Consider the following 144,179-nt stretch of genomic DNA (forward strand, 5'->3'; position numbering starts at 1 on the left):
TCCTTCTTTACATCCTCAACCAAGCCCCTCACATGCCTTCTCCTCCGTTATCTGCCCAGCTCAACACAGCAATCTCCATCCATGGCCAGGTCAAGTCCACTGATTGCTGAGATTCATCCTGACTGGTTCACATCCTAGCGTGGGGCTGCCACCGTCTCCTGGGCTCCTGAGCTGCTGTACTTGGGCATAAAGTCACCTCTGCCTCATAAACACCATGGCACTATCTCTCATTCTACCCATTCAATTCAGGGACCTCCAAGTAGCCACGTGGGTCTGCTGGACAGACTGTCCACCCGTCTGTCTTCTCTCTCTTTTCCTTCCAGTGGGATCTTCTCAAAACCTCCATGCATATCTCTACTTCTACAGGTTTGGGAGGTGATATAAGTAAGGTGACCAGATTCTTTCCAATCTTTCCAAAAATCGGGACTTTTTTAAAACGCCGCAGGATGCGGGAAAAATTGTTAAAAATCGGGACTGTCCCACCAAAAGCGGGACGATCTGGTCACCTTAGATATAAGGTGTATCCCAATTATTTGCCAGAGTGTTTAATTCTGTCTGGTCCAGCCCTAACGCCAGTGACACATAGGCCAGGAAACCCAGGAGGCTAGAAGATGTTAAGAAAATGTCACAAAGTCATTTATTTGTTCGTCCTGCAAATATTTATTCAGTGTCTACTCTAGAAACTGCAGCTATGATGCTAAGCAAGTTGTATACTGTCTTTCCTGCCATGGAACTTGCATTCTCATGGTGGGGAGACCCAATAAACAAGGAAAGAAGATCTACATGGACTGGTGTCTTCTGTGAACCCCTCCAAATCCATGCGGATGATGCCTCAATTGCTGACATCTGATTATAACTCTGAACTTCCTTGGGCTCTGGTTTCCAGGGCTTTGGCCAATGGGAAACATCAAACATCAGAAAAAGGGAGGAAAGGTCTTAGTTCCCTCCCTGTGGGTTGCCATGGATTGTCTGTCACTTGAAAGATGACTACAGCTTCGTGATCTGGTGCTCCCAGTCTTTTTTTTTTTTTTTTTTTTTTAAACTGTGACCTCGTTCATGGGTCGATGCTCAACCACTGAGCCACATCAGTAGGGCTCAGAAGTTTTGTGTTTTTTTTTTTAATATATTTTATTGATTTTTCACAGAGAGGAAGAGAGAGGGATAGAGAGTTAGAAACATCGATGAGAGAGAATCATCGATCAGCTGCCTCTTGCACACCCCCTACTGGGGATGTGCCTGCAACCAAGGTACATGCCCTTGACCAGAATCAAACCCGGGACCTTTCAGTCCGCAGGCAGTCCGCAGGCCGATGCTCTATCCACTGAGCCAAACTGGTCCGGGCCTGGTGCTCCCAGTCTTAATAGTTACAATTTCTTACTCCTTGTCCATTATGATGTTTTCTCAATAGCATGGCTTGTAATTCCTAAACATCTTCAGCCTACCCTGTGATTTTATTTCTACATGAAATGAAAAGAAAATATAGAAAGCTTTGGTTATAAAATTTTGGGGATTAATATATGCATTTTTTTTGCATGAATTACAATACATTCTTGCCTTCCCACCATCAACTTGAGTGTTGTAATAACTACATGATCATCACAGAGATAAAACAAAAGCCAATGTTATCTGGATTTTATATAAAATAATGTCTAGCAAAATCCATAGGTAAAGGGTAGGATTTTGCCCAAATCCAAACGGGTCAACCAAGTTCCTTGCTTAAGCCTGGATGGGATCAGTAGTTTACTTATTATTTCTTTATTTTTTATTAAGAGAAAAGACACATAACATGAAATTCACCATTTTATCCACATTAAAGTGTACAATTCAGTGACTTTTAGAATAGCCAAAGTGTGCAGCTTTGTTAAATAAAAAAATTTACATTTATTTTAAATTAAATTTATTGGAGTTACATCGGTTAATAACATTGTATGATTTTCAGGTGTAGAGATTCTAACTTGACATCTTCGACATACGTCTAGCCACTCCTCCTGTGAAATACCACTATTTCCAGGCACGGAAAGTTAGTTTGCTGAGAAACAACCGTTAAATGGCTGGCAAAGAAGGAAGTGGCATTGATGTTTTGTGCTTGAGCTCCACAGTTTGGTGGAAGATGATATTTCCTTTTTTTTTTTTTTCTTCCCCTAAATGTGGCTTCCTCTTTTTATTACAGTTAATACAACAGGGTTGGCTTCTGGTTAGAATGAGTAGAGCTGGTTATAGTGCTAGGGTGTGTATTGGTGGTCTACTTGGCAAGAAGCAGTTGATCCAGACAAATGGGTTAAATGAAGATACTACAATATTTATATAGGTGTGAACAGATACAAGGTGTGTGGGGTGTTTCCATACCAGCAAGCAACTCTCCAACACCAGGGAGGTGTCCTATCATTCCACTCAGATCTGCCACCATCTACCTGGAGACAGTGTCCGCAGGTTCAGGGCACAGTCCCACGAGGCTGCCCCCCCGGCCCTGCCACTTCAGACACCAATCTCAACTCTAGGTTGTCACCTGCTTCTGACCTACTGGCTATTGAGTAGAGGTTCCCATGACTCCTTCCTTGAGTTCCATTAATTTGCTAGAGCAGAATTCAGAAAAACATGTTATTCATTAGGTCACCAGTTTATTAGGAAAGGATAGGACCCAGGAATTGCCAGATGGAAGGACAGGTATATGAGAAAGTGTGTAGAGCTTCCATGTCCTCCCCAGGCACCGTTCTCTCCCAATCTCCAGGTGCTCAGAACCTAGATGCTTTCTGAGCCCTGTTCTGTTGGTTTTTACGGAGGCATCATTATATAGGCATGATTACATCATTGGCCATTGATGAGTGATTCAATGTCTAGCCCCTTGCCCCTCTGGTGAAATGGTGTGTGTGGCATGGTGGTGGACTGAAAGTTCCCACCCTCTATTCTGTGCTTGGTTGGTTCCCCTGGCAACCAGCCCCCATCCTTAGGTGTTTTCCAAAAGGCACCTCAGTAACATAAACTCAGCTGTGGTGGAAAGGGACTTGTTACGAATAACCAGACACCCATTTCACCTTCAAGGCTCGAAAGTGATATCCAGAACTGAAGACAAAACCAAATACTCTAATAAAAGATGCTCTCATTGATCTTATCGCTCAGGAAAGTCCAGGGATTTTAGAAGCTCTGTGCCAGAAACCAAGCAAGACCAATTATCTATTTCTTATGATAAATTACAATCTCACAGCAGGGCTGAAGGGAAGTGACAAAAGATGGTAGGAGGGGAAATGCTTCTCAATCCTTGGCTTGAAGGGGCAAGGGGAGGGAGCACTTATAGAAACCTGGAAAGGGCCTTAGCTTGTGACAGGAGAATCCAATTGCCTGGGAAAGAAATACCCCATCTTTCTCTCTCCTCCAGTTCTCTATTCTCCTTCCACGGCTACCATTGGTCAAACCCAGCTGAAGACAGAGCACAGGAGGGTCCTGATGGTGCAGTCTGGACAGGACAACCTCCCAGTGCACAGCACAGGAGGATGGAGAGCAGTTTCTTTACAACTGCCCAGCGTGAATTGTTACATGCTTGATAAAGTTTGCGAGGGAGCCATACCTCTGTTCTTCAGATTGAGCATTTTCTCCCTTGGTTTGTGAGAACTACTGGAATCCTGTGATGGTGACAACCTACTGCTCTACCAAGGGAAGGTGAGGCACCTGAAGCAGGGATTAGAGAGGAAGGTCATCAACACACCCCCTTGTCTGGTGGCTTCTAGTTTTGTCAGTTTTCATTTGTTCATTGGCTCATGGGCCACTTCACTATTTGCATGAACCCCTCATTGTGTCCAAACTCTCCCAAAGAGACATAAACTGGATGGATTGGTCAGTTAACATCCAATAGAGAGGATGGCTTTAAGGTAGACTTCTCTGCTGGGCCACCTCCTAGGCCCAATCAGCTGTGATTGGGAGTTGAAGTCATGTGATACCATGCCTGACAACATGTGCGCAAAGTACTCCTTCCACTCTATCAACTGAAAAATAATATCAATTAGGTGTTTTGTCACCAAAAAGGAATTATTCAGGAAAAAGAATGGGTTGCAACCAGTGTATGCAGACATGGCAACCCACGTGCACACTCTGACCTGTGTGCCGAGATGGAGGGGTATATATAGAAGGGAAAATAAAGTTAAGGGGAGGGGAAATTAGAACCACAGAGTTTATCTATAAACATAGAGTTCTTCCGGCAGTGTTCTCTCGGTTACGTTGAGAGAACTTCCATAAACACTAGTTCCTCCCATAAACCCTCCTGACTAATTATGTTTGCCTAAAGTTCCAGTTAGTCTTTATCAACTTTGTGAAGAATATCAGTTAGCCTTGGCTGTGTAACAAATCACCCTCCAAATTTATTTTGCTTAAAGCATCAGCCATATTACTTTGTTCATGATTTTTTGGGGGGTTGGCTAGACATTTCTTTTGATCTAGGCTAGTTTGGCTGGTCTCTGATGGGCTCTCTTCTGCATTTTGGGCCAGTTGGTGGGTCTACTGGTGGCTGGATGATCTTGCATGGCCTCACTGGTGGTTGGCAGGTTGGCCACCAGAGTGCTGGATTATTGACTAGTGAGACTTGCTTCTCTTCCACATGCTCTCTCTTCCTCCAGAAAGCACCTTAGGCTCATTCACACACACACACACACACACACACACACACACACACACACACACACACATATAGTGATCTCGGGGTTTTAAGTGCAGCAAAAGAGGGCGAGCCTCAATTTTGCAAGTATTTCTCAAATCTCTGTTTATTGTTTCTTTGGCTAGAGCCAGTCACATGGCCAAGTTTATAGTCATCCCAGGAGGACTGCACATGAAGAAGGGAGAAGGGGCATTCTGGCATCTGTTTGGGCTAGTAATCTGTCACGTGCAGAATTAGGCTGTGAGCACTTGGGAGGCTCAGAATTTCAGGGACTGTTGGTTTAGGCCTTTCAGGTTAACATTCAGACTGTTCACTTCAGCTCAGCTGACAAGGGTAGGCTTAAACTCTCTTTCCTTTGCCATACAAAAGAAACCTTTTGAGTATCACATGCAGCAAATACTTTGAGTCTGACATGGAGGGGCTGAGGACAAGCCCACCTACAGAGCCATATACAGGTGGTAATTAAAATATATATTTTTGATAATTTAAATATTTTATAAAAAGAAATGGGACCCTGAAAAAGGAAGATATTCATGTCAGAGATAATAAGGCAATGTTTCATAAATGTACTAAAACCAAGATAAGGAGTAAATCGCTGGATGTGTATTTGGACTTGTCAGAGTAGGGGATATTGACCATATTTTTGCTGGATCTTACCAAGATTCTTCTAATGCAAATGAGAAGAAAATTTCAGGACACCATGCTAATGGGACCAGTCAAGAATTTTACCAGCCAAGTAGGTGAGTGTGATTATGTTGGGTAACCCTATCTCAAAGACCAAGAATATGGGCATGCCATTTTCCCTAAGTGGTAAACTGAGATGGAATATGAGAAAAGAAAACTGGGTAGCATGGTAGGTACACTGACTCCTACTCTGGCCTTCAAGTGTCTCACTAAGAAGTTCATCAACCACAGGGAGCATCCTGGAAGCTGAACCCATTTCCTTGGTGTAGGTGGCACCATTCTCCATTACCTGGTTTCCCCACTGGACACCATCACCATTTCCAAGTTCATTTTCTGAGGCACTTTATATGGTCCACGCTGGTAATGTGCTACCTAATGGTCCCTGCATTATGCAAACTCCCCTGCCAACACCCCAGCCTGCTCCACCCACAAGGCTCCTTGAGAAACTGGAGATCGAGATAATAAACCATGTACTTCCTTGTTCTCTTAGCTCTGAGAAGCTCTCAGACTGGGTGAGAATCAAGGGATTTTCATCCTGTGGGTAAGTAGAAAATGGCTAAGTGTGTGTTTTTTTTCCATAGAAAATAGAAAATATTTCCTGTGTAACCCTGGCTCTAGAAAAATGTTCTGCTTTGGAAAATTTTCCAGGAGACCTCATTATAGGTCCTGTGGTTTTATTTTTTTGAAAGCTGCTTTGGGGGCATCTTCTTCAGGTCCATTTGCTCAATTCTGCTCCGGTGAGGAGTGGGCCTGCATTGCTTTAATACACTCCAAAGAGATTAAGGATTTTAAGGGGAACTAAATAAGAAAGGCGCAAGATACAGTCTAAAGCAGATGCAGCAGATAACTCATTTGTTGTTAAAAATGAGAAAACAAGATCTAAAAGTATGAGTGACTTTCCCGGGGTCCCACAGTGAATTACCAAACCTTTTTTACAGAGAGGAAGAGAGAAGGATAGAGAGTTATTAACATCGATGAGAGAGAATCATCAATCAGCTGCCTCCTGCACACCCTCCACTGGGGATGTCTGCAACCAAGGTACATGCCCTTGACCGGAATCGAACCTGGGACCTTTCAGTCCACAGGCCGACGTTCTATCCACTGAGCCAAACTGGTTTTGGCAAATTACCAAACCTTTTCACACACCACACACCTCATCCCCTTAAACACCTCACACACTCAGTGCCAGGCAGACAGGGAAAGAATTGTCTATTTTATTTACAGCCAAAGGATCTACAGGTTGGTGGGTGTGTTTTTTTTTAGCCAGCTGCTGTGACTCCATGGGAGGGTAGGGGGCTCATGAAACCAATTTAGTGAGTACCCACCAGCATTTCAGAAGGAAGGAAAGGGCTGTCGTAATATCAGAGGCTGCATATAGTTGATATCGATTTGTGAAATTTGGTTCAGTTCTCTTTCTTTCTCCCACTATCTCTCTGGTGCAAAATGTATTTCTTACTGTGGGTCATGGCCAAAGCTCTCCGCAAATCAGCCTTGACATTTATGTGGAATCAGCCAGATGCAGAAAGACAAAACCTGTGAAACCTCAGTAGTCACACACACACAGAATCAGAGAGTAGGATGTAGGTGCAGGCAATGGAGAGAGGGAAATACGGGAGATAATGGTCAAAGGGTATACAGTTTCAGCGATGGAAGACGAATACATTCTGGAGATCTATACAGCATAGTATGCATAGCTGACAATACTGTGTTGTGTACGTAAAAACTGCTAAGAGGGTGGCTCTTATTACACACACATCATGAGGGGGCAGGGGGGACACACTTTGGGAGGTTGAAACTGGGCAACCAATGGTTTGGGGCTGCCTGTCACTACATGAGTCAATTAAGCATATTTGAGCATTTATTCCAATAATGCTGGCATACGGGAGAGAGAGCAGCAGGTCACCCATGAAAATCTGCTCTGCACCCCTCTATAAGCCAAATGCTTATATGGGGGAGAAGGACCAAGACTCCATGGGGAAGTAGGAAAAGGGAATAAGAATAGGTATGCAAAAGGAATAGAAATGAGCATTATAGTCATGGGGAAGTAGGCAAAGGGTATAAGAATAGGTATGCAAAAGGAATAAGAATGGGTATTACAGGCATGGGGAAGTAGGCAAAGGAATAAAAATGGGTAAAATGGTCACAGATTACTGGCAATATGGGCAGGGGTTGCAAAGGGCGGGAGCAGCAAGGTTGTTAATCTTTCCATGGTGACAGGCAGATCTCAGATAGGGAGAATGGACCCCATGCCAAGGTAAACGCCCAGATCCTGGGACATACAACTCTCAGCCAGGTTAGAATGTGCTTTCTCTAATCAGAACAGAACAATCACAGTTAACAGATCATGATTAATACTTCTTAATAGCTATAGTTAGTTCCCACTATTCTATTTCGGCCCCCGACACGGTGATGGATATGTTTATGGCTTGATGGTAGTGGTGGCTTCATAGGTGTGTACTTTTCTCCAGACTCATCGAGGTGTGTACATTGAACATGTATAGCTTTTTACATGCCAATCATTCCTCAGGAAAGTGGTTTTACAGAAAACAAAAAACATCCAAAGCAGCAATGTTAGAGGTCTAGCTGTTCTGGGAAACATTATCACCTCTTTCACATAAAATACCCATTTAAACTGGTTTCAAATGAGACCTCAAAAAAGAATTGTCCTTTTCTAGACAGGGTGTCTTTTTAAAAATATATATTTTGTTGATTTTTTTACAGAGAGGAAGGGAAAGGGATAAAGAGTTAGAAATATCAATGAGAGAGAAACATCGATCAGCTGCCTCCTGCACACCTCCTACTGGGAATGTGCCCACAACCAAGGTACATGCCCTTAACCGGAATCAAACCTGGGACCTTTCAGTCTGCAGGCTGATGCTCTATCCACTGAGCCAAACCGGTTTTGGCAACATGGTGTGTTTTAGACTATGTTTTTGGAAGGAAAGAGAAACACAAACCCAAAAGGGAAACAAATGTTGGCAGAAGGGGAGGCATGTAGGAAGCGACCTAGAACCACTCCTCAAAGACTGGATAGAATCTGATTTTCTGTCAGAGATTATACCCACCGGTTCTGCATTTAAGGCAAAAGTGGATTTGAAAGACTTTAGGTGGAGCCCGTGACCTCCAGTTGGGCACAGCTCCCAATTACCCGCCAATGGCCTCATTTATTTGTATCTCATGCTTAGCTCCTAGGAAGCATGGGGGTTTTGGATCTTGGTGTTGGGGTTACACAACAGCTTTAGATTCAGCCTAGCTTTGTCCAAGTCTCAGCTTAGCATTTTTGTTGTAGCATCACCTTGAGCAAGTGATGCAAATGACTGAACCTTGTTGAATGTCAACTTCTTCACCTGAGAAGTGGGGATCATGAGAAGACCTGCATCACAGAATGCCTGTGAGCTTTCAATGAGATGATAGTGAAACCGGACAACCCATGGATCCAGGCTGCCTGTCACTACTTGAGCCAATTAAGAAGAGCCAAGGCTGAATCATATTATATATTGTATAAGCATTTATTTCAGTAATGCTGGCTGGCATATGACAGAGCAGCAGGTCATCCAGGAAAATCTGCTCTGCATCACCTCCTAAACCAGCTGCTTATATTGGGTAGGACAATGATTACATACATGGGGAAGTAGGCACAAGGAATAAAAATGGGTATTTCAGACATGGGGAAGCAGGCAATGTGGGCTGGGGCAGGCATCCATGTCTGGGCAGCAAGTTGTTAATCTGCCCATGGTAACAGGCAGTTCTCGAATGGAAATGGGCCACATTCCAAGACTGACCCCCAAGTCTCAGGGACGCACATCTCCCTGCCTGGTTAGAATGTGCTTTTTTTTCTTAGAACAAAACTATCAAGGTTAACAGAGCATGATTAATATTTCTTATAACTGTAGCCATAACTATATTCTATTTCTGCCCAGAACAATAGCATCAACACTCTTAGTAAACTCTTGGCCTGTCATAGACATTTCATAAATGTTCTCAAGTTATAACGAAAGAGCTAAGAGAACTATCGGCAACAAAACTTGATTTACATGTTTGGAAATATAATGCATAAGTAGCCTTTTGGGGAACATCAGGAATAAGAGATTTTTCTAGGATGGGCCTTCTCAGACCACTATTTTGTTCCTGTGGGGGCTTCACATCACCACTGGGTAATGGGGTGGGTCCTTAGCATAACCAAGATCATGGTTATAACTGGGGTCATGGAAGGGACATGAGAGCTTCATGAGCGCCAGTGTCACTATCACCACCATCACCATCCCTATCATACCCACCCTCATCACCACCATTACTGTCATTACCAACTCCCTCCATTGTCACTACGACCAGGTACGCCATTTTCATTCACCAGTACCATCATCACCATGGCAACATAAGAGCGTCTAAACCTGTGGAGAATTTTTATGAGTTTATATGGGCCAAACAGAAGCATGCCTGGAAGCCACATCTCCAAAGACTGAGGAAAGCGCTTCTCAAAGGGATAGTGTGCGGTTTCTTTTATATATTTGAACTTCAGAAGGGAACGTAAGGATGATTACAGGAACATAGGAGAAAGCAAGGCAGGGACATTACTTGGATTACAGGGTAGCTAACAAGATTATGTGCTCCCTTGAAGGTGGTCACACTTCCCAGGGGACTGAAAAAGAGGCACTTTAAAGGTGTGCTAACCCAGATGCACAAAAACAAGGGACAAGGGCTTGCTAACGACAAAGATAAACCTTTTACATGCCTGGGGTGTGACTACCCACCATGATCTGCCCACTTAGGAATTTACAACCAGGTCACCCTCTGAGCTTGCATTTGGTTAGGTTTGTTACAGAGCCCCTTTGCTGTCCACAGCCACCATTTCCACCATCACCGCCATCATCACCTTCATCACTGTTATCATTATCTCTATGACCACCATCACCACCACTGTCATCATCATATCCTGTCCTCACCACAATTCACTTTATTCAGCATTTGTCACGTGCCAGTCAGGTGCCACATGCTATGAAAGGTCATCTCACTGAATCAGGGTAATGATACTATGAAGTATGTTTTTCTTAGCTCCATTTTGCAGATGAGGAAACTAAGGCTCAGAGACAAAGTCACTAACTCAGAGTCACTGAACCAGCCCCTACAGATTTGCAATTCTAACTCAGGCTGTTGCCCTAGCTGGGTGGCTCTGTTGGAGTAACATCCCTTAACATAAAAAGGTGTGGGTTTGATTCCTGGTCAAGATACATATAGGTTTCTGGTTCAATTACTGGTTAGGGCGAATAAGGGAGGTAATGGACTGAAGTTTCTCTCTCACATGATGTCTCTCTGTCTCTTTCTCACCCCCTTCCTCTCTCTTCTTCTGACTCTAAAAATTAATAAAAAATATATACTCGGATGAGGATAAAATAAATAAATAAACTCACATTGTCTTGGGCATTGCCAGCACCTGATAAGAGAGAATTGATCCACAGAGAGGCCCTGAAGGACACCAAACTCAATGATAAAGCAGAACGGTCATGTCAAAACAGGAATAGAAAAAGGATGGAGCTGACAAAGTAGCCATATTTTAAGCCATTGTGTTTCTTCTCTTGTTAAAATATTCCACGATTATTAATTTCTTATTGCTAAAGTAATATATAAAATTTGGAATTACAGAAGTTAAACAGAAGAAATTTAAAATCACTCACAATGCCATTCTCTTTTTAACATTTATAAATTCTTTACATGTGGTATTCTATATTTTGCTCCAGTTCCTGATTTTATTGTAACATCATGGTGGCTTTTCGTGTTATTTTAATAGCCTCCTACATTATTTTATTTATAATACTGAATTATTTTCATTACACATATTTAAATGCTGCCTTTCTTTCCGCTGACATTTAATGAAACCAATTAAACTCTTTTGCTATATTTTTCCCATCGGTGCCTTTAGCATCACTTTTGGGTGACTTAACTGATTTACAGAGCACTTACCTTTGCTAATGTGCACTGGGACTTTTATCCTAAAACTCAGCTGCCCGTCAACATGACTTGATAACAGCGCCTTTTACATATAAAAATGATATTCTCATGGCAAACTCTGCTACACTGTGTTTTAAAGTCTTCTTTGAAAGGCTCATTCATAGAGATGTCTAGTACTTCCATTATTCTCTCCTCTAGAATAACATAACTAGGATGGACAGAATGCAACTATTACAATTTAGGTAATTAGGCGTAAACAAAAGTTTATGCACAAGTCTTCAGTTTCAACAAATGCTAGGTTATGGGGTTGGGGGAGTGACTTCCTTTTTTTAAAATATGAAATACCTTCACTTGGTTCAAAATCGAAATTTTGAAAGGGCAGAATGTGAAATTCTCCTGGCTTCTGGAGAATGCTGTTTCCCAGCCTCTCAGGTTTCAGAGGCAACAGGTGTTATGAATCTCTCAGGCAACTTCCAGGAACATTTTATGCCAATACGAACCCATTAAACATATAAGTGCATTTGAGGCACTTATGTTAATGCAAAGGCTGGCCTGTATGACTCTGTGTATACCCCAGTGCACACACACTTAAATGTAGAGAACAGATAACATATGTGTAAAATAGAGATGGTTTCCCTGTTATGCAAATACATTAAAACTATATAAATACACCTTTCTTATGCATATGTTAGCATCTTCTTCATTGTCGCCCCTATTGTATAAATGTTAGCATACATATGTCTGCCCTCTGGTTATCTATCTACTTAACAGCCTTTAAGACAATCTCTTCTCTACCTTTTATTAAAGAAATTGTTAACATATACTAATATAGTGACAATAAAGCCACAGGCTCTTCCCCCAGCTCTAAAAAAATGCCCAATTTCATCCCATCTTTGGTTCCACTTGCTCCCCAAACCTCCCCAGATATCTTGACATAAATTCTATGTGTCACATTATTTCACCTGCCAAGTTTTTAGTGCGTATCTCCAAAAGACCTGTCTTTAAACCCGTTATCATACTTATAGCTTCCTTTGGAGCAGTCACCTGAGTTGACAGGTGAGGAAACTGGGAAGGAATTTATACCTATGGGAAAATGCACAATCATTCTTTAATGCCATTACATCTCCAGCCTTTAAAAAAAAAAATGTTTGTTGGATTTGGGGTCCAGTAAGACACAGCAGTTTGTTATGTTTCTATCTCTTTATTTAAAAAAATATATTTTATTGATTTTTTACAGAAAGGAAGGGAGAAGGATAGAGAGCTAGAAACATCGATGAGAGAGAAACATCGACCAGCTGCCTCCTGCACACCCCCAACCGGGGATGTGCCCACAACCAAAGTACATGCCCTTGACCGGAATCGAACCTGGGACCTTCCAGTTCGAAGACCAATGTTCTATCCACTGAGCCAAACCGGTTTCGGCATGTTTCTATCTCTTTTAATGTATGTGCCATGTTTTTTACTGGATAGTGGGTACTGTGCAGCTTCCCAGACTAGGATTTTAAATTCCAGCAGGGTGTCCCAGCAGGGGCTGCTGTTCTGTGAGCCTGTTTCCTGTGAGCTACTCTGCCCTGATCATCCCTTCAGGAGCCTGTCCTTGGGGTGATTTCCTAGGCATGGAATTGTTGAGTTGAAAGATGGGCAGACAATCTGACAGGAGTGAGAAAGCTCATGTCCAAGGTGATCTAGTTGGTGGCATACGGGGGGGTGGGGAGGTGGGAGGGGGACTGTAAGCAACATATTGACCGCTGTCCTTGTGGCTGTGGGAGTGAGTCCAGGAGGTGGGAAGCTGGAGACCTTAATACCAAAACCCTGGGCATTCCACTGCGAGGCTTCCTCCAGGGCTCCTATATATTTTGCTTATTTAAAATGTATTTATTAAAAATAATCTTTTATTTTAGACGACATAAAAATTAGTTAAGTATGTAGTTATTACTTTACGTACCTTTGTTTTCTTTTTAATTTTACCCTCCTCCCATGCCATACAATGTCTTTTTATTTTCCAATCAAGTTTACAATTCAATATTATTTTGTATTAGTTTCAGATATACTGAAAAGTAAAGTGTCCCCTCAATATTTCTGATGCTCACCAGGGCCCATATATACAGATCACAGTACTGATCTCCTTACACCACAATTTATTACTAATAGAGTTAGTGCACACCCAATTGGCGGTGCTCAGACATGGATAGGCATGTAGTTTTAGGCACTTACACTGGCCACATTTTTTCTGCATTAAACATCCCTTTATATCATTTCTTTTGAATTTATTCAACTAACTTATTGAACTGATTCCAATGCACTGGAATTGCTCTGGCTGAAAACACTCAATTTATATACTGATTCAAAGCATAGCTTTCCCCCTCATTATAGATCCTTCTCATTAATCTGCCTCCTGGTGTTTGAGAATTCAAATTGCACAACACTGTTCAAAACTGTACAATATTAGGTGTCAGTGTCTTTACTATGCTCACTGATCCTGCAGAGAAATTATTCAACACTGCTCATCAAAATCATATATGCTCAATGCTTAATCATCACTTGTATTTTTTCATTTTTTCCAGTTTCCTTGCATTATTATAGTGTCTGTTACTGGTTTGTAAGAGCTTATTTATGACTAAAGATGCTAACCATTTCTCATGCATTGCAAATGAAATACCATGTTTTTTTTGTTAGTATTTTACTCTGGTGTTTTATTTTTTGATTGTATCAAACTTGTGTATTAAATATAATCCTGTTCTGTAAAAAAACAAAGATGGGCAGAACTTAAAGGGTTTTGGCAAATATCAGCCCCCTGGCTCTTCAACTCTGTGACCATCAGAAAGTGATCTCCACGGCCTTCTTCATTCCAGGAACCCTGGCCACGCCCCACTGGAGCGTAGCAGACGGTCGTTCCTGGTGTCCCAGCGCTATGAGGGCCAGGTGTCTGCCCCTGCTCTCAGGTGAGTGGGACAAAGATCTTCTCCCTATGACCCGGTGCCCATTCCAGCTTCGGTTGCTCCCCCATGTTTGGCACTTTCTCCAGAAATGACTGTGCGCCTGTCCTATTCAGGTCTTAGCTGGTGTTATGCAAAGAGCAAAGGCCCCCAAAACCTCAGAGTATGGTTCTTGGCTCCCCAAAGAAGTAACCCAGAGGAGTTGCTCTGAAAGAAATGAGTTTATTAGGGTTGATATACACAATAGTGGGGCTGACCTGCAGGGTACCATCAGACCTCTGCCACCATGAAATAGAACCGCCAAGTCCAACGGGCCTGTGGATGGGCTGCACTGGGGGCGGCCGGCAGATGTTATTGTTCCACCGTCACCATCGCCTGGGCTTTCCCAGCACAGAAAACAGAGGCAAACAGGCACGCCGAGGGAGGGGCATGCGTTTCTGAGCAAGCTGTGTGTGGGAGATCAAAACTGCTAGCCATTTTCTTGACTGAGGAGCTGGCCAGGATCCCAAGGTCTCACAATTCTTACTGATGCGTCTTCATGTCTTCCCACAGGGTGGCAGAGGGAGCTGGAGCCTGGGAGAGGGCCCATGTTTCCCCTTTACCATACATCCCAACCCAACACGGGTACCTTCCCTCTCCACTCCCGTACAATCTGCCCGTTACATCTTCCGCACGTATCCTGGGGAGGGAGGAGGAGACGCTCCATTCGTATATGTAACATACAGTAAAGGAATAACAGACTTATACATACTAGTATCGGAGTGGATAGAGCAGATTCCCAAGTCCCAAGACAACTTTCCAAATCATGTTGAGACAGGACCATTCTGGCCGGTTGGCTGGATTTGTTTGCAAGGCAGCCCAGCAGTAGCAGAGAGGGGCACCCAACAGTCCGAAACATTGGACCTGGCAGCCCCCTCCTCAGCCAACATGCCAAGCTGTTAGCCTGCACTGAACTCAGGAGAGTAAGGCAGATGTTTAGCAGACGCCAACAGAAGCAAATCGGTACCAGGCCATTGCTCTATCCTGTGTAAGAACAGTGGCTCATTCAGATGTCTCCCTGGCCTCCTACACCATCTCTTTGACTGGAGATGCCCCCTGGCCCGGAATGCTAGCTGTGAGAGGAGGACCACACATCTGCCAGCTGGAATAGTAGTCGGCCACTTACCAGTTATGGGCAAGACCCTCCCCCATGGGGCTAGGAGAGAGCACCAGCGGGTGCCAGTTTGAGTGTCCCAGGGCCAGGCTAATACACTAGCTCCAGGGTTATGTCCTGGGGTGCTGGCAGCAACAGGCTCTTCTCCGCTCCCCAACAAGGTCTTGTCTTAGCACCCTGTTCGTTGTTCGCATCTGCCCTCTCGGTGGGCCACTCGCCTCTGCAGCTGCATCTGGAACGCTGCGGGTTGATCTTGTTGGGGCTTTTCATTCATGGTTAGCAGCAAGTCAGAGTCCTGTGGTCCATCCTTGTCACCTTGCAAAGACCATCCTTGGTTTTCAGGGCGTTTCCAAGAGTTCATTATAGCGTCCTATCAGCCCAGCTCCTGCGGGATGGCAAGGGCGGTGCAGTCGGCGTCCAATGTTGTGGCTCTCAGCTCAGTCTTGCATGTAATGTCCAGTCCTTGCCAGCAGGGGGCACGGATGTTGCTCCGCACACACAGAACAGCCCTGACAAGCTGTAATGTCAGTGGTTTCCAATGGGAGCCCCCGGGAATATACACAACAATGGGGCTGACCTGCAGGGTACCATCAGACCTCTGCCACCTTGAAGTAGAACCACCAAGTCCAACCGGCCTGTGGACGGGCTGCACTGGGGGCGGCCGGCAGGTGCTATTGTTCCACCGTCACCATCACCTGGGCTTTTTCTGTGTAGCCAGGTCTTCAGCTGGGGCCTCTTCCGGCCATCGGACGGGAGCAAGTGCATTCGCTTCATCATTCCCTGGACATAGAATGGCTGATGTCCTATGACACGACATAGGGTCACCTTCTTAGTTGGCACATACGTCAGCCCACATGGTTGGTCCCCACAAGGGTCTGTTGCGGGTAGTCCAGTCCTGAGCATGTCACTTAGGGGGCTGTCCTTTTGCACGGGGCATCAGTACACCATGCTTCAGGTGGCACTGGAACCGCACCTGCTCTCACTGGCGAAGGGCCAATAGGCTCTCCCTGAGTGTCTTTTCTGCATCTCCTTCTGACACAAAGGTGACTGGCCCCATGCGTCTGCCATTCCTAGCGGGGGCATTGAATGGGGTGTATGTCTCTGCTGCAGGAAAACACCCCATCTCATTATCGCCTGCGTCTGTGCTGCGCCTGATTTCGGGGTGTGAGACACGCCATGCAGCCACCCTAAGATAGGATAGGTGGTCTGCACCGTTACAGCAAAGCTTCCAGGTAGAGGCTGCTGCTTGCAGGGGGTGGTAGGTAGCGTAGAGCTGTTTCTCTATTAGGCTGTATCTTTTCTTCAGCCCCTTTCCACACCTGGGACCAAAATCCTTTTGGGAAGCGGAGTCTCCCCTGTGGCTGCCAGAGACCCTATGACAGCCCCTCCTGGGTTCCATGTGCATCCAATTCGCCAGGTAGGGCTGGATCATAGATACCAAGCGCCTGTACCTGTTTACCTGCCCTTTTGCCTCCTCAAAAGCCCGCTGGTGCTTCTCCTGCCAGTCCCCACTGCCGTACTCTCCTTATAAGCGCATACAAAGGTTCTAGGTGCACTATTCTACAACACACCCTCTGAACACTACCCCAAGCCTTCTATTGCCATTCATTTCCCCTGTACCTCTTTTACCTGCCCTCCCCCCCCAATCCCTTTTCTTTGTCTGTGAGTTTTCCAGTTTGGAATCAAAGTGATTCTTAAATTCCTTCAAGTTTCCTGGTGACATTCAGAGTCTAACGCATGTCTCCCTCACACATGACAAGCCAGTCAAAGTCTTGGTCAATAAAACCAGCTTTCAACCGCGCCCTGTGATAAAGCACACAGATGTTCATTGAATGCGCACAAACAACCATACTGCCATGACAATTAAGTAATACTCGACTTATTAAGAGTTTCAGAATTCTAGAGAGGGATCAGGTAGGGGAAAACACACAAATGCCTTGTATTGCTTACAAAGGTACAATTTACCAAACTGCTCTAAGGAAAAAACAAGGGTGCTTATCTCTGGAAAACAAAACACTTATTAAAAAACCAGCAATATTTTTTAACAAAGTCATAAAACAACAATTGTCCTCAGTTCATTCAGGCCTATCGGATCAATTCTTCTTTACCCAGAACATGTCAGTTTTTCCATAATCCCGATCTGCAAGTCTATTCTCAGAAAACTCCATTTTAGAGTAAGTCCCAGTCCTTTCCATGGGTCTTGATGATGAACTCTCTTTGCAAATGCATCAGAGCAAAACAGTGATGGCAAATGACAAACTTAAAATGACATGGCTATAGATTTGATTAAAATGCAATCAACCAAGAACTGGGCTTTTCTGTAAGATGTCATATTTCAAGATGACAATGTGAATGTAGAGGTGTGCCATATTCTCCCCCCCCCCCCCCCGCCCCGCTGCCCCCCCATGCTCCCCTACCACAGGCTGCTCCGGCATAGGGCTGGAGGCAGCCCTGGTCCCCCAAGTCCTGGGACCACAGCAAGGTGTTCAAAAGACTCATTTAAAAATGTTTCCTTTATTTGGCCAGTGGCACTTCCACGCCACTGTTACCAGGACTGAAAGCGGTCCTGCTGGCATTTTCTGGATCTCCCCAGAAAGTTCACGTGGTGGTCTCCTCATACCACAGGGAGCTCCTTTTCCAAAGTGAGGTTCTTCAGACTACATTTCACACTGCCTCCCATCCACCCTCTTCACCAGCCTTTAGCTCCATAGAAATTTCTCTGGAATCCAACCTGCCCACTATGACAGTTGTTACGCAAAGTGCTGAGAGTAAGATTTCCAAAAAAATAACCAGAGGACTGGCTGTGAAAGATATGGGCTAATTATATATAGAGGCCCAGTGCACGAAATTCGTTCACTGGGGGTAGTGGGTAGGGAGTGGTGTTCCTCAGCCCAGCCTGTACCCTCTCCAATCTGGACTGCTGGCTCCCAACTGCTAGCCTGCCTGCCTGATTGTGCCTAACCACTTCTGCCTGCCAGCCTGATCACCCCCTAACCACTCCCCTGCCAGCCCAATTGATGTCTAATTGCTCCCCAGCTGGCCCGGTTGCCACCAACTGCCCTCCCTGCTGGCCCAGTCACCCCGACTGCCATCCCCTGCCAGCCCAGTCACCCCAACAGCTCCCCCTCCCCTGTAGCCCTGGTTGCCTGCAACTTCCCTCTCCTGCCAGCCTGGTTGCCCCCAACTTCCCTCCCCTGCTGGCCATCTTGTGACCACACGGGAGCAGCCATCTTGTGCGAGGGTGTGATGGTTGATCTGCATGTTACCTCTTTATTATATAGGATGCCATGGCCAGGGCTATTGTTTCACACCACTCAGACTTTCCCAACACAAGGTTTTATGGGAAAACAGGGCCTGCAGGGGTGGGGGATAGGTTCCCCTTCATTCTTCCTCCTCCCCAAGCTACATAAACTCAAAACTGCTAGCTGTTTTCTTTGAGATGCTGGCCAGGCTCCCAAGGTCTTACAGTTCAGTCTCCCCACAGGACAGGAGGCGGAGCTGGAGCATGGGAAGGCGCCCAATTTCCCATTTCCCATTCCCTTGCTCAACCCCAAAGCAGGACTGAGACAATGCCTGGGCGTAAGCGGATCCCAGGAGGCACAGGGTGGGAGTGGGGGTGCAGAGAGGGAAGGAAGAGCATGTTAATGAGGGGTCACTGCTGGGGACCCTCAGGAGGCTTTCTGTAATGAGCCTTTGAAGGGCGAAAAGGCTGAGCTGTCTATTCTTCAGTCTTCATCTGGAAACGGCACAAAAAAAAAATGACCATGTCTCATCCTGTGGGTAGACAGTCAAGGGTGTAGCTAGAATTCTAAGAAAATGCTGGCCAGAGTCTGTTTTGGTACATAGGCAGGGATAGGCCCCAGGGCTGTTTTTTGTAGCTGTAAATGAAGATATATCCTTCAGAGGCGCATTGCATTAAAGAGCTAGATGCTGCTGGAGCAAAGGCAGTCTTTCCTAGCCAGTCTGGACAGTCTCCTGTAAGGTTTTCCTTAAAATAGTCCCAATATTTTAAAGGAGACGTGGGCCCGACTGGTATGGCTCAGTGGTTAGAGTGTTGGCCAGGGCACCGAAAGGTTTCGGGTTGGATTCCTGACTAAGGGCATGTATCTGGGTACGGGAGGCAACCAATTAATGTGTCTCTCTCACACCGATGTTTCTGTCTCCTTTTCTTCCCTTTTCCTCTCACTCTCCCTTCCACTGTCTCTAAAAATCAATGGAAAAAATATCCTTGGTGAAGATTAACAAAAATGAAAATAAATCAAGGGAGATGTGGGGATTCCAGGAAACCAAGTATTTGTAGTACTGCAAGAGAGTAATGAATTCCTTTCCTTAGGAACCATGGAGGTTACTATTTCAAAGCCACGGGTACCGTTTCCAATTACTGAAATAATGTTTATAGGTATGCTAACACAAGGAGGGGGTGGTGAAGGGGAGTGGCTTTTGCTATTTGAACTCGGAACTAAGCTGATGGCTATGGTAGGAGCTCCCAGGCTTTGCTGCCTTAACAGTGCAGGGTGGGATGGAGGAGAAACCTCAACAGGAAAAACTAATGGGTCACTATGGTCTAAGCCAGCAGTAGGCTTAGGATGACAAATCCAACACGGTGACAGATAAGCCAAGGAAGCCTTATCTCGGGAGAAGCATACATAGGCATTATCTGTCCAAGCAGATGCCCGCAGAGCAGCAGAAATAGAAAGGGTGACATTGTTACCTAACTTTAGTAGGGTTCTGTCGCTGGAAAAGGCACGTCAGCTCCCCCTCTCACTCCTGCGAGAGCGAGAGCCGTCCACTGGTTGTCCTGGTCCTTGGGTCCTCCAATCTTCAGTCTGTCCCTGACTGGAGAGGGGAAGCTGGGGGAGAGGGGAGGGGCGGTTTCCTCTGTGGGAAAAGAAGAGCTGGAAAGAACAAACTCATGCAAGGTTAGCAAAACTTGCCCTAGATGTTGAACACAGTGTGTTTAATTTTTGTCTCCTGTTCTAACCCAGAAGTTTGGGTTTCCCATATACAATTTCAAAAGGGTTCAATTCGAGCCCACTTCTAGGGGCTCCCCTGATCCGGAGTACGGCGACAGGAGGCACCTGGTCTCATTGCAACGGGCCTCTGGCACAGCTTTGCCAAAGTTTTCTTCAAGGTGTGGTTTGTGGCTTTTTGCCAGTTCCAGTAGACCGGTCTTCAGGACACCTTTTTTTTTTTTTTTCCAACAAAGATTCCCCAAAGAGACTTACTTATTTATATATGTATACTTATTATTTTTGTTACTCTTTACCTGACGATATATATATATATATATATATATATATATATATATATTTTTTTTTTTTAAAGATTGGAAGAGAGAGGGAAAGACCAAGAGAATTATCGATGTATAGGGAAACACATTGATTGACTGCCTCCTGCATGCGCCCCCAACCAGGCCCAGGCAGGGGAGGATCCTGCAACTGAGATACGTGTCCTTGGCCGGAATTGAACCCAGGACCCTTTGGTCCAAAGATCGATGCTCTATCCACTGAGCCAAACCAGCTAGGGCTTCTCCCAAGGTTTTAAGTTGAACCCTAAATAAGACATCTCTTGTCCGAAAATCTGAGTCTTGTGAGGGGAAACTTTAAAGGGCACAGGATGCAAGATGGTTAAAGGCTTTGGTAGTATTTTTTTATTTTTTAAATGTTTTTATTTATTTCAGAGAGGAAGAAAGAAAATCACTGATTGTCCACCTCCTGGGGATTGAGCCTTCAAACTGAGCATGTGCCCTGACTGGGAACTGAACCGTGATCTCCTGATGCATTGTTGATGCTCAACCATTGAGCCACAATGGCAGGACAGATAGTATTTTTCAAACAAGTCTCATAAGAGAAGCCAATAAAGTCCAATTATAGGCCTCTCAAGTCTTTGGCTAGCAGTTCTCTGAAAACCATGGGAGAGTTCTTTTATATATATATATATATATATATATATATATATATATATATATTTTATTGATTTTTTACAGAGAGGAAGGGAGAGGGATAGAGGGATAGGATGAGAGAGATACATCGACCAGCTGCCTCCTACACACCCCTATCGGGGATGTGCCCGCAACCAATGTACATGCCCTTGACCGGAATCGAACCTGGGACCTTTCAGTCTGCAGGCTGACGTTCTATCTACTGAGCTAAACCGGTTTCGGCCATGGAAGAGTTTTTAAATCCCTATGGCAACCCAGTCCAACCATACTGGGTAGTAGTTTTACTCACTGGGATCTGCCATTCGAAGGCCAACAGTAATTGTGCCTGCTTATCAATTGGAATACAAAAGGCATCCTGCCCGGCTGGTTTGGCTCAGTGGCTGAGCATCAACCCATAAACCAGGTGGTCACGAGTGATTCTGGTCATGGCACACCTGGGTTTCCAGTTCAATCCCCAGTAGAGGGTGTGCAGGAAGCAGCTGATCGATGCTTCTCTCTTATCATCGATATTTCTCTCTCTCTCCCTTTCTCTTTTCCTCTCTGAAATCAATTAAAAAAAACCCCACAATTTATATTATTATTATTATTATTATTATTTTTAAAGAAGGCATTCTTTAAATCCAACACAGAGAACCAACTGCTGTTCCCTGGCACAGCTGTCAACAAGGGGTTTTGGGTTGGAGACAGCTGGATGAATGTCCTGAGTAACTTTATTAATAGCCTGGAGGTCCTGGACAAAACAGTATTTGGCTTCCTAATGGGCAGGATCGGTGTATTCTATGGTGACCTGCAGGCCTAATTAATCCAGCTTTCAGAAATTCCTGCAGGATGGTTGTATCCCTTCTAGAGCTTCCTCTTTCAGTGGGTAGTTTTCTCGAGGCACAACGGGCCCTTCCTTTAACTGAACGGATACTGGAGAAAGATTTTCTGCTGGCCCCAGTCCCGTGGGCCCACAGGGTCTTACTTGCTCAGAGATTTCAGGTGGGAAAATTCCTCTGGGGGCCTCTGGCTTCAGGAAGGAACATCTGGAGCCTTCGCGTGTGTTCCGGGGGCACCAACAGGGGGCGCTGCTGCTTCATGGAGTTAAAGTCACTGGAGCAAGGAACTTGTAAAGCAAATCCCCACCCAACAGAGGAATCGGCAGCCTGGCCTGTGAGGAGAGCTGTGTGTTAGCTTTGGGCCTCCCTCCAGCATTTTAAGGGCTTGAGGAAAGCCTGCTTTCCACGGTTTTCCTGAAACCCCTGACACTGCCATGGTCCTCGGGTTACGTTGGCGAACTGTTCCTACATGGCGACACAACGCGATTTTCAAACCCACCCACATCACTCACATGGAGCACATACACAGCAGTAATGAAGTGAAACAGTAAAAAAAAAAAAAACTTGAAAGTTAACAATCCCCGACCTTTACTTGTGGTAAATACAGTAAATAAAAAAAATAAAGCATATGTATACATATGTCGAAATGACGGAAACATTTTTTTTTTTTTAATAAATGGGAGGTGGCGGCATAACCATGAAACAACGTACGTCAGTAACCCGAGGACTGCCTGTCAGTCACTCCAGTGCCCACAAAAAAGTCTATGGGTTGGTACCCTACTGTCAATTGTACCCAGGGCCCCTGTGGGGAGATACCAACGGGCCCGGTAATATCCAAGGGAGCCCCTGGGTCCCTTCATTCCTCATCGGAGTCCTCAATCGGAGTCCTCATCGGAGTCCGAATGCCACTCAATCCTTCTGTTTTGACGTGCATGCCACACAACCATTCTGTTTTGATTTTGAAGTGCATTCCTGAATGCTTTCAGAACTAATCTAGGGCATTCTCTTTTCCAATGCCCTTCCTCCTTACAGTAAGCACATTGGTTTGGGCCCAGAGGCCTCCTCCGCTTCGTTTCTTCCCGCCCCCCTCCAGGATTTAAGAAAATAACAATCTGCTGCTGCGGTTCCATCCTTCTGCTATGAGCCCTGGCAATGCGGACCAGCTGCTCCGGGTTCATGGCGATTGCTCCATCCAGCGCTTCAAGCTTTCTCCTAATACAGGGGGCACTCTGGAAGATGAAGGACAGACTGACCTGCCACACATTTTCAGGTGCCTCGGGGTCTATATTGGTGTATTTACGGTAGGCTTGGTAAAGTCTCTGTAGAAAGTCTTCAGGGTCCTCGTCAAGTTTTTGCTGTACAGCCCGGACCCGTTCGGGGCAGTCTTTCTTGGTCACCCCTCTCTTTAGCCCTTCTAGTATGCATCTCCTGTAATGCTCCAGGTGCACGAGGCCTCCGCCGTTTGGATTCCAATGGGGCTCGACGAGAGGCACTGCCCCTGTGGGGCTCGGGGTTTGGTGGGGGTTCTCCCTATAAAGCCGGTAGGCTTCCTCTAGGGCCTTCTCTCTTACCAGCTTCCTCTCGTCGCTTGTTAAGAGGATGTTCAGGAGCGCCTCCACATCGGCCCAGTTCGGTTGATGGGTTGAGAAAATGAATGTAAAGAAATCCGTTGTTTTCTGGGGGTCCTCTCGGTAAGAGGGATTCGTAGTTTTCCACTTCAGTAAATCTGAAACTGAAAATGGGGTACGGGCCCAATAATACCCCGTCGGCTGGTCCTTAGGATCCACGCCTCCAACTGGCAACTGTCTTGGCTGATACGGCACCACCACCCGCGTCTGCGGAGCCCCTGGCCCGCACCGGGCGCCCTGTGAGGTCCTAGAAGGGGAGACAGTTTGCTCATCACGTGAAGGAGGAGCCTTGGCAGCCTGGGTTCCCGGATTTCCAAGATCTCCCTGGGACCGTGGGGGCGGAGCCCCTGGCCCGCCCTGGGTGCCCTGTGAGGTCCTAGAAGGGGAGACAGTTTGCTCATCACGTGAAGGAGGAGCCGTGGCAGCCCGGGTTCCCGGATTTCCAAGATCTCCCCGGGACCGTGGGGGCCGGGGCGGTGGAATACAGCCACCTCCCTGCCTTGCGGTCTGTGTCCCTGGGTTCTGGGAGGCCGAAGGAGGCGTTTCCGCATTCTTTCCCCACTTCTGCGTCTTCCCGTCTGCAGGGGGAGGCTTCGGCTCACTGTCTGCCTGGGGAGGTTGCACAGACCTTCCGCATGGAACCGTTAACACATTGCCCTCCCTGAATGCATCCATCTTGTGCAGCCACATAAAAGCCTCTATGTAAGATAGTTCACCCCACTTCCCAGACCGCTTACAGAAGGACTCTAACTGCAAAATAGTGTAGTAATTCAAAGAGCCATTCAAGGGCCATCGCTCTTCGGACCCCAAAACGTACGTTGGCCAGACCTTATTGCAGTAGGAAACCATCTTCTTCTTCGTCATTGGCTTACGTCCGTGGACATGCCATCTCGCTAAGACGCGGCCGAGGGGGCTGTCTTTCGGGATGGACTGCGTCGTTCCCATGGCCACTAGCCAAGAACCAGTGAAGCGGGAAGGAGGCAGTTGCACACAGTCGGGTGGCACCTGCCTAGAAGCACAGACAGGATCACTGGCCAAGAACCCTCCACAATCTATACAACTGTTGCAGCAGCAGCAGCGTCACCTCGGGAGGCCCAGCACCCCGAGCGGGTGCCTAGTCTTTTCTATATAAGCTTCCGGGTAAAGTTGGGGACTTTCCACATTCGTTGCCGTCCGGGCGGCTGGCTGATGCAAGAAGCCAGGCGTTGGCGTCGAGGACAGCGGTGCAAGCCAAGGAGGTCGGATCTGCTCTCGACTTCCCTTCTCACTACCAGAGAAGCATCCGGAACGCAGACCAGAAGCTTAGATACAGCCAGATAACAGCCAGACCAGAGCGAGTCCTCCTCCCAGATCCCCGTGCAAAGGGGAAGGAGGGCTGGCTGTCCTCACAAAGCCTTGCCCCCCGCCAACGGGCGCCAGTGGGTTCCCACGGGACCCCAGACGGTTGGAAGGAACCAGATGGCGGGCACCAGGGACTCTTCCCACTCAGGCCCCAGGAAGCCGTTCTCTCCCCTCCGCTGGGCGTCGGAGGCGCCTGGCCGGAGAAAGAGACAGACCCCGGGTACAACCACCCGGCAGCCCGGGGACTCCCGTCCGAGATCTGGGGACTTACCGGGGGCTCCCCCTGGCTCCTGGCGATGGATGGCTCGTCAAGTCTGAAAACTGCAAAGCAATGACCCGGAGCCAAGTCCGGTTCCGCCGACTGGGAGTGGAGGGAAGGAGTTGGGCTCCAGTGGCCAGCCCGTGGGGAGACGGGGCACCCTTCTTTCTGGTCCTCCAACCCGCGCCGGGCCCGCGCAGTGCAGGCGGGACTTTATGGAGGGGTGGGAGGGTCGGGGAGAGGTGAAACCGAAACAGAGAGACCAGGGGAGGGGCTGTGGGGCTGAGAAGGCCGCGTCCCCAGAGAAGGGTGTCTGGAAGGAGGAGGGGTTGGGGGAGGGTGGCTTCCCTCCCCAAGGTCTCCTCTCTCGGCCAGAGGCCTTATCTCTTAGGACTTTGCAGTGTGGGTCGCCGACACCTCTGTGGGTTTTCGTGGCTGGCGCCAGGCATTCCCTCCTCCCCGAAAGAGACTCCCCCAATTAGACTGCGAATGGGAGAGAATAACGGGGCTTCGTGGACAAACTCTTAAGAAACTGGAAGGTCCGGCCTCAGCCTGCAAACAGAGAGAAGGCAGAGCCTCCTTATCGCCCCATTGGAATGTTAATGTGTGGTTACAGCCTTAGGGTAACTCCCACACATTTCAGGCTGGTCCCCCCCCCCCCCCCCCCCCCCCCCCGCCTCTTACCCTAGGACAGTGTTTCCCAAACTTTTGACATGGGTGTACCCCTTCTATAATTTCCGTAACGCTGAGTACCCCTGTACTCATGAGAACGTAGAATTAGGCGCAGCTAAGCCCGGTGCAGAGCATATCCCCACCAAACTCTGGTGCAACGCGTACCCCCACCAAACTCTTCCCGGACCCCTGGGGGTACTCGTACCACACTCTGGGAAACACTGCCCTAGGATAAGGGGGCAGACGCTTCAAGTCTGCTGCACGGATGGCCGCCAGGAGCGTACCTTCCTTTAGTGAGTTACAAAGACCTGCCCTTGCCCAGCCTTGGGCTCTGGGCTTTAGGGTCTTGGTGTCAGGGGGAAGGGCTTTAAGAAGAACAGAGGCACGGTTGTCTAATGATTACTCACTGCACTAACTACAGATAGGAAGGTTTCTTACAGACCCTGGAACCTGGGGGGTGAAACAGGCCTGTAAAAGATAAGACACCCCAAAGCCCAGATGGGCCCCTGACTCAAAAGAGAAATACATTTTGAGAGCAGACCAAGGACAGGACACACTGTGCCCAGACCCTGACCCCACCTCCACCTCCCGGGAGTTTTCCTCAGGAACACTGGTCATTCTTGGGTCCCAGGAATGGGCTGAGCTGTTTGTAACATCATAGAACAAGTCAAAGGCTAGCCTGGGCCAAATGAGCCAGGTTTAAATTCATGAGCACCTCGGCCTACAAAAGCAAACCAAACCAAACCAAACCAAACCAAACCAAACCAAACCGAAAGCTTCCATTTTCATAGAAACGCGCGTTTATTTCATAGAGACATGCTGAATACAGAGGGCTGGAGTAAATGAATCATCATTAGTGTTACGAAGTGAGTCCCCAGGAGATGAACCACCGGAGCCAATTTGATCAAGCATGCAAGAGATTATTACAGATTCGAATCTGGGCTCAAACCTTGGCTGACGCAGCAGCCGGCAAACACCCAGGCCAGAGCCCCGATGGAGGGGCAGTCCCTCCTCTTATACCTCCTTTTCCCATCCCATCCCACTGTTGGTCTGTCATTCTCTGATTGGCCCCTCAGGACAAAGAACTGGCCGTCTTTAGCTGTTCCTTGGGTGATTTACACAACCTGGCCTGTTTTGCTTCAAACAGAATGTCTGTTCTGACTCCCAAAGGGAGTGCAGGATGCTGCGGTTTTTTATGACCCCAATTTCCCAGCCTGATCTGGAGGGAGGCCTGCATGTCCCACCCAAAGGAACTCCCGGCACTGAGTTACGACTGACTTTATTTTATTTTATTTTATTTTTTTAAATATATATTTTATTGATTTTTTACAGAGAGGAAGAAAGAGGGAGAGAGAGTTAGAAACGTCGATGAGAGAGAAACATCGACCAGCCGCCTCTTGCACACCCCCCACTGGGGATGTGCCCGCAACCAATGTACATGCCCTTGACCGGAATCGAACCTGGGACCCCTCAGTCCGTAGACCAACGCTCTATCCACTGAGCCAAACCGGTCTCGGCCTGACTTTATTTTTTTAAACTCTTTCCCCCTGGCCTGGTCTGTTTCCAGAGTCCTTATCTCTTGGGCAGACAGGGCCGACTGTCACAATTAGTATTTGTTGTGGGCCGAAGGTCTGACATACTTGTCACAGAAAATTAACCCCCATGTTATCAGACTTGGAGCTTCTGTGGACGAAAGAGGCCACATACTGACCTGACAGGCTCAGGGGAGGCCTGCATGGCAGTCATACAAACTCAGAGACCTAAAGTAACCGCAAAGGATGGCCTGAAACTAAACTTTAACTAAATGCAGTTATGGTGGTTAGTTATGTCCTAGGCCGGTATCTCCACTGACAAGGTCACCCTTTACCTTCACTGAGCCTATCTGTCTTTATCCATCTGTGATAACATACTCTTGAAGTCTCCCGGTAACTTGTAACTTCCCTTTTCCTGGACCCCCGGGGGGCACAACCAAATGTGCTGGGCGCCAGGACAGATACCACAAATTCCTTCATTATCATGTTAATTGTTCCTGCAACCACCTAAGTCTGTGTCCGTCACTTTACTTTTTATCCAATCCCAGGGGTTCCTTCCCTGCCCCCCTTCCTTGCTTTATCTTGCCCCTCTAGTCCAGCGTTTTTCAACCGCGGCACACTAGTGTGCCGCGAGATGTTGCCTGGTGTGCCGTAGGTGCAGACAAGACAAGAATTTTATAATTTTTCACTATTTTGTTTACTTAATATTTCATAATAAAGTAATTATAAAATACTTTCTTTGTGTTTATTTGATTCCTATTCAAGAGAATTACTTTATATATAGTCAATATAGGCACAGAATTAAATTTTTTAACATTTTCTAATGGTGGTGTGCCTCGTGATTTTTTTCATGAAACAAGTGTGCCTTTGCCCAAAAAAGGTTGAAAACACTGCTCTAGTCTATCTAGTTTTCAAAATGTATTTCTCTTTTGAGTCATGGATTTCTTGTAACCCACCTATGTCCCTCCTTTGATTGCAATGTATAAATACAGATGTAACCCGCCATTCTCCGGAGCATTATCTCAATTCGTTAAGGTTTTACTTCCCAGCATCTGTCGACAGTTTGACTAAAACTCAAAAATTCTTTACAGGTTTTAATGTTTTTTTTTTACATGAATATTACCAAGGCCAGACTGCAGGATCTACCCTCCCCTGTCCATGTTAGATTTGTACTCGCAGCTGCACGTGGCTATCTTCTCCCTCGTGTGTATATAATCAGCCAACTGGTAAGGGGGGATCAGAGCAGATTTTTGTGGGTGACCAACTGCTCTCCCATACTGCCAACATCATGGGAATAAACGCTCATATATGATGCGACCCTGCCTCTGCTTAATTGGCTCAAGCAGAGACCCTTTGGTTGTCAGGTTACATTTGGAGTAATAATAATAATAAAATAAAATATCAGATGAGCCAAATACAGGCTAGAAGTTTTGAAAGAACATGTAAGTGTAAGGTCCCAGCTGAGAGGTTTGCGAAGCAGAAGCAAGACATGGAATCCAGGCCATTAAAAGGAGGAAAGGTTTTGATAGATCATCCCTTCCCTCAGTTGATGGACAGCCGTAAACCCCACCTGTGGCCAGACATTCCTGAGCTCTGAACCACCAATCAGCACTTGCCAAATACCCTAAGCCCCCATTCCTAAATCCCTAGGTCCCTAATCAATCAGCGTGTGCTGATTGCCCTAAGCCCCGCCCTCTATCCTTAAAGGTGCTTGTAAGCCCCAAGCTCGCTCTCTTCCGCACCTCTCTGTGGAAGCAGCCCGCAGGGGTACCCTTCCCTCCTTTATAATAAAGCCTGTGTGAGTCCTGCCATCCCGATCTCCGGTCTACCTTCTCTATTTAATCTATCAGGTTTTAATCTGCGCTCCCAGGCGAAGCTCCCTGGTCCGAGGGTGGGCCAGGGAAATTCGCACCGAAAAGCAGCATAGATACTTCTTCTATACAGCTGTTTAGTGAGGGGGGGGGGGGGTGGAAGGCATGAGAGGTGTGGAATTCCTGCCTTGGGCCAGGGGTCTAGGAAGGCCCTAGGAAGGCGCCAGCTAGCCAGCTATCCTTGTCACCATCCACCTTGCAGATGCTTGTATCTGTTCTGGGCTTCACCCCTGCCTCAACCTAACAGTAAGCAAGCATATTGAAACCGGACAACCAATGGGCCCAGACTGCCTGTTACTACTTGAGCCAATTAAATTGCAGAGTCAGGGTTGACTCCTATATGAGTGTTTATTCCCATAAGGCCGGCAGTTAGGAGAGAGCAGCAGGTCGTCCAAGAAAAAAAAAATCTGCTCTACCCCTCCCCATAAACTGCTTATATTGGGTAGAAGGACAAAGATTAACGGGAAAGTAGGAATTAGGCATGGGGAAGTAGGTAGGGAAAGTATAACGGTTACAGGTTGCAGGCTATGTGGGCTTGGGGAAGGGTGGAGGGAGGGTCGAAAAGGATGGGCAAAGGCTGGGCGCCTCAGGACCCGATTATTTCAGCAACTAAATTGTTAATCTTTCCCAGATTTTGGGCAGTTCTAGGAAAAGGAGGTTATGTAACCGGACAAACAATGGGTCCGTGCTGCCTGCCACTATTGGGCAAAGGAGCAGCCACAGGTTTGAATCACAGATGAGCATTTGTCCCAGTGCAGCCAGCAGTGTGGGAGAGCAGCGGGTCAGCCACCGGAATCTGCTCTGCCCCCCACCCTGAGCCCGCTGCTCACACGGGAAAAGCACAGAGGAAAAGCAGGCACAGGGCCGATTACAGCTGTGCAGAAGGACCAGGGTCTTCAAAGGGCTGAGTGATATGCAGGGCGGGTGACCTGGGGAAATAGCCAGTGGGAGTGCCAATGGCCGTTAGCAGGTGAGCAGGCTGAGGTCTGCAGAGGCCTGCAGGTGTGCGAAGGGCTGGGACATTCAAAGGGCGGTGATTCCTGTTTCTGCAGCAAAGCTGTCCGCCTTCCCGTGAGAACAGGCAGCTCCGCGCGGGAGGAAGGGCTGCTTCTCCAGGCCAGCGCCAGCCGGGGTGGAATGTGCCTTCTTCAATCAGAATAAAGCGGTGGTGGTGAACAGAGCAGGACTAATATTTCTCACAATACTAGCTGGCTCCCCAAATTCCATCGCTGCCCCCTTTCAAATAGACTGCAAGCGACGTTAGCTCCCACACCCCAGGGTGCACAGCTCTCAGGTTAAGATGTGCTTTCTCTAATCAGAACAGAACAATCACGGTTAACAGAGCATGGTTAATATTTCTTATGATTATAGCTAGTCCTGTTGCTGGACAAATGATGGGGGGGGGATGTCACCTGATAGATAGAGCACCTGAATTAATCTGAAGAATAATCATATTAATTTTGTTGTGCCGGGTAGATTCTGGGACCCACAGACCACCAGGGAGTCGAGTCCGATGCAAAGGCAGAAAGTCTTTATTTATTCTAGCTTGAGCTAGGGTCCGAGCCGGAGCACCAGCGCAGTGGCACTCACCCGTTCCAAACTCAGACCCCGCTCTAAGTTTCCTTCTAAGTTTTATACTTTAGCCCAGCTATGCAAGTAAGCACCCTTCCCTCCCCCCCTCCCCTCCTGTTCCCTTCTGCAAGTCCTCTTTTGCCATCACGGCATGGCATCTCTGGGGTGGTAGGTCCCCGCAGGTGCATTCCACAGCAGTCAGGCTGGGCTGTTCCCGTAAGTCATGCTGGTGATTAGAATCTAAGGAACAAAATCTACCTCAGGGCTTAGCCTGTCTTAATGCTTGCCATTGTTGTATTCTGGTTTTACTCAACCTTACCATTTTAAATCCTAGAATACATATACTTATGTGAACATGGGGGGTTAAGTTTTTCTAAGTATCATTTCTTAGGCTGGTGCAAAAGTGATTGAGGAGGTGACTCAGCTGTGGACGATGTGCAATGTCCCCAGCAAGCAAGCAGAACCATTAAGCATGGTCAGGCTGACCCCACCAGGAGTCCAGACATCCTCTTATCGCTTGATGACCAAGAACAACAGCTGAATTCTGCGGACCTCCAGGGCTGCTTGTAGCTGCATTCCATTCCCAGCGTCACCCTAGCCCATCCTCCTTTATAATCCTGCCCCCTGCACCTTGCCACAGAACAGGTTTTGGGTGCTTGTAAGCTCCCTGTCTTCTTGGTTGGCTGGCCTTCTCAGGATTGCCTTACATCAGTGTTTCCCAAACTTTTGACATATGTGTACCCCTTCTATAATTTTCATAACGCTGAGTACCCCTCTTGCTCATGAGAACGTAGAATTAGGCGCAGCTAAGCACGGTGCAGTGCATATCCCCACCAAACTCCGGTGCAACGCATATCCCCACCAAACTTCCCATGCCCCTGGGGGTACGCGTACCACACTTTGGGAAATACTGCCTTACATGATTCGCCTGTGTAATTGCTGATGAGCACTGGTAGCCGTGACATAGCTAGGTAAGCACATGTCTATCATAGCAAGTCACTCTCAGTCAGTAATCGAAGTTCAAATCCTCATCTATGGGATACACGCATGCAGGGTAGTGGGGTACGTGTCCTTAATATCACGCTTTAGGTTTCAGTAAGGTTAACGCAAACATGTTAAATCCTTTTTAGACATTTTTAAACATTTGTGTATATTACTGCAACAGGTCTTGATAAATGTCTTCCTTACTGGTCCCCAGAACAGGATGCCCAACATTTTGAAACCGGTCAAGTGGTGATCAGGTGTGTGTCATCCCATTGTTTCTGAGACCTACTGTGTGTTTCTGAGACCTACTATGTGTTTCTGAGACCTACTTGATCACTCTCTACATTCTTGGTGGCCAGGGATGGAAGTTCAAGGCTGAGTTAAAAGTCTCTTTGTTCTTCCCTAGTCAAATGAGAACTGTAACAAATCTTAGCCAGAACATATGGTTATGATACAGAGTTCCCCAACAATCAAACAATGCAGGAGAGTTTGGAGAGACTTACTTTATTCATCGCGCGATGGGCTCAGAGAAAATGAATTCAAATTCTAAGCAAGGCTACAAGCAGAACTTCCCTTTTTATTAAAGAGTCAGCCCTATGTGCACTTAGTGGTTATCTCGATGCTGGCCTTGAAAACAATACAATTCTATCCAATTAAAAAATGCACCTGGCATGGCATTGAGATTATGGGCACATCTAGTCTCTGGCCTACAAGGTCATACAGCTAAGTTTATCTTCATCATTATTCAAACAGGCTATAGCAGACTAGAAAGCAAACATTTTTTTAGAATAAGAGGCCATCTAAAAAAACATCAGAAAATTCCAAACAGCCGTTTTTTACAAAATAGGGGTTTTCCTTCTCAGTTAAATATATATAGCTAACAATCAATTAAGTATTCTGTTAGTAAAAAGGAAGGGGAAGGAAAGAAAAAGGAAGCAAAGAGGGGAAAACAAAATAAAAATAAAAAAAACAACCAATGATTTTGATTCTGCCCTTCTACCCCTATCAGTATGAATCCTTAAATATGATGTTTTTGTCAATACTCATGATATAGAGCAGAGGAGATAGGACGGACAGATGTTGACCATCTCTTGTCCAGGGGACTTGTCTTGCTCTGTGACAATCCAACTAATCCTTGCTCCTCCCCCATCCATAGGCTACAAATCCAGGTTACCTGGATTTTATTTGTCCCACTTAAACCTTTTAGGGCTGATGTTGGCCACTAGGCAGCTGCCTCCAGAGTTTAGCAAAGGAGTCCAACTCAGCCTGCACGCAGTGAGAGGGATAAGGGGAAATCCTTTTCCCAGTGCTGGTTATTCAGCCCGCCCACCACTATTCATACATTTGTGGCAAAGTTGTCTGCATTTCTGAGTTCGCCTCCAGCTTCAATATGTAGACATTTGGTCTAGTCATATGGTAGACATGTTTAGGTCATCCTCAAAATAGATCACCCTGAAAACATTCTGATTTGTTCCAAATTGGCCACAATCTTGGACTCCTGGGATTCTTACAGTCTATGCTATTTCAGACTCTCCATATTCCAGAGAATGCACTGGTTATTAAGAGGTTAAACCTGTGCTGTCCAATACCATAGCCACAGCCCATGTAGCTACCAAGCACTCGAATAAGATCAGTCCAAATGCATACTGAATTTCAAAGACTTAACACATACAGTAAAGAATGTAAAATAGTTTATGAATAATTTGTTTCATAGTGATTGTGTGTTAAAATAACATTTTGGCCGGGACCGGTTTGGCTCAGTGGATAGAGCGTCGGCCTGCGGACTGAAAGGTCCCGGGTTTGATTCCGGGCAAGGGCATGTATCTTGGTTGTGGGCACATTCCCAGTAGGGGGTGTGCAAGAGGCAGCTGATCGATGACTCTCTCTCATCGATGTTTCTAACTCTCTATTCCTCTGTCTTACACTCTGTGAAAAATCAATAAAATATATTTTAAAAAAAATAAATAAATAACATTTTGGTTACTCGTGCACTGCTGGTGGGAATGCAGACTGGTGCAACCACTGTGAAGAACAGTATGAAGTTTCCTCAAAAAACTGAAAATGGAACTCCCATTTGACCCAGTAATCCCACTCCTAGGATTATATCCCAAAAAACTAGAAACACCAATCAGAAAGGATATATGCACCCCTATGTTCATAGCAGCACAATCTACAATAGCTAGGATTTGGAAAAAGCCTAAGTGCCCGTCAGCAGATGATTGGATCCAAAAACTATGGTACATCTACACAATGGAATACTATGCTGCCATAAAAAAGAAGGAATTCTCATCATTTGCAGCAACCTGGATAGAATTGGAGAACATCATGCTGAGTGAAATAAGCCAGTCAATGAAAGAGATACACCACATGACCTCACTCATTTATGGATAATAAAGAACATTATAAACTGATGAACCAAAAGATAGATATAGAGACAGTAAAGCAACAAGCAGACTATCAAATTGCAGCGGGGAGGGTAGGGAGATCTGGGGGAGATAAGAGATCAACCGAAGGACTTGTATACATGCATATAAGTACAACCAATGGACACAAAACTCTGGGGAGGGAAGGTATGTATGAGGGGGGGGGGCAATGTTAAAATATGTACACAGATAATAATTTAATAAAAAAATAAATAAAAATTTTAAAAAACAGTTAAAAATAACATTTTGGTGAAATAAAATATATTATTGAAATTAACTTCACCTGTTTTCTCTTTGCCTTTTAAAAATGAGTGGACCACCGTAGCTTATTTGGCTCACTAGATAGACCGTCGGTCTGCAGATGGAAGGGTCACGGGTTTGATTCTGGTCAAGGGCAAGTACCTTGGTTGCAGGTTCCTTCCATGCATAGTTATTATAATATTATTGACTATATTCCCTATGCTGTATTTTATGTCCCCATGACTATTTTGTAACTATCAATTTGTACTTCTTGATCCCTTCACCTTTTTCATCAGTCTTACACACCTTTCTAGCCATCATCAAACTGTTCTCTGTATCTGTTTGTTTCTATTTTGTTTTTTAGATTTCACATGTAAGTAAAGTCGTATGTCATTTGTCTTTCACTGCTGAATTATTTCACTCTAGGTCCATCCACTTTGTTGTAGGTGACAAATTTTTGTTTTCTTATGACTGAGTTATACTTCATTGTATATAAGCACCATTTCTTCATTCATCTATTGATGGACACTTAGGTTGCTTTCATATCTTGACTATTGTAAATAATGCTGCAATGAACATATGGGTGCATATGTCTTTTCAATTTAGTGGTTTTGTGTTTCTTTGAATAAATACCCCAAAATGCAATTGCTGGGTCCTTCTTTGTCTTTTGTTTTAAAGTCTATTTTTAACCACCACATGTGTGGGACCAGCCTGCTTGGTGTCTCCATCCCTCCTACCAGTGTTGATGTAGCTTCTCTTTTATGTCCTTAGTTGCAGGACTTCTGATCAGCTAGACTTCTGGTAGTTCTCAACGACGGCTGCTCTGTAGTTTAATTGTAATTTTAATGTGGTTGGGGAGGAGATAAGTACTGCCTTTGCCTACCCACCATTTTGGCCATGGAACTCATGGTTTCACCCCCTGATTTCCAGGGATGGAGAAGGGCTGGCGGTTGAATCAGTCATCAATGACCACTGAGCTAGTCAATCATGCCTATGTAAAAACCCAAAAAGATGAGTTTCAGAGAGCTTCCAGAATGATACCCAGGGAGGACATGGAAGCTTAGAACCTCTTCCCCATACCTGGTCCTACGAAGCTCTTCCATCTGGCTGTTCCTGAGTTGTATCCTCTTACAATAAACCAGTGACCTAGTAAATAAAATGTTTCTCTAAGTTCTGTGAGCCACTCTAGCAAATAAATCAAACCCAAGGAGGCGGTCATTGGAACATCCAATCGATAGCCCTTAATCTGTAGATGTCTCTAGATAGACAGTGGCAGAATTGAGTGGAATCATAAAACATCCAGTTGGTACCCACGGATTGCTTGATGGTATGGATTCTCCCCCCCCAGTGCACATTAGAATTCGGTGTCAAACTTTTACAGCTGCAATCAGATGTACCTCTCATACTGCAGTAATAAATGATACATTTCATTGGGTTTATAGTTTGCCTGGAAGAGTCTACGGCAAAGTGAATAATGGCAGATGAAGCCCTGAACTTACCTCGGCCTCAGCCAAGCAGAGCCCCAGAATACCCCCAACTGAACTATCCCCTTCTCTCTCTACTCTAGGCCTCAGTGTCCTGCTAACTCTGTCGGGATCGGAAGTGCAGAATTCTGGAGGTGAGTCTGTGATTGTCAAAGGACAGGGAAAGGAAATTGGGGTCTGCAGCCTAACTCCAGAGGAGGGAAGGTGTCCTTTCATTGAGAGAGAATATTAATCCCTGATGCCTTCTGCCCTTTCCTTGGAGCTCCCATTCCTCCACTATCACCATTGTCACCCATTTATTTAGCTCTTGTATTGCACCAGGCTCAATGCTAAGCAAATTGCATGCTCCAACTGATTCAATCCCCATGACATTCCTGCAAAGATGGTTTTGACATTATCCCTACTTGACCACTGGCCCTCTAGAGAAGTAGCTGACTCAAGGTCACACAGCTGGTGGATGTTGGACTTTGTCCTTTTCCCCCCAAAAGCCTGTGTCCCAAATAATTTTGGGAGATAGTGTTGCCTTTGCCCCATGTCTCATGTTGCCTGCCTCCCCTCCCAAAAAAGCAAATTTTGAGCAAGTAATTTTTCTGGAAGGTGATCCTAGAAAGCAACATTTGGGAGTGAGAAGTCAGGTTAGAAGGCAAAGAGCCAATATAGGGTCCATTATACAGCAAGTTACATGTGGGCAACTGGAGCTTGATCCCTTGGGGACTGTTGGGCATAGTAAGAAATATGAACCTTAAGGCTATCTCCCCCAATTAAACACTAATCCCCTCTTCCCTTCCCCCAGCCCCTGGCACCCTCCATTCTACTTTGTGTCTGTGAATTTGACTCCTAGAGTGACTTTACGCGTGGAACCATATAGCATTTGTCCTTTTGTGATGAGCTTATTTACTTACCACAATGTCTCCAAAGTTCCTCCATATTGTAGTGTGTGTTGGAATTTCTTTTTCTAAAAGCTGGATAATATTTTTTTGTGTGGATGGACCACACTTCATTTATCCACTCATCCATTAATGGGCACTTGGGTGGCTTCCATCATTTGGTGACTGTGAATAGTGCTGCTAGGAACATAGGTAAACAAATATCTTTTGAAGACCCTGCTTTCAGTTGGGTGGGTTTATTTTTTTATTTTTGTGTTTGTTTTTGCTATAAGCCCATGAGTGAAATTGCTAGGTCATATGGGAATTATAATTTTTTTGTTTTTGCTTTTTGTTAATCCTCACCTGAAGAAATTTTTCCATTGATTTTTTTTTTTTTTTTGAGAGTGTGAAAGGGAGGGAGCAGAAAGAGAGAGAAACATCAATGTGAGAGACACATGGATTGGTTGCCTCCGTACACACCCCACTGCGGCTGGGGATCAGAACTGCAAACCAGGTATGCACCCTTGACTGGGAATGGAACCCAAGACCCTCTGGTGCACAGCTGATGCTCTAACCATTGAGAAACACTAGCCAGGGCAGGAATTATAATTTTTAGTTAAGAAACTGCCAAACTGTTTTCCACAAGAGCTGCACCATTTTACATTCCTACCAGCCATGCATTAGCGTTACAATTTTGCCACCTCCTCCTCTCTGTTTATTTTTGATAATAAGATAACTGGTTTTATTTTAATGCACTGACTTTTGCCAGTCATTGATTGAGAGGGCTTCTTCTGTGGGGAGAAAGCATTGCTACTGTCACGTGGAGAGCAAAGAGGACTATGGTCGCCAAAGATAGCTCCAGGTAAAGAAACACAGGTGCTGGAGAAAAGTTCTACTGTCAAAAAAGTGGTGTTGGTGGCAGAGGTGGGGAGGTTGTTTGGGCACTGTGAGCATGTGTGTTCAGTTGTGGGATGGCTGCAAAAAGGATGCCAACAGAGCTATTCCCAGGAGGACATTCTTTTGACCAGAGTCTGGGAATCCTAGGTGCTTCCTGAATATTTCTTAGTAAATGAGTAAACAAATGAATTAAAGGTTCTTGTGTTCTCTGCAGCTTTCTGTCAGACATGCCCTGAAAATGCCAGATGCTTCAACAGAACCCACTGTGCTTGCAAAGATGGGTATCAGTCCAAGTCTGGGAGGAGGTACTTCACCGACTTCAATGAGAAATGTGAAGGTAGGATGCAATCCACATTCATCTTGGCATTTGGAAAGGGGCAGGGACATCCTTCTATACCCCATTCCCTGAGTTATGTAGGGATGCTAGTGCTGCAAAGATACAACAATATTACAAGATAGTCCCAGAGTCCTATAAGACGTCCCTATCCGTATGCACCCTCCTGCTGTCATTCTGATGCTGGCTTGATGATCCTTGGTTTTTCTTTAGAGAAAGGTCGAGTTCCCAGGACCCTGGGCTCTTGAAGTCTCAGCATTGGTGTTTTTATATGTTGGTTTACTGGAGAACTTTACCAGGGGAGGGATCGTCTCTGTGTTGTTCATTGTGGTATGCCTAGGACTGAGAATAGTGTTGTCACATGGCAGATGTTCAATAAAAATATTGACCAAGACAAAAAATAAATACATAAATCAGTATCTTGGCACTCACTACCTATCATGATCTGGCCCCAGCTTAGTGTTCCAATTTCACTCTCACTACTCCCCATCTGCTCCAGCCAAAATTCTTTTTCATTTCCACAAATTCTAACGGTCCATTTGAACACTGAAGAGAAATAGCACTCCTGAATACCTGATTGGTGGAACTGAACATCTTATGCATGGAATTAGTGTCAGTGAAGAAGGTGAAGCATACAATGGTAGACTAGGATTTGTTTTACCTTATTGTGGCAAAATATACACAACATAAAATTTTTAGATGTATCTTTCGGTGTCATTAAGTACACTCACAGTGTTGTGCAGCCACTGTCACCATCCGTCCACAGAACTTTTTCATCTTCCCAAACTGAAGCTCTGTTCCCATGAAATACTAACTCCTCATCCCCTCCTCCAGCTGCTGGCTTCCACCATCTACTTTATATATATATATATATATATATATATATATATATATATATATATATATATATATATATATAATTGATTTTTTTACAGAGAGGAAGGGAGAGGGATAGGGAGCTATAAACATCGATGAGAGAGAAACACCGATCAGCTGCCTCCTGCACACTCCCCACTAGGGATGTGCCTGCAACCAAGGCACATGCCCCTGACCAGAATCAAACCTGGGACCCTTCAGTCCATAGGCCAACACTCTATCCACTGAGCCAAACCGGCTGTGGCCACCATCTACTTTTTGTGTCTGTTAATTTGTTTCCTCTTAGGGTAGTCCTATGACTGGAACCACAATACTGGATATGTCTTCTTCTTCTTCTTCTTCTTCTTCTTCTTCTTCTTCTTCTTCTTCTTCTTCTTCTTCTTCTTCTTTTAACTTTTTGTTTTGAAATGGTTTTAGACCTAAATAAAAATTACCAAAACAGCTCGGTTAATTCTGTATTTCCTTCCCCCAGTTCCCCTGAGGTTAACCAAGGACATGACCACAGTACAATGATCAAAACCAGGCAATGATATTAACTAAATACAGACTTTTTTCAAGTTTCATTAGTTCTTCCCCTAATGCCCTTTCTCCCCCCCCACCCCCCCACCTCCTCCTCCCCCCAGCCCCAGCCTTTTTCTGTTCCAGGAGTCATTTCAGAATCCCACATTAGCTTTGATTTCCGTGATCCTTAGTCTTGTGTAACCTGTGAAAGATCCCCAGAGTTCCTTGTCTTCTGGGACCATGACACTTTGATAGGACACCGTAGATGCCCTTTTGCACTTTGCTTTTTTAGCTTAAATGTATCCTAGAATTTACTCCAAATCAGTTCATAGAGATCTTCCCCATTTTCTTTTTTTATAGCTTTGGAACGAACCATAGTTTATTCAACCCACTCCTGGGCATGGGCATTTAAGTTGTTTTGATGTTTAGGCTGTTCTAATATTTGTGGAAGTATGTCTTTAAGGTGCAGTCCTAGAAGTGAGATGGCTGAGTCAACAGCTAAATCCATATGCAGCTTGATTAGATATTCCAAATTTAATTCCAGAAAGGCTGTACCAATTTGCATTCTCATCAGCAATGCCTGAGAGCGCCTGTCTTTCCACTGGCTCAGCAGAATGTGTTGTCCAATGATTTGACATATAATGATTAGCAGGTTCTAAAGCCCCATATATATATTTAGGTCTATTTCTGGACCTTTAGTCTTTTCTACTAGTCTATCTCTTCATACACCAGTATCTCATTGTTATTTTGTTTTTGTGTTAATTTTTACTGAGGATATTTTTTCTATTTTGTTTTGTTTTTGTTTTTTTTAGAGAGAGTGTGGGAAGGAAAGGGAGACAAATAGAGAAAGGGAGTGAAAGACATTGATTGGTTGCCTCCTGCATGTGCCTTGATGGGGGCTAAGTATCGAACCTGCAACCCAGATACATGACTTTGACCAGACTTGGACCTGTGGGCAAACCCTCTAATCAGGGAACACACTGCCAGGGCACTGACTTTGTAGTATGTTTTGATGTCTTGGAAGGCCAATCCCTACCTCATAGTTTTTCTGGCTATTCTTGCATGATAGTAGAAATTCATCTCATTCCATAAAGTACTTGTAGATATTTTTTTTATTGGGATCATATTATATTTGTAAATTAACTTAAGAAGAATTGTCATTTTTATAATATGAAGCCATTTTGTGTGAGAATAGATGTGTATTTATGAATAATACTGGGTAGTAGAGATTCCATGGGCAAGGGAAAATAGTATAGTTTTATGAAAATGAAAAATGGTATTTTTCTCTTGATTCACAGATATTGATGAGTGTAAGACCGGGCTGTCAAAGTGCAAGAAGAAAGCATATTGCAAAAATGAAATCGGAAGTTACTACTGCAGCTGTGTCCCAAGTATTCCTGTTTTAAACTGGATGGCTAAACTTTTTAAAATGAACTATGCAGATTGTTATGGTAAGAACCTCCAGTGCTCTCAGTTTGTAGTATTCTGTTACAGCAGCCCTAGGAAATGAATACACTTTACTTCTAATTATTAAGGCATGTAAAATATTTCATGCACCTGGGAAAGCTCAATTAATATTAGCTGTTATGCTACATAACTCTGTTCTAGAACCTTTTGAGTTCCTTTAAATGAGCTAATGTGTATGAAGCCACTTTAGATACCATGCTGTGTAGACAAGGGCAAATATTATTACTATTTCTATATTATTAATTCAATTAACATCCATTCTCTGCACCCTTGATATTCTGGGGCCTCTTCTGTATACTCCCAAGTCATCTCATTCTATTTGTTAACATCTTGGACCCTTGTAATCAATTAATTGTTTGCCATTATTGGCAGCCTGCAAATTCTAGAAGGGAATTCCCTTTGTCACTATGTCGACCTCTATCCATCTGGTTTAACACTGTGCCCGGCTTTTAGTAATTGCACAATAAATACTATGGACTGAATTATTGATCTGGAAGCCCCATCCTAATTCTCTTTTTATTTTGGGACTTCTTAGCGGGAAATTAGGATAGGATGTAGAAGCAACAAGAAAGAACCCAACTTGAGGGACCCTGGAAGAAGGGATGTGAGCCAGGGTGTGTTATCTCCCATACTTGATTCAATGGCTACTTTTCTTTCCCAGAGGACATTCGTGAGAAGACAGAGCCATCAGAGACCATTTGGGTGAGTAAAGTGAAGCTAGGTTTGGGAAACAGCTGATTAGTCTTCCATGTCATTCTTCTGCTCAAATGCTATCACAGCTTCCCTATGACTTTTAGGACACAGCACAGAAGTGATTTTGTCCTTTGTCCCAGGAGACAGCATCTGGGGACATTTTTGGTTGGCACAACTATGGTGTTACTGACACTTAGTGAGTGGAGATCAGGGATGTTTCTAAACATCCAATAATGCCCACGGTAACCTCCCACAATTATTATCTGGTCTGAAATGTCAATTGAGAAAATTGAGAAATCCTGGCAAAGGTGTCATTCAAAGATCTTCAGCAAACATCTAGAGTCTCATTTCATCCCCTCACCACCTGCCATTCCCTATCTTCCTCTATAAGAAACTCTTTGTAGATTCCAGATACCTCATTTTTTAAGCCTTCATGTTCTCAAAAATACTATGAAGCTAAGGATACACTCTTCACAGGGCTGCAGTGATAAATGAGAAAAGTCATATCAGGTTGACAGCACAGAGCCTAGCTGCACCTTAATAAATGTTATTGTCTTCTGGGCTCGCCCAACCACACTTATGTACATTCCTGCTTTTTTAAAGTTTATGTAAGAGTCTACCTAACTAGCTTTATTTCTTTGAAAGACAATTCTAAAGAAAAATGAAAGCAAACAGTTCATTGCAAAAGAGGTGACCCAACTACTTCAAAACGTGGAATCGATCATATGGAATGACAGTTTTGCTTCTCCAGGAAAGCATGAAAATTCTATATTTGACATAGGTAAGAAACGCTGAACATTTTTTTTAGGGGAGGCAGGGGGAGAGGGATATTTTATCAGACTTTATATTTATATGTCATGGAGAGAGTTCACTCAAGGGATTCTTCCCAAATGCAGAAGGTCTGCTCCAGCGACTATTTCCTTGGAAATCTCTTATTATTTTCTTATTTTTAAAAATATATATTTTATTGATTTTTTATAGAGAAGAAGGGAGAGAGACAGAGAGACAGAAACACTGATCAGCTGCCTCCTGCACACCCCCCACTGGGGATGTGCCCACAACCAAGGTACATGCCCCTGACCAGAATCGAATCTGGGACCTTTCAGTCCACAGGCTGATGCTCTATCTACTGAGCCAAACCAGTTTCGGCTCCTTGGAAATCTTTTAGATGCTAAGCTTTTTTTGCTAAAGTTTTCCTACTCTCCTCCCCCCACCCCCCCCAATAAGTCCTTCAGTACACGTTTAAAAATTGTTTTTGCCTTTAAATATTTAACCATAGAGGTTGAGCTTGCCCGCCCTAGTTCCAGCTCTGAGTTGGTTGGGCAGTGTGTGTTTCTCAGGCAATTTTGACCATTTAATTCCCAACAGCCAGAGAAGTGGAAGGGAGTACCATCTGGTCTACCCAGTATGCAGAAAATGAAATCACCAGGAAGGGGTCTTTCACAGAAGGGGGTCCTTCAGTTCCTTAGGCATGAAAAATGAGCCAAGTAGAACTCACTTTCTTAATGTTTCCAGTCTATGAAACCAAGAGATGCAATGACACAAACGAGAAGACTGTTCTGGAAGCTGGAAATAACACAATGGATATCAACTGCAATGATGCTTTCAAAGGAACCACAAGAGGTACTGTGTCTAAGAAGGGTTCCCTTGGCCTTCAGATTCTAGGCTGTTGTCTCATGTCTAGGTGACTGGGCCAAGATGTGGGGACTTACAGTATTTTATTCAAATTCACCAGACGATAAGCCCCCTATAAAGAGATTTCTCTTCTGTTTTCTCAGAGAGTAAAGTTGCATTTATCACTTACCGATCTCTTGGGGATATTCTGGACGGATCCTTTTTCAGTCATAGAAGAGGAACACTGGACATAAAACTGAACTCTCATGTTGTGAGTGGCACCATTGGTGTAAAAGAAAAAGTTTATCTGTCTACACCTGTGTTTCTGACCTTCAAACATACTCAGGTGAGTAAAGCCCAGGGCTGGTTCTCTATGTGTTACCTTAAATGGGTGTCTTATCAGGATCCTGGCAGGTAACCTAATCCAACTCTGATCATCCAGGGATCAGAGAACTGACAATAAATATTGAGGCCACCAGAGAAGCTTTTATTTTCACACTAGAGGCCTGGTGCACAAAATTCGTGCACTTGTGGTGTGGTGTGTGGTGGGGGAGAGGGACAGGGCGTGTCCCTCAGCTGGGCCTGCACCCTCTCGCAGCCCAGGAGCTCTTGGGGGATGTCCAAATGATGGTTTAGGAGAGCAGGCTTAAGCTGTCAGTCAGACATCCTTAGCACTGCTGTGGAGGTGGGAAAGGCTCCCGCCACCACCACTGTGCTTGCCAGCTGTGAGCATGGCTCAGGGGCTACTGGCTGAGTGGTTCTTTTCCTGTGGGAGCACACTGACCACATGGGGAGGGGGGGCAGCTCCTGTGTTGAGCATCTGCCCCCTGGAGGTCAATGCATGTCATAGTGGCTAGTTGTTCTGCCATTTGGTTGATTTGCATACTAACCTTTTATTATATAGGAAAGATTATGCCTAAAAAGGCAATGGGGGGATGAGCATTATTGAGCCCAGTGAAGACTGGAGGCATGGAGGAGGGAGTTCCCTGCTGGAGAAAGAAGTATAGAAGAAACACCTGGGCTTCTTTAGCTCTCATCCAATGATCTCTCACTAGTTCTTCTCATTGGTCCTACCAATGACAGGCAACCTGGGTAAAGTAGTTCATTAAGGTCAATTCCCAGGACTCTGAGATGACCAGAGCAGGGCAGAGTCAATGAGAATAAAGTCCACACATGTGTGGTATAAAACTCTTCACCACATGGGTTTTAGATGATGGGGCTTTCACATCCAGTTTCCGACCCAGTGAATCCTTGACCAACCTATGAAGTTAAAATAGTAAAACCAGAAATAAAGCCACTTTTTGCTATTCTCTTTCCAGCCAGGTGGTGCAAGAAGAAAACATCTGTGTGTGTACTGGAAAGGATCAGAAGAGGGAGGCAGCTGGTCGACAGAGGGCTGCACTCATGTGAGCAGCAATGATTCTTACACCAAATGCAAGTGCTTCCACCTTTCCAGCTTTGCTGTCCTCATGGCTCTTGTTCCTCAGGTACCAAGATTCATGGTCCCTTTCTGTGAATCTGAGTGTGTCCAGAATCTGGGAGGTCATCTGCTCCATGTCTTATAAAAAGACTCTTGAGATGTGGAGTCAAGCAGAAGTAACTTGAGAGGTAGTTCCAGAAGGTACCGGTAGGGGACTGAGGAAGTGAAATGGGAAAAGGGACAGAAACCACACAGAGAGCACTACCAAGCCACTGTGGATAATTGGAGTTTATGTCCCTCTGGAGGACTCTGGAAGTCAGTGTAGTTCATTCTAACTGAATGTGAGAGAGCTGGGGTATTTATACAGCACCTCTCTTCAGCTATTAGTTGAAAGCTACATCCAGGAGATAAAAATTCTCTGACACTTTCTATGGGTATGACAGAGTGAGCTCAACTTAGTGGAGGAAGCCCTCAGACATTGGGAAGTTGGGTTGTCAGCTCCTTTGGTAGAAAGGCCCAAGATGATCTGGGATTAAAAATCAAACAAACAAACAAACAAACAAACAAAAACAACATCTGTTACTCTGCAAGAGAGAGTTATATCTAAACCTTTGTGGTCAGACCAGAAGAAGACAACTGACTGTTACCAATGAAAAACCAAAGCCCCTTGAATTTCCACCCATATCTAGAATAATTCAGGTTTAAAGAAATTTACCTATCTTCTTCCCCTGTTTTTCTTTAGCTTCCATTTATTGAATATTTACTGTATGACAATAATTTTATTGCATAATTAACAAAATGGCCTCATTTTTTTCATTCACCAAGTTCACATATGATTGCCTGCTATGCATCAGATGCTGTTATAGGCACTGGAACATGACAGACAAAGAAATACTAACTTTCATGGGAACTACTTTTGAGTGCTGTGTTTTCCAATAGAATCACCAGCCACATGTAGTTATTGAGTATGTGAAGTGTGGCTAAAGAACCAAATTTTAAATTTTATTTCATTTTAATTTACTTAAATTAAGAAGCAGTGTAGAGTTCCATTCAAGATGGTGGAGTAGATGGAGGCTGTGCTCACCACCTTCCATAAGCACATCAAAATTACAGCTAGATTATAGAACAATCAACCTGGAGGACCATCTGAAGACTAGCTAAACAGAAGTGCTATAATTAAAGATATAAAGAAGAAGCCACATTGAGACAAGTAGGAGGGACAAAGACAAAGTGGGCTGGCCCCAAACCCATGTGTGGTGGTGAGAATCCATAGGATATCTCAGCTTCTGATGCCCTCCCTGAGGAGTTGAGGGGTCTCAGCCCAATACTGGGCTTCCCAGCCTAGAGCACCAGTGTTGGGAAGATAAGCCCATGAAATATCAGGCTGTGAAAATCAGTAGGATTCTGTCTGTCCAAGGTCATGCAGGAGGCTGTTTGAAACCTACGTGTCCTCTTAAAGGACCCAGAAAATCTCACTTGTGGGCATTCATCTTGACCTCTGGCAGAGGGACATTGGCTTGGAGCCCACCAGATACATACAGAGAGAAACTGAGTTATGTGGCTTCAGGGTCAGGGTTGGAGGGATGACAGCCATTGTCCCTGTGTTGAACTTACTCTAACATATTTGAACCTGCATTTGCCTGGTGAACTCCACTCACCCCAACATGGGGATTCCCTGGGATCCTACCTCACCCAACTGAAGTACTACCTGAGGCTCTTTCAATGGCTGAGCCCTAAGGGCAGCCAGCAGGTGGTGGCAGGTCTTTGTGACTTTTGATCACTTGCCCCAGGTCTGGTACTGGTAGAAGCTGGCCTCGGTTCTCAGTGTGATCTTTTTCATGTGCATCCAGACCTAACACAGGCAGCTACCAAGCATAGCCACATTGTAGCTCCTAATAGGAAGCCGTAGGCCAATCATAGGCAGCATCTGACATTGGCCTGCCTGCACCAGAGCCCCTCCCAAAGGGCCCCAGAACCAGCACCCAATTAGCTCCACAAGTGGCACACCCAAAGATGGTCTCAGCAGGCACCAGGATCTGCTGGGGCAAATGCTACTCCACGGGTCAGCCCCTGGAGAGCAGCTCTTATGCCGTGGTTGTGGCCAATTCTCACAGCCAGTGAGCTTGAAAGTCAATTCATCCACTGACATTTCCACAACAATCAAGGCTCAACTTCAATAGGAGGGCACACACAATCTACATAAGGGACACTTGTGGAGCATCTGGCTCAGGTGAACAAAGAAACTGCATCATTGGGCCCCACAGGACACCGACTACATAAGGCCATTTTGCCAAGACTAGGATATGTAGCAGACCTACTTAATACATAGAAACAGACTCGGGCAGTCAAAGGGAGAAGACAAAAAACATGAAAGAGCAGGAGGAATTTCCAGAAAAAAATAATTAAATAAAATTGAGGAAAGCAATCTACCAGAGTTCAAAACATTGGTTATAAAGATGGTCAAAGAACGTAGTGAAAACTTCCACAAAGAGATAGTAAGCATAAAAACAGAAATAGAAACTATAAAAAAGAACCAGTAAAAAATAAAGACTACAATAACTGAAATAAAAAGTAGACCAGAAGAATCAACAGCACATTATTATTATTTTTTAATATATATTTTATTGATTTTTTTTACAGAGAAAAAGGGAGAAGGATAGAGTTAGAAACATCAAGGAGAGAGAAACATCAATCAGCTGCCTCCTGCACACTCCTACTGAGGATGTGCCCACAACCAAGATACATGCCCTTGACTGGAATCAAACCTGGGACCCTTAGTCTGCAGGCTGATGCTCTATCCACTGAGCCAAAATGGTTAGGGATCAACAGCATATTAGATGAAGCTTAGGGTTGAATCAACAATTTGGAAGACAAGGTAGCAGAAAACACCCAATTGGAACAGCAAAAAGAAAAAAAATAATTTAAAATATGAGTATAGTTTAAGGAACTTACTGGGATGACATCAGTTTAGCAACATTTGCATCATAAGGGTACCAGAGGAGAAGAAAGAGAGCAAGGGATTGAAGAACTATTTGAAGACATACAAGTTTAGGAAGTGCAGAGAGTTCTAAACAAGATGAAGTCAAAGCACTCCACATCAAGACATGTCAAAATTAAAATGGCAAAGGTTGAAGACAAAGAAAATTTTAAAAGAAGCAAGAGAAAAGCAGTTACTTATCTACAAGGAAGCTCCCATAAGAATGTCAGTTGATTTCCCAACAGAAAATTTTCAGCCAGATGGGATTGGTGTGAAATATTCAATAGTTAATTTTCCACAGAAGTCATACAGATAGCCAATAGACATATGAAAAGATGCTCAACATCACTAATCATCAGAGAAATGCAAATTACAATGAGATAACACCTCAAGCCTGTGAGAATGGCCATCATCAATAAATGAACAAATAATAAGCATGGGCAATGATATGGAAAAAAGGGAACCATTTTGCACTATTGGTGGGAATGCAAATTGGTGCAGCCATTAGGAAAATATATAGTATGGAGGTTTCTTAAAAAATTAAAAATAGAACTACTTTATAATTCAGCAATTCTGCCTCTGGGTATTTTTCAAAATATTTGCAAAACATTACTTGAATGAGATCTATGCATCCTTATGTTCATTACATTATTTACAATAGACAAGATATGGGTGCAACCTAAAAGCCTATCAATAGATGACTATATAAAGAAGATGTGGTACATATATACAACTAGAAGCTCAGTACGTGAAATCTAGTGGCCCCACCCATCCACGTGCACAGCTCCACCCACCCACCATTTGGTCATTACAGCGTGAGGGCATTAGGGCCACTTGCTTTTTATAATAGAGATGGAATATTACTCGGCCATAAAATAGAATGAAATTTTACCATTTGTGACAAGGATGGACCTAGAGGGTATTATGCTAAGTGAAATAAGTCAGATAGAGAAAGACAAATACCATATGATTTCATTTATATGTAAAATCTAAAGAACAGAATTAATGACCAAACAAAACAGAAACAAATTCATAGATACAGAGAACAGACTGAGAAATGCCGATGGGAGGGGGTTGAGGGCTAGGTGAAGGGATTACTATAAATTGGCAGTTACAAAATAGTTAACAGGCATATGAAGTATAACATAGGAAATATAGTCAGTAATATTGTAATAACTATGTATGGTTCCAGGTGGATACTACCCTGTTTCCCCGAAAATAAGACAGTGTCTTATATTACATTTTTCTCCCAAAGTTGCGCTAGGTCTTATTTTCAGGGGATGTCTTATCTTTCTATGCGCTAGGTCTTATTTTCGGAGGATATCTTATTTTCTGGGAAACACGGTAGAATCATCGTGGAGTGGATCACTTTTTAAGTTTAAAAAAGTCTAACCAGCTCTGGCTGGTATGCTCAGTGGTTACAGCATTAGCTTCCACACCGAATGTTCATGGATTTGATTCTGGGTCCAGGGCATGTACCTGGGTTACAGGTTCAATCCCTGGTTCCAGCTCCAGTGGGGGCATATGCAGGAGGCAATCAATTGATGTGTCTGTCTCACATTGATGCCTCTCTGTTCTTATATATGCCCCTGTTTTAAAGATAAGAACAGCAAGTCTCAAGGAGGTTCACTCATTCATCTGAGGACCTGAGCTAGGAAGCCCATCTGACTCTCCAACTACAGAGTTGGAAACTATAACAGGTCCCTCTTTTGGTGGCTCCTAGGCGGATCTCATTCTAACAGTGATTACCTACGTGGGACTGAGCCTGTCTCTGCTGTGTCTCCTCCTGGCAGCCCTCACTTTCCTCTTGTGCCGACCTATCCAGAACATCAGCACCACCCTCCACCTGCAGCTCTGCATCTGCCTCTTCTTGGCCCACCTCCTCTTCCTCACTGGGATTGATCAAACTGAGCCTGAGGTAGGTGATTTAATCAAACTTCCTTGTTGTAATCAAATCTTGTTTTGAGGAAAGACTGGAAGAGAGGCAATAATCACCTGGGGGGAAATGCAAGAGTCCCGATTTCAGTTCTCTTCCTGTGTAACTTTAGTAAGACTCGTACTTTCTGATGGGCATTGAGCAAAGTGATTGAGAATCAGACTGATGGTATTAGATTGGTTTACAATAGCTGCTGTAACAATTGAACTCCAAAAAGCGGTGGCTTATCACAAGAGTAGTTTACTTTACCTGTATGTATCTGTAGAAGGTGAGCAAACATGTTTGAAGGGTGTCTGTCCTCTAACTAAAACAAGTAGGAGCCTCTTCTAGCTCATACATGGTTTCAAGGTCATCCTGTGGTCCTTTCCATTTTAGCCGACTGAAAAGAGAGAAGAACTTGGTGGAGTCCCATGAGGAAGGTTTTTATGGGCCACCGCAGGAATTGGTACATATCGCATTCCATGGTCGTACCTAACTGCAAGGCATGCTGGGAAATATCATATCTGGCTGGGGAGTAATTTCTTAGAGACAAATCTATTTTCTGGAATTGAGGGGTGCATTTTTGGTGGACAGTATCTTTACCACACAATCAGCAGTTGTATCTCGACTCACTATACGATCTTATTAAAGTGGCTTCCCCTTTTTAATCTCCCTCTCTAAAACAAGGGCATCAGCATAGGGCTCTAGGAAGATAGAATGCAGAGTCTGGATTAACCAACCAGAGAACAACGCTAGCTTTTATTTTTGTCATAGTCACGATCATATCATCACATCCAAGAAGAATTAGTAGCAGATGTTCTCCAAGGCTCCTTCCTTTCAACCCTAAAGACTATGATCTCACCTTCACAAGGTTATGAAAGCACTTTTCCCACTCCCCCACCTCCACAAAAGGCAGCAAAGTGCTATGGTTAAGAGAAAGTATGGCCTCTGCAGACAGTTTGGATTTCAAATACATTTTCGTTTTTTATTAGCTTTGTGCTCTTGAGAGAAATTTTAACTTCCTGGGCCTCAGTTTCTTCATTTCAAAATGGGCAGAAGTTGGCCATCTACAGTGCACAGGCTAATTCTGGACCACAATCTGTTTTTGTAAACAACATTTTATTGGAACCACGACTGCCGATGTCCAAGGGGTAGAGAAAATGAACATCTCAGCTCAAGAAGAGAGCGGATTCTCTTTTCCTGGACCTTTTTGTTCTAATTCAGGCTCTTCTTGGCTTGGATGATGCCTTATTGGTTAGGGCAATCTTCATTACTTATCTACTGATTCAAATGCTAATTTTCTGGAAATGTCCTCACAAACACACCCAGAAAAGTTTCATCTGCTATCTGGACATCTCTTATCTCAGTCAAGCTGACACATAAAATTAACCATCACAGCCTTCCAAAGGGCAAGAGCAATGGAGCATTTCCCTACCAATACTCATTTGTCATGAATTTGAGGGGTGCTCTGGTGGCATTCATTCCTTGGTGCTTCTGGCCTGCCCCACGCATGGGACAAGCAGACTTCAATGGCCAGTGAAAGTCTCCAGAAAATGTGTTGCTCCAGGCAAAGTGTCACAGGTTCTGGAATTAAAATCCTAGCCAGCATCCGGGAAACCATTAAGTGCTGAGGATATAATCCGGTACAGACTACATCGGCGCCACATTCCTATCTCTGCTCTCCCTTCCAGGTGCTGTGTTCCATCATCGCAGGGGTATTGCATTACCTCTACTTGGCCTCCTTTACCTGGATGCTCCTCGAAGGACTGCATCTCTTCCTCACCGTTAGGAACCTCCAGGTGGCCAACTATACCAGCGCAGGCAGATTCAAGAAGAGGTTCATGTACCCTGCAGGCTATGGGATTCCAGCTCTGATTGTGGCTGTGTCTGCAATAGCAGGACACAAAAATTATGGAACATACACTCAGTAAGCATGATGGTAGCGTTTATGGTGGAAGTGGTACCCAAAATACAACTTCATGAAATTCAGGGGCAAGAGAGCAAACAGATGACCCCATATTAATAATCTGTGGTTTAATGTTCTGTAGGGGTCTGAAAGAATAGAATGTAAAGAATAATAAGAACAACAAATCTCAAAGTCCTGTGCTATGTCAGAGATAGTGCTTTCTATCTGCAGACTCTCATCGACTCCTCCCATGAGGCTGACATTGTTTGTCATGTCATGCACAGGACATCTGGGCCTTAGTGCATCTAATAAACATTCTCAAGGTCATATCTAAAAGAAAATAAGTCAGAATTCCCAAAGCAGTATTTTTAATAGCCATGTTTTGCTGCCTCACTAAAGAAGTTTGCAAAGCCTTGCAAAGTTTGTTGAAGAAGTTAGTATTTTGGCAATGAGGCTTAGGGTAGGAACTACTTCATGTGCTAAAACAAAACAAACAAACAAACAAAAAAAACAAGTAGGAGGCTGTCCTTCTTGAAGCCAGAGAATACCTTATCTCCAGCTTGATCCCTAAATCCTGCCAGAATGGTTCTGGAGATAGTAGGGGAGATGGGAGTTGGCAAGTTTTCTATAAAAGGGCCAGATGATAACTGTTTTGTTTTGTTTTTGTTTTTTTAATCTTTGCAGGCCATGTGGTCTCATGGCAATGACTAAGCATTGCCCTTGTAGTATGAAAACAGCCAAGTCATAGACAATATGTAAATAACTGGGTATGGCTGTGCTTGAATAAAACTTTATTTATAAAAACAAGAGGTAGACTGAATTTGGTCCATGGGTCATAGTTTTACAACCCTTGGAACAGAACTAAGAGTGGGGGCTTTTCTGACCAATGAGAGTTGGTGATTGCTTGATATCTTTGCCAGTCTTGTACTGCCAGGTTCAGAATAAGTTATAATACCAATGCTAACATAAGCCATGACAGAATACAGAGTCTTATGGTAGTTTTAAAAACTACATTTACATTATTATTTTTATTCCTGTTTTACAGCCTTATTGAGATGTAATTGATATACAGAAAGTTATACATATTTAATGAATACATGTTTATGAGTTTGGACATATTCATACACTGTGACACCATCACCACAATCAAGGTAACAAGCATATCCACACCTCCAAAAGCTTCCTGGTTGCACCCAGAACATCGACACTGAACCAATCCACTGATCGTATTCATATGTCTTAAGTTTTACTTGTACTTTTTTGTGTGATTAGTTCTGTATAATTTTATCACATGTATAGAGGTGTAGTCACTACCAAAGATTACATTCTATATGATTCTCATTATGTAACACTCTTGAAACGACAAAATTATTTTTACTCTCTTTCTTATTATAATACTTATTATTATAGTACTCACTGTTATTAGGATACCTGCCTTTACTGAGCCTTAACTCTGCCAGAAACTGTATCCAAAAAACTATGTACACATGACCTCATTTCATATTTCCTACAAGATCTATAGGAGGAAAATGATGAAAGAAAACCAGAGAAGGCTCAGATAAATGGAGAGGTAGTCCATGTTCATGGGTAGTAAGACTGCCTATTGTCAAGAAGAAGTTAGTTCTTCCCAGCTTGATCTATAGGTTCACAATGCATTCACATTCAAAATCCAAGAAAATTATTTTTTGGACATTTGTCAAACTGGTCCTAATATTTATGTAGCGAGGCCTGGAAGAGTTAACACAATGCTGAAGGAGAATTAAATCACAGAACTGACCCAACCTGACTTCAAGGCTTGGTAGATAGCCACAGTATTCATTTAAATTTTTTAAATACTTCCGTTAGCACCACTTTACACCTGGGAAAACTGAGACTCAGAACATGTAGCCTGTATCAGATGGAGACTCAGGTCTGATTCCATCTAAAATCCAGGTCTGAACTAAACAGCTTCTGGCACTGCTCAGATCTTGTGAGAGGAGCCTGAATTAAACACCTTCTCTTCTGAGAAATAATCGGGGAATCCTTATCTTTCTCTCAACAGCTGCTGGCTCAAGACTGATGAAGGGTTCATCTGGAGCTTCATAGGGCCAGTCGCCATCATTGTCTTGGTAAGTGACCACTGATGGTTATGTTGCTGGGCCCGCCAGCTTTGGTTGAACAGTACGTGAAAGGGGGCTGAGGATTGAGAAAAGGAGACAAACAAAGAGACAGACAAAAGATGGGATCGGGAGGGCTAACAGTTCAAGACTGCAGCCCCGAGTTTATTTCTCACAGCATATTTATACAGCCCTGATTACTCAAGCATTTGGCAAGCATATGCAATTTTATTATTATACCTGCACAGCTTTTTCCAGTTGACCTTTACAGACTTACCAACTTCCCTCTGACCTGCCTTGTGGCTACAGCCAGCTTCCTTGTTTCTTAGCCATCCTGCTTACTTCCCTTTTCTCACGCTGTTTGCTGACTGTCTCATAATATCTTGCTTTGTCTGCAAACTGGCAAGCCTCAGAGGGCCAAGGGAGTGGGTGCCAGACAGCCCACCTTGTGAAACACTGTCTTCTTGGGATCTTGTCAAGCTGAGACCGCTCCCCACATCATGTATTGGTGTGCCTGCCCTGGGTTGGCCAAGCATAGGGAGTGTTTGTTATTTGTTAAAGGGGAAATGAGATAAAGATAAGGAGATATAACCTAATGTGATCAACCCTCCCTTACTGGAAATATTGTCTGTATGTGTCTTTCCCTGGCTTCTGCCTAGCTCACTGGTTGCTTTGATATAATATAACCATCTACCAGGCATTCTTCTAAAAAAAAAAATTAAAAAAAATCTGCATTCATTTATTCAACAAATATTTAGCAAGTGTCTACTCTGCATAGAGTAACACGTTTTTCTGTTGGTTAGGAACTTTCATTTACATCTATTATCCCGGTATAGATATCCATAGCACTTTTTCTCTTTCAGAGTGTCCAGGTTTGAATGATGAATTATATAGTTTCTCTGTTCAAGCACCAAGTGCCACAGGTTATATACCTTGTGCTGTTTACAACAGAACATGTGCCTACACCATCCTTATGAAGCCTGTATCTTTTGGGAAAAGAGTCTTAGGTTCATCTCAAATTGGAATGCATGACATGGCCTCAAAAGGAAATTGCAAGTACATTTTCCATGTTGTTTCCACAGATAAACTTGGTGTTCTTCTTCCAAATTCTGTGGATTTTGAGAAGCAAACTTTCCTCCCTCAATAAAGAAGTTTCCACCATTCAGGACACCAGGTAAGAAGTTACCAGAATCAGTGGTTTCCAGATTTCCCTACAGGACAATTCTGCCTGGGAGAGAAAAACCGATACAAAAATGTGCTATAAATTTTCCTGGCACTAGATAAAAAATACATCAGGGACAACTTATAGAAGAAGTAAAAACTACAATTTTCAGGTGATTTCTGAAAGATGAGACAGAGGGCCGAAACCAGGACACGGGCTTTATTAGAGGAGAAGACCCCTGCTGGGCTGCCTCCCACAGGAAGAGAGCATGGGTGCAGGGGTAAACACGCCTTTTGAGGGAAGGAAAGAGATGGGATAGGGCTTAGGGTACTTGGCACACGCTGATTGGTGGTTTCATATAAGGCACATGATTAGGGAGTTAAGAACCAGGGGCTTAGGGTATTTGGCAGGTGCTGATTGGTGGTTCAATGTGTAGTCCATAAAAGGTGCCTGGTTAGGTGTTCAGGAATGTCCAGGCCGCAGGTGCAGTTTATCAGTTGGGGGAAGGGAGGATCTAACAATTTCATGTACTCCCTCATCTCTTTATTCAATAAATATTCACTGGGTGCCTCATTTGTATAGCTCACTCGTCATATAAAATTAATGCCAAGACTATCAACATTATCTTTTTCACCCTGAAAGTTCACCCATTTTGGGATTCCATTCTCCTTGGTTGTAAAAACTCAAGTCTCATTGGTGCTAAACTAAATTATTAAAAATACTGATGACAACAGTGAATATTAACCAGGAACCTGATAGGTGTTGGGCATTTACCAAGATTAGTTCATTGAATGCTCATGATGTCAACCTCTCTGGTGAGCACTACTAATGTGCCCACTGATAAGAGGAACAAACTGTTCAGCGTACCCAAGAGCGGGTACAAACTTTGCATTGGTGAGCCATATGGACAAACTCAAAGGCATTTCTGTCCAACTTCAGATCCTGCCATCAATCCCATGTACGGATGAAATTAACCTAACATTTCAGCCTCAGTTTCTTTAAACCTGGAAGGCAGAAATGTCAGCCTTCTTGGTAGTTTCTCCACCTCTCTCTCTCTCTCTCTCTCTCTCTCTCTCTCTCTCTCTCTCTCTCTCTTCTCTCTCTCTCTCTTTCTCTCTTTCTCCCTTTCTACACACACACACACACACACACACACACACACACACACACACCACACCAGCTTGCCTAGCCCATGGTCACCAACAACTCATTCTAGACACAATTTTTGTTTGAAGAAATCCAACACTGTGTGATGTTCTAAAGTCTTGATATCTTCAACATCCACTTTTTGCAATAGAAATTTCTAGAATGCACTTTCAATCTTCCAATAAGTCCAGGTAAGAGACTTAGCAGGAAAATCATTTCCAAGAGTGGGAGAAAGTGTTATTCTCAGGGGCAATAATTGGAGAATAATTAAAAAAAACGTGGGTTTTGCCTCATCCTTATGCTATGTGCCTTTGCAAAAGCTGCTTAGCCACCTGAGGTTGGTAGGAAGTTTAAAGGTGATGCACTCAAAGCACTGAGCACTATGCCCAACAAGCAGTGAGTCCCTGATAAGTGGTAGTAATTATTACTCTTTTTCCTTTTCAGAGTCATGACATTTAAAGCCATTGCTCAGCTGTTTACCCTGGGCTGTTCTTGGGGCCTTGGTTTTTTTATGGTTGATGAAGTTGGGAAGACAATCGGAACAGTCATTGCCTACATGTTCACCATCATCAATGTCCTGCAGGGCGTTTTGCTTTTTGTGGTACATTGTCTCCTTAATCGCCAGGTAAAGTTAATTCCTTTGTCTCTGAGCTTTATTAAACAGCTGTTCATTCCTTGTTCTCTTCTGACCTTTTATATGTCGGGATTGCCTTGATTCTGAGAAGGTGCTGTTTGGGTTTTCCATGTGCTCTAGGTTTTATTTAGCCTCTTAACATTGATCATTTGAGCAAATCTCTTAAGAACATGCAGTCATCTGCTCAGAGGCCATGTGGCTTAGACAACAGAATTTATCAACCCAGCATTCTGGAGGCTGGAATTCTGAGATCAGGGTGCTACTAATGTTAGGTTCTAGTGAGAGCCCCCAATTGGCTTGCAAATGACCACCTTCTTGCTGTACCTTGCACGGGTAAGATATTGCGAGAGTGCTTCTTTTTATAAGGACAGTAAATCTATTGGATCAGGGCTCTACCCTTATGACCTGGTTTAACCTTAATTACTTCCATAATGGCCACAGCTCCAAATAACCACCAGTGGTCCTCATTGGTGGGTAAGAGCTTTAACATATGAATTTTGGGGGTGAAGGACACAAACCAGTTCATAGCAGAGCATGTTATCAGTCAGGATAAGGTAGATTATGCTACAGTAACTAATAGCCTCCCTCCCCTAATTTCAGTGACTGAGAAAAATAAGATTTATTTATTGCTTATGTTACATAGCTACATGAACTACATTATTTTCGTTTGAGGATGTATGCTGAGGGGGCAGCCCCTCTGTAGAACATCAGTGTTCTCATGGCAAAAGGAAAGTGATCATGGCACAGTGGAGCTTAGCTCTCTTTCATTGGCCAAAGCAAGTCACATGGCCAAACCTGAATGCACAAGAGAGAGAATGAATAATTCTCCAGTAGTAAAGTGTACTACACGGAGAGCACAGTTGTTATAGAGTTCCTGAACAATCAAACAATGCAGGAGGAGAGTTTGGAGAGACTTACTTTATTCATCGCGCGATGGGCTTAGAGAAAATGAATTCAAATTCTAAGCCAGGCTACAAGCAGAACTTCTCTTTTTATTAAAGAGCCAGCCCTGTGTGCATTTAGTGGTTATCTCGATGCTGGCCTTGAAAACAATACAGTTCTATCCAATTAAAAAATGCACCTGGCATGGCATTGAGATTATGGGCATATCTAGTCTCTGGCCTACAAGATCTTCATCACTATTCAAACAGGCTAAAGCAGACTAGAAAGCAACAATTTTAGAATAAGAGGCCACAGCAGAAAATTCCAAACAGCAGTTTTTTTACAAAATAGGGGTTTTCCTTCTCACAGTAATATTTGGCAAAACCTGTGATAAACTCAGAAAGACTTTAGTTTAATCCTAGTTTTTCCAATGAGTGGGTTGCTGTGTGACCTTGGGCAGGCTGCTTCCCTCTCTGAGCTGTGATTTTCTCATCCAAAAATGTGGCAGTACCTACCTCACAGGGTTGATAATTAAATGAGATAATTCAATATCAATCTCATAGTAATGACCTTGGCTCATACCAAGTTTTCAGTGAATGGCATTATTATAATTTTACTCTTTATAGAAGATTAGGAATGGCTTTCCTGGCTTTTTCTTTCTATATTAGTGAATGGAACTACCAGTAATTAAGATGCAAGTGACAAAAAGACATTTTAATGGCTCATTAATTTCTCTTCTGTCTGTTAGAGCCATATATATATATATTTAAAAGGCTCTAACAACTGAAAGAAGAGATGCAGAGAGTAAACTTATTTTACTCTCCAAGAGAGAAAAGGGTCAAGTATTGCTAGTCAATACCCCGCAGGGAAGAAAGGGTGGTCAGCTATTTTAAGCAGTGGCTGTTTGTTGCTAAGCAACAAGGAAGGGAGGAGGTTTGTGTTGAAGCAGAGCAGATGTGTGTGTGTGTGTGTGTGTGTGTGTGTGTGTGTGTGTGTGTCTCGGGGGGGGGGGGGGGTTGTCTTAAAAAGTTACAGTTTGTTTGCTTTCCAGAACACAGTCTAGCAGATGTCCTATCAGTATTTTTCCCAGGAAAAGAATTTCCCATGTAAAACATGTGTAGGACAAAAGTTATGAAGAGTTCAAAAGCGGCCTGTTTGAAGGGGAGGAAGGAAGGGAACTTTCTACTAACTAGAGGTTCCTTGGTTCGGATTGTCCGTGGATTGTGAAAACAGCAGGGAGGAGGGTGATGCAAGATTATAGTCTTTAGAGTAGCTTATCTTATTCCACAGTTTGAACAGAGGAACTGTTTGAATCAGAAGAGCCAACCATCTTGGGGTTTCAATTTCGTTATAGTAATAGTAATAAGAATAAATACAATATTGAATAAGTATTAAAGTGTGGAATTGAAGTGTGATATCTGAAAGTGTGGAATGTAATGTAAACAGACTGATAAGCACCCTTGAGTGGCCTGTGTGTGGAAATAGATAAAGTGATCTGTACCCCATATGTAAGACCAGATAGCAGGACTCCTGGGACCCTCTGATAAGACACACTGAAGACACCTCTGAGCACTGAAGGCACATAAAAAAAGGAAGCTCCACAGAAGACCAGAGACGTTCTTCTGCTCCTCCACAGAAGGTCTCGCTCCACTTTCCCTGCCTGCACCAGCCAAAAGCTCTGCCTGAGCCTCTAGCCCCTGTTCCAACTCACCCTCAGGTGGGAACATATGCACAGGTGACTGGAGTTCCTCAGGCAGAAACTGGACTTATACGGATTGCCCACACTTCTTACTGAGTTTGACCGAGCATAAACTAAAAACAAGAGACAAACATTTAAGATGCAAGAATCACACCGTTTTTTTTTTTTGTTGTTTTTTTTTGTTTTCTTTTTTTTTTTGTTGTTGTTGTTTTTACCAGAGTCTTGGTGGTTTCCAGAAGCCTAGGCAGGTTACTTGGAGATCCGCGCTTGGACAGGAACGATGCCGGCAGTGCTTCGGTCACAGTTGAGGCCTCAGAGATTTGGCTCACGGGCAGAGTAACTGCATACTCAGGCAGAGCTTCACGCAGTATTTCGAACAGGGAGAGAAGGGAGCGGAGAGAGCACCGCGGGTAGAGGAGCCCTTGTAGTCTCTGACCTGGTGCTTCAGTGTCCCTTCTTTTATGGCCATTTTCCGCTGTGTCATGATGAGTCTTCAGTGTGTCTAATCGGGGGGGTCTCACAGGCAGCATTATCTGATGCTCTGGCACATTGCTACTTGTTTACAATTTTAGAGATTAACACATGTTAGGGTGTTTACAACTTTAAAGATTAGCACCTGTTAGGGCATTCACATAGTTACAGGCTAGTATATTCTTATTGGGGCTTGCAGGCCTGCGACAGCTCTGGGACCAGGAGGGGGTTGCTAGGGCGTTCACATAGTTACTATTCATTCTTAATAAATCAGGTATTGATAAATCAAGTGTTAAATACTAAATGTCGAACACTTCACACAATTATAATTATGTTAAACACACTTTAAATGTTAAACACACTTCACACAATTATAACTATAACAATTATTTATACCATAATAACCACCACTATCATTATCTTTGCTATCATCATCACCATTATTAACATGATTATATTCACTTTCATTATCACTACCATCATCGTAGTCACCTTCATCATCATCACTACCTTCATTAATTTCATTATTCACATAGTTACTGGCTACTATATTCTTATCGGGGCTTAATTATTACCCTTATTATCATAATCATTTCCATCATCACAACCATTATCACCATCACCATCATCACTTTCATTATTATCACCATATAGAGTCCTTATGGTGCTTCACATTTAGTAAACACCTTTTCTACAACTTAGGAAAGTAAAATTTAAATTAAAAATCAGCCCAGCTGGTGTTTCTCGGTGGTTGAGTGTCGACCTATGAATCAGGAGATCACAGTTCCATTCCCAGCCAGGGCACAGGCCCAGGTTGCGGGCTCAATCCCAGTAGGGGCATGGATTGAGGCAGCCAATCAATGAATCTCTCTCATTATTGATGTTTCTATCTCTCTCTCCTTCTTCCTTCCTCTCTGAAATAAATAAAAATATACTTAAAATAATCAATATGAGTTTGGTCAAGACTATACAGAAAACCAATGAAAGAGCTATAGAGAACAGTACCTAGTCTTTAGTCTCCTATTTTAGAGTTCTTTTTTTTGTCTGAACGAAGCTCTGGATGTAACACAATCCTCTATATTCCTCAAACTTACAGGTGCAAATGGAATACAAGAAATGGTTTATTAGGATGCAGAAAGGTGTTGAAACTGAAAGCACTGAGATCTCTGCTTCTACTACCCACACCAGAATGGTAAGACCAGCTTCTTTACAATGCTGTGCACTTGTCTGAACCCCACATCTTGTTTGGCCATGAACATTCTCGTTTCTTGATCTGAAAGAAAAGGGAAATTGCATTAGATTCCTGCATTAGGAAGCTGAATGTCTGAGTAGAGTATGTGGGGTGTTATCCAAGGTGTCCCTTGAGGTAAACTTAATCGTGCAGGTATTTGAACATTAAGTAGTTGCTAGCAAAGAGATTACTCTAAGCAAGCAGGACCAACATTAGGCATTATTATCTGATTTTATATTAATACTAGTGGCTGGATGCACGAAATTCATGCACTGGGGGGATGGGAGGGACGAGGTTCTGTCAGCCCAGCTTGCACCCTCTCCAATCAGGGACCTTTCAGGGGATGTCTGACTATGTTATCAGGCCTAAACAACAGTCGGACATCTCTCTCGCAATCTGGGACTGCTGGCTCCTAACTGCTCACCTGTCTGCCTGCCTGATCACCCCCAACTGCCCTCCCGCTGCTGGCCTGATCTCACTCCCAACTGTGCTCCTTTGCCAGCGTGGTTGCCCCAAATGCCCTTCCATGCTGGTCTGATCTCACCCCCAGTGGCCCTCTCCTGCCAGCCTGATCTCTCCCCCAATGGCCCTTCCCTGCCAGTCCGATCTCACCCCAACTGTCCTCCCCTGCTGGCCTGATCACCTCTAACTGCATCTGCCTCAGCCCTCACCACCATGGCTTTGTCTGGAAGGAAGGTGGACATCTGGAAGATGGCCATTTGAACTGGTCTAATTAGTATATTACCCTTATATTAGTATAGATAGATTATATAGGATAGGATTGCTTAAATGGGGGGGTGGGGGTGGGAAAGCCTTTTTCAGCAGGAGGAGATGCTCTTGGCAGACAAAAATACATAATCAATATATCTGGATTGATAGCCAGCTATATGCACTGTACTGTCAAACCAGTCATTAAAAAGTTGAACTGTTTTCTTATACCTTATACCAAACAGCTGTTGCCCTTAAAACCCCTTCTCTGCTCCTAACTTAGGGTCTGCCTTCGCAGTTCACCCAGATTAAATTCTCATTGGTCAGTTTCTATGCCAGTTAGTGTCAGAAGCTCCACCTTCTAGGCAGCCATTGACTCCTTACAGTATACCCAGATTTGGTTCTAATTGGTCGGTTTCTATGCCAGTCAGCCTGGGCCTGATCAGAGAGGTGGGGCTGATCAGCAGCCCCTGTGGAGGCCTGGAGAGAAAGAGAGGTGCAGCTACTGGCCAGGCCCGGAGAGAAAGAGAGAGACAAGGGCTGATCAACAGCTGCCACAGAGGTTTCGGATCAGACCCTGCCTCTCTCTCCGGGCCTGATCCACAGCCCCTTCAGCAATGCTGACTGCAAAACTTACTTCCAGTGTTTGGTCAAGCCTTCAGTCATTACAGACCCTGGGTTTTTATATATTAGGATAGTTAAGACTGCTGGAGGAATTACACCACACCCTTAATATGTCACTCTAAAAGTGCTCTCTGAAATTACAGATTCTTTGCTTACCTGTACCTCATTATATGTTATTTCTTTTAAAGACATCAAAGTATTTGGTTTTAGTCAGTCTCTACTCTCTGTAAGTTTCATGGTTTGGGCTACTATTGTTTTCCTTTTGGCTGGAGCAATGCCTGGTCCATCAACTAAATTTACTGTTTAAGGATGAGGAAAGAAACACGGAAAGCTCAAATGGTTTGCTTAAAGCTACTCAGCCAGTTAGAGGGATTCTAACACAGGTCGGTTTCCCTCCAAATGTTGACAACTTTCCTTGGTTGCTATTAGAATTGTTATTACTTCTGATGAAAAACATTAGGGAACAACTGTTCATAGAACACACAATTTCACCTTAAGGGTAGTTGTGCTATGTGTCCTAACATTACCCTATTTTCACAGTATACACCACTGGCTTCCTTTTGTCCAAAATCACCAGTGGTTAAAGGACATGTCTGTCTCAACTGTGTAAATGAAGTGTCCCCCAACACACATTTAGACACTAAACCATCTCACATGGTGGAATCCATAGCATAGATTTGGTGTACAGGCCAATGCTCTAACCAGCAAGCAACACTGGCCAGGGCCCCTTATCTTTTTTTAATCCTCACTATAGGATATGTCTTTATTAATATTTTTAGATACACACACACACACACACACACACACACACACACACTGACATCAATGTCAGAGAGAAACATTGATCAGTTGCCTTCTATACTCACCCTGACTGAGACCAAACCCCAAACCTATGTATATGTCCTGACCTGGAATCAGATACACAACCTTTTGGTTACTCCAATCACCTGAGCCACCGGCCAGGGCTATAATTTCTTATCTTTGAATAACACTTTGCATTCGAAAAAGCACACATTGAACCTTAAAGTCTTCATTACCCATCTGTAGCATTTAAGGGATTCGTCACTGTTGCTTTTAAATGATGCCAAAAGCCTGGGTTCAAACCCCAACTGTTCCACTTTCAGGCTCTGTGACCTTGCACTGAAAGGGCAGAATAAGGCTATAACAGAACTTCCCTTTTTGTTGAAGAGCCAGCCCTTTGTGCACTTAGTGGTTATCTCGATGCTGGCCTTGAAAACAACACAGTTCTATTCAATTGAAAATGCACCGGGCATGGCATTGAGATAATGGGTATATCTAGTCTCTGGCTTACAAGGTCATATAGCTGAGTTTATCTTCAAACAGGCTAATGCAGGCTAGAAAGCAAACATTTTAATTTTATCATTTTATTTTATTTTTTAAAATATATTTTATTGATTTTTTACAGAGAGGAAGAGAGAGGGATAAAGAGTTAGAAATATCGATAAGAGAATCATCGATCAGCTGCCTCTTGCACACCCCCTACTGGGATGTGCCTACAACCAATGTATTGTACATGCCCTTGACCAGAATCAAACCCGAGACCCTTCAGTCCGCAGGCCAATGCTCTATCCATTGAGCCAAACCGGTTTCGGCGAAAGCAAACATTTTTAAACAGCAGTTTTTTACAAAATAATTCCAGTTGCCTAACCCACCCTTGAATCAGCCAATAGAAATGCAGAGGGAAGTAACCCGGTGTACCTGGACTCTGGCACTCACTCCACCAATCAGAACCAGCCAACTCAGTGATCCGAGCATCACCCCACCACCCAGCCCTAAGTCCTATAAAAAGGCTGTACTTTCAGAACTCAGGGCTCTCTGAACTGTACCGCTGCACTGGTAGGGGCAGAGAGACTGGGCTCGAATTTGAATAAAAGGCTCTTTGTTCTTGCATCAGACATTAGCTCCCTGGTGGTCTTTGGGGACCTCAAAATCTGAGCGTAACAGCACAAGCCACTTAATGTCTGTGCCTCAGTTTCCTCATCCATAAAATGGGAGCAGTAGTACCTATCTCATTAGAATGAAATGAGGTCCTTTGAATTAAGTGCTTAGAATGCAGCCTGGCATACAGTAAGCACTTTTACCTATTTGTAAAAGATGAAATAAACAAAAAGGTCATCTATGATGGTGGTGGGGGCAAGGTGTGGAGCTGCAGAGTCAGATGGTAGGATCTCTTTATTCATCTTTGGACCTTAGCAATTCTAGTATGTCAACACCTGCATGCTAGACTTTGCAGTGAATTTCTGAGGTGTGAATTTCTCCTCAGCCTTTTCTCCATGTTATCTCCCCCAAATAGGAGGAGCCAGGGAAGTCATCAGAATTCACCCACCGAAGAGACACTGTGTCTGTCCAATCACAGCCTGGGACTCATCCTGTCACTGTTTGTTGGCAAAGAACAGAACACTGAGCTGCTCACGGACGGCATCCCTGAGTCATATATGGATTGGACAGGCACCATCGTCAGTGTGAAAAGGAGTCCTGTCGCCTGCCCCTGTTTTGGCTTTTATTGCCACAGACAGAAAGGGGAACATGGGAACATTCTTAGACTAGAACCCAGAATTGCATGTTACGTGCCATTAAGTGCTCAAGGAATCCTTTTTAATGACAAGGGAAATGAGTGGCTTTCCCTCTTCCAGCTGTTGCCACCTTGTGCGAGACTAATTGGCCAGCACCTGGGTTCAGCTCACAATCCTCTTGCTTCTCTGTTGCATTTCATGCTTCTAAGGATAGTACATTGCTCAAACATCTGCATAATTCAATACGTAATATCATATGAATACATATTAGAAAGGGGGGTTGCATTCTTGGAATGCAAAAATACCCCCACCTCCCCTTATTGCCCCATCGTCACCTGAAGGAGCTTGTGGTCAGGCCACCAGCACTTTTCCTGAAAACAGTTTTGAACCATCTAGTTAAAGACAATGCTGTTTTCTTAGTGTCGTCTTGAGCCTGTTCTAGTGTAAGGGCTGCTAAACCAGCATGATGTCTCTCAGTGGTGGTTTGGCCTTGTTTATTTATTTATTTATTTTTGCCCCTTCTAATTTGTTCTCCAAAGTTACCAGACTTTAGGTGTATTTTTCAACACTAGAATCAATAAGTGCATGAACAATGCTCTTACCCCACATTTTAAAAAACAATTTTAAATTATAACAGTAAATGTTAAAACAGCTAAGAGTCATCATAATTCATTTGAAGAACTTTCACGTGTGATTTTTAGGTTGTGGACAAAGGACTGTGCCCCTTTTCTGCTCAACTAGTTTAATATCCCCGTCATGTGGCAGCGATATAACTGGAGGGTATAATTCACTCCACTAGCTGGCTTTGAAATTCTATGACTCCTCTTGAAAAGTTGTAATTTCGGGAGACTCTCCTAGTGTTTTTTTTAAAAAAATATGTTTTTAATGATTTTTAGAGAGAAGAAGGGAGAGGGAGAGAGAGAAACATTGAAACATCGATCGGCTGCCTCCTGAATGCCCTCTACTGGGAACTGAGCCTGAAACCAGGGCATGTGCCCTGGGGGAGGGGGAGGGAGACCAGTCGGTGACCTTTCAGTGCATGGGACAGTGCTCACCCAATTGAGCCACACGGGACAGAGCTCATATGTTTTTGTCTTTTTAATATCATGCAATTTCAAATTTACATAAATAAAACTTGCATAAAATGCACCATTTTCAGGATAGTTTGACACTATGCAAATTTACTGTGTGCATAATCTGCTCATTTAAAACTTCCATTGTTAGCCATTTATCCCAGGGAAACTGTGATAAATTCGATTTATAAATACAGGGTGACCTGACATAAATTCAGGGTGATGCGATGTATTCTATCACCCTGAATTATTGGCTGTGATGGGTTGGATGGAAGAAGAGGAGCCTTTTGTACATAAACATGTGACTGTAAGCCTGTCAGTACATTTACAAGTCCACTAGGCTGCCACACTCAAAGAGAAGACAAGCTAGCAGGCTTATCCCTGCCTACCACCAAACTGGAAAACCACATTTGTGTCCCTCAGTCTCTCTGGGGTGCGCGGCGCCATTGCATGGATGCCACAGGGTCCCCAGACGCCCTTCACCCCTGAAGAGAAAGAGCATCCATGAGCAAAGGTTTGCTCTGATGCAACAGTTGGGAGCAAACAGGGGCTACAGGCCAAGAAAGACACACAGGCCAGGGCTTTTGTTAGCTCTCATTGCCGCTGAACGGATAGATCAGTTTCTGATTGTTCATTAACTTGTTGAAGGAGAATAAATGAGTGTATGGCAAGCAACAAGTGGCTTGCAGTGTTTTCAATTGCCTCTTCGGATTGACATGTTTTGAATGGGCTCTTGGTCGCTAGTCATGGCCAAAAATCTCCTACGTATAATAATTGGTGTTTGGTTTAAACAGATCAGACACATTCACAATAGTTGACCAGCATGTTGATACACCACCTTCCCTCCTACTGTTTCTAGTTCATTGTTGTCATGGGCTCAGCAAGGAGACACTGATTCTAGGTCAGGGCTCTGGCCACATGTGGTCTCTTTCTTTGAGGCCCCACTACTCCCCCAAACCAGCTGTGCTTCTGAGGTTCATCCTCCCCTCCACCACTTCCTCCTCATCGCCCAGCTCTGAAGCTGGGAAACCCATGGGGGCTTCCCAGCCCCTCCCTGCCCAGCGAGGTCCTCCTGCTCCAGCAGAGTAACCGAGAGACGGAAAGACAGACCACTAAGCACTCGGAAGTTGCAGAAATTCACCTTTATTCAAAACATGGGTGTTCTGGCTCAGGGAATCAGTTCCCAAAGCTGAGCCCCTCAATTCTGCTGTGAACCTAGTCTTTTATAGCCCCAGGTCAGTGGTCGGCAAACTCATTAGTCAACAGAGCCAAGTATCAACAGTACAACGATTGAAATTTCTTTTGAGAGACAAATTTTTTAAACTTAAACTTCTTCTAATGCCACTTCCTCAAAATAGACTCACCCAGGCCATGGCATTTTGTGGAAGAGCCACACTCAAAGGAGACAAAGAGCTGCATGTGGCTCTCGAGCTGCAGTTTTCCGACCACTGCCCTAGGTTCTGTTTCTTGTTTTCGGGTCTTTGTATGGTTTCTAATGTTCTATTTTTTGCTGAAAAGTAGGTTGTAACAGACCCCTGGCTGACACCAGCTGCTAACACCTGGAGACTTGGCTTCGGTTCAGAGCCTCTGTAAACTTACTGTTCCAGGATGCGGTACAGCAAGCGGGTGGGTGGGGGGGGGCGGGGGAGGTAGGCTGATTATAGACAAGCAGACATCCTGTTGCTGCAGAGGTTGGGTTAAGCTGCCCTTACACTCTCAGTTCAGCACTTCTTGTCCACAGACTTCGACTCTGCAAGGCAGCCCTGGAGCGGCCCCCCTGCCCCCTCTCAGGAATGCTGAACTCCAGGCTAAGTGGTGCACGTGGCTTGATCTTTGGAGCAGGTGGTCCATGCCAGCCGGGCAATGGGAGCAGACGGTTTTCTGGTTCTACCAGGAGCCGCCACCTAGAGTTTGTACCACTTACTGAAAGCCTGAGCCTTTGGCATCCAACAGACTGGGGGAGCCCTCAGGGGCCAGAGGCAGAACCAGTGACCCTGGGGAGTCGGAGTCTGAGAGAGGGAGAGTTCTGGGAACACCCACAAAGTGAAAGAATTCCCCCTACCATGATAGAGCAGCACAAGGGAAGGAGGCCAGAATCAAGTGCGTGATCAGTTAAGTCCAGCCAACTGTGGGCCCTTGGGTATTGATGGGGTGGGGGAAGGGGGCCTCAGCTCAGGCTGCAGGAAGGTGCCCAGTGACCTGAGGGTGGCCAGGCAGATGTAAAGGGTTCTGTTGTCATTCTGTCACTATCCCCCTCTGCCTAGGGCAGTGATCGGCAAACTCATTATTCAACAGAGCCAAATATCAAAGATTGAAATTTCTTTTGAGAGCCAAATTTTTTAAACTTAACTATATAGGTAGGTACATTGTTATTAACTTAATTAGGGTATGTGGTATTTTGTGGAAGAGCCATACTCAAGGGGCCAAAGAGCCGCATGTGGCTCGCGAGCTGAAGTTTGCTGACTATTGGCTTAGGGGACCAGTTCCCCCCGCCCCCTCTCCAGGGACAGGGCAAGGGCTAGCTGTCAGAGCCACATCCGGTGGGGTCAAAGGGCACATAGAGAAATCCTGATGCAGAGCATGAAGGAGCCGCCCATAGTGGTGGTGGGAGCAGGGTTTTCTTCCTGCTTCCATGGCCCTGGGGGTCCCTGTCTTCATGATTGAGTAGAAGGAACACCATCAGCGGCTCCTAGTGGCCTTCCCTTTCCTAGCTGATCCTGACCCCTCAAACCTCCCACTGGGTGACGCCAACCCCTGTAGGTGTTCCACACCGGATGGAGCAAAACCCTGAGCCTTGGTCCCAGCTCGCTCTCAACTCTGGCCCCAGGACAGGTGATCCTGGCCGATGTTTGTGGCGTGATCAGTAAGTACCAGGCACTGTTCGCACCCCTCACCTGCAGCAGCGTGCTCAGTTCTCACAGGCGGCCTCGGAGGTCTGTAGAGACTCAGAGAAGCCAAGTTACTGGCTCAAGACCACACAGCAGGCTGACCACACGCTTTAGCCCCAGGTCCGCCTGAGCCTGGAGCCGTAGTTTTGGGTGTGGTGCTGAGCCGCCTCTTGTGGAACTGGCAGGTGAGAGGCCAGCGCCCTGGGAGTCCCCGAGGAGGGTGGGGCCAGACCAGTCCCAGGAAGAACAGGAGAGGTGACTGACACCTGCCTGGCACAGGGCAGGCCAAGATCAGGATGCCCATCCGAGCCCGTGGCTCTCACTCTCTCCAGCAGGGCACAGGTCCTAGCACTTGGATGCGCCCTTGGCTTGCCAGCCCCAGGAAGTCGACTCCTCTGGCTGTGGCAGCACCAGACAACTAACAGTAGAGAACAGCTGCTCTGGCTGTGCCAGAGCCCGCGGCAGTTGAGGACAAGGGACGGTCAGATGTTGAGGCAGGCCTTCCAAGGCAGGCCACTGCAGGGGACAGGGGCCAGGCTGCCAGGAGGGGCCCCAGAGCAGGGGCTCCTGCACCTCAAGGTCCCAGCAGGGGTCCTGAGTGACAGGAGCCTGGTCCCCAGGCCCTGTTGTTAAAGACACTGCTCAAGGGGTTGGGGTCCTGCCTCATTACCAGGAGTGTGAACATCCAGGTTCCCCGCTTGACTTGTATTAACCCCTCAGCAGTGTGGGGGTGGGGGGAGAGAGGTTCTCTTTAGTGGCAGAGTGGTGGGTTCCAGGGACACCTTGATAGTAGGGACAGTGCTGAGCCAGGCTGAGTCTCTCTTAAACCAATGGGAATGCTGGTGTGTTTTTTTTTTTTTTTTTTTTTACTTTTTCCTAGATAAGTTTAAATTTTCTTTTCAGGCACTCCCAAAAGAGCTCCTCTCTGAGCAGGCTCCGGTGGACACCTGCCCACGCTAGCAGGGATCTCCTGAAAGCCACAAACTCCATTCTGCACCTGCTCAGTAGGTGCCAGCCCATGGGGGAATCAATCAGAAGAGCAAAAACCAGGAACCTCCAAAGTGAAGAGCTCGGACATTAGCTCCCAGCAGGAACCTGCTCAGCAGAGAAATCTATCTGGTGCCCGCCGTGAAGCAGCAGTTCAGGGAGCCGTAGTCCTTATTAGTGCAGGCCCCTCCATGCAACCAGATCTCCTCCTTTCTCTCCCACACCTCGTTTTCAGTAAACACTCCACGGACTTTTGCATCTGTTTTGCCTTCCCTCTTGCTTTCTTCCTGGGAGCAGCATGCCTGCGTTATTAGTGCTCTCAGCTCGGCAAACCGCAGCTTGCGAGCCACATGCGGCTCTTTGGCCCCTTGAGTGTGGCTCTTCCACAAAATACCACGTGCGGGCCCGCGCATACAGTGTGATTGAAGGAGTACTCTAAGTTAATAACAATGTACCTACCTTTATAGTTTAAGTTTAACAAATTTGGCTCTCAAAAGAAATTTCAATCGTCGTACTGTTGATATTTGGCTCTGTTGACTAATGAGTTTGCCGACCACTGTCTCAGGTGACCGTCATGGAGACAGGGGTAGGGAGGCGCCCCGGTGCCCTGTGCGCTGGAGAAAGCCTCCTCTGACGCCACCCAGTGGCGAGAGGGTGGACCTGCTCTTTTCTGATGGGTGGTGGCTCTCCCCAGGGATCCATGTCCTGGCTGCCCGCACAGTCTTCTCTGACATCACCACCAACCGCCTCCCCACCGGAAGGGGGTTGAGGTGCCTCCATAGAGCCGCCTGGAGGGGGTGGAAGTCTGCTGGTGTGAGTGGGTGATTTTTTTTTTTTTTAAACAAATCATCTCTGGTTTCTAGTTCCTGTCTGGCTGATTGCCCTGCCCTTGTGAGAAGCTGGACAGAGTGAGAAGCTGGACAGACAGCTGGCATCTTTTTTTTTTTTTTTTTAATATATTTTATTGATTTTTCTTACAGAGAGGAAGGGAGAGAGATAGAGAGCTAGAAACGTCGATGAGAGAGAAACATCGACCAGCTGCCTCTTGCACACCTCCCACCAGGGATGTGTCCGCAACCAATGTACATGCCCTTACTGGAATCGAACCTGGGACCTTTCAGTCCGCAGACTGACGCTCTATCCACTGAGCCAAACCGCTTTCGGCAAACAGCTGGCATCTTAAAATGAGGTCATTCTCATAGTCTGTCAACAATAAAGGGAAAGGTCAGAAGGGAGAAACAGGGCTTCCAACCTAGGTTCAAGCTTCAATTAGTGCCTCTTAACGATGGAACTGAATAACCTGTGCTGGCCAGCCGCGGTGGGTGACAGCTGTGAATGCGAGCTTTGCAATCAAACAACCCTGGGTGCAAATGTCAGCTCTGTCCACTAGTTGGCTGTGTGGCCTAGAGAAGTTATTCAGCTTCTCTGAAGCTCATCTATAAATACGAGAATTGTTCACTAACCATGCTTTGAGCCCCCACACTGTGTAAGTAGCGGTTTCCTATTATTTTTATGATGACTTAGTCACTCTTATTGTTCTTCCCAATTCCTCTGATAGGGACACTGTGGCAGGCTGCAAAATGCCTGCATTACTCTGCTCCGTCTAGCCATCCTTGTAGTGCTGTGGTAAAGCACTGGACAGGGGAGCAGCAGCAGGGCTCAGGTCATGCATGGGTCATGGGCTTTCTGTTGTGAGCTGACCTGGGACACCGTGACCACTGCCCTGGAGACCTTAGCCAGAGGCTTCGGGACTCCTTGACTTGACCTGGGGCTGACGGGGAATCTGCGTTGTGTACCCCCGTGTTAAGGGGAATGGGCCCAGCAGGTGTAGCCTGTAGGATAGCTCCTTCCCGGAAGGGAGGTGACCTGGGGGAGGTGGAGAGGACGTAGCCTGGGCCCTGGAGCCCCTGCCATGCCCTATGCCCGGGGAACGGGCCGGGCCATGGGAAGGTGCTGTGCTGAGTCCTTTCCTCTGGCTGCCAGAACATGCCGGCACGCTCGGGAACCTCTATCTCTTAGGCTGGTCTTGGTGATATTGCTGCTCTGCTTTGGCAAGGTGTCTGGGCCCCTGCCAGGACCAAACCAGAGAGGGTCACACCTGCATTACCTGAAGGTGTCTGGGCCCCTGCCAGTCCAGAGGGTGGCAGGCCCTCCAACCTGGGGGTCAGGGAGGTGGGGCCGGCATCTATGAGGCGATGCCTTACCACGTGGCCACCTTTGGGACCAGGCCTCCAAGGAAATCTTACTCTTATGAAAGGGTGGGGTGGGGAGGCAGGCTGGCCGTGGGTGCCTGTTCCAGGGACCTCTCGGCTGGCTGGGTGGGACCGCTGCTGGGCGGACACCCCCAGATGGAGAGGGGCTGGCTCCTTGCATTTGGTAGGGGCAGCCCCACCAGGGCCCAGTCTCCGGACGTGATCTGGGAGGCTCTGCGGCTGAAGGTGCATTAAGCACCGGCCTCTGGTCTCAGCACACTGGGCTCCTGGGACCTGGTCTTGCCTTGCCCCTTGCCTAAATCCATCCTAGACAGTGAGGGGAAAGCAGAAGGCAGCCATGAGCCCACCTCCCACAACCCAGAGAGAACGGCAAACTGAGCCCCTCTTCCCTGAGGCATAAAGTGAGGCTCGGATATGGCTGAGCGTGTGCCCGGGTGGGACTGTGTGTATGTGGTGGAGGGGCAGGGGGGAGGAGGACCAGGTAACTGGGGTCCACCCTGGGCCTCTTGTTCCCAGACCCTCATGGAGGAGCCGATTGTCCTGAAGCTGGTGGCCAACATCCTCTCTCCTGTAGGGCCGGGCAGCTGTGCTGCCTGGGGCCAGCTGCTTCATGGGAGCAGATATCTTGAACTGTGACCCTGAGGGGAGCCCTCCCCGCCCTGCCCCCACCCTGTCCCCACCCTGCCCCCATCCTGGCACCCCCTGCCCACCTGGCCCCACACAGGCAGCCTCCCATTGGTTGGCTTCATCCTACTGCACTTTAATGAGGTCTAGAGGGGTGGGGGTGGGGAGAGGGGGTCATTGGGTGGCATGGAGGAGTCTCTGGTGGGAGGGGCCGGGCAAATCAAGGGCCTTGGCACCCCGCTGTGGTCCCAGAGAGGGTGAAGCCCGGGGTCCATGCTGCAGCTGGCCTGCAGGCCTGCGGGTCCGGTTCGCGGGGCTGTGGCTGCGGCGTGTGGCGAGCACGGCCAGCTCCGGAGGCTCCTGTCAGTCAGGACACAGGACCGCTCTCTTTCATCTTCCTACCTGGCAGGGAAGGGTGGGTGAGTGACAGGGCCCAAACCCAGTGCCATCACCGTGTCTGTCCTCCTCACCCTGCTGGAGGCGCCATGCGGTCACCGGGCTTTCTGTGCACCGACCCACAGGAGCTCGAGGCCACGAGGATGATGGTGCCCGTTTCACAGAGGGGGAAACGGAGGCTCAGGCATGTGGAGTATTTTGCCCTTGGGACGGAGCTCATGTGGCTCAGAGCTGGAGTTAGAACCGAAGACCGGTGACTTCGGAGCCAGGCCTCTTGACCCCAGCCAAGCTGCCCAGTAGTTCTTTGAAGCTTAGACATCAGTCCCCAGGGAGGGGTGCCCGACGGCCCAGTGATCCCAGCGTTCCCTCCGACCTGGGTTCCGGCAGGTCCTGTTGGCTTCTTCCAGAACCTCTTCACCTTACCTCAGCAGAGCAAGTGTGAGTGGGGCTGCGTGGGGGAGGGCGGAGAGGGACAGCTGTTGACACGAGCTGTTTCTGGGCGTGGTTGGGCTGCCAGGGCTGCTGGCTGCTCTCAAACCTCTGCCTGGGGAGAGGGCTGCGGGAGGCCTGCATCGAAGCCAGAGCACAGGCTGCAGCCAGAGCACCTGCCCAGGGAATGTTCACAAAGGAAGGAGGCACCCCCTGCCTCCGCGCCCCTGCCCTGAGGCCAGAACGAAGCTGCCCTTCCTGCAGGTGTCCCAGGCCGCCGCCTGGACCTCAAGAGGACTTTGCACAAAATGAAGAGGACGTGTCCCCTCACCCAGCGTCGGGAAGGAGGCACGCGGAGCTGCTTTGCAGGGGACGCTTGGGGGTACGAAGACCCCACCCCCTTTGGGTGGCCCTCGGGGAGAGCTTCATATAGGCCTTGAGGCATGGAAGTCCCTTGTCAGCAATAGGGTCTCTCTGCATCCAGTTAAGGTTAAAAGGCTGGGTCACCAGTTCAAGTCTCCCCTTTTCACCTGCCATTTCTCAACTTTCCTTTTATAACCCTCACCTGAGGACATGTTTTTATTGATATATTTAGGGAGAGAGGGAGAGAGAGGGAGAGAGAAACATTGATGGGTTGCCTCATGTATGATCAAACTCGCAACCTGGGTTTGTGGCCTTACCAGAAATCGAACCCACAATCTTTTGGCGCATGAGATGAAGCTCCAACCAATTGAGCCACCCAACCAGGGCTAAGTTTTTTTTTTTGTTTTTTTTAACATGTTGCAGGGAGGGAGGGCTCGGGCCTGTGTTTGTTTTATGCTCCCAGCAGCACGCACAGGCAGCCTGAGACGCCCAGGGCACCTGTGCTGGGAGGGCGGGAAGTGGAGCCCCCAGGGCACTGCTAGCGAGGCGAGCCTGGTGTCCCTGGGCTGGACCACAGCGTGACAGCCGGGACCGGAGGGAGTCCAGGGAGGAAGGAAACACATCCTGCTTATTCCCTCTTGGTTTCTGGGGAAGGGTTCTCTGGCAAACCTTGTTGCCAGAAAAGCCACCTCTTTTTCTCTGAAAAAACATCCTGGCTCTGTTAACCCGTACATTTGAGTTCTCTATCAACCTATAAATGACTCAAGAGGTCTTTATAAACAGAGGGATGGGAAGAAGGCCAAGAGGACTCCAAGGGATGGATGTAGTGAGGCCCCAGGCCCTCCCAGAGGGAGACGGCAGCATATGGAGCTGGAAGGGAGGGGAAAGGTCCCCGTGGAGACCTTCTGAGCCTCAAGAAGGCCCTTAGGTGTAGCTTCCAACTCCCCTTTACACAGTCAGGAAACCAGGCCCAGAGCAATGACGGGACCTCCCCAAGGCCACAAGGCAAGTTAATGTTTTGGCTGGAACTAGAATCCAGGTCTGAATTCCAGCCGGTACTCAGCCTGTGATGCCAGATTCATTCTGAAGTCTGATTGCCTCTCGGGAGCATCTAAAACAAAATGGATTCTGCTCTGGCTGGTGTTTCCCAATGGTTTAGAGCACTGGCCCCACGCACCAATGAGTCATGGGTTTGATTCTTGGTCAAGGGCACAATCCCAGTCTCAGTTGGGGTGTGTGCAGGAGGCAACCAATTGGTGTGTGTCTCACATATCTCTCTCTCTCTCCCTCCCTCCCTTCCTTTCTTCCTTCCTCCCTCCCTCCCTCTATAAATCAAGGAAAAAATATCTCTGGGTGAGGACTAACAACAAGGCTGGATACTGCTGTAGATAGGGAGCCACATGGGGCTCCTGCCTGCAGACAGGAGGCTGGGCCTTGCCCGGGTCTCCCCTCTTACCTGTGGCCAGGTTCTGTGTCGGAAGAGCGGGCATCTTGAGGAAAGGTGGTGGCTTCTTGTACAGATCGAAGTCCTGGTGGCGATGATCCCAGCTCCACCTGTCTCGGTCCAGCACAGGCCTCATCACGTTAGCAAATAGTGCGTTTTCCCTCCACTTCTAAACCGGGAACAGCGATTTAGGGGGAAGGCCCCCGTGGACAACCCCCACCCCCACCCCACACCCCGCTCCTCTCTGGGAACCTCGGTCAGCTCTGTGGTGGCGCCAATGGGCAGCAGGTCGAGGTGGTGGTCGCTCGCGGAGCTCTTATGAAGACCTGTCACCTGGAACCCGTTGGTTGTGAGCCAGGCCTGGCGGGCCTTCTCCTTGGCTTTTCTCTCCTCGTCCTTTGAATCCCAAGGCTCCACCATGGCTGAGAGGAAGTTCTGTGAATACGTGAATCTTCTCCCTGGCTCCTGGAAATGAGGGGCACGCGTTTGGATGGAAGTGTGTGTGTGTGGGGGGGGGGGGGAGGGGGTAAGGGGAGTGGGAGGTGGGGGACGGGGGCAGACTTGGATGGGGCTGACTCAGCCTCAGGTTTCCAAGCTGGAGTCAGAGACCCCTGAGGGCACAGGGACAGTCTTGATACATGCCCTGAACTGGGCAGTGGCCCTGGGAGTGTCCCAGCAGTGTGCCCTGTGACAGGAGTAGCCCTTGTCTAAATGTGCCACATGCAGAAAGCCTAGTTCTATGCAGGAGGGAGAGGGATATAGAAATAGAAACATCAATGAGAGAGAAACATCAACCAGCTGCCTCTTGCACACCCACTACTGGGGATGTGCCCACAACCAAGGTACATGCCCTTGACGGGAATTGAACCTGGGACCCTTCAGTCTGCAGGCTGACGTTCTATCCACTGAGCCAAACCGGTTTCGGCGAAAGCCTAGTTCTAGACTTAGCCTTGGGGTGATGGCTGCTTTTCAGGGGCAGCCTCCACCTGCTCCTGGAGGTGAGGGACCCGCAGTGGTTTGCAGCTGTGAGCATCTACCATGAGGGCCCCTTGGCTCACCCTTGCACATGGAGGACTGACATGTAGCATGGGAACAGAACACCTTTCTCAGCACCTGGGCCCTGGCTTACTCCCCCTTGCTGGTTGGCTCTCACCCACACATGAGATCTGCTGCTGAGCTCCAGGCAGGATGGTCAGAGCAGAAAGAGTTTATGGGATCAGGCAACGGCCTTTATCCTGCCCAGAGTATAAGCACAGTAGAGGCCCAGTGCATGACAATTCATGCACTGGAGAGGGGGATCCCTCAGCCCAGCCTGCCCCCTCTCACAGTCCGGGAGCCTTAAGGGGCAGGAGGCAACCCGGTGATCAGGGAAGGTGACGCCCCCATCACACCTCTGCGGCTGCCACTGCTGGCAGCGCAAGCCTTGGCCAGCCCTGGTTACCTGAGCCTTGGGCGGCTTCGGATGGCTGGGCAGCTGCCATCCAAGGCTTGCTTGCATCTAAGGCCGGCCCTGAGCAACTGGGGGGCTGAGGGGACTGGGGGACTTCGGCAGGGCTGAGGGGACTTGGCACCGCAATCTTATGACTGTGGGCACTACCATCTTTGAGGGTGTGACAGTCATTTAGCATATTCCCTCCTTATTGACTGTGAGCACCACCAGCTTTGCAACAGTGTGAGAGCCAATTAGCATATTCCCTCTTTATTAGATAGGATGTCTGCTTCCCACTCTTTGAGCCTCTCACTCACCTTGTCCATCTCACGATACAGCTTCTTCTTGGCCAGCTCTGTGGAGTTCAGGGTCTGAATACTATAGTTATACACAGCCTCTGTAGGAGGGATTGAGCTTCTAATCAACTTCATCTCGAGCTTTGGTGACTTCCTGTTCACCTGGCAGGCTTCGGAGATGTTTTTCTGAAGACAGACACACCAGGCGTTATCCGCTCAAGGCCCCTCAGCACCAGCTACCTGCCCAGAGTAAGTCCTGGGACATGGCTGAGGTGCAGGCCTCCGTTCCTGAACATGGGAGCTGGCATTTCCTCACAGACCCTGCCCCAGGGCCATCCAGCACGGCCCCTTACTGTCTACAGTGGAATTCACTGGACCAGGCACGTGGCACTTGCCCAAGGCCACTGGAACTGGGACACATAGCACTTGGCAGAGTTTACGGCTCAGACGGTGAGGCGTGGGAGAGGCCGGAGGCTTTCACGGAATATTCGGGGAGCCATAAACTAAAGCAACAAGGACCCCGGTCCTTGGCTGTGGCGGTATACATGGGGAGTATCACCCTCTTCTCTCCACAGCTTCAGGGTGGTCTGTTGGCTTCCTTTGTGAATAAAAACAGCAAGAACCATAGGATTTCACTCCTGTGTGGAATCTAATGAACAAACCGACCTCAAAAGCAACATGGAGACAGACTCATAGACAGAGAGCATGGTGACAGCTGTCTGGAGAGAGTGAGTAGGGTTGTGTGTGTGTGTGTGTGTGTGTGTGTGTGTGTGTGATTGAGTAAAAAGGAAAAAAAAATATATAGTATAAAATGAAATGAAATAGAATAAAAATCCAATTCATTTCCAGTTATAAAAATAGTTATGTTGATGTAAAGTACAGCCAATAATATTGCAATAACTGCGTATGGTGCCAGATGGGTATTACATTACACTTAACAGGGTGATCACTTCTTAAGGTATACAAATGTCTAATTCCTTTGTTATATACCAGAAAGTAGCATGATATTGTATATCAACTATAGTTGAAAAATAAAAACATGGAAAGAAAATAGCAATGAGGAAGGAGATAAAAGGTGAAACAGAAGGTTTCAGAGAGGAAGGTGGCTGGGACCCAAAGACAAAGAGGGAGAGTTTTACTCTAAATTGTTAAGGGCTGGGCAGAATAGCTTGTCCTTCAGTTGCCTAAAAACCTTCAGCAAAAGAACTACCTTTTGCTTAAAAAAATTTTTTTTAACTCAAGGAGGTTAAAAAAAAAAGTGACCTCGACTCACTTGTTAGTGTGCACACTCCTAAGGGACGTTTTGTTGTTGCTGTTGTTGTTTTAATAGAGATTGGTGTGGGGATGTGGTAGGTGGGTTCATACACAGACCACAAGTGACGACTTTTAGAGTCCTACCTTGGATGCTGTTTTTCTATTTTGGTTGGTGAAGGGTGAAGGAAGTTCTTGTTGGCCAATTAGGCCACATAACAGCCAGCCTCCCATAACCTCACCTGCTTCTCAGTCTCCTCTCTCTTCCTTTTATCTTTTCCCATGACGATTTAGTTTATCTCCTGTGTTGCTTGGACATGCGATAACACGCCCTTAGCAACTTAAGATCACACACACACACACACACACACACACACACACACACACACACGACAGTTCTTTCTCAAAGATGAACTCTGAGGCCGAGGTCAAGAGCTTTCCTCTTCGCCTTTCAGAAGGACAGGGTGTGCCAGGCTATGAGTGAGGGCTTCTGGTGTGGGCCAGCCCTGCACCTAGCACGTCTTGCCCAACCCGCCTGGGATCTCAGGGCAGGAGAGGAGGTACAGGCCAGAGGCAGATGGCCCATCTGGGAGGTGGCCACCGGTCCTATATCTCCCAGCACGTGACTGGATGGCCCGGGGGGGGGGGCAAAGGCTGGCACCCCTGACCGCAGAGCAGAGAGGGTGCCCACCTGGATCAGATTGCGGCACTCCTCTTTTCTATCCAGGATCATCCGGTTCCGCCAGTGCAAGTACTTGGCCTGGTGGGCGAGGATCTCAGAGTTGAGGGTGGATTTCCGATGTCTCAGGTCAAGGGTGGAGGTTTGCTGAGGTAGGCTGGCCAAAAGTTTTTCGTCAGTGAGCTCTTCTAGGGAAATGGGCAAGCCGAACTCCTGGCTCAAGTGCTTGATCATGGAGGAGGAAGGCAGCAGGTCTCGGGTGATCACCTCCCTGAGCGTGGTGCTGTAATGGCAGATGCAGTAGATCCTGGAGCACAGAAGGGCCACCCTCCTCAGTCTCACCTGCCTTGTGAGACAGGGCGGACCGTCCCCCTTTCACTAGAGGAAAGGACAGCTCAGAGAGGCTGACTAGCTGGCGCTCATGAGCTTAGAGAAGGAAAGCATCTGAGAGCCGCCCATCTCCATGTGTCCTTCCTTGTCACCTTAGTGGCAGGAAGGGGCTCTTTGGGGGGGGGGGCTGCCAGAGGTGAACCTGGGGAGGCTCCCCCCAGCCTGGGGAACACTGGCACCCCTTCTTTGCCGAGACAGCTCAGGCCCAGCCGTGGGGTGCTGGGGAAGATCACAGAAATGGGGCTCCCTGGGCATGAGGTTCTGTCCCCTTCTCTCTCCTCCCTTTCCTTTGGGAGCAACTTGGACCCAGGGCCGGGCTGCTGGGAGGAGGGCAGGTGGGTGGGGTGGGTGGGGCCCAGGCAGCAGGACCCTGAGCTCTCGGCAGCCACTCTTTCCGACTTTCTCCTTTGATCGCTGAGTAAATTCCAAATGCACAGGCGAGGGGCCGCCAGGCTGCTTCCTTCCGCCCCACACAGGCCGAGTGCATTGCGCCTCACAGCTCACGGCCACTTCCTATTTCTTTCTTTTTAAAAAAATATATTTCATTGATTTTTTCCAGAGAGGAAGGGAGAGAGATAAGAGAGAAACATCGATGAGAGTCATTGATCAGCTGCCTCTTGCACGCCCCCTACTGGGGATGTGCCCACAACCAAGGTACATGCTCTTGACAGGAATCGAACCTGAAACCCTTCAGTCCACAGGCCGAGGCTCTATCCACTGAGCCAAACCGGTTTTGGCCACTTCCTATTTCTTACAAGGACTGAGCCCCTCCTTCCCTGGGACACGCAGCGTCTGGTGAGGGCCTGGCTCCAGTGTCTCCCGTCACTGCAGCCTGGGCCACTGCTTTCTTTGTGCAGCTCCTGCTCGCTCATGGTCTTTCACCTGGAACCGAGTGGTAGTGGGACTGCATCTGTGTCCTTTACGTGGTGAGCTGGTGCCAACAGCCCTCGGGGACCAAGAAGGGGGCGGGGGCGGACTACCTGCCATCACTCCCCATGCACGTGTGACCCTCCACCCAGGCACCTTGGAGCTAGGCTGCGAAGGGAAGAAGGCTTGTGTGTTGGGGCACTGAGCTACCTCCTAGAGCCTCTGCCGGGCAGACCTGGGCCTGCAGTGGTCCAGCCGGGTGGTGGGCAGCCACACACACACACACACACACCCACCCAGGTTCCCGGCCATGGGTAGTGAGTGGTCCTGTGCCCACTATCCCTCCCTGAACCCTGTGGCTAGCTCAGTGCTGTGTCTGTGACCCCCTCCCCGCCCCACGCAAGCCTGACCTGGACTATTATAGATAGATCCTGTGGATCGCTGCTGAGAAGCGGAAATGGACTTGCCCCCATGCACATGCTGGAACTTCCTGAGCAGGGAGGCCTATGACGGGTGTGGCTGTGCCCTTGAGCCTGTGCCCGGCACCTCCCCGCTGTCAATCATCAACGGGGTCCTACCCAGGGGGCAGCTTCAGGGACAGACTGGACAGAAGGACTAGGGACCATGGACCCAGCCATGGGCGGCAGATATTGGGAGCGCTGGGTCTGCCCGCACTGCAGGCTGTACAACAAGCCCATGACCAGCTCCCTCCCTGCCGGTGCCCCTTCTGAGGCCTTGATCCCCAAAGTTGTGCCCCACCCACAAGCCCTCACAACCACAGTGATCCTCCTCCACTGGCGCCTCCTCCACCCCTTAGGCCTGGGCATTGTGGGCCTCAGCTGTTTGCCCCTGCTGGCTGCCCACAGCCTCTGCCACTTGTAGCCCTGCCTGCCAGCCTCCCGCGCTGAGTGGCAGAGCCCCTGAGTGCCCAGGCCCCAATGGATGCAGCCCGAGTCCTGTGCTCACACTGTGCTGCCTCCCTAGCATAGTGCCCAGCCTGGGCACAGTGCTACAGCATGCCCCGCAAAAACTCAGCACCCCACTTTCGTGTCAATCTTCTCTTCTAAATGGGGCCTGTTCCCTTAGCCCTCCTCCTCGGCTGGCACCATCCTCTATGAAGATGGAGGAGCTGTGCCCCGAAACCCTCCAGGGTGAGGAGTGCCCACCTTTCTAGGCCTGGGAGTCACCAGTGTTGGAGCAAAGAGAACCGCACAGGCCTGAGCCAGCTTCACTCAGTGGATAGGGCATCGGCCTGCAGCCTGAAGGGTCCAGGTCAAGAGTACGTACCTCAGTTGCAGGCTCCAGTCCTGGTGGTGGTGGTGGTGGTGGGGGGCATGCAGGAGGCAACCAATCGATGTGTCCCTCTCACATCGGTGTTTCTCTCTGTCTTCCCCTCTCTATTCCACTAAAAAAATCAATGGAAAAAAATATCCTCAGGTGAGGATTAGGAAGAAAGGAAGGAAGAAAAAGAAGGAAGAAAGGCCGAAACTGTTTGGCTCAGTGGATAGAGCATTGGCCTGCGGACTGAAAGGCCCCAGGTTCGATTCCGGTTGAGGGCATGTGCCTTGATTGCGGGCACATCCCCAGTGTGGGGTGTGCAGGGGGCAGCTGGTTGATGTCTCTCCTCATGGATGTTTCTAGCTCTCTATCCCTCTCCCTTCCTCTCTGTAAAAAAAATCAACAAAATGTATTTAAAAAAGAAGAAGAAGAAGAAGAAGAAGAAGAAGAAGAAGAAGAAGAAGAAGAAGAAGAAGAAGGAGAAGAAGAAGAAGAAGAAGAAGGAGAAGAAGAAGAAGAAGAAGAAGAAGAAGAAGAAGAAGAAGAAGGAAGAAGAAGAAGAAGAAGAAGAAGAAGAAGAAGAAGAAGAAGAAGAAGAAGAAGAAGAAGAAGAAGAAGAAGAAGAAGAAGAAGGAGAAGGAGAAGAAGAAGAAGGAGAAGAAAGAAAGAAAGAAAGGAGGGAGAAGCAGACAGAAAAGTCAACATTTGGCTGAGAAAGCTGTTGCTGGCCTGGTGGGTCTGGCGGTTTCCCATCGCTCCCTGGGAAAGTGGGTTTGAGCCAGTTTCTCACTCCTCAGGCTGTTCTGGGATGCTCTCCAAGCACAGCCGGTAGATTTATGTGACCTGTGTTCGAATGAACTGTCTTCATTTCACCCAGCTGCCTCTCAAGCTCTCTTGGGAGAGCATGTGGAGTAGTGGAAGCGACACAGGCTCGGGGTCCCCTGGGACGGCCCTGCCCACGGTCACCGCCACAGGCAGGCGGGCGGCTCCCAGGCCTGCAGCAGGTGGGTGGTACCTGGTCAGGGCCTGGAAGGCCTTGTGCATCACGGTGTTGCGGAGGTGGAGCGCCACGTGCCTCATGAGCTGTGACAGGGGCTTGCAGAGGTGCATGTGGTACAGGATGGTGTCCAGGTCCGCATAGAGGCGCTGCTGAAACAGCAGCTGCGAGTTGTAGAGCACCTTGTACTTCCCGTACTCCGCCCTGGTGATCCTGCAAGAGATGGCCACGGGACGGGCTCCCAACACTGCTCCCCGGGCTCTTGCTGTTTTGCTCTGGCTGACGGAGCTTTTATTTTTATTTTTTGCTTGTTTAAAACCTTGAAGGGGAGGTTGGCAGTGGAAATGCTGAAATGCTGATACCAACCTCCTGTTGCTGTGGCCCACTGGTCCTCGCTTAACCTCTACTCTGGCACTCACCTTGGTATGCTGGCTATGCGAGCCTGGAAATCTCTAAATACAGACGCTATGCCCCTCGCTGTGCTTGGCACACGTTGTTCCCACCTTGTTGAACCTGGTGAAGGCTACACGCATCCCGCACATATGGCTGGTGTGTCTGCGTGTTGTGTCATGGGGCTTCCTCTTTTGTGAAGTATGTATTCAGGTGTTTTGCCCATTTTTCCAATGGGATATTGTTTTTGTTTTCTTACTGATCCACAGGCATTTTATACGTTCAGCATACTAGCTCCACACATTGCAAATATATTTTTTCTCTCTGTCGGTGGCTTGCGTTTTCACAATTCTTATGGTGTCTTTGCACGAACAGGAGTCATTAATTTTAATGTAGCCAAATGTATCATTATTGTCCTTTATTATCTGTACTTCTCTTATTCAAGAAACCTCTCTTTATTCTGAGGTCATGAATATATTCTTTTATTATCATCTAAGACCCTTACACTACCAGGATTCAAAAACAGATTTTTCTGGTGGACTATGAGTAAGGCCAGGTACCTGTGGTCTAATTAATTGTACTAGTTCTGTGTCCACCAATAAGACCCTTTATGTCAGATGTCACCATTTCGAAAAACTGAGTATTGGGTACGTGGAACTTCTCTAATATTTTTATGACTTACTATAAGTCTATAATTATTTCAAATAGACTTTTAATCCACCTGGGATCTTTGTAAATTATGTGAACCATCAGTGAATTAGGAAACCATCAGTGAATTAGGAAGAGAGTGGAAGTTCCCCAAATTGGTAAAGGATGTCTATGAAGCCCTATGCTAAATCAATATATAACGGGGAAGACCCCATGCCTTCACCGAAGATGTCACTACTCTGATATGAAATAATGCTGCAAGTCCTAGCCAGCACACTAAAGAAGTAAAGGCATATAGTTTAGAAAGGAGACTAAAAACTGAAATTAAAAATATCATACCACTTTAAATGACTAAAAAATAAAGTACTTACATATAAATCTACCAAAACATATACTGAACATGTATGTTTAAAACTATAAAATGCTGTCCAGCTGGCATGGCTCAGTGGTTGGACCATGAGGGCTATCTGCTCCAGCCCAGAATCAGACACTTCAGTTGGCTGTTCAAAGTCCCCATTACGTGCTTTTGGAAGGCCTTTAGGGAAGAATAATTTCCTGTAGCTTTGACAGCTCCTCTAGATTCAAAATATCGCATACATCCTACCTCGGGGAGTTGAAATCCATTCCTTTGTGATGCCTACCTTAAGGTAATAAAACACATTCTTTTTTCACCCCCTTTCAATTCACATGGACCAGGGCCATACACAACATTCTGCTCCCCGTTAACCAAGTAGGCCCCCAAGAGTCTGAAGGCCAGACCCGCTTTGAAGGCACAGTCCCCCAAACTACCCCGACTTGTGATAACAACGGAAAGTTCCAGACCCAAAGCACTCTCAGGTTCACTCATTTGCTAGAAGCATTTACAGAGAGCTGTTGTGCTCACACAGCCTATTGCAGGGAAAAGGTACATGTTCAAATGAGCCAAAGGAAGCGGTACATAGAGCAGGGTCCAGGATGGTTCCTGAACCACCTCTTCTTCTATGTATCCTGAAAGTCTTCCCTTCAACTAAAGGCAAGCGATCAGTTCGTCTCGTTATAAAATCCAACCCCTGAGCCCCGAGGAGCACCCTATAATAAATCCCAAGAGGAAAGGAGCGAACCTAAGGACAGGGAACCTCAGCTTGGCTTTGCGAGAGCTCTCCCCTCACTCAGCATCCAGATGCCACCTACCGGCTCTGGTGGCTCTCCCACAGCCGCTTCAGGCCTTGCTCAGCCAAGCCTTCCAAGATGAGGAGGTGGGTCTTCCCATCCAGCAGGTGGAAGCCGGTGAGCACATCCAGGTCCGGCCTTTCCTGGATCTTCACCCGGATCTTAAAGGCGGACAGGATCTGCTGGATGTTCGTGAGAGGGTAGGAGTCCAGGTCTAGGGCTTTGGCGTTGATCATGGTGATGTCCTGCAGCAGGCTGTACAGGAGGGAGATCTTCTTGGTGTCGAATACGAAAACGATGCGGCCAAACTGGGTGCCCATGAGGTCTGGGGCTTCTGCCATGGCCCGCAGGGGCACCGTGACGTCCACTCGCAGCTTGAGCATGGAGTCGGCATCTATGTAGTTGCCCATGGGCATTGGGCCGCTATGGGGATCTTTGGGGACCCTAAACCCCACAACCTTCCTGCTCCTGCCGTCCTCGTCGTGGTGCGTGGGCTTGGACTCACAGCTGTGGATGGGGACAGCCAACTTCAAGTACTTGTGGCCAAGGAGGAGGTCAGCAAAACTTACCCGGGCGACTCCATATGGGTCCCACGTCTTGTTTTGGGATTCAAAGGGGTTGTTCTTTGTCTCTTGGGGAGAGACGAAGTCCTGAAAGTTGAGGTATGGATCCAGAGGGTCCTCCCCAAACAGGGTGGGCTTCCGGGAATACGCCTCTAACTTTCGGTCTCGATCATGCACTTCTACCACCATTGGGGGGCCCTCCAGGTATTCCCTCAGGTCATTGGCATTCATTGCCCCAAGGAAGATGACATTGAGGTCCTGGAAGGAGACGTGGTGTCCATGGGGCTGCCCCTCGGTCTGGTGAACCGGAGACTTATGGAACTGGTACTTGCAGTACACGGGGGTGCAGAGCCTCTGTGGGAGAGCCAGGGGGACAGCACGTCATTGCGCTGCAGTGGCAGCCACCCTGTCTCTCCTCTAAAGGAAGGTTACCAATTGTAGGAGCTCAAGTCCCAGTGCCACCCTCGCCTCCCACAGCCCCTGCAGTCTGGGCCTCCTAATCGACAAACACCAATGAGAGAGCCTGCTCTGCAAGGTCATTCCCAGGCCTGAGTGTCATACGTGAGAGCGCCAAACTGGTGGCAGGCACAGGAAAGGGCTCAAAAGTTTACTCACTACTTCTTCCTCCCAAATTGTGAATGCCATGGAGACAGGCCATGGACCCTTTTCACATCTATATTTCTATGTCTCAGGTCAAGGTCAGGCAAAAAAAAAAAAAAAAAAAAAAATGGTGAACACAAGTGAACCAGACATACATCTGGAGTTGGCACAGGCTCATCTTTACCATATGAAGCATTCATGTGGGAAGCTGGGACAATGGGAAGAACGGTTCAGAGAGCTTTGGGGCTTGTGAGGGATTGGAAAATGAAATGGAAAAGAGGGCAGAGCTGTGTTGAGCCAGGGAATAGGGAGCCTTTGCATATGTTCACTGTGGTAATAAAAAACGAATTTTTACAAAAGTTGTGACCTGAATTCATATTCAAAGTGTCCTATTTATTTTACACGGATGTTGGAATTTATTTTAAAACAGTGCTGGGGTTGGCAGAGCTCCCTGGTATCTAGAAGAAGGACTTGAGAAACCTTTCTGCAGAAACCCACTTTCAACCTAGGCCTCAAAGAACTCCCACAGAGAAAGGTCCACTGAACCTGAGGTCGTAGCAAAAAATCACAAAAACACCTCAGGGGAACATGGTCCTATGAGCCAAAACAGGTGCACAAAGGCCTAAGGTATACTAATAATCAGACACATAAAACACACATCACATTTAAAAAATTAAAAACGTCATCATGGTCAAAGCTATCAGAGTTCTATTTACCAGCCATGAATCATTTAAAAACAAAAACAATTTAAACATCGCCTACAATAGAAAAGTCTTTAAAAAATGCTTAAGAGAAAATAAAATGGAAGGTGTATAAAACGTATACACTGAAAACTATAAAACATTGCAGACAGAAATAAAGTCTACATAGTGAAATATACAATTTTCAAGGTCAGGAAAATGGAGTTAATTCTAGATGAATCACAGACCCAAACATAAAAGCTGAAATTATATGTCTTCTAGAAGTAAACATTAGAGAGTATCTCCATGAACTTAAGGTGGGAAAAGATTTATTTGACAGGACACAAAAAGCACTAGTCATAACAGGAAAAGTTGATAAAATGGACATCATCAAAGACACTATTGCCAAAACCGGTTTGCCTCAGTGGATAGAGCATTGGCCTGTGGACTGAAGGGTCCCAGGTTCGATTCCAGTCAAGGGCATGTACCTTGGTTGTGGGCACATCCCCTGGTGCTTTTCTTTTCCAGAGTCTTTTGATCACTTTGTAAATTATATAAATGTCTAATCACCCTTTTGTACATCTAAAACTAATATAATATTGTATGTCAAAACTGTAATTGAAAAATACATTTAAAAAGTAAAACCCTGGAGAATTATCAAATTAAAATATATAGCTGAATGGATTACCCATGTTTACACAAAAAAGACAAAGATATCCTATATAATAAAAGGCTAATATGCAAATCAACCAAATGGTGAAACAACCAGTTGCTCAATGCAGGAGCTGCCCCCTGGTGATCAGAGCGCTCCCATAGGGGGAGCACCTCTCAGCCAGAAGCTGGGCTCATGCCTGGGGAGCACAGCAGCGGTGGTGGGAGCCTCTCCCGCCTCCATGGCAGTCGGACATCCCCCAAGAGCTCCTAGACTACAAGAGAGTGCAGGCTGGGCTGAGGGCCCCCCCTTCCCCCTCAGTGCACAAACTTCATGCACCAGGCCTCTAGTAACAAGTACAAAGGAATAAATAAGAGGAAATGGAGGAGAATGGGATTAGATCTAACGTATGGCTAACTGGTGTTTCACAACACCATGACAAATACAACTGCAGAAAGGTGAAAACGGAGAAGATAAGGATAGAGAATTTAAGAACACATCAAAGACACGAATCCTTAGGCTGAAGAAGCATAAGCATATCTCCCATCCTTTAACCTTTTCTCAAAAAGCTACAGGAGGAGGAGCTCCAGCATAATCCGGGAGCAAACAAAGCAAGAGGAAGACAGAGAATCCAGGGACAGGGCGCCCACCAAGAGAGGGAAAAGTGAATTTGCAAGACAAACAGCAGCGCTAAACCTGGCTGCTTCAAGATATAGCTGATCAAGTTACAGCTGATCAATGCTGCTGTAACAAGAAGTCTCGGGCTCCTTCCGAAGGCAGGATCACTGCCCCCATTGGAAGAACAACTGTGGGAGACCTCAAGACTTGGAAGCTCCTAACCCCAGAAGCCTAATCTCTTTCATGCCTCGCTGTGAGACCCTAAATGGCGAAAAGGGGGTGATTACCCACCTCCTGGGGCAGTGGCTGGGGAAAGGAGCTCTTCTATCAGTTCATCTGGCTCATTCTTACCTCTAGTTCCTCGAAGGGCACAGGTTGCGATGGGAGGCAGGAAACACCTTTGATCTTTATGATCAGGGGGTTTAAGTCCTGCTTTTGCTCCTCTGTCATGATGGGAACGTCCGTTTTTAAAGTCAAAAAACAGTCTAAAATGTTGGCAGACATTTTACTGCCATGGCTCACGACAGTTTGCCATCCTAGTGGGGTGGGGGTGAGGGGTGGGGGAAGACACACACAGCATTAGACTGTTACTCATAACATTCCAAAGACAAGCACAGAGGGATGAGGCAAGCTAAGAAGAGTCAATAATGAAAAAAAGAAATCTTAAAAAAAACACACACAAAAGAATTGGGAAACATATGCAGACAGCATGTTACACACCAGTTCCTCAAACTGAGTTCCCATAAGTTCTCTCAGAGAATTTCATTTTCTAAATTTAATCTTGATGGTCATCTAGTAATATAAGTAGGCCCCGAATCCCTTCTCGGCTTCAATAAGGAATACAGCTAGATACTATCCTGTTTCCCTGAAAATAAGACAGTGTCTTATATTAATTTTTGCTCCTAAAGATGCGCTAGGTCTTATTTTCAGGGGATGTCTTATTTTTCCATGAAGAAGAATACGGTACACATTTATTGTTAAATAAAAATAAAGGAAATTTATTACCTGTATACGGTACAGTAGTACATAGTTGTCAACACAAACCAGACAAACTGTGAATCCTATAGTATCAAGAATTTACTCATTTATTCAATGACAATCATGTCATCATCTTCTGGAACAATTTCATAACAATCCAATTCTTGAATTTCCTGGTGAGGAAATTTTCTTGTGACTCCATTTCTTTCAGAATCAGTGGACCAAATCTCTCATGTTTAGCCTGGGGGGGGGGGGGCTTAATTTCAGGGGGATGCCTTATATTTCACTCAGAAGGAAACCTGTAAGTAGGTCTTATTTTCGGAGGATGTCTTATTTTCGGGGAAACATGGTAGGTGCCACCCATGACAGTCTGATGTAGTTGGCCTTCACACTGCGATTTTAAAAAGCTCCCCAGGGCATTTAGAACCCCCATCCTAGACTTCTGCCATCTTGTACAGTAGTTACTGGCTGTGTATGGCTCCTTAAATTTAAATAAACTAAAATTATTATTATTTTTTTGTTTTTTTACACTAATTTAAAAGGGAGTTTCTTCTTCAAGAGTCACATTTCAAATGCTTAGGAGCCACGTGTGGCTAGGAGCCACGGGATTGGACAACGCAGATAACAGACACCCATCGCTGTAGAAAGCTCTGCTGGAAAGCTTTCATGCTAATGTCTATTTGGGGGTCCATCGGAGTCACTTTAACTGCTGTGGTCCAATGAGAAAGCATCGATATTGGCGCACAACATAACGGATGCATTTGAACCAGGCCACGTGGGCACACCTCCCACTGTGCTGGTTTCGCAATGGTACAACTAGCACCAAGGGCAGGTGCATCGAGCCAGGCACGGCTCACTGAGAGCTGGGAGAGTGCTTCTCTCATAGAAGGTGCCCATTCACTTCACCAGGCGGGGAGGTCCTGGTGGAGGGAAAATGGCAAAAAGCTGCACCTTGGCAAGCAGTGAGGCTGGGTTTAAACTCTACGTCTGACTCTTGGTAGTCACATGACCCACAACAAGTTAGAGGCTCAGTTTACTCTCGTGCAAAATGATACCATAGATACCACCTTTCTTAGTGCGCTGCATGTGAAGGTGCCAGGAACACTGCCCAGCACGTAGTACATGTTTAAAAAAAAATCAGTTCTATTCCTTTCAAATGCTTGTAATTATATTGCTAGGGCACATAAACACTGGCCACTGGTGCTCAGAAGAGTAGGCACTTCCAAAACAGGCCACGGGCTCGAGTGGCAGCTGTCTGCCGAGGCGGTGGGCGTCTCCTGGGGGCGACCCTCCCTGTTCCCACGTGATTCTCTTCAATAAAGCCAGCTCATGTAGGACACAACGAATTATGATTTGTGTTTTAGCAGTTTGGAAACCATTTCCTAGAAAAGATTACCCAGTTTAGGAAGAAAAAAAAAATCTCCAAAACAAACAGGGAGCGAAATCATCACTGAGAAGTTTAGGGAGGTGTCAGCCATAATTGCAGGATAGGGCTTCCCAACCTCAGTGCTACAGACATGGAGGACAGATCATTCTTTCTAGGGAGGACAGTTAACAGGCCAAAAGCATCTGGCTCCTGTTTGTGACAATCAAAAATGCCTCCACACATGCTCTGGCTGGTTTTGCTCAGTGGATAGAGCGTCAGCCTGAGGACTGAAGGGTCCCAGGTTCAATTCCAGTCAAGGGCATGTACCTTGGTTGCATGTACATCCCTAGTAGGAGATGAGCTGTTTCTAACTCTCTATCCCACTCCCTTCCTCTCTGTAAAAAAATCAATAAAATATATATTTTTAAAAATGCCTCCACACAATGCCAAACCTCCCCTGGGGGGCACCAGTGCCCACTGTTCCCGGATAAGGGGGAAGGGCATGGGAAGGGGCTGTGTGTGATTTGTGCACCTACAACTGCTAGCCTGGAACATGTGTCAATGCCACGTAATCCTCAAACAACGCTGTGTGGTTGCTGTCGGCTCACCTGGACAGATGAGGAAACTGAGGCCCATAGATGTTACGTCATTGTCCAAGGTCTCTCGGCTAATATGTGTTGGAACCTGTGTACACACCAGTCCTGCTTGGCTAAGATGGGCCCCTCCAAAATGCAATGAAAATAAGAGTTTATTTCAAACTCAGAGTCTTTCTAGCATCTTTCTGGGTTACTAGCTGGCCAACACTTACCACCAACGTTTGCAAACTCTTGGGCTATTTGGAAACTGAAGACAAAGACTACACACAATCATGCTGGTTTTGGAGTAGATCTGATGCCACTACAGCAAACACACACACACACTCGGCCTGCCGAGCCAGGACCGGTCTGTTTATCGCCAACAACCATGACGTCAGCGGGAGAGAGGAGGCTATCTCTCTGTTTCCTTTGCTGGAGCCCTGCCCAGTGTTCTGACAGAAGCACCTGCCACCTCCTTGCCAGCAGCGTTTCTGTGTCCTGCTGTGAGCACGGACTTTTAGCCACATTGGGCAAAGGCCAGAAATGAGCGGGCAGAGGAGGGGGCAAGGTAGGAGGGTAGGGGAGGGTACCTGCAAGGAGCGGCATTATTGCCAGCTGGACGGAGAAGGCACCCTGTTTCCAGTGCTCTGACAGCTTGACGGCAGAATCATCTTCTGGTTGGTATTTCTTTCTCCTTCGCCGTCTTCTCTTTACCATATCTGACTCTTTCCATTTCACTGAAATCACAGGAGGGCATAAGCGGTCAGAGGAATTCGCATTTCAGCTGCCACACTGGGACACCATCAATTCTCTCAGAGGTTTGGGAAGGTTCTGGGAGCTTCTTGAAGGCAGGGGTTGTTCTTGGTGCTGCCGCTCCTTCCAAGCAGCCAGGTGAGGTGTCTACATGTGGTTAAGCTGACCACTTGCCAGTCACAGGCAGGGAGAATTGAGGGGGGTCCTGCATCTCCTCCTGCTACTGCCTGAGGACATGGGCAGGAGGGGCTGAAGTTACCATGAGCTATTGGTTCCATTGTGTAGAAGCCAATGGAATGGACGAGAAAGCCCAGAGCTAGATCCACAGACATAAGGGACTTAATAGATGCTCCTCCCAAAGAAATAGTTGGTATTCCTGAAATGCTCCATTTGAAACATTCACAAAGAGAAAAATGAATAAAGGTAAAAAAAAAAAAAATCAGGGACCAGAGAGACCTAAGAATCTATTTATTGGACCTAAATGTAAAGAAATTAGAACTAAAGCATTGCATTTCTCTAACCCATGTTTCTCAAATATCAATATGCACATGAATTACCTGGGGATTTTGTTAAATAAAATACAGATTATGGTTTAGTAAGCCTGGGGTGAGCCTGAGCCTCCACATTTCCAACAAGTAATGCTGGTGCTACTGGGCTGCGGACCACACTTGTACTATCCATTTCTAACCAACTAGAAAATACAGGGTGGGCAAAAGTAGGTTTACAGTTGTTCATATGGAAAATAATACATAATTAATAAAAAATACCACAAGAATAAACTGTGCTTTCATACTCACAACTGCAAACCTTCTCTTGCCTCCTTTTGCCCACCCTGTATGATAGGAAATTATATATATATATATATATATATATATATATATATATATATATATATATATATATTTTTTTTTTTTTTTAAATAAAAGTAACTGGAATCCTAAAATATCCAGGAATTCATTTACAGGAATTATCCACAATGCCTATAGGAAGAAAAACAAAAACTAACTCTATTAATAAAGACATAAAGGAGGACCTGAATTAGGTGAAATGATACAGCATGATCAGGGATGGGAGGACTTCTCCATGTAAAAAATGTCAATTCCTCCCAAATTAATTTCTAATTTAATGCAAAACACATTTTTAATATTGAGATTTTTAAATGACAGTTTGTCTTGGTTGTACCCATCGCATCCCCCCAAGCCAGCAGCTGGGCCTCCATTCTACCCATGGTCCCCACAGCTTCCACGGAAACTCCTTCTCAGGCCCCTCCCGGGCTCCAGGAGGCCCCAAGAGCTCCCACACCCTCAGCCAGCAGGGCTGTGGGCTCAGTGATCTGAGGTATGAGTTGGGATCACACTCCCAAGATTCCCAAGAATTCTGCTTTTAGAACTTGGTGCAAATTACTTTAACCAGTCTGTCACTTTGTGTAGAAAATAGAGACAGCAATACCACCTCACAGTGATCCTTATAGATATTACGTGAGATAAAGTAACGTGCGCCAAAGTGCAGTGTTGGATGTAAAACATGCTCAGAAACACAAGCTCTCCTTTAATTTCACCTGGATTGCGTGAGCCCCCTAGTAACTGAATTTAAAAATCTACATGGCTCAGCCTTAGCCGATTTGGTTCAATGGATAGAGGATTGGCCAGTGGACTGAAGGGTCTCGAGTTTGATTCTGGTCAAGGGCACATGCCCAGGTTGCAGGCTCAATCCCCAGGGTGGGGCACGCATGGGTCAGCTGATCAACGATTCTTTCTCATCATTGATGTTTCTATCTCTATCTCTCTCTCTCCCTTCCTCTCTGTAATCAGTAAAAATATGTTAAGAAGAATTTGTATGGCTGACGGTGGGAGTCTGAAGGACTAGTACAAGACAGGGCTCCACTGCCACTCCCCAAACACCATGGGCCCTTCCTTATTCAACTGTGGCAAGGTCTTCCCATCTAGTAGCTTTCCTTTCCCTGGGTATTCTTGGGAAGAGCTTCAGGCACCACTGGGTGAGACCTGGGAATATTTATTAGAAAATGCCTCCCGAAATCTTCTCCCAAACTGTTCACCAGGAAATGAGGGTCCTTTTCACGTTTTATAATGCCAGCCTCAGACAGAAGGTCTGTAGGTGGTGAGCACAAGTTAAAAGGTTTGTCAATAATAAACGAGTAAATGATTGAATTATGCAAACTAATTATAATTATTCAGACAAATGAAGGCAAGAGGGGGCCTCCATTTGTTTATATAGTACCCCACAAAGAAAAGGAAACAAGATGAAATGCCTGTTATCTATTCAGCTGTCTACCTCCCACTGTTTACATTAGAAAATACTTAATACACATGTGACTTCCTAAGTTCCCACCTATAGGGAATGACTAAGCAAATTGCAGCATTGCCAGCAGATGAGATATGATTTAGTCCCCACAAATAGAGTTTATGGAAGGTTCTGAAGGACATTGGAAAGTGCATATAATGACACATTAAGTCAAGGATAACTTTATCTGTGTAAAAAAAAAAAAATCTTAGAGAAAGGCTATGATAAACCAAAATATTACCATGCTTGTTCCTAGTGATGGAATTAGAGGTCATTTTCCCTGTTTGTTTGGTATTTTTTAACTTCACCGAATTTTCTAAAACACACACATATAGCTTCTACAGTTAGAAAGTTTTTGTTTGTTTGTAAGCCACAACATAGACAAAAATTAAATGAAGAAGAAAAAAAAAAACTCACAACCAGAAGTGAGGTGTGCAGGGAGCAGCTTGCTTTGGCCCCAGCAGAGCAGCGGGCAGGTAGAAGGCAAAGACACTGGGGCACACACACTATAGCAGCATCACCCGCCCATCACTCTCCCTGCCACAGTCTTCACTCACTTGGCCCACAGCGGTCATCTCTACTCACCATGTAAAGACTTTACGGGTCTTCCTACTTTGACTGGCTTTACTGGGTCATACGCCTGGCTCCACTCTTCTTTGCCCAGAAGGCTTTGTTCGGACGCTTTTTTCTTATTTGAAATCAAATGTTTCACTTCATCTAGAACGTAGGATAAAAAAAGAATCATTGATTCAATCAACCCGGAGAAGTCTTACTGAATGCCTACTATGACTCTGTGGGTGTTGGAGATGGAGGAATGGGGAAGAGAGGTCAGGCTCCGGGCTTCCTGGAGTTGGTGCCTAGGGGGCTGCTTCAAAATACCAGAGACTCAAACCTCAGTTGGCAATGGCTTCTTCCAAATAAGACCTCTAAATACCAAGACATTGGGGGTGGGAGCATGGGATGAGGGCATGTGACAGAGGGTACGGGAGGCTGGGGGAAGATCTATGGGGGGGAAAAGGAGATATATGTACTACTATACATAATACTTTAAACAATAAAATAAAAAAGTAAAAAAAAATAAACAAATAAAATAATAAAAATAAATTTTAAAAAAGACCTCTAAGTACTTGACATATATTATCCCATGTAATCATCACAGTTCACTTGAAGGAAAGCATTGCCCTTCCCCCATTTCACAGGTGACATTCAGGTAACTGTCCCAGGGCTGAGAACTGGCCTTAGCAAAGTCAGGGCTACACCCTGAGCATTTGTCCCCAGCGTGGAGACCACCCTTCATGCATGTCAGTCACTTCTGTCAAAGTGGGGCTTGGCTTACCCATGGCAGCGGCCAGCATGTGTGGAATGATGAGTGCACAGAGGAAGTGAATGAATGAGTGAAGATGATGGAAGCTACAAGCAAGAAGTGGGGACAAGGAAGTGACATTGGGTTGTGCAGGAGGATAGATAAAGCTTTTGGAGAAAGACACGAGGCTAAGGGCCTCCTGCCTATACCAAATGCCTGAAGGCTGGCCCTGCCATGAGGAAAAGCCTTCAAGGCCCAGGGGATGGACCAGGTATGATATGGGAGAGGCAATGAGAAAGGAGCCTTGGAGAACTAATTATAAGGAGCCTTCAAGGCTGATCTCAGAAGTCAGACTTGTTCTCCCCTGAGTCACTGGGAAACCATAAAAATTGCAGAGCAATGAAGCGCCAGGGTAAAGGGTGATGTTGAAGGATCATGGAACAATGACAGAACAAAGAGAGGAGGCAGGAATAGAGCTGGGTGTGCAGAGAAGAGCTAGCCAAGGAAGAGAGTTCAAAGAATATCACACAGGCAGGGACACCAACGAGGTGTGGGTGGGCTGGTAGCCAAGAGTTGAGGACATAGTAAGAGTTAACTATGACTTGGGGTGGGGAGGGAAGGCGCTTCAAGAATGAGGTAATTTTTTATCCAATAAGGAGACACCAAGAGATGCAGCAGATTTTATAGAAGAAAAATGCTAACTCTTGGCTTGCATGCTCCATTCAACAGCAGCAGACGGAAAGCTAACAAATTCTGACCTACACTCTATTGAGATAAATTGCACATCTCCTGGATAACAAACCTCATATGGAAGTTCTGCACTCCCACAACACAAGAGTTTCCAGAAGAAAGTTTTTAAGTGATGGAAGGCAGGACTTAAGGCAACATGTGTAGTAGAGTCATTTTTGTTAGCATGTTGTACTCACATAGAGGGTGAGGTGGAAATGCTAGCAGTGGCTATCTTTGGTCAGGCATCAGATGATCTTAAATTTCTTCTTCTCTGAGCTAGTCCATTTCTAAATTGTTTTACAAAGCGAACATACACTGACTTTTGTAATAGAAAAAAAAATTGCTAAACATAAGATGCAGATGATGCTAAGCTTGGGACAAGGTTCGAAGAAAGGCAGGTGTTCTTACTTCAAGGACACTAAGCACAGAGCCTGTGGCCCCTCCTGGCAGGGCCCACAACACCCTTCCTCCTTCATTTTCTGGCCAGCTGACTCCATTTACCCTCCAAACCGTGGCTTCCACGGCCCCTTCTGCAGGAAGCCTTCTTCATACATTGGCCCCAGGAACTGTGCTCCAACGTGAGCCCCCTGTGGGGCAGATGTTTGCCAGAAATTCTGCTCCGCAGCTCTGGGACTGGCCTGGAACCTACCCTTCAGGCTGCACTCTCAGTGCATCTGATGCAAGTGGTTTAGAGCCCACATTTAAATATATATATATATTATTGATTTTTTTTTTTTTTTTACAGAGTGGAAGGGAGAGGGATAGAGAGCTAAAAACATTGATGAGAGAGAAACATCAATCAACTGCCTCCTGTACACCCCACACTGGGGATGTGCCCACAACCAATGTACATGCCCTTGACCGGAATCGAACCTGAGACCCCTCAGTCTGCAGGCTGAAGCTCTATCCACTAAGCAAACCTGTCTCAGAGAGAGCCCACATTTTGCAGCTTTGTGGGTAGAGAGTCAGGGTGCCAGGTTCAATTCTGGTCAAGGGCACATGCCTGAGTTGTGGGCTTGATCCCCAGTGGAGGCATGCAGGAGGCAGCAGACCAGTGATTCTCCCTCATCATTGATGTTCCTATCTCTCTTTCACTCTCCTTTCCTCTCTGAAATCAATCCATAATAATACAAACATAATATGCTAATTAGATCGGACATTCTTCCGGAAGACCTTCTGGATGAAGCCTGGGCTGGGAGGGAAGCCGGGGTCTCAGGTGCCAGAGGGAAGTTGGTGCCGGCAGCGGGGGGAAGGAAGGCCTACCTACTCTTGCATGAATTTCGTGCACCAGACCTCTAGTGTGTGTGTGTGTGTGTGTGTGTGTGTGTGTGTGTTTGTGTGTGTGTACTCTGGTGGTAGAGGTGGAGATGGTGGCTGATGTGCCTGCACACAGACAGCAGGAGGCACTTCCACAGCCGAGGACATTGGAGGGATGACATATCACTGACACAGAAACCAGTGTGGGCCCAGGAAAATGAGGTCCAGGGGATGCAGGCTTTTTCTCCTGTTACTGTTGAGAAGCCACAACCCCTAGAAACATTTACAACAAAACACGGATCCCTGACTCACCAAAGGATCCTCCATCTTCTGAGAAGGTAGAAGTCTTCATTTGATAAAACCTAAGTTTTTTGGAAATCCTGTCCGTAGTGTCCCAGAGCTTCAAGGTTATTTTGTGAAAATTGATTTTCTTGAGCAATTCTTTAGTCACGTTGATATTAAACACTTGGGTCCATGACACCCAGACTTTGTTTCCTTCCTGACATGGCTTCATGGTCTGTATAGAAAAATACCAAGAAGCTTTTCGTGTGAGGCTCAGCAGCCCGGAGGACCCACCTCTGCCAGCCTCGACCCACGGACAGGGAGGCCGGGCCCTGCTCTCCCCCTGTCTGGCCTCTGTGTCTGGCTCTCTCCCAGCTTCCAAGTCACACCAGGAAATGGGTGTCATGGGCTGGGCCCTGTCACACTTCTGGGCTCCTTGGGAAAAAAAATTAAGTTTAAAAAATTACCTACAAAAGAGTGTCCTTTCCAGTAACTCCAATCCCAGCTGGACCACAGGCAGGAGTGTGTGTGTGTGTGTGTGTGTGTGTGTGCAGGCAGGATTTCACAAAGTAAGAAATCGCAAGAGCTATGAAAACATTTGAAACATCAAAGAAAGTATGAGGTAAAAATATCTAAAGAAAAAACCACGTAATGAGTATTATGAGGTCAATGTAGATTCTCATTCAGTAGGTCTGAAGCAGGGCCCACGATCCTACATTTTTAGCAACTTCCAGGGGAAGCAAGTACACTTTGTGTAGTATTAGGCTGTATGCTATGTGGGAGGCTACACACACACACACACACACACACACACACACACACACGCGTGCACGCATGCACACCTTTACTCCCGAATCCGTGAACAATTTGACCACCGATGGAAACACCACCATGTCAATAATTTTAGGCTCTCTATCCTCTGGCAGAAGGAAATACTCAATGTGGTAGATACGATGACCCATTGCAACAGGTTTCTCCACTTTAGAGCGTTTCCTGCGTTTTCCGACCATACTTGTGTATTTTCTGATTGGACCTAGAAGATACAGATTTAATGAGTCTTGTTTTAGCCCTGCAGTTCCCACACCACCCGCCTGGCCGGGGGGCTAAGATGCACGTTCCACCCTCCTAGCCAGCAGAGTGGCAGGCTACTGTGCACCAGGACGAGGCACAAGGGTGCACGATTTCAGTGCATGACCTTGCGAGGGATTGTCTCCTTATATCAGTAGTCGGCAAACTGATTAGGCAGCACAGCCAAATATCAACAGTACAACGATTGAAATTTCTTTTGAGAGCCAAATTTTTTAAACTAAAACTATATAGGTAGGAACATTGTTATTAACTTAATTAGGGTACTCCTAAGCCGGCCTTTGCTGAAAATGTGGTATTCTGTGGAAGAGCCACACCCCAGGGACCAAAGAACCGCATGTGGCTCCCGAGCTGAGGTTTGCCAACCACTGCCTTATATTTTTTCACCATAGGCACTTCACCTGCCTCACCCTAGCCTCGCCAGTAAACCAAACCACAAATCACAGCACGATCTGATTTGTGCAACCCCGGCAGTCTAAGTCAGGTTCTGAAGAGCAGCAGAGGAGGTTGGGGTGAACTCTGCCTGGTGGTGGGGGAAGCCCCTGAGGGTACCTCGGCAGAATCTGGTAGAAGGAAAGCTGGCAGGCATTGCAGGTGGAGGGCTGAGCCCAGCAAAACCTCACGCGTGCAGCTGCACAGCGTGGGGGTGGGTGAGGAAAGGATGCAGAAAGTAAGAATGGGCTTCAGCCAGAGATCAGGGCCTCCACTGCCTGCCCTTGCCCTGAAGCGGGACCCTCCAGGCTGGCGCTTGGCACACCAGAAGAAGTGGCTTTAGAAGCCCCCAAAATATATAATCCAAATTTCATCCTATAAAAATGTAATGACTATATTTAAAGCTGAAGTTTTTTGTTGCTGTTGTTTTGTTTTGTTTTGTTTTGTTTGTTTTTTATACTCAGGAGAAGCCAGAAGACTGCCTCTGTATTAATTTTGTGCCACCAGCAGAGTTAGCTTTTGTGCAGCGCTTGGAACAAAGCTTGGTAGCATTAGACTTGCTTGGGCAGGTGCAACTAATCAAAAAGCTTGCTGCGTTTCACAGGTTCGTGTCCTGATTCAATCCAAGGATATATGGACCCTCCCATCAACGGGAAGAAAACATTGCTACAACCCCGTTGGTGGGAAATGGGACAGTACCTATAAAAAATGTAAATGCCTACAGTAAGTCCTCAATATCATTGATAGGTTCTGGACTTTAAATAAAACCACATACAATGAGACCAATTTTGCCACAGGCTAAGTGATCAAAGCAAGAGTTAAGGTTTTACGGCATCTCATCAATGTTGTAATGAAATGACGTTGAACAAAACAACATTATTCAAGGACTCCCTGTACCTTAAGCCCAGCAATTCCACTTCTTGAAATTCAGAAGTGCCCACACACCTGAACAGAGAGGTGCACACAAGGAGGGCTACTGCAGGATTGTAACAGAAAACATTTGCAAACAAATGTTCATCAATAAAGGGTAGGATAACTTAGAAACATACTATTAGGTGTTTCAAACAAAATATCAGCAAAGTAAAAACAAGTACACTCATTTCCTCGAAGACAGTTGGTTGGCAAACTCATTAGTCAACAGAGCCAAATATCCACAGTACAATGATTGAAATTTCTCTTGAGAGCCAATTTTTTTAAATTTAAACTTCTCCTAATGCCACTTCTTCAAAATAGACTCGCCCAGGCTGTGGTATTTTGTGGAAGAGCCACACTCAAGGGGCCAAAGACCCGTAGATGGCTCACAAGCCGCAGTTTGCAGACCACAGCTTTAAGACATTGTCAATTTTTTTAAAGCAAATTTTAGAAAAGTATTGTAGCATCTCATTTCTCTTAAAAATAATTTGTATAAATGAAAATTATAAACAAATTCATAAATACTCAGATATTGAAGGGAAAAATATCAAACCTAGAATTTTATGTCCAGCCAAAGACAAAGGCACGTCCTTCAAGGGGTGGATATAAGACTCTACAATACAAAATAAATGAACAAACAAACCACAAATTAATTCCTAGATACAGAGAACAAATTGATGGGCACCAGATGGGAGGAAGTTGAGTGAAAAAAGATAAAAGGAACTAAGTACAAATGGCCAGTTGTAAAGGTAGTCATGGGGATGTTCAGTACAGGAAATAGAGTCAGTAACACTGGAATAACGGTGCATGGTGTCAGATAGGTGCTAGATTTATCATGGTGGTCACTGTGTAAGGTATATAAATGTCTGATCACTCCGTTCTACCCTTGAATCTAATGTGCTATTGCATGTCAGGAGTAACTGGAAAAACAAATTAATATAAAAGACTCTCAGACATGCAAGACCTCAGAAACTTTTGCCGCATAGAGATCTGCTTTGCAAATGTCTTTCGAAGAAGCACCCAAATAAGAAAAACCAAGGTTAGAAGATGCTGCAGGAGATGTGAGGTTGAAGGTGATCAATAAACACCGATTTTCTTTCGTTGGTATTTGCCACCAGTCTTTTCCGGGCTCTTTTTGCTTTGCTTGATATCAATAGGCCCAAGATAAAAAGCATCATTACGGATAGAGGAGGTCATCACATTAGAACAGAAAGTTCAATTCACCAAGAAGATCGATCAGTTCTAAACATGGTAGACATCTAAGCAAGTAGCCACCAAAATAGCTGAAGCCCACAGTTGACAGCTACAAAGAGAAGCAGAAATTAATCATCATGGAGTGCGGGGGGGGGGGGGGGGGGGGGGTGGGACGCGCAGTATAGTTGATGTACACAAAAACAAAAAGGGTATTTAAAAGTGGAGTGCAGTCTAAACTGGTTTGGCTCACTGGATAGAGCGTCAGCCTGCAGACTGAAGGGTCCCAGGTTCGATTCCCATCAAGGGCATGTACATTGGTTGCGGGCACATCCCCAGTGGGAGTGTGCAGGAGGTAGCTAGTCAATGGTTCTCATCGATGTTTCTAGCTCTCTATCCCTCTCCCTTCCTCTCTGTGAAAAATCAATAAAATACATTAAAAAAAGGGGGGGGGGGGCGGGGGAGTATTTCTTTCCTGCCCCTCAGCTTGGAATTCAACCAGATGACTTGCTCCGGCCAATAAAATGTTAGCAGGTGGGAGGAGCCAGAAGACTGAGTGCTCAGTGACTGGGCTGGCCCTCTGCTCTTCCATAATATGAATGTGTCTGGATCAGCCCACGAGCCCAGGAGAGTGACAGACATGGGAAGCACAGCTGAGCCACTGCAGGGAGCTCAGGCTGGAGCAGCTACCCTGGGACCCAGCAGAACAAGTGGTTTCAGGGTGAAGCCAATGGATCGGGGAGCTTGTTTGGGTTAGTTACACAGCACTGTGGCCGTAGGAGTTCATCAATATACCCTTCCACTCGGAGATTCACACACCCGAGAACCTGCACCTTAAATAAGGAAACTAGGTGATGCCCAAGGCCTTAACCTCGCAGTCATTTCTTCATCTGCAAAAAGCAGATACAACACCATCTACGTCTTAGGGTTATTGCATGGATTAAGTATGTGAAGCCCCCACAGCCACTGTGGACCTCCTAAAATTGCACCTTCTTTCCTGACCTTTGCTCCTGGAACCCACCACCCCTACTTGGGAGAGCAGGGAGGGAGTATGGGTATCCTAACCTCCTGGCAGAAGGCCATTAGTCCAACTCTTTTTTAATTTATTTTTTCCATTTTTTTCTTTATTGATTAAGGCATTACATATGTGTCCTTATCCTCCCATTACCACCCCCACCCGGCCCCACCCATGCCCTCACCCCCTGGTGTCTGTGTTCATTGGTTAGGCTCCTATGCATGCAGACAAGTCCTTTGGTTGATCACTTCCCCTCACCCCCACCCTCCCCTGACTTCCCTCTGAGGTTTGAGGGTCTGATGGATGCTTTTGACAAAGAGTGTTGGAATTCTGCTCCAGCGCTTACCAACAGCCCCTGGGAAGGCCATGGAGATGATGAATTTGCAGGGGACCACATGGGGCACATCAGCGTTTAAAGTGCTGCTGGACACGGTGCTGCTGTACAGATGCTCAGACTCCGAGCCCGTGGCCCGGGTCCCGGCCATGTACTCCTCCACACCCACCTCGCTGATGGACTGGCAAAAGCTGCCCAGGGAGGATATGGGCCTCATGCTCTCCAGGTCCTCATCGTCCCAGTCCCAGGCTTGCAGCGCCATGCTTGCTGCTGAGCGCTGCCCGCCCTGGCCCACCTGGCTGGAAGGAAAAAGAAAGGCACCTGAGTAGCCGCCCTCTGTTCCCAGGAGGTTAGCCACCCTCCCTCCTCCCTTCCCTTGTCCTGTTCAGAGTTGGATGGCTAAGGCCTCAGTCACGGGCGGGAATAGAGTAGGCACTCAATAAAGTTAGACAGTGAATGGCTAAACCACAGAGGAGGGTCCTGGCAGTCATTTTTTTTTATTTTTATTTTTTTTATCATAAGCAGCACCCGGTTCTTTAACTTGAGTCCCTGCCCTCCCCCAGCCCTGGCTGCATTGATTTGGCACTTCTGGAATGCCCACACCAGGAAAATGCGTACACCAGGAGCCACAAGGGGTGGGAGCAGAATCCCCTCCCTGCTTCCACCCAGGGGGGCCTGAGGTGAGCTGCAAACCAGGCCCCAGGGCAGCATGTGCAAGTGCCTGGCAGGGAAAGACCTGGGAGAACCCCGAGGCAAGACACAAATGGGCTTTGAGGTGGGGGCTCAAGACACAAGGAAGCCGAACCCGCTAAAGTTAAGGAAAGGATGCAGCCTGGAGCAGGGGTTGGGGGTGGGTGGGGAACACGGTCCCCTCAAGGCACCCAGAGTACCTTTGATCAGATGCAGAGACAGCAACTCAAGCTCAGGCCCTGGTGTCAGTCAGCACGCACAGCCATTGCGCAGCCTCCTGAGTAGGAGGCCTGGGAGACAGGCCTGTCCACTGTGTTTGACAGTTGCTAGGAGACGGGGTGAACAAAGGGGGGCGGGGACTGCTCCGCTGGGGGCGGGGCTTCCTGCCTCAGCCACTGGTCTCAGACTCCTTGTACAGCAGACAAGGTTTGGCAAATACTGGTAGGTGTATGCAAATTCGGAAGCCAGTTGGTTGAATCATTCATCCGCTCATTCACTCAATCCTTAAAAAATTCCTACTCCGAACATGAGCGCCTATAATGCACCTGACCCTTACAGGATGGGATAAAGGCAAAGGAACCAATGGGCTCTGCAAACTCAGGTCCCCCATCCCATCTCCAACCTCGCACACAGACTTGGCATTCTGTCGCTGATGTCTTTAAAGGTGCGTGAAAATTCTGTTAGTGCTTGTGAGTCCAACCCAGAGGCGAGGAAACTGAGGGTTAGAGAGGTGCAGCGATTGGCCGGAGGTCACACAAGGCGTGTGTGGCCCCAGGGGGTTGAAATTCAGACCATCTGACTCCAAAGCCCGGGCTCAGCTGTAAAATGCCCTCCCCCAGCCCCACTGCCACTGTGGTCACCCCTCTCTCCTGCTGCCGAGAGCCTGGCAGCTGCTCTCCATGTGGAAGGCCAGAGAACACCCAAGGGCTGGGCAGAGGGGCACATGGCAGAGGTGACTGGAAGGAAGGGTCAGGGGCAGATTTCACGAAGGAGAGGGCCAAAGCCACGTTTTAGAGTTTGTCAGGTACTAAAGGCAGGAGAAGGCATTCCAGGCAGAGGGAACGGCATAGGCAAAGGCCCAGAGGGATGAATACACATGGCAAATTCAGGCAAGGGATGATGAGGCTGGAGTGGTGGCCAGGGCCCCTGGTACATAGCTGTGGAGGGCAGGCAGGGCATAAGACTGTGGACAACAGAGAGTCACATTAGGTTTTCTGGTCAGAGAGAGTAGCACCATTCAACAGTAGTTTGTTGAAGAGAATGAGAGCCTTGTCCTGTTCAGAGTTGAATGGCTAAGGCCTTACTAAGGTGTGGCTCAGTGGTTGAGCGTCGACCTATGAATCTAGAGGTCACGGTTCGATTCCCAGTCAGGGCACCTGCCTGGGCTGCTGGCTCCATCCCCAGGACGACAATGATTCTCTCTCATCATTGATGTTTCTATTTCTCTCCCTCTTCCTTCCTTTCTGAAGTCAATCAAAATATATTAAAAAGAGAGAGAGAGAGAGAGAGAGAGAGAGAGAGAGAGAGAGAGAGAGAGAGAGAGAATGAGAGCTGACAGTCCACACGTACTTAACTCTTGGGAAAACTGTGGCTTTGCCCTGAGATATGTCCGACCCGATCCATGGTCAAAGAGTAAAACTGTGGCAGAGCTCCAGCTGGAGCCCAGGTCCCCTGCCTTCCCATGCTCACCTTCCTAGATCAGCTCCTTCCAGAATACTGCCCACTGACTGGGGCCCTCCATATTCCTCAGGTTCAATCAATCTAAGAAAAACCCAGACCTGAAACTCTCACCACCGAATCCCATGCTGTAAGGTACCACCAAGCACCCTGTAGATGGAGATTACCATCTACATACCTGCTAGTCAGGTCCCACCTGCTGGCCTGCGGCTGGTTTCCCTCCTAAGGGTCCTCGCTCACATGATCTCCAAGGGCAGCAGCTGGTCTCTCCAGCATCTCCTGATGGGACAGCCCTGGGCTCGGATGGAGAGGCCATAGATCTGGGAAAAGGGCCAATGCCAGGTCCTGGGAATGCATCAGAATCATCCAGGAACATTTCAGAACTTTACTTCTGAGGCTTCCCTCCAGTCCTAAGGAATTGATTATCCAGGGCTGGGCCTTAGGACCTGGTAATGGATGGTTTTCCAAACACAGCCACCTCAATATATGTCCTCCCTCGTGTTCTTACACTGCCATGTCAACAGGCCTTCTATCTGGTGGTGGGTGTAGTCTTCTCTCCTGGAACTCAGACTGACTTAGTAACCACCTCAGCCAACAGAGTCTGGTGAAAAGGACACTACGTGGCTTCAAAGGCCAGGTAAGACAACTACCATGTACAGTTACGTCCTCATTTGACATCATTAATAAGTTTTGTGACTTAAGTGGAAGGAAATACAACAAAAACAATTTTATCATGGGCGAATTGACACAAACAGCAATTAAGTTCCTATGGCATAGCATCGACGTTATAAGAAAATGGCATGGAACAAAATGACATAATTTGAAGACCGGCTCTAATTTTGCCTTGTACTTTTGGGGTCACTCATCCTAGAAAATCCAGCCACCAGGTGGAGAGGGACCACAGACAGCCACATGGAAAAGACACACACACATAGATGTTCTGGGCAACAATCCCAGCTGACTTCCAGCCTCAACTACCAGACGTGGCGAGAGTGCCAGACTTCAAATGACCCCAGTCTTGGAGCCACTCCAGCTGAACTGTGTGTAGCAGAAACCAGCTGCCTCAACCAAGCCCTCCCCAAGTTGCAGAATTATGAGCAAAGTACACTATTGTTGTTTTAAGCTGCTAAGTTTGGGGGTGATTTGTTGCATAAAAATAAATAACGGGAACAGAACTCATATGTTTTAAAGTTACCGCCAAGATTTTATTGCACAGCTAAGATCTGGAACCGCTGCCCCGAGAGAGGTGGTGTCCAGGTCAAGACCCAGAGCATCATGGGAGGGAATGAGGGCAGAGGTAAGAAATGGGCCCATAACCTCACCTTAGCAAAGGGGCCTTGTTAATGGGCCGTCAGGATGGGTTCCCACTGGTGTTGCCTGGGCTCGCTCACTGGCCTGTACTCATCTGGAGGGTCAGCAGGGCTGGAAGGCCCAAAATGGCATCACACAAATATCTTGCAGTTGGTGCCATTGCCTGGGGGCACCTCATTTACCCTCTAAGTGGCCCCCGACCCTCCCCCAGGCTGAACTGTTTGCCCATGTGGCATTCTCAGGGCAGGGATCCATGAGGGCAAAGACAGAAGCTGCAAGGCCTCTTAATACCTAGACTTGTAAGTGGCACAGCACATGTCACCATCCCCACCTTCAAGAAACTCTGGGGTCCCCCCTGGAAGTGGCCGGGTGGAGCCCCTGGAGGAGAGACACGAGGTGGCAATGGAGCCCAGCGGCCTGGGCACGGAGGCCGGCATGGTGGGCGAGGCAGGTGACTTGTACTGGCTACTTGCGTGGCGCATGCACAGGCTACTGAGTGCCCTGGAGCACCACCACTGGCTGGGCCGGGGCGTGAAAAAGGAGATGGCAGTGTTGGCCAAGGGCCTAGAGAGATGGTCTTCCATCACCTGGGCTGCCGGAGGCCCCTCAGACGATAACACTTTGCTAGGGACGCTTCCCTCCAAGACCGCCAGGAATGCTGCCACTGGGGTAGCCCCCGAGGGGGGCACGGATGTCGAGGAGGAGAAAGCCTGGCTCATGTGGAGTGGAGGCTGAGAAGTCTTACCATCAGTCCTTCTCATGCAGAGAACCAGGAAAGTGGGCAGCATAGTTAAGCCTGCACCCAGAGACCTTCGAGTTGGGGTTGGTTGGGGCTGGTGTTAAGTCCCAAGGCCCAAGAACCAAGAGCTCTGACGTCTGAAAGCAAGAGAAATGAACGTCCCAGCTCCAGAAGAGAGAGCCAACTACTTGCCCTCCCTCTTCCTTTTCATTCTGTTCAGACTCTGAATGGATTGGAGGATGCCCACCCACATTTCTGGGGGTGGACCTTCTTTTCTTAGTTGCTAAATTAAAGCTAATGTTTTTTTCTGAGACACTTCGCAGACACATCTAGAAATAATGTTTTACCAGCTCCCTGGTGATCCCTTGGCACAGACTAGCTAACGCATAAGATTAACCATCACATGGTCCATTTGAGGAATTCATAGCCATCTGTCCATCATTAAAAGGAAAACACTTTTTTTGAGGATCGCCTCAGTATAGTGAGATTTTAAAAGGTTCAAATACGGGGAGTAATACCATTTGAAAGGGTGCTTCAGTGTCTTATCTCTTGATCTCATCATCATTTTGAACTTCTGTTTTTGTTAATGCTTCTCATCTCTCTACACCCAGCATGTCAAACCCAAAGACCAACACGGGCCAAATAAACAAGGTTTAAGTTTATGTGGGCTGCAAAAAAAACCACACAGAAGCTTCAATTTTCATAGAAATGTAGTTTTATTTCAATAGAGACATGCTAAATACAAAGGGCTGAAATAAGTAATTGTTAACATAAATAGGATATTAATATTAATTAATTAATAAAAATTAATATTTTTCTTGAACATTAACTTATCAGACACTGAATAACTGCACAAATTAATAAGAGTAATGCAAATAAACCTATTTTTCTTGTTCTCCGAAACATTTCCTGTTGCGGATCCAACACAAGTCAATCCAAGACTAATGATGTGGCAATAGGCTGCTAAAATATTTGCTGCTAATATTGGTGGAGAGAAATGGTGTGCCTGCGTGTAAGGCACATAAGGGAAATGAATGCAACACGATTATAGTAATCAGTCATTAGTGAGAGTTGTAGTTCATTATTAATTATTATGTATAATAGAATATTGTAAAAATTAAGTGGCAACATTTTTATTAAAACATTTCTTACAGCCGAAACCGGTTTGGCTCAGCGGTAGAGTGTCGGTCTGTGGACTGAAGGGTCCCAGGTTCCATTCCGGTCAAGGCCATGTACATTGGTTGCGGGCACATCCCCGGTAGAGGGTGTGCAAGAGGCAGCTGGTCGATGTTTCTCTCTCCTGGATGTTTCTAGCTCTCTCTCTCTCTCTCCCTTCCTCTCTGTAAAAAATCAATAAAATATATATTTTTAAAAATGTAAAAAAACCCAAAAAACAAAACAACAACATTTCTTACATACCATTATATTGGCAATAGCCCACAAGCTGAGAGTTTTACATGCTTACAGTAGCCAATAGTCAACACAAGTCAAAGTAATAAATGTGCAGTTGGATCATGTGAAAGCCAGGTAGACTAGTTTTATGAATAACAGGAAGAATATTTATGGTAATAATGTAACTGAAAGTCACCTTCCGCTGCCTGTCACCATAAAAGCCAAACTCATGAGACAGATATTGATGAAAAAAAGGAAAGTGGTTTATTCAAGTGCCAGACACTTGAGAAGGTGGGAACTCTTGTTGCAAAGCCCATCTTAACATCTCAGTGCAGGCATGGATTTTATAAGGAGGGAGAAGGCTAACAGAACGAAGATGTCAAGGTGAGGGGGTTGAAAGTTCTCTATGTGCAGGCCAGCACAGTCCATTCCGATAAGGATCTTGAAACTGATTGAGTGATGGTCCGGTACATGTCATCCTGGTCTTGGTCATCTTGGTTCTGCATCATCCTGTTCTATGGTTGAAGGTCAGCAAATCTCCTGGAACTGGGATGACTGAAGGTCAGAGTCTGCATCTTCTGAAGTTAGCTCCTAGGATTCTCATACCAACATGCTGCTTATCTGAAAACTACACATTAATCAGAATCAGCTTTTATAGAAACAAGATCAAAACTTATAAATTTTCTTTCATTTTCATGGAAGTTAGAGTGTTGTATCCAAAATATTTCAGAAAATTAGAAAAATGTGGTATCCTGTCTAGGTGATAAGCAAAAACATTTTACTGACAACTGAATTAGTCTAATACTTATAATTCTGTGTTATAGATTTTATTGAAACTTATTTTTTTAAAAAAATTATTCTTATTTTCATTAAACAGTCAAATTAAAACCAATTCATTTAGTGTACTAAGTCCAGTTTCAATTTAGCTTATTTGCATAAACACAATAGGAAGAAAAATTCATTATATAGGCTTTTAAAAATCTGTTTTGCTAGAATTTCACAAGAAATTTTCAGATTGAATTTTAAATAACCACTCAGGGCAAAAAGCCAAGCCACACAGTTGCTATCAGACTTTTCCTATAATACCTACAGGTTTGGGTAAACTCATGTTTCAGGTTCACCAAAATATCTTCAGGTTCTTTCCTTGTCATTTCCCAGGGAAGTTACCAGGACGTTTTCCCAAGTGCCTTTTCTTGGCTTTAAAGTCAATCTTTATTCTTTAAAGTTTTTTGCTGACAGTTAGAGTCTAGGCATGACTTTCGCAAACATAACATTCCAGTCAAAGTCTTGGTTAATAAAACTACAATTGATAGGTTATGAAGAAATCGGATTCTTATTGGATTCATACAAATAAGCATATTGCCATGAAAATAAGAATAATCACTTAGTAAGAATTTTTAAATTCTGGAAGGATCTAGTAGGGAGAAAAATATAAATGTTTTAATATTGCCTGTTAAGGTCAATTCATCAAATTGCTCTAAGAAAATAGAGAAAAAATCTTTAAATGACTACTATTTTGAACAAAGTAATAAACAGTTGTTATTTTTAGTTTATTCAGTCCCATAATCAGTTCTTATTTATCTTGATTATTTGACAGTATTTCTATGACTACAGTTACTTCTTAGAGTTTTATAATTATTTATTTTAAAGGTATGATCTCAAAATTTATTCTTAGAAATTTATATTTAGAATAAGTCAAAAGACATAACATTTTTACAAATACAATGTTACATCTTTTGACTTGTTAAATAATGACTGTTTAAATGACAAAAAAATTAAAATGCCATTTTTATAGATTTGATTATAATGCAATTGACAAAGGAATTTGCTTTTTTTTGTAACAACATTTTAAAATAACATTTAGAATTAGAAATGAAAGTATATTAGACTAAGAAAGCAATTAATTAGTTCCCCAGGGTCAGCTGTACCTGGGATTCCAATGGGAAATTACAATTGGTTTTGGAAAATTAAATGGAGCTTGAAAATTTAATGGCCTTTTCATTTGCCACTAAAATTACCACTCCGTTTTACTCTCTAAGCATCTTTTTTTGTTTCTTATTTCCCCCCATTTCCATTTCCCTTTATGAGTATTCCTCCTTCATTGTCCTATCTTCCTGTAATATTAATTTTAAATGCTTTTTAATTTTTAATCTCCTTTATTTGTTCTCTTTTTGCTTCTTACCTCTACACAATACTTCCTCAACTTGCAAAGACCCTATGCAACTCGGACCAATCTTCTGCGACATCCATGAACCTCTGTGTCTCTCTCAGTCACTTTCCGTCTGTTTTTTTCTGAACTCATTCAGAAATAGCCAACTTAAAAAACAATTAATTTTCTTCCAATTTAAAAATTCTTGCTGCAACTTAAACTTTGTATTGTCAAAAGCATACACATTTTTTACAGCTTAAGTATAATTCTAAATTCTTAGGCATTTTTATTTTTAGTGACAATTAAAACATAATTTTCAGAAACAGGTTTTTTTCATTGACAGATACGCTCACCTATTTAAAGAGGCATAACAGAGATAACTGTGACCTTGACAACTTCTAGGAAGCTGGGAAAAGGCAGAGGGGTATCAGGCCTGCAGCTGCATTTAAAAGTACCATTTTATTCCCTTCACGCGCAGGGAGTGGGGCAGTGGCTCCAGCTGCACACACAGCCTGTGCGGGATGTGGGGGTGGCATTAATTTCCCCATTGTTCCCTGGGCTAAGGCAGCTCCCCGACTCCAAGGAGGAAGATTTACAGTGTTTAAAAGACTTCTTTCCTTGTGAGTTTTTATTTTATTTTATTTTATTATTATTTTTTTTTTAAGAAGCCCCGCGGACGCAGTGTGAGACCCGCTGGGACTGAAAGGGTTGCTCAGGGTTGTGGCTCCCTTTCCCATTCAAAACCGGTTTAAGACTAGCAGCAGGCACAGCTGCTAGCCAAGTCACAACCGGCGCCACCTGTCGCCCGCACCCGGCCCCGCAGCCAGGGAGCACCTGGCGCCCACCCGCGGCGAGGGCGCCCCCTACAGGACCATACCAGTCAACAACTGCAACCAGGAAATCACTGCTCTTACTAAGGATTTCTTTGGGTGACATCCGGACACAGAGAAACGACACTAAGAAAGGCTGTTGCAAAGACAACGCCAGATTAAGAGGATCCTTCAAGTTCACGTCAGACGGGTCATGTGCCAGAGGCGTAACGAGGTTCGTGGCCGGCACATCTCACACAGCGGTGCGAACACCCAATCATCATGCTTATGAACTACAAAAGGATCTTCCTTGTGCGTTTTACTGTCCGGGATGGAAGTAAGTACTTTCCCTCCTTTTTGAACCACTAATCTCCACCTTTCTGGGCAGAATTCTTACGATGTGACAACATGGAAGCTTGCATGCAGCAGACCATATCACATTGACCTGGCCTTTGGCAAAGCAACTTCAATTGCAACAAAGTATAGTAGTTTGAAGAACTATTTAGGGGTCATCACTCTTCAAACCCCAAAATATAAATGGGTGAAGCTGTGTTACAATGAAAAAAATCATATTTTTCTTGGCCATGGGCTCATAACCACAGGTGGACCACTCATGGCCAGAATGTGACCCAAGAGGCTGCCATTCAGTTCTCTCCTCGGACTCCCCATGCTTACCAGCCAAGGTTTACACTCAAAATGACAACTAGACAAACAGGAAGGCACAAGAAGCTCTATAGCAGTGTGGCTCCTCTGCAAGTTTCTTCAGGTGATACTATTTCAAATCAAGGACACAATCAGTAAGACACCCCACAAGAGGTAGGCAACAGCAAAAGCAAACAATACACCAAAATTCAAATGCCAAAACCAAAAGAGGGTTCCGACCACATCCCACACCTGGGAACTGGGGTTTTTCTTAGTCCCTGAGCCGTGCCTGCCACCATGCAGTGCCTATTGGCTCCCAGGGATCCAAAAGGATTCGGAGAATCCCAGAGGGCGGGGCAGTGGCTCCTGGTAATGTCTGCATGCACAGGCTGTGCGTGCAGCTGGAGCGACTGCCTGCCCCACTCCCTGCGTGTGGAGGGAACAAAATGGTACTTTTAAATGCAGCTGCAGGCCTGATACCTCCCAGCTTCCTAGAAGTTGTCAAGGTCACGTTATCTCTGTTATGCCTCTTTAAATAGGTGAGCGTATCTGTCAATGAAAAAAAACCTGTTTCTGAAAATTATGTTTTAATTGTCATTAAAACAGACTAGCTTTGGAGTCCATTGACTCCCAGACACCCGTTCCCTTTCACCAGTGAAGCGTTTCAGGTGGCTGATGCCTTGAGAGGGAGAGCAGGACGCCCCATAAGTTGAAGAGCTCCTGGCAGCCACTAGGAAGTTCCTGCCATCCCTGCCATGGAGTCAGCCTGCCACAACCCTCTGGGAACCCAGGATGGGCCCACTGGGACTTACCAAAGTCCACGTATCCTGGCTGGCTCACCATATCATGCATTTTACCAGTTTTAACCATAACCCAAGTTCAGGAGCCTGGGGCCAGGAAAGCCAAACTCCTGAGACATGTTGATAAAAAACGAAGGTGGTTTATTCCAGTGCTTGCCAAATAAGAAGATGGGGAGGCTCTTGTCACAAAGTCCGCCCCAACATCTCAGTGCAGCTGGGCTTTTTGTGAGGAAGAAGAGGGAAAGCAAACAAAGATATCAAGGGGAGGGGACTGAACAGTTCTCTGCATCCAGCCCTGCCCAGTCCATTATGATACATCTTGAAACTGGTCAAGTGATGGCCTTGTGTGCGTCCTCCCGGTCTTGGTCCTCCTGGTCTTGGTCCTCCTGGTCTCCATCCTCCTGGTCTTGGTCCTCCTGGTCTGGGTCCTCCTGGTCTTTGTGCTCCTGGTCTGAGTCCTTCTGGTCTGGGTCCTCCTGTTCTCAATCATCCTGGTCTCGTCCTCCTGGTCTGGGTCCTCCTGGTCTGGGTCCTCATGGTCTGGGTCCTCCTGGTCTCAATCATCCTGGTCTCGATCCTCCTGGTCTTGGTCCTCCTGGTCTGGGTCCTCCTGGTCTTGGTCCTCCTGGTCTGGGTCCTCTTGGTCTCTGTCCTCCTGGTCTGGGTCCTCCTGTTCTCTGTGCTCCTGGTCTTGATCCTCCTGGTCTTGGTTCTCCTGGTCTCGATCCTCCTGGTCCTGGTCCTCCTGGTCTCGGTCCTCCTGGTTCTGCAGTTGAGGGTCAGCAAAACTCCCGGAACTGGGATGATTGAAGGTCGGAGTCTGTATCTTCTGAAGTTACTTCCTAGGATTTTTTTTTCATCCTCACCCACGAATATATTTTTCATTAATTTTTATAGAGAGCACAAAGGAGCTCGAGAGAGAAAAAAAATCAAGATTAGAGGGACACATTTATTGCCTCTGGCACTCATCCCAACTGGGACAGGGTTCAAATCTGCAACCTTGTTACATGTCCTTGATTGGAAATGAACCCATGACCCTTTGGTTCAAGAGTGGGTGTTCTAATCACTCACCAACATCAACCAGGTCCTAGGAATCTTACACAAGCATGCTGTTACTCTACAATCTATATTAATTGGAGTCAGCATTTATAGAAACAAAAGGATGGCGATACATGTGGGAAATTGGTGGAGGTAAGACATGAAGGAAATGGAAAAAGAGGGTTAGACCCACCTGTTGGGCAAAGAGAAGGAAACTTGAGAAAGAATCACTGAATAAAGATTCTTGATGAAAAGGGAAAACGTGCATAAAGAAAGGCCTCAGATCAGTGCCACCCTGGATACTCCAGGCGTGCCCAGCGGACATCTGAGGGCCAGTAGTACTGGGCAGCTTCTGCTGTAAAATGAGCAATCACTCCTCACCCTTTCCTTAGAAACTCTCTTAAAGCCAATGCTGTGACAAATGACAAAAAGAGCTTACAAAGTCTTGGTTATGTCCTACACAGTTTGAAACAACATTGGTTTTTGAAAGATAATTCCTACCATTATTCGGTTTAGGTGTCATATAATTGAGGAAACCTCATCTCAGTGATGTAGATAAAAATCAGAACGTACCAATGTATTGTCCCCAGGTTATGCCTACTGGTACCCAACCCTCCACACTTCCTATTTCTCCTACTGATGTGGAGAACGCGGCGCCAATGCCAGAGACCTCAGGAACAGGAGTGGCCACTGGCCTGGAGAAGACGCTCGGTGAGGAAGGCCCCATAAGGCAGGCGTCCCTGATTTTTAGATTCAGCTGTTGGTAGATATGTATCTATTGCCACTTTATTGTTCATATTTTTGATATCTTCTTCCCCTTCTCCTTCTTCCTCCTTCTACTCCCCCCCACACACCTGCTCCTCCTCTTCTTAAAGAATGCCCTTCAACATTTTATGTAATACTGCTTTGGTGGTGATGAACTCCATTAGCTTTTTCTTGTCTGTGAAGCTCTTTATCTGACCTTTAAGTCCAAATGAGAGCTTTGCTGGGTAGCGTAGTAATCTCAATTGTAAGTCCTTGTTATTCATCACTTTGAATATTTCTTGCAACTCCTTCTGGCAAAGTTTCTGTTGAGAAATCAGCTGCCAGTCATATGGGTGCTCCCTTGTAGATAACTGCTTTTCTCTTGCTGCTCTTAAGATTCTCTTTGTCTTTAATCCTTGGCATTTTAATTATGATGTGTCTTGCTGTGGGCCTCTTTGAGTTCCTCTTGTTTGGGACTCTCCGTGCTTCCTGGACTTGTAAGTCTATTTCTTTCACCAGGCAGGGGAAGTTTTCCGTCATTATTTCTTCAAACAGATTTTCAGTAACTTGTTCTCTCTCTCCTCCTCCAGCCACTGCATGATATGAATGTTGTCCCAGGGGCTCCTTACACTGTCTTCATATGTTTGGAATCTGTTTTCTTTTTTCTCTTTTGATGGGTGTCAGCTCAATCCAGTTCCATGCCTTCGCTCCTCCTACCAGTCTCAATATTCTTTACTTCTCTAGATGTACGACTGCCATTCAGCTAAGTTTTAGGTATTCTGAATGATGGCTGTAATTTTGATGTAGTTGTGGGAGGCAGCGATTACCCACATTTCCCTAACAGCCATCTTGAATCTCTCTGGCAAAGTTTTCTAATTAAATTTTAAATTTTGTTTTATAAATTTTTAGCATTTATACTGCTGCAGGGTTGCCTTGGATGCCAAAGCACACAATATCAAAGTTTAAATTGCACTAAGATTTGAGAGAAACCTCTTGTTTATACCTGTCTTTTTTTTTTTTTCCTTAATCCTCATACTAGGGTGTTTTTTTCATTAATTTCTAGAAAGAGTGGAAGGGAGGGATGAGGAGAGGAAGGGACAGGAGAAGACAGGGGAGGGGGGAGAGGAAGGACAGAGAGAGAAACATCAATGTAAGAGAGACATCAACGAGTTGTCCCCTCTACGGGCCCCGACTGGGTCCAGGGATCAAATCTGCAACCCAGTTACATATCCTTAGCTGGAAATCCAACCCAGGGGAGTGGGCTGATGCTCTAACCACTGGTAACAAGCAGTTAAAGAAACAGGGTGCCCCTTTGTTTCTTTAACTGCTTGTTACCACTTCTTTTTAGAAGGAGAGGTGGTATTTCTGTAGTTTTTGTAGATGAGTATCTCATGATGTTTACAAGCCCTCATTTTCTTTAGAGAGCGTAGATTTGGTGCGTTGCCTGCGCTAAGAGATTGTCGGCGCTAAGAGATCTTTTTATAGCAGCTCTGCCCAGGTCTTTTTCTTGATAGCATCTGGAAATAGCCTAGGAAAGGAAACCAAATACAATTTAAAAAAGGGTTCCAACCTTTAATAAAAGCATCATTGATAGCCACCCATTCACACTCCTTTACCTAGCATATAGTTCCTGCCCTTGGGGTAGCTGAGGTCTACACTGCCAGGCTCTGTGGATGCCTCTTTCTGCAAATTCACTTAGGAAGCCCCTTAAAGGATACAATTAGATTGCCAGAGCAAGGGAATTTAGAATTACTTAAATTCTGGGTTGTCAATGATGTCAAGGAGCAATATCATTTGTTGCCTGAACATTTGTTCCTTAAACATACTAAACATACACTTGGGCAAAATCAGTGTTCTGTGAGCTATTCAAATTGTATCCAATCTTCATTAGTTATTACATACTCTAAGCAAATTTTAATGAGACAGGCATGTGCTGTACTTTATTGGAAGGTAGGGAAGGTCTAATGACCGAAGCATCATAAGGAACTATCTCACTTGTATGTTAATTATTGTAGAAAACATTTTATTCTAATGTGCCATGAAGGTGCCACAGAAAGCGTCCATTTTAAATGTATCCATTCCAGTTGCGAATTTTTTCCCCCTTAAAAACAAAAACCAAACAAACAAAAAAATCTACTGAGAGACCTAGAGGGCTCTTGCTCTGCAGGGAGAGGTTGCAATGGTGACTCTTTTGGACATTCTGACAACAGCACCCTAGTAAGGGATTAGATGCAATCGTGCCCTCTTGTGGACATTCAGAGAATGGCACCATAATTCTGAGTACAGCACCCTAGTAAGGAAGAAGTTGCACTAATGCTCTCTTGTGGACATTCTGAGAATGGCGTCATAGTAAAGGAGGAGTTGCAATAACAAAAAAACAAAACAAAAACAAAAACAAAAAAATGATGCGAAAGAGTTTATAAGCTCTTATTTAATGTCTTAATTTGTTAAAGCTTTCCATTTCCCTAATCATCGTTTCATAGAATTTATCAACAGATATTGGCTTAGGTGTCAGACAGGAAACCCCACTTAGTGATTCCACAGCCTTACCTCTGGGTTCAGTGCTCTACTTTGCAAAAAAGGTTCAAATAGATCGACCACGTTGTTTGCTTCGGCCATGTCTAGAAGGTCAAAGTAATATCTGGCATACATATAGCTAGTAATTTTAATATCAAACCGAATAGAATGTAAAAAATGCATTTCTATCTCATTCCTAGGGGGAGAGGAGGAGACAAAACCAACACAGAACAGCTTTAGTCAATCGCACTATCTTCAAAGATATCATTCTGAGCTACGAGGACGACTCTGAATTTTGTTTGAAACAAGTCCAGGTTACCCAGCTGTCCTAAGACTCTAACCATCAAACAAGGTGCAGCTCTTTGAGGTCCTTCCTGCATCCCAGCACTTGGAGTTGGGAGAAGTGTGAAGAGGTGACCACCCCTCCCCCTTTTGCTCTCCCGCTGCTGACTGGGGGGCTCAGAGTCCCTGAAGTGCAGCTGTGGATTCATGCTCCTGGCTCACGGACCAGGGCCCGCTGTCGTGTTCAGAGGAAAGGACTGGTGTGTGCTGCTTCTTGGCCCTAACAAACCTGCAGGCATTTCCCCAGGCCCATCACAGGAAGGGCTTGTGGGAGCATGGAAGTACCAGCCAATGAAGCGGGCACATCATCAGGCAACAATGGATCCATGAGAAGCCACCACTACTATCTGAGGGGGCAATACTCTGGAGCCAACAAGGATTCTTCAAGTATAAATAAATACATAAATAAATAAACAAACAAAGAAACCAAATAAATAAATCAGCCACGTATTATGGGAAAGGGGACCCCTCCCCTACCCAGTGCCTGGGACTAACAGCAAAAGACAAAAAGGAAGTTTCTGTTCACCTCACTCCTACTGGCGTGAGAAATCATCCCCATGACAGGACCGGCTGCACTTTTTTAAACTATGGAGACAGAAACACGGAGGATAGATGACCTGGCCGGACTAGCCCCTTAAGGACCTGACCTCTGACAAGCACGGAGTCAGACTCCGACCGTGTTCTCCCCCGTGGGGCTGCCTCCTGCCCTGTTCAGCACCCCCACCCCTGCCCGAGCAGAAGGGGAGCCTGCCCACAGGGGTGAGCTCAGTAAAATGTGAAAGGAAATCTGGGAGCAGTGCTTTGCGATGTGACGGACTCCTGTCATTTGCTGAGTAAATAAATATAAAATCAGAGTAAATTGTTCTACTTGCACAGCACTCCTGCAATAGAGTTAATTCTATAAACATGACAGACACCAGAACGATCCTGAGAGAAGCTTAAATTCTAACAAACCTGTTTTCTTAGTTTAAGGCTTTAATATGTTACCCACTGGACAGGCTGATGAAAGTGGATGTTCTCCTGCATGGAGAGCGGTCAGAATAGGAGCCGATAGGAAGTTTTCTTCTTTGTTGAATTTTAAACCCAAAGAACCTATTTCCAAAATTATTTTCCTATTCTTATGGCCACAAGTCTATAAACACATAAATCAGATCATGTTTTGATAATCAGCTAATCAGGACTTATTTCCTACAGGAATACATAAAATTTACCACCCCTTCTATATTTTCTCCAGTACTATCTTTTAATTGTGTACAAATATAGCCCCTTCATAGGATTAAGGGAGGTCTATTAATAGTTGCTTAATTGTGGAAGAAAAGCATGACTACAGAATATGCATCTTCCGTTTGTTTGTTCATTTATTTTATTTTAAAAATATGTTTTTATTGATTTCAGGGAGGAAGGAAGAGGCGGAGAGTGAGAGAAACACCAACTATGACAGAGAATCATAGATTGGCTATCTCCTGCAAGTCTCCCACTGGGGATCGAACCCATAACCCGGGCATGTGCCCTTGACCAGAATCAAAGCTGGGATCTTTCAGTTCACAGGCTCTATCCACTGAGCCAAACGGGCTAGGGCTATTTATTATTATTATTTTTTAATGGTGAGGTTGCACAGCCTACCATTTATAGTCAAATGTTCTGAATAGCAGCTGCTCCGTTTTATTTGTGCTTCTGAGGGAAATAATAACCTAAAAACATACATAGATGTTGGGAAGTTTGAAGAAAAGCTGATAGACATGAATTTTCAATTTAGATGCAAAATGTGACCATTCCAAATGGTAGCCAACAACAGGGAGATGAAGCCAATGTACACTAAACATGGGTGTAATGCCTTCCACCCTACAAAGGCCATAAGCAAAAACAGCCTGTTGTCCACAGAGCTCCTGCGTGCCTCTGTTCATGCACAGAAAGCACTGTTTACAACTAGCCACCCTGGCCCTGCCCCTACTGCCTGGAGAGCTCCCAGGAGTGAGAACCCACACATCGCCCTGCGGTTCCCTGACTCTGTCCCTCTAACCACAGCCCAGGCAGTGGAGCTGCGGGTGTGGAGAAAAGTTCAGCTGCCGTCATCGGGGGCACGAATATAAAATTTCCTGCCTCCAAGGGCTGGCTTTGAAGGCTGACGACAGTGCTGACCAAAGTCACTTGAGCTTCTGCATCTTCCTACAGTGCTCCCATTTATTTCAGTCATCATTTGCTGTCAAAATGGCTGCCAAGATGGCTGCCAGCAAGGTCACCATGACTCCTCAGTTGGCACCGTTATCAAAGGGGTCATTTTCACCAAAAGCCACTCTGCCAGCTGCTGGCCATCTCCGTCCCTTCCCTGAGGGGCCTGTGGCCTCCCCACAGCTGTCCATGTGCACGTGGGTGGTTATGCAGGAGCCTCACCCAGAGTCCTGAGCAAAGGCTCCAAAACCAGGCTCTTGCCTCTGCCCCTGAGGATCTTGACCTTCCTGAGCTCTTCCACAGAGTGGAGAGGGGTGCCTTCACCTGACCCTAAGGGCCACCCACAAAGACACTCTCCCTGTCAGCAGGTGGGCGCTCTGAGAGTCTGCTGAGCTCCCTCTGTGGTTCATCCCGCTGACCGCCCCCAGAGCCCCCACAGCAGTCAGTGTGGCCAGACCGAAAGCCCTCTGTGACGCTGGTGTTTCACTTTCATGCCATCTCGGAGGGGCCCCACATGGTTAGCCTACGGGCCCACAAGGCACTGCTGTGGCTGCTCAGTGCCCGGGAAACTCTCCCAGGGGGTGGCCCTGGGCGATGCCCAGTGAGGATTCTCTGCTGCCTGAGAGGAGGTAGTATTATAGTTGCCAAAGTCATCGGACCTATTTGTAAACACGTGCAATTCTGTTAAAAGGGCAGGAGAGCACACAGAGTTCTGAAAACTTCATAGGGGCCCCGTTTTCTTCCTTGGTTTTCTGAACAAGAGAACTTCAGGTGAAAAGGAGGGAAAGACCAGTGAAATGTGTGGGTCAGACACAGGATACAACATTAAGCTGTAACCCTCAATAGGCTAGAGGCACTAAGATTTCGCGTCAAACATTTATTTCAAAGCCAATGTCTGTCCCTTAAAATAATAGATTGGAACTGGGAGATGGCTTTAAGAAAACCATGAAGAGCCGAAACTGGTTTGGATCAGTGGAGAGAGGGTTGGCCTGCAGACCGAAAGGTCCCAGGTTCGATTCCAGTCAAAGGCATGTACATTGGTTGCGGGCACATCCCCGCTGGGGGAAGTGCAGAAGGCAGCTGATCGATGTTTTTCTCTCATCGATGTTTCTAGCTCTCTATCTTTCTCCCTTCCTTTCTCTGAAATCAAGAAAAAAAGAAAGAAAGCAAGCCACGAAGATAGTTACTGAACTGTTGTTCTGGTAGCTAGCTTGTAAAATGTTTGTTAAAAAAAAAAAAAAAAAAAAAAAAAAAAAAAAAAAAACACCGGAGAAACACATTTCAAATTACCATGCACGTTTTGCAACAATACATCAAGACCAACTAACTAATGACCAGGAATGTGAATTGGTGTGCAAAAGCTGGATAGAAAGAAGAATGTAGTTTTATGCCCATTTCAGTTCTCTGCACTATGTAACCTTTAAAAATATTTCTTGACATGTAAACTTTATAGGGGCACGTGGGGTACGGGAAAAGGGTTAGGAGGTTTACACAAACATTACAAACTCACATGTCCTCGGCTGTAATGATGTTATTGATGACCTGGCAGTAGTCCATGCTCCACACAGCCTGTTTGTTCCAGTACTCATACGCAAGAAGAGCGGATCCCACAAGTATTCTTCTCCAATTGGTGGGACACAAGTCCATATTTCTATAGTCCAATAGCCTTTCCACGAAAATCTGCAAAAGTAGGGCACCGGTCTTTCACTTTCTGTCAGTGTAAATGCTTGATAAGAAGTGTTAGAAGCCCTAGCTGGTTTGGCTCAGTGGATAGAGCATTGCCTGTGGATTCAAGGGTCCTGGGTTCGATTCTGGTCAAGGGCATGGTTGCATACTACTGACCTTGGTCAGGGGCATGTGGGAGGCAACTAATGGATGTGTCTCTCTCACATCAGTGTTTCTCTCTGTCTCTCTCTCTCCCTTCCACTCTCCCTAAAAAAAAAAAAAAAAAAAAAAAAGCAATGGAAAAAAATATCCTCGTGTGAGGATTTAAAAATAAAATAAAATTATAATATTTAAAAAAACATAGAAAAAAGAAGTGTTAGAAATGACATATTTGATCCATTTTTGAAATTCCTTCCCTCCCCCCCCCCCCCCCGTTTGTTTATCTTCATGGGAGGTGGGGAGAGAGAGACAGGCAGAGAGAAAAACATCTATATGACAGAGACACATCGTTAAGTTGCCTCCCACACTTGCCTGATTGGGGAGGGAATCGAATCTGCAACCCAGGTGGGGGCCCTTGACCAGGAATGAAACCCATGACCCTTTGGCGCATGGGCCACTGTTCTATCCACTGAGCGGCCTGCCGAGGGTGGAATTCCTTCTATCCTTAGTTCTACTGACTCTGCTTGGCCAGCCAAAGCCAGAGGCCAAGTCATAGTTGTAAACCCGACACTTCTGTTGCCCACTTTGTCCATGCGAACGTTCAGGAATGAGTGACATGTTAGCACAGGACGCCCTAAGCAATGCATGGGGCAGTTATTACCTTCCCTCTTGTGAAGGGGCATATAGAGGCCCAGGATCGATCCAAGTTGTTCGACAAACACTTGAGTGCCTACAGGTGCCGTGCGTCCTACCTGGCTCATATTTCTGCGGTGATCTTACTTTCATAACTCTGGAATATGTCAATCCCCGGTGAAGCCGGACACATTGCTATCTTTTCACAGTAACTAGCCCTTTTGTGGGACAAGCTGGAGATAAAAACTGGTGCCCAGGTTGCCTCCCAGAGGCTGCTGTGGGGCAGCAGGACAGGCAGTACACACAGGTGAGCTGCAGGCTGGTCTGTGCACCTGCCCGCGTTCCTGTCTTAGTGCCTCTGGGAGGAGCGCGGCAACAAAGGCCAGTCCTCCTCCTGCCCCTCATGCTCACACCCCCATGGTCACTGTGGGCACAGTGGCTCTGTCTCACATAAGCTGAGGCGCCCTCGGTGCTGCTGGTCTCCAGGGGGAGACAGAGCTGCCAGGCTCTGTCCCTGGGGCTCCGCTCACCCTGCCAGGCAGCCGGGGAGGCTCCTGATGCCTTTGCCACGCACTCAGGGTCTCCTCTCCCAAGCACTGGGCGAGGCAGCAGCCAGGAGGCCATAGGCTCAGCTGTGATTTCTTGTTACCTCAGAGCACGGCTTCAGAAGAGGGTATGTGCCATTTGACAAAAAGACAAAAGTTCCATTTGAACATATGTTTACCGTCTGAAGGTTATCAGATGATTTGCCAAACAGAAGGGACGTGTCCCGGGAAGTGACTAGGTGGTGGGAAAACCAGGCGAGGACCACCAACGAGAAGCCCAGACAAGGGAGGGCCAGGAGTGCGTGGTCCAGCCGCTGAGTGCTGCCCAGAGCGTGCTCAGCCCAGCAGGACCCACGCGATGCCTGCTCTTTGCCATCGTTCTCTCTCCTGCCACTCTTTGTTCCCGTGCTTGTCCTGCATGTGAACAGCCACTCTTACTACCCCGCCTCTAGCTCAGATTCTCCCTCTCATTCCCTCTATTTAAACAATTGAGAGACACTCCCCCTCTTCCAACCGAGATGCCCTCCCTCCTGTGTGACTCGGCTCTCCCCACGGAAGCACCGCTCCTGCCTTCCCCCTGCAGGTGCTCAGTTCTCCAGAGGGAGGGCAGCTCCATGTCAAGGCCTGTGTCTCACCCGGTGCCCGCTGAGGTCTCCATTCAGAAGCACAAGCGGCCTCTCCAGAGCGGTACCTGGATGCCCAAGGGGAGGCACTGCCCTAAGTGTTCCTTCCCTCTGACCCTGCAGGGACTTTCCCCTCAGGTTGGCTGTGGGGAGGAGCAACACATCCCACCACGTCTCTCTAGCATGGCACCTACTTCCAATGACAAAACATTAACAGAGGAATTCTGCATGGATGACGCAAAAGTCCTTACGCAGCTGTAGCTTAGCCGGCAGCTAGCAAAGCCTCCCAGGTGCTACTGGCTCTCTCCTCCTGGGCGACTGGCAGGCAGGCCCCGGAGGACAGGGGAGCGGGTTAGCACCATCACTGAAGGAACAGAGAACCCAGGGCTCCAGGTCCCAGTCAGGACGCACAGGAGAACTGCTCGGGGAATACAGCCTGGGACTCAGCTCAGTCCTCACACAGTCAGCTGGTCCCAAGGCCGGATGGTTTGTTACTGTGTCTATCCTACCCGACCAGCACACCGTGTGTGTGTGTGTGTGTGTGTGTGTGTGTGTGTGAGTGTGAGTGTGTGTGTGTGTGAGTGTGTGTGAGTGTGTGAGTGTGTGTGTGTGTGTGTGTGAGTGTGTGTGTGTGTGTGTGTGTGTGTGTGCACTGCATGCACCTGTGTCTCCTGTGGGTCGGGGGGTGGGGTTGGGGGAAGTTGGGGGAGAAACAGAGATCTCCCTTCACGTCTTCAGTAGAAATTGTTTGTGGTGGAAACAGAAATGGTAACATTTTCAATCCCGAAGATTATTTCGCCCCACTGTGTGGGGTTTACTTCCTTTAATAGCTTCTTAACCAAGTTCTGAGGGTCATGTCAGGAGCCTACTTTGGTTTGCAAAGCAGGACTACAGGCTGTGACAGGACAGACAGGCAGCCTGTGGAAGAGTTGTCTTACCAAGGTCACAACCACACACTCAGCGGTGAGGTGCTCAGCACTGAAAAGGTCGCAGACAAATCTGTAGACAACGTGCAGTTCAGGGTTCTGCAAGGAGCGGGCCTGTGTGTTCCGTTCGTGCTGCAAGAGAAAAGGCCGTCTAAGTGCCCACTGAAGGACATACGTAAGAACTCGCATCCTAGCAGCTTCCACTGTGCCCACCGGGCCCCACATCACTTTGATTGGCTGACACGTCTTTTAGTCTTTGAAGTATAAACAGTGGATCTTAAACAACACTGATTCTCCACTCACCAGCTACTGGACACAAATACAGGGACAGCCTGAACACAGTTATGTATGTCTCCCTCCCCACAGAAGTCGACCTAAATGTAAACTACGTTTAGGCCCATGTCACCCTTCTCTGCAACCAGCTCTGAAAACACATGGCCACGCTCCCGTGACCCCGAGACTCTGGCTGTGCCGCGCTCCTCAGGGGGTACCAGCTACATGTTGCTACAGAGCCTCAGAGAAGGGAAGTTGGAAATTCCTGTCATTTTAATTGGTTTAAAATTTAAATACTTGTCTCAGTTTTTTCATAGAATCTTAATCTTTTAGGTTTATTTACAGACATTTGTATTGTTTGATGCTCCTCAAAATATCATTAAGAAAGATAACATTGGGGGCACATTTACTCACTTTAGCTCTCTGACTATACAAAGCTGTGGCTCAGTTCTTACTGACGTGTCCCTCACACAAGACTCCTTTTGTAAAATCATTAGCTACCACATGCAGTGGGGAAGAAGACCACTTTGGCTTCAAGCCGGAGGAAGTAATTTTCTCCTAATAATTCATTTCACAGCAGATCGGTATGAAATAAACACCACAGTATGAGAGGGAAATAGAACCTCAATAAAAATGACACTTACTCTGAAGGGGTGCCTTATCTCATCGAAAATATGCAAGGTTCTATCTTGAACTCTGTAAAACATGAATATGCATTTAACAATTAACTCGGGGGTTGTGAGGATCTTAGTAACACATCATCTAGGAGGGAGAGGGGTTCAGGGGAAAGCTTAACTTTCAACAGAGCAGTTTTACAAACTGGTGTCTTGGACTCTGTCAGAGGGTTTCCTGGCCTCTTTTTACTAAGTGCATCAAACTCTGTGCCATGTTTTCTGCACTGAGCAGCTGGAGTTGCCTACGAACCACTGACTTTCCCTGACAGGCAATGCTGGCAACCCAAATACATTTCCATCCCTCCAGCTCACATTGGAATACCCAGGGACACTTGATAAAGCATTAGTGTTGGGCAAGAATGTCTTTAGAATTTTAATTCATGTGGAAGTGACATTCATGTTTTTCCACTTATCATTCTCCTGTATTATATTATTATTGTGATTTTTTTCCTTATATCTGTTAGAAGTTTGAATTAAAAAGGTGTCTTTCTATTTAAAAGTGAGCAGTCTTTTCACTGAAATGTTCTCCGCACTAAAACACTCCGCTCATTGGAACCAGTGAGCTCTGCAGGCTACCGGGGTAGGTTCCCTTTGACCCGTGGTTGGCAAACTGTGGCTCCCGAGCCACATGTGGCTCTTTGGCCCCTTGAATGTGGCTCTTCCACAAAATACCACAGCCTGGGCTAGTCTAATTTGAAGAAGTGGCATTAGAAGAAGTTTAAGTTTAAAAAATTTGGCTGTCAGAAGAAATGTCAATCATTGTACTGTTGATATTTGGCTCTGCTGACTAATGAGTTTGCCAACCTCTGACCTAGTAGGCTATTTTTCAGGAGGCCCCTGCGGCCAACATGAATGTTATAGGAACATTAGGCATTGCCGGAGTCTACACTAACTTTGCAATGTTGTAGAAAAGCAAAGATGAGCAAGACTGGCTTGTGAGCATGAAGGAAAGCAGTGGTAGCACACTGTGCTGGCAGTCAGTGTATTGTTCACTGCCGCTTGCAGTTGGAAAAGTAATTCTGCTTTACCTAAGGACATCCTTGACAAAAAGGAATAGTATGAAACGTTGATCCTGTTTTCACATTCTCACTAGGGGGAGAGTGTGCGTGGAGCACTTCTGCGTACTGAAATGTGGTTGTGTTAAGGAAAAGCCCTTGTGCCTTAGCTATGAGCAGAAAAAGCCAGCTTTTCCTTAGAATTACCTCTTTATTTGAGAACACAACTGTCATTCTCTCAAAAGTAAAAAGTGAGCCTGTCACTTCAAGAAAAATAAATTGTCTATCAAGCTCTCAAGCTAAAAATCAGCATTTGAGAAAACATGGGCTGTCCTTTTTGTTCTTTGTTTCTGTTTCAGAGAAACAGAGTAAGAGGTGGGGTGGGGGTGGTGTGAGAGAGAAAAAGAGACACATCGATTTATTGATCCATTTACTTTTGCACATTCATTGGTTTTTTTTGTATGTGCCCAGACCGTGGATCAAAACCACGATTTTGACATATTGGGACAAAGCTCAAACCAACAGAGCTGTTCGACCGGGGCCAAAATGTGTGCCTTGCTCTGTCTGCTTGGCAGCTTTTCAATACTTAAAAGATTTTCCTGGCAAGATTGGTGGTGATACTCACAAAAGGGAGGTTTGGACACTGTGGTAAGAAAGTGGAAATGACCAATTCATAACACTATCATAACATAAGGAAAAAGCGAAAGATCCATTCAGTTTGAACTTAACAAAGTACCTCCTGCAAGTGCATGGGTATGATTTAAATTTCCATTGTAACTAATTTAAAAATGCCAGCAATTATGGACTTTTGGGCCAATATCAAAGGATAATCACAATGATCTGAGGCTTTGTAAAGGCAGCTTTTTCTAGCCAGATAGCTACATGAGGCTGGGTCTTCATACTCCTTCTTCAAAGCAAAGGATTAAAGTGATTGAAGTAATGGCAAATGACTGAAGACAGAATATACATGAGAATCAGATGTCTTCTATAAAGACAGAGGTTAAAAATAAATTAATGACACATGTCCACTCAAATTTTGGTGTGGAAAATAGTTATTTTTCATATTGTCTTGCATATTATATCCTGTAGTGGGCAAGACAAACCACCATAACAAAGGATTATCTAGCTCAGAATTTCAGTAATGCTATTCAAAATTGTTTAAAAATACAGTGGATTTATATTTTAAAGCTCCATTTTAATTTCTAATACAGTAAATATCAAGATAACCTACATAAACAAATACTCGTTGGGATCCTCAATAACTCAAGTGTTATGGGTCTTAAGACAAAAACAATTAATTCACTTCAATCCTATATAATAAAAGGTAATATGCAAATTGTTCCCTGGACCGGGAGTTCGACCACAGTTCGATCAGGGGGCGGGGCTGGCCCACCAACCGCCTAGGGTCCCTGCCCCTAGCTGGCCCATCCTGATTGGCCCTAATCAGGGCCAGCCTGCTGGACTTCACCTGTGCACAAATTGGTGCACTGGGCCTGTAGTAATATAACAAAAAGCACTCTATAGCTTGCTGCAAAACTGTCTACTACCTAACACTCAATTTGATATGTTATTACTTTGATTAGCTAAAATAACAATACAGGTTTTAAAACTCACCTGTGCTTTATGATGTAATATATGGTCAAACTCATACTGTGGAAGACAAAAGAATTGTAACAATTGATTTTATTATGTTAGGTTTGAGGACAATTGTTAATGGTTTGGGGGAAGTGGGAAGACCATCCCAGCAGTCCAGTGGCCTTGAAATCCTCATTCCCATCAGTATCATGTAATGGGACTTTGCCCCTTGTTTTAGCTATTTTGCTGTTTCACATACGGTACTCAAGATTGTACACCTACTTTGGCCCCATGCTGTACATGTTAGTACACACTCCCCCATCATTTTCCCTTGTACCCATAGGACCTTTCATCCTGTACATGTTATATGTATTTGGGCACGTGCTTAAATTTAAGCCATACAGTAGTCGTCGTACTTTTTAAAAAAAGTTGTTAGGCCCTGCATTTCAGTTGCTTTATTACACTATCCACCACCCACCCATTTTCCATTATTTTCCTAGAAGTAAATAAAATGCTCTGTACAAAAAAAAAAAAAAAAAAAAAAAAGGTTAACATCACTTTTACATAATTATTAAGAAGTTGAGTGACAAGTGTAAGAGCCCACAACATCAGTAGATCTAGCTATCCTGACACAGCACAATGCTTCACAGTGTAATGTTAATAACACTTATGTCCTAATTAGATTACATGAAATTTTCAGGTGCAAGTCCTCAGATCCTGTGTAAGTGACTGGATTTTTAAGTCATTCACAGGAGTGGTGTCATAGCAACAAAGGGGTCCTCGTAGTTAAGGTATAAGCTTCTTCCCTTTGCCCTCCGTGTCTAGAAGGAGCTCAAGTTCACTGAGAGAAGGTAAACCTGATGTCATAACTGGGTCTGTGGAATAAGAGTCGCTGTAAAAAGGCCTGTAACACCGCAAGCATCCGAGAGGGATACCTTTATTGGGCTTCGAACAGCTTCATCTTCAAACTGACTTTAACGTCACAGAATTGGCCAAGACTGATTTGGCTCAGTGGTAGAGCATCGGTCTGCGGACTGAAAGGTCCCAGGTTTGATTCCGGTCAAGAGCATGTACCCTGGTTGCGGGCGCATCCCCAGTAGGAGGTGTGCAAGAGGCAGCTGATCAATGACTCTCTCTCATCGATGTTTCTAACTATCTCTCTCCTTTCCTCTCTGTACAAAATCAATAAAATATATTAAAGTCACAGAATTGGAAGCACAGAAGCGGAGAAGGAGCCTTAGGTGACATTTAATCCAACAGCCTACTTTACAGGTAAGAAAACCAAGGCTGAAACTGACTTGCTCCAAGTCCTGCCCACAGCTAGGAGCCCCTCTCCCTCCTCCGCTCTGACCAGGCAGAGGCCCCCGAGCTGGGCTGCTCCCTGGGATCCCCTGAGGAGCTGGAGACACTGCCCACCTCCATCCGGAGATGCGCAGCCTTCACTGGTGTTGGGAAGACATGAGGGTTTATAAAGCTCCCAGGAGCCGCAATGTGCTCCAGAGTTGGAAACACATGACTTAGGATAAGAGCAGAACCTACTGGATGCTTTTGCCCAGGTGATCATGCCTCACAGTTTTCCTGGGCCCATCAAAGGTTGTGACATTGAGACTGTGTTGGGCAGGGGGTGAAATGCATGCATGTAGAGACATACATTTTTAGAAAAGCTGTGTAAGACTGCACCCCATGGGAAACAAGGTACCATGATGAACATTTTTCAAAATCATTCTCAAAACTCAACAAGCTCTAATAATTTCCTGAATAAACCCTTATTTCACCAATAGCGAATCTGCGGAATGACCATTTGAAGGACAGCAAATGAAAATTTATTGCATTTCCTGAATTAGACTAATTTGGAGAAAGAAGCATGAAACCTACTTGTCTGGGCAAGGCTAACCTTTACAACTACTTTTGAGTTATTCTGTAACACCAGAGTCTTTTGAATTTGAAAGAAGCTACAGAATGTATGCAAAGTTGAGTGGTGTCATTCTTTACTCCAGGATTTAGTGTCTTGGCTGAATAAAAACATTCAGTGATTACTCAGTAGGTCCCAAAACTTAGAAATTTAAGAGAGAGATGGGGCTCAGTTTTTCTGAAACACAATTTGATCTCAACTACTGTTATAAGTGAAAGGAAAAAAGACATATTACTATAATTATGAACTTGCTATTTTTAACTAAACTAGAAACTGCTAATAATTTCATTGGAAAAAGTTGGTATATTATAAAAATGATATTTTAAAACTAACTATGTGTTTAAGGATGAAAAATACAATTAAAGGTGAATGTATTAATACTGTCAGGGAGCATTTCCCAAACCGTGTTCTGGAAAATCAGCACTCAAATTCCAGAGACACTGGTAATGTACCTTGGACAACCCCCATGGGAGCCAGGAAGCTGGTCAGTATATGTATTTTCTCTCTTAAACAAGCTTAGAAGTTTCATCTTAGGGTGTCTTTATTTTTATTTTTTAAAATATATTTTATTGATTTTTTTACAGAGAGGAAGAGAGTGGAATAGAGAGTTAGAAACATCGATGAGAGAGAAACACTGATCAGCTGCCTCCTGCACACACCCCACTTGGGATGTGCCCGCAGCCAAGGTACATGCCCTTGACCGGAATCGAACCTGGGACCCTTCAGTCTGCAGGCCGACGCTCTATCCGCTGAACCAGTTTCAGCTTAGGGTGTCTTTAAAGTTCATCTCCAATGATAGACTATGGGGAAATTAATAAATACTTTTCATCAGCATAACACTGCTCATGGCTGCTTAAGTATAAACCTGCCTAAAGCTATACAGGAATCATTAGGTTTAATATAGCTATGAAATTAAAACTTCAGTTGAACACATTTCACTCACAAAGGAATTAGCTTGAAACATTGCTCTTTAAGACCGATGTGATACATCCCCTTTTGGAAGGTAGGAAGGGAAAGTAAATTTCTATACAGAAACAGAGCTGGGGAAAATGTACAATGGGAAAAACTTGACAAAATCCCGTTAACTTTTAATGCAGATACACTCTGGTGCCAGTAGGGGACAAGCTCCTTCTTGCAAGAGTAGCTTCCAAAGGGTGGTGCACTGCTTTAGGCCCATGTCCCATAAAGAAATACGTTTTAATAGGAACACCCCATAAAAAGCACCTCTCCTTTTCATTATGGTCAGCAATGTCTTAAAAACAGAAAAGAACAAGACTTTGGGGGGTGGGAGGGTTCCTTATTTGCTAACTGGCTTTCCCTTCTTCCACTCACTCTAATGGTAACATGGAAATGGAAATTTCATACTTAGGTCCTTGACATCAATAGATAATTGACACCAGTTTCTTAACCTGGTCACCGAGAAGGACCACAAAGCGGCTGAAACTATGGAGAAGTAGGGTGCTGTCGGCAGAAGGGGGTCTGCCACTCAGCTTGCGACAACCCAGTGGGACTCACGATTGGATGGTGGTTTTCAAATCTGGCTGTCTGAGGGCATCGTCAGGGAGAAACACCGTGGGGCATGACCTGTATCTTTTACCAAGGTGCGCTGGCCATTCCTGACGTAGAAGGAAAGAGAAGCAAATGTAAGCATGTATGTTAAATCAATAAAAGTGTCTGCTTTTTCTCTCGGTTAAAATGTCAAACAATTAAGCAGTAAGATTTTTGTTATGGTCCATGAACTGCTTGAGTGTGATGTCATGTGCAGCTCTATGTAAACCCAATAGAGAGTCTAACTTTCACAGGGAAGATGTGAGGAATGGCTTATAAAATGCTGCCTTTCATAAGTACCTATAAGCAAACCTGGCAAACCCCTGTTATAAACCCCCTTTATAATAGTGTAAAATGTTTAGAATAAGACTTCTCTGTGTGTGTTTTTTTCTTAAGAGAGCAAACATAGCTAAGATTTCCTACTTCTCTTATTCATTTATTACACTTAAGTGCAATGCATTAAAGAATAAAAATTCATAACCATTTTGTTGCAGTAAATGAAAGCCAGTCATAAATAATAGTTCAGAGACAGAGAGACAAACAAGCATGTTTGGTCAGAGGTGTGCGTGTGCCAGGGCTTCCCATTTGCTGACAAGCTGGGGCCACAGGTCTCTCTGAGCCTCACTTTCCCCAAAACCAGATAAACAATTTCCATAAGTCAACTCTCACTTCATGTTTAAGGAACACTGTCATTACACTACTCAAGTGAGAACCTCAGAAAATAGTTTCCATTCATTTCTAAATGTTAGTTCTGTTCTCTTGGCCATCTGACCTCACCTCCATCTGCCTCACTCAGGCTGCGCTCTCTGCTGACATGGCCTCTTCTTCCTCCTTGTCCAGCAAGTTTACCTCCTCCCATCTACCTCCAGGATTCCCTCACCAGCAGCTTCACTACCCAACTTCTCTCCTGCACACCCCCACAGCTGAGTGGCCCCTTGTCACATGGTATCAACTGCTGACAGGGTGTCCCTCCCATAGAAACTAAGCTTCTCCAGGGCAGGGAGGACTCTGACTCCTCTCCTGCTTCTAGCCGCTGAGCACAGAACCTGGGACAAAGTGGCAGTGTGAGTGCTTGGCAAGTTCTTTACATCATTTACATCTGGGCGTACATCTCACTGCAGATACAACTTAGAATTCATCTGCAGTGGTACTGAAGAGGTGACAAGAAAAGGTTTGAGAACCTTCAGAGAACCAACTATCCTTAAGACACTTTAGAAGTATCCATTTATTTGAGAAATACCCATTGATTTGTAAAGAGCCCAACAATTCAGCAATAATCAAATATTGATATCACCTGAACTTTGTTTTGACAATTCTCTTCCTTAAAGTAAGGCCAATAACTAATCATTGTAAATAGTTGAGAATAACAATAGCATTTTTGAATATCAGAATATACCAATAACTTTCATATGCTTGGTTTTGTTGTTTTTTAAAACTAATTCAGATGAGCCATCCTTCCTCATGTCATAGGAAATAGTTTTGTTCATGCTGTCATACTTTCCCACCAGCACCCCCCATAAACGCACAAGACATTAGGCTGGGGAATAATCTACTTAATGCCTTTTAAAATACAGAGCATTTTAACATTGCCAGTAGCCTATAATCAGAAACATCCATATAGTATATAAAACATCATTTTGCTTGTTTCAATTGTTTCACTGCAAAGCCACTTTTTCCTCATTAATCAGAAGTTCCAGTCTATATATATATATATAGTGATATTTAAAAAAATATATATATAGTGATACTTTAAAAAATATATATATTTTAAAGTATCACTATTTGAAGGAATACATTCTCCTTCAATCTAGAATAACTAGGAAAATAGAAGAAATTGATAAAACCTACAATGAGAAACCTACAAATAAAGTTCATGCAATTGGTATCTGTCCATTATAGTCATTAGAATGACAGCAGACAACTTTTACATCAAATTATTACTTTCTTACTTAACTCTTTAACTGTTTACTTACATCATTGTTCTTCCTCTTGTCTTGTTCTAAGAATAAAACAAATTAACTGATCAGTTCTGATACCATAGAAAAATAACAGAGGCCTATTATCTGAGAAACTACCGTACAAAAATGAGACAAAATTTTATTCCATTTTAAATACAACAAATTTTATAGTTTGGATTACCTGGAAAGATGAGACCCTAGTAAAATCTTAAAACTTAGTTGTTGTTTTTTTACTTTTGACCTAACATATCTCCTATATTAAGTACAAATGAAAGACTCTCCATGTAGAAGAAAAGGCAAAGCAAATTAGACCAAGTGAGAAACGTAGCTAATGAAAAAGTGTAGCTGGTGCATATCTGAACCTCTACCCAGTAGTGGCATCTGATTGTACAGTTATACCCACCTCACTTGAACCACCAGGATTTAACAGTTGACGCTCTGAGAACCAGTTTCTGGCCAGGCACTAGTCCCAGGCTCATGAGATTCCCTGGAAATGACTTGAACTACTCATTGGTAATCAACTAAAATACCTTACTAAAAACAAATGGGTCTCTATTCAATTGGAAAGTAACCTATTTAAATGTACATTTTAAAACAAGTGCTAGCTTAGTAGCCCTGGTTGGAGTTGCAGTTTGTTGGGCATTGTCCCCTGCACCAAAAGGTTGCCAGTGTCATTCCCAGTTAAGGACACGGGCCTGTGTTTTGGCCTTGATCCCTGGTAAGAGGAAGTGTGCAGGATGCAGCAGATCAATGTTTACTCTCACATCGATGTTTCTCTCTCTCATGCTCTCTTTTCAACAATCACTAAACCATTTATAAATTTTTTTTTTATAAAATAAAACAAATATGCTAGCCTAAATTGCACAAGTCTACAGCACACAATTCCATTTTGCTCTCACAAAGGCCAGAAGAAGAATAAAAGCTCTGAATAGGGTCTTGGGCTGTACCGTTTCCCATACTGCCCCCTATGGTGTGGGATGGGCACCACAGAAACAGTCCCTTATGAGGGAAGAGAGGGCCATGTCGTAGCTTTTCCTTTACTGTCTCCACTCTACTGTGAGTCACCCACGGCTCTGGAGGAAACTGAGAAACAAAGCGATCCTAACCACAAGCGACCAGCTTAAAACAAGAAAAATACACACGCACCCCATGAACACGTGGATAGGACAGCCCATGCTTTATTGTGCTGCACTACCTCAAATATAACAGAACCCTCATTCCTTGTACTTCTGCTGTCATAACCAACTGAAACACCTGGCCACGTGTGGCTTTTCCAGCAAGTCAACTCAATGGAACAAAGCATTGAGGAAAGTCAGCAGGCAAGCGGGAGTGTCAAAATCCTATCTTGCTGCTCAGGTAGTAAAGAGGGAAAAACATCTGGGCGCAAGGGGGAAAGAAGCAAGGGTGGGGAGACCAGGTGCCCACCCCTAGGAAAGCTGGCTCCAGCTGGAAGGAGCCCAAAGCAGGGAGTTCCTCCCAGGGGACTCTGGGGGCAGCGGAGACCAGAGGTACGCCAAAGAGCAGATGGCATTTGCTGCTTCTTACCTTGTGGTGACACTGGGGCGCTGATGTTCCTCCGGTTGTAGCCCCTGAGGGCTAAGGAAATCAGCCTCTCAGACCTCAACTTCTCAGACTTCGGGGTAGCAGGCACTGTTTCCACTGCCCCTGTATCTCTAGCAGCTTCTTCACGAACCTCATACTTACACTTTGACTTAACCTGCCTGGACCTCCGACCCAGCTTGGGGCTGGCCCTGGGACTGGGACTGGCCCTCAGGCAGCAAGTTAGCGTGTTGCCCATGGCTCACCTCCACTCCTCTCTGCTACTGCTGGATCACTCACACCCCACTCCCCTCCCCACACCCCACAGCCCTCAGCAGTCCCTCCCCTCAAGGAAGGCTAGGCCTGCAGGCAGGCCCAAGGCTTCACCGCACAAGCAGGTAGGGCTCACTCAGTGTTTGCTCCGCCTCTGGGCTGCTCCGCCTCTGGGCTGCCGGGCCCCAGGTGGGGCTCAGGGCCCAGGCCCCCACCCCCACCCCGAAGCTGCACCTCTTTGGTTGACTCTTTTGTGAGGACAGCAACCAACACGATTTGTTGAAAACGGACAGGGATCAGACAAGTGCTGAGAGCTACAACCACAGTGGGAAGAGAGCACAGCCAAAGCTCCTTCTCCTTCCACAGTTGCTTCTCAACTGAAGTCTGGGCTCCTGGCTGCTGCCAGCCAATCAGAACACATTCCGTAGTTACCTGGTTACAAGGGACCAATCACACTGAGAGTTCCTCCATGCTGGAACCCACAAAGAGGTCAGGGATTTACAGTCCCTTTCCCTAGACTTGGGTTTCCATTCATTTGCAGGCATCCTGGAGCTCTCCATTCCCCAGGGAAGTGCAGTGGGCATTTGCTAGTGCAAGCAGGCCAGTGTCATTGGCTGCGGGGTTTCACCAGGTCTGAAGCGGACTCATTGATGTATTGCTCTCTGGACTTAGTTACACCTTCATTGTTGACCATTTTTGTAACTAAATTCTCCTTCTCTGTCTACATGTTAGCTTTTGCCTGCACCTTGCCCTGGTCCTACTCTCAATAAAGAGCTATGACTGTGTGTCTGAAATGGGGCTCAAGGAAACATCACCCCTCTCCTTCATCTTAAGTTAAATAGCAACCAAATCATCCATCCCAGCTCAGAAACACGCGGGTTCACCAGTGTGCTTTTTCTCTCTCTCATGGTTTTTCTTCTCATGGCAGGAGTTTCCTGATTTTCCTTCCCCCTCCAATAACAATGCTTAAAGCACAACTGTCACATACAAAGTTGAGAACCACAAAGAGGGGTATCACAATCCTAGTTTGATGAAGATGATGGTAATGATAGTTAACATTTGCACAACCCCATTTCAAGGAAGGTAGGCAATGTTAAGAAGAGACCAGAGGATGTGACGGATCAGTGTGGTTGATCTCTGGTCCAGTGAAGGTCCTTTGGGCCCTGCATGGGAACAGGGGCCTCAGGCAGATCTAGTCATTGCAGCTTCCTCAGGTCTAGGTGCGGCAGGTACCAGTCATCATTGCTGAATCTCAAAATCTCTCTCCTTCTCCTGCAGGCGCACGGTGACCCGTGAAGGTGATGATGGGAACTCAGAATAGACTGTCTGGATGTCTAAATATGAGAGAATACTAGGGAAGAGGCTGGCCAAAGTCACATAGAGCAGACGTGTCCCTCTGCTTTAAACATTTAAAACAATTGATTTCAGGGAGAGGAAGGGAGAGAGAGAGCGCGATAGAAACATCGATGATGAAAGAGAGTCATTAATCTACTGCCTCATGCATGCCCCCTATTGGGAACTGAGCCTGCAACTGAGGCATGTACCCTGACAGGATTCAAACCATGACCTCCTGGTTCATAGGTCGAAGCTCAACCACTGAGCCACACTAGCAGGCTTCCTCTCCTTTTTAAATTTAATTTTCTCCATCAGTCTTTTTCCCCTTTCCCTTTTCTCCTCCTTTATCTCTTTGTTTTCCTCTCTCCCTTTCACTATCATTTGTTCTATCATTTTCCCTCTAGTATCCATTTATAATCCTCCTCCTTCCCTTTCTCCTTCTCCCCAACCTAGCTTGAGGTATAACTGATTCAATAAATTGCATACATTTAATGGGAATGATTTGATAATTTTAAATTATAACTTATTGAACTGTCACCACAATCAAGGAATGCCCATCACCCCAAAAGTGTCCTCAGGCTCCTCTGTAATTCCTCTTTACCTGCCATTTGCTGACACATTCCTTTACATTAGTTAGCATTTTGTAAAGGTTGTTTATAAATGGGATCATACAGTATCTTCTTAACCTAACTTCTTTCACCCAGCATAACTATTTGAGATTTATACATGTCATTGCATGTATTATTATTTCCTTTTTGTTGCTGAGGAAGATCACATTGTGGGATGTGTCACTGCTTGCTTACCCTTCTCCTGTTCTTGGACATCTTGGTTGTTTTCTATTTGGGGGCTAGTACATACACATCTCTAATGAGCATCTGTGTACAAGTCTCTTTGCATAGATGTATGTTTTATTTCCCTTGAATAAATTGCTTGGAGTGGAATGGCTGTATAAGTGTATGAAACTTACAGAAGCAACACTGCTGAGCTACTTTTTATAAGCATGGCATGAGAGTTCCAGCTGCTGCACATACTCACCAACACTTGTTATAGTCAGTCTATATACTATTTTAGCCATTCTCACATGTGGTGGTCACTCTACCACCATGATAGACTTGCGATTTTCAGTTACATTTTCCTAAGGACTACTGTTGTTAAGAAAAAACAGGCAAGCCTCACACAGACTGGGAAAAATATTTGCAAAACATGTGCCTATCAGAGGACTTGTATTTCTAATATAGTCATATACCACATAACAACAAGGGTATGACCTAGAAAGATGTCCTCAAGGGATTGTCTGCATAGCATTTTACTTTATAAAACACACAGTTAATTCAAGCACAAATGAAATAATGAACTCAAGAGATGTGATAAACTTGACATGTATGAGACTGCTGCTGGTGTAACACACCATACTGTTTTACAGCCAAAATTTTTATAAATAGAAAAGTTCACTCTAAAATAATAAAAAATATGGCATAGTAAATACCTAACCAGTAACATAGTCCTTTATTATCATTGTCAAGTATTATGGCCTATACACAACTTATACTTCGATGTAGTTGGAAACACAGTAGGTGTGCCTGCCTCAAACACTAGAGTAATGTGCTTTGCCAGAACTTTATTAAGGCTATGCTGTCACTAGTTGGTAGGAATTTTTCAGCTCCATTATAACCATCATATATGTGGCATACCCTTGACAAACATGTCACTATGCAATACATGACACTCTTTCAACCCAATAGCAAGAAGACAACCATCACTCCTCGCTTACCAGGAAACAGCAGATCAGGCACGTGGTATCTACCAAGAGTCCCGCCAAGCAGAAGAGAATGATGGCCCAATAGGGGAAATCTGGGGAGACAAGTGCTGGGCTGAGCCACCTTCTCTCATTTCCTGGGGATCTTGCTTTCTCCCTGCTGTGCCTCAAAGTCCGTGACTTGGGTTGGCCAACTGTCGTTATCAGACAAGCTGCTGTGTGCATGTGTCTCTGGGATGAGGCACAGCATCAAGACATTCCCTCCCCACCCTGGAGGCTCACCAGAATTCCCAGTCAGGGCATCGGGTCTACTTGGAAAATACCCTGGAAGGGATTGGGGTTGAATGGGGCTGGTGTAAGTCCTGTGTTTACAAGGCCCAAGAACCAGGAACTCTGAAGTCTGAAAGCAAGAGAAATGAAAGTCCCAGCTCAAGAAGAGAGAGCCAAGTACTTGCCCCTCCTCCCTTCCTTTTCATTCTATTCAGATTCTCAATGGATTGGAGGATGCCCACCCACATTTCTGGGAGTGGGCCTTCTTTATTTAGTTTACTAAATTAAAGCTAATGTTTTTCTGAGACACTTCACGGACACATCTAGAAATAATGTTTTACCAGCTACCTGGTTATCCCTTTACACAGGCAAGTTGACGTATAAAATTAACCATCACATGTGTGCATTTGAGGAATTCATAGCCATCTGCCAGTCATTAAAAATAAAATACTTACTGTATTTTCTTGAGGATTGTATCAGTATAGTGAGATTTTAAAAGGCTCAACTGCCAGGAGAAACTCCATTTGAAGACAGTCCATTTAAACTCCATTAAAAGGTTCAACTTTTGAGCATCTTGAGCTCACTGAGCATCTTGAGCTCATTGAGCATTTGAGCATCTTGAGCTCAACTCCATTTGAGCATCTTGAGCTCACTGTCATTTTCAACTTTTTTTTTAAAATGCTTCTCCTCTCTGTACACTGTGTCTACTCAAAATTGTTTCTGAATAAGAAACTATTAGCCCCAAACTCTAAATTTCCTACCTTTTATCACAACAATCATTGTCCGACCTTAATCAATGCTTTTATTTTAAAAGCGGTAAGGTGGGGGATTTAAAACAGTTACAATGGTTAAGTACTGCAATCAATCAATCCCACTCACTGTTAATTTTTCTGCCAAGTGCAGTTGTTCTCCCCTTGTGTCTATCCCAGATCATATCTACCAGCCTTCCATGCCAGCCTCTCCTTGGTGGCATGACCCTGGAGATCTAGTTTCATGTTCTCTTTGGACTGCTGCTGCACCACTGTTTGTGTGGGGCAGAGCCGAGGTCCAAGCCTCTCCGGTCTGGCCACCTTGATGCTGCCACAAGTATTTTCCTCTTTACATCATAGCCTTTTGCTCCCGTGTGCCCCCTTAGCTTTCATCTCCTTGCTGTTCCCTGCTCTTCACATACAGAAATGTGATCCCGGATAGAGCCTTCTCTTTGGGCTGGAGAAATAGGTAGACACTTGCTCGCTGTCAATTACCTAGCTAGCCCTTTTTACTTACCTGTGTAACTTTTATAGAGTTACGGAGTAAAACAAAAACTCAAGCAAAGTTTTGATCTATTATAAAATAACAACAACATTAGAATATCTAATTTAAGGAAGCAGCTCAATGTCCAAAGTGTGCTCTAATTATTTTTTAAATGTACTCTCAAACAACTATGATGATCCATTGAAGTGCCATGGCTCTAAGGGTACGTTTGTGATCAAATAAACCATTAACTCCAAATACGCCAGTCAATGCAGAGCATGCCCTTTTCAGTGGTTCAGACATAGGAAGCAGTAAGTGACAGGGGCTAACATGCAATAAAGCTGTTTTAGACTGTGAGAAAAGCCCCATGTGTCAGTAGTTACGTTATAGCTATTCCAATGTAATAAATTCAGATGCCTTTTATATGTGTCTTTCCCATCACAAGTGATATACCAAGTAATGTTTGACTTTCTAAAGAGTTGTCAGTCCTGCATGGATCACACTAGTTCATATGTTATGATTTACACATGTGTCAAACACAAGGCCCGCGGGCCAAATCCAGCCCGCCAGGCCTTGCAATGTGGCCCGCACCGCGCTGTCATCACTGCACTCCGCTGTCAGTTTATGACATTGTTAGTTTATGACTGTTCAGTAAACCATTCGGCCCGCGATTTAGGCTGGATTTTAGATTTTGGCCCCTTCTCTGATTGAGTTCGACACCCCTAAATTGTTGCCAATAGTCAACACAAGCCAAAGTAATAAATGTGCAGTTGGCTCATATGAAACACATCTAGACTCATGTTGTAAATAACAGGAAGAATATTTATGGTAATAATGTAACTGAAAGTCACCTTCAGCTGCCTGTCACCATAAAAGCCAAACTCATGAGACAGATATTGATGAAAAAGGAAAGTGGTTTATTCAAGTGCCAGACACTTGAGAAGATGGGGGACTCTTCTTGCAAAGCCCATCTTAACATCTCAGTGCAGGCATGGATTTTATAAGGAGGGAGAAGGCAAACAGGACGAAGATATCAAGGTGAGGAGGTTGGAAGTTCTCTATGTGCAGGCCAGCACAGTCCATTCCGATAACGATCTTGAAACTGCTTGAGTGATGGTCCAGTACATGTCATCCTGGTCTTGGTCATCTTGGTTCTACATCATCCTGTTCTGTGGTTGAAGGTCAGCAAATTTCCTGGAACTGGGATGACTGAAGGTCAGAGTCTGCACCTTCTGAAGTTAGCTCCTAGGATTCTTATACAAACATGGTGCTTATCTAAAAACCACGTATTAGTCAGTCAGCTTTTATAGAAACAATGTCAAAAGAATGGTGAGATGAGTTACATTCACCACTGATAAATTTTCTTTCATTTCCATAGAAGTTAGAGCATTGTATCCAAAATATTTCAGAAAACTAGAAGAATGCAGTATCTAGTCTAGATTATAAGCAAAAAAATATTTTACTGACAATTAACTGAATTAGAGTCTAATATCTATAAATCAGTGCACAAAATTTGTGCAGGGTCCCCCTCTGCTCAGCCTGTACCTCTCACAATCCATGACCCCTGGCTCACCTGCCTACCTGACTGATCACCCCTAGTTTTCTCCCCTGCTGGCCTGGTCGCCCCTCACTGCCAACCCCCTGCCAGCCTGGTCACCCCTAACTGCTCCCCCAGCCAGCCAGGTCACCCCACACAGCCTGCTATTCGTTCATTTGGTCACCCTTAACTACTCCCCCTGCCAGTCTGGTCACTCCACATAGCCTGCTGTGCAGTTGCTTGGTCATCCCTCACTAACCCCCCTGCTGGCCTGGTCATCCCATGCAGTCTGGTCATCTGGTTGTTTTGGTTGTGATGGTCACTTAGGCTTTTATATATATATAGTGTGTTATAGATTTATTGAAACTTACTTTTTAGACAATGATTCTTTTTTTTTTCATTAAACAGTCAAATTAAAACCAATTCATTTAGTGTATTAAGTCCTATTTCAAGTTAGCCTTATTATTTGTATAAACACAATAGGAAGATTAATTCATTATATAGGCTTTTAAAAATCTGTTTTGCTAGAATTTCATAAGAAATATTCAGATTGAATTTTAAATTTTAAGTGTAAAATTCAGTGGCACTAAATTTATTTATAATGCTGTGCAACCATTACCACTATCCATTTCCAGAACTTTAAAAAAAATTATTTTTATTTTTTTAAAATAAATTTTTATTGTTCAGATTATTACAATTGTTTCTCCTTTTCCACCCACCTCCTCCCATAGCTCCCTTCTACCTGGTCCCCACTCCACCCTTGTCTTTATCCCCCACTGTCCTCATCCATAGGTATATGATTTTTGTCCAGTCGCTTCCCTTGTCAGAGTAAGGGAATTTAGAATTATTTTAATTCTGGGTTCTCAATGATGTCAAGGAACAATATCATCTGTTGCCTGTACATTTGTTCCTTAAACATACTAAACATACACTTGGGCAAATTCAGTGTTTTGTGAGCTATATTTGTGAGCAAATTCTATCCAATCTTCATTAGTCACTATCTATTGCAAGCAAACTGTAATGAAGTGGGAAGGTGCTGAACTTTACTGAAAGATAGGGAAGGTCTAACGACTGTAACATCATAAGGACCTAGTTCATTAAGTACTAAATTTAGCACATTAAGTACTAAAGGCCCAGTGCACAAAATTTGTGCATAGGGGGGCGGTGGTCCCCTCAGCCAAGCCATTTAGCACATTAAGTACTAAAGGCCCAGTGCACAAAATTTGTGCATAGGGGGGGTGGTCCCCTCAGCCAAGCCTGCACCCTCTCCAATCCAGGACCCCTCAGGGGATGTCTGAATGCAGGTTTAGGCCCAATCTCCAGGTCATCCCTCTCACAATCCTGGCTCTTAATAACTCACCTGCCTACCAGCCTGGTCACCCCTAAATGCCTCCTCTGCCAGCCTGATCACCCTTCACTGCCTCTGAGTGCTGGCCTGATCTGTCCTATAACTGCCCCCCTTGCCAGCCTGGTCACCTCCAACTGCCCCCCTGCTGGCCTAGTTGCCACTCACTGCCCCCCTAATTGCCCCCAACTGCCCCTTCTACCAGGATGATACCCCCCAAATGCACCCCCCTGCTGGCCTAATCCCCCTTACTGCTCCCCCTCACTGATCTGTCATCTGTTACTGCCCCTCTTGCTGGCCTGGTTGCCCCCACCTACCTTCCCTGCCAGTCTGGTGACTCTTCAATGCCCCTGTGTGCTGGCCTGATCATCCTAACTGCCTGGTTGCCCCATGTAGCCTGCTTGTTCAGTTGTTTGGTTGTCCTTCACTAACTTCCCTGCTGGCCTAGTTGTAGGCAGACATCTTGTGAGGGCGTGAGGGTCAATTTGCATATTACCTCTTTATTATATAGGATGGTAGAAATACATCTTATTCTAAAGTTCCACCAAGGTACCACAGACAGTGTCCATGTTAAAAGTGTCTATTTCAGTTGTGAATAATTTTGTTGTAATCTCACAAGAATTCATAAGCCTCAAATATTACTTTATCACATGTACTTTACCATTTCCATTAAAACACCATGTACTTTCTACAGCTTGGATTTGAAATACATACTATACATTCTAAATATAGGTCCCTCAGGTTAGTCACTAATATTCTGTCCAATAAATTCATGGGACTGAACTGTGATACACACACACACACACACACACACACACACACACTCTCTCTCTCTCTCTCTCTCTCTCTCTCTCTCTCTCTCTCTCTGAGTGGCCAGATTAGTATGATCTCTGAATGCATAATAATCTGGCCACTCAGTGTATTCCTATATAATAAAAGGGTAATATACAAATTGTCCCTTCGACCAGGAGTTCAACCAGCAGGCAGGCTAGCACATCTCCCATGTACCCTCCCCCTGGCCAGGCTGGCTGGACCCAGCCATGCACAAATTCATGCACTGGGCCTCTAATACACACATACACACACACACACACACACACACACACACACATGCACACACTGAGTAGCCAATTATATGTTCAGAGATCATAATAATCTGGCCATTTAGTGTATATGATGACATGAATTTTCAAACTAATTTATGAGTGGGAAGTAGATTATGTTTGTAGATAAGATTAATTATACAATTATAAGAAATTCATGGTTATAAGAAAGGGTAGAGGACTACATGGAAAACCATTAATAGATTAAATGTGATTTAAAATATTCTGAATTATAGTCGCAAAAGAGATCTAGAACTTTTTAATAATGAGGGATCCTGTATAAACCATCAAGCACCAGCAATATGATGCAAAAGGGTTAATAAGATCTTTAATGTATTAATTTTTAAAAGTTTTCCATTTTCCTAATCATTGCTTCATAGAATTTTTCAACAGATGTTAGCTTAGGTGCCTGATAGAAAACCCCACTTAGTGATCCCACAGCCTTACCTCTGTGTTCTGTGATCTTTTTTTTTTTTGCAAATACGTTAAAATTGAACAAGCAGGTTGTTTCTATGGCTCACGTGTCGAAGGTCAAAGTAATATTTAGCAAAGAGACTGGCAGGAACATCAGTATCAAACTCAATGTAATTTAAAAAATGCATTTCTATCTCATTCCTAGGGGGAGAGGAGGAGACAAAACCAACACAGAACAACTTTAGTCAACTGAGCTATCTTCAAAGATGTCATTCGGAGCTACTAGGACGACTCTGAATTTTGTTTTGAAACAAGTCCAGGTTACCCAGCTGTCCTAAGACTCTAACCATCAAACAAGGTGCAGCTCTTTGAGGTCCTTCCTGCATCCCAGCACTTGGAGTTGGGAGAAGTGTGAAGAGGTGACACCTCCCCCGCTTTGCTCTCCCGCTGCTGACTGGGGGGCTCAGAGTCCCTGGAGTGCAGCTGTGGATTCATGCTCCTGGCTCACGGACCAGGGCCCACTGTCGTGTTCAGAGGAAAGGACTGGTGTGTGCTGCTTCTCGGCCCTAACAAACCTGCAGGCATTTCCCCAGGCCCATCACAGGAAGGGCTTGTGGGAGCATAGAAGTACCAGCCAATGAAGCGGGCACATCACCAGGCAACAATGGATCC

The 144,179-nt window shown here is 45.6% G+C and overlaps 3 protein-coding genes and 1 long non-coding RNA gene across 4 annotated transcripts in view; 1 reads left to right on the forward strand and 3 right to left on the reverse strand.

Annotated features, from left to right (window-relative positions):
- Nucleotides 1-14,183: 14,183 nt before the first annotated feature.
- Nucleotides 14,184-64,822, forward strand: LOC311623025 (putative adhesion G protein-coupled receptor E4P; the record flags this gene model as incomplete). Its single annotated transcript, XM_084884670.1, has 16 exons — nucleotides 14,184-14,214; nucleotides 36,210-36,260; nucleotides 38,104-38,226; nucleotides 40,899-41,051; nucleotides 41,729-41,769; nucleotides 42,406-42,541; nucleotides 43,276-43,383; nucleotides 43,539-43,720; nucleotides 44,694-44,861; nucleotides 49,495-49,689; nucleotides 51,378-51,613; nucleotides 53,634-53,700; nucleotides 54,771-54,862; nucleotides 56,441-56,621; nucleotides 60,779-60,874; nucleotides 64,560-64,822. The coding sequence occupies 16 exons, from the start codon at nucleotides 14,184-14,186 to the stop codon at nucleotides 64,668-64,670; spliced, it is 1,971 nt and encodes a 656-aa protein (XP_084740796.1). The 3' UTR covers nucleotides 64,671-64,822.
- LOC311623026 lies at nucleotides 39,227-51,560 on the reverse strand. Its single transcript, XR_014795090.1, has 3 exons — nucleotides 51,434-51,560; nucleotides 49,957-50,086; nucleotides 39,227-39,518 (listed from the first exon to the last, which is right to left on the reverse strand). It is a non-coding gene; the product is annotated as an uncharacterized lncRNA (long non-coding RNA).
- A 7,905-nt stretch (nucleotides 64,823-72,727) lies between the features above and the next one.
- Nucleotides 72,728-102,459, reverse strand: CFAP92 (cilia and flagella associated protein 92 (putative); the record flags this gene model as incomplete). Its single annotated transcript, XM_084885348.1, has 14 exons — nucleotides 72,728-72,966; nucleotides 75,209-75,365; nucleotides 75,449-75,661; nucleotides 76,943-77,107; nucleotides 78,864-79,158; nucleotides 81,396-81,424; nucleotides 82,347-82,596; nucleotides 84,592-85,487; nucleotides 88,035-88,219; nucleotides 91,193-91,339; nucleotides 94,242-94,373; nucleotides 97,258-97,462; nucleotides 98,070-98,260; nucleotides 102,210-102,459. 14 exons carry the CDS (start codon nucleotides 102,457-102,459, stop codon nucleotides 72,932-72,934), a joined length of 3,150 nt encoding a protein of 1,049 aa, XP_084741474.1. The 3' UTR covers nucleotides 72,728-72,931.
- Nucleotides 102,460-140,006: 37,547 nt separating this feature from the next.
- LOC311623910 (cyclin-Y-like protein 1) overlaps nucleotides 140,007-144,179 on the reverse strand; it is a 22,497-nt gene continuing 18,324 nt past the window's right edge. Inside the window, exons 8-9 of the mRNA XM_084886507.1 lie at nucleotides 143,541-143,708; nucleotides 140,007-140,308 (exon numbers count right to left, since the gene is read on the reverse strand). Coding sequence (XP_084742633.1) covers nucleotides 143,579-143,708 — 130 coding nt within the window. The 3' untranslated portion in view covers nucleotides 140,007-140,308; nucleotides 143,541-143,578. The remainder of the gene's footprint in view (nucleotides 140,309-143,540; nucleotides 143,709-144,179) is intronic.

Source organism: Pipistrellus hanaki, assembly GCF_964339955.1.
Source record: "Pipistrellus hanaki genome assembly, chromosome: 5".
NCBI classification, from domain to species: Eukaryota; Metazoa; Chordata; class Mammalia; order Chiroptera; family Vespertilionidae; genus Pipistrellus; species Pipistrellus hanaki.